We start from the raw sequence: 142,006 nt of genomic DNA, 5'->3' as shown, positions 1-142,006 counted from the left end.
ATAAATTAAGGCACATTTGATTTATTTACAGTTACTGTGGCAAGGGCAACCCCTGAGTGAGGCCTCAGGCAAAGCAGATGTTGGCAATCTGACTAGCGCCTTATGCTGGGCAAGCACCCCTGTCCCAAACTCAATCCATATTACCTGGTTCACGCCTGACTGTAGCCTCCTAACTTCTGTTCCCGAGCAGCTCCAAAGGGAGTCTCCATTTCCCGCCTGGGCCACAAAACCGGCAGGCTTAGTCCTTTTAACCCAAACAGGGTAGGTACTCTCTGGTGCTCACCGTATCTGCTGTACCTATTTCTGCACCGATCCATCCCCCTGTTCATAAAGCCAAAGCAACGCCCGCCTCCTCCAAAAACATTCCTCGACCGCAAGCAGTGCAAGGTAGGCCAAACCTCCCCTATGCCATGCCAATCACAAGGGAGGTGCAAAAATTCCTACCTGGCCCTGACACCAGTGACCAGCACCTTCAAGGTGGGAGAGTGGGGTAAGGACAAGGTAGCAGAAGAACTTGGAGGGAGGAGTTGGCCATCATATACTGCCAGCTCCTCCTTCAGCAGCCTGATGTGGGGACGCCTGAATCCCCATCCACTGCCTCCTCCCTTTCTGAGGGAGGCAAAGTTGGTTCTTACCCACAGAGGCTGTTTGGCTCCACAGGTGGGGGAAGCCACGCTCTATGCTATAGGCTGGTCTCCTAAGTGGGAGATCCAGCAGTATGACCAGTGCTGGATTAACCCTGTGGAGGCCCCTAGGCAGTCAAAATCTTGAGGTCCCCTCACAAATTATCTCAGAGTCAGAGCACCTGTTAGGGTTGCCGAGTCCAATTTAAGAAATATCTGGGGACTTTGGGGGTGGAGCCAGGAGACTTTGGGGGTGGAGCCAGGAGACATTAGGGGTGGAGCCAAGATCAAGGCTGTGACAAGCATAATTGAACTCCAAAGGGAGTTCGGGCCATCACATTTAAAGGGGCGGCACACCTTTTCAATGCCTTCCTTCCATAGGAAATAATGAAGGATAGGGGCACCTTCTTTTGGGACTCATAGAATTGGACCCCCTGGTCCAATCGTTTTGAAACTTGGGGGGTATTTTGGGGAGAGGCACTAGATGCTGTACTGAAAATTTGGTGCCTCTACCTCAAAAAACAGCCCCCTCCAGAGCCCCAGATACCCGCGGATCAAATCTCCATTATTTTCTATGGGAATAAATCTCCATAGGGAATAACAGAGTTCCCAGCAGACATTTCCCTCCCCTCCCCCCGCTTTCTGATGACCCTGAAGCGGGGGGAGGGCCTCCAAACCGGGGGATCCCCTGCCCCCACCTGGGGATTGGCAACCCTAGCACTTGTGGTCCCCTCTGCGGCCTGCAGGCACCTTCTCAAAAGCCCCTTTGGCAAAGCTGTGTGGGAGAGGCAGAGAGAAGCAAACTTGATGCCGCTGCCAGCACCAGCCACACCAGGCAAAGAGCAGCTTAGTTGCTGGCTGTGCCTGGAGGCTGGGAGGGCTGCAAGCAGGGGGGGAACCGGGGGGGGGGGAGCCATCCCGCGGCCCCTAAAGACACGGGGGCCCATAGGCTCGTGCCAGCTTGGCCTAATTGTTAATCCAGCCCTGAGTATGAAAGATCTTTCCATATCAATCTTTACTCTTTTCATTGATTTAAAAAACATTTCTCTAGATGTTTCACCAGTCTTTGCTGTAGCAACTCATGAGCATCTTAAGCAGGAAATTGCACTTATAGCTGTTAAACAGAGTTTCCTTCTTCAGATGTTTATCGGTTGCTTTACAACAGACTAATGACTGATGATACCAACAGCCGAGGCTTTTTTTGTAGCAGGAACTCCTTTGCATATTAAGCCACACTCCCCCTGATGTAGCCAATCCCCCAAGAGCTTACAGGAGGCCCTGCACTAAGAGCCCTGTAAGCTCTTGGAGGATTGGCAACATCAGGGGCGTGTGGCCTCATATGCAATGAGTTCCTGCTAGCAAAAAAAAAGGCCAACAGCAAAAGTTGGCAAAACTAGAGTTTTTATCAACAAACAAGGTTTGCAAATGCCAAAAAAATAATTTAAGATTGTTTATGACGTCAGCTGTGAAAGCTTCAAGCTAAAGATCTTTCCATATGTTCTATAAAGATGTCAACAAAAGAGCCACTGACGCAGCAGTTCTTGATGGCATTTTTGAAATGTTCATTGCTCATGTCAAACCTGGAGCCCTATTTGTTTGTTCGTTTAGAATCCTTTCTTCTCTCTTGTCCTTCACAAGCAAATATCCAAACTAGTCTCTCTCTCTCTCTCTGTCAATTCAACCCACCTACTCTTAATTTTTAAGATACTTGTAATTTGAGAGCCAATTTGGTATAGTGGTTAAGTCCACAGACTCTTATCTGGGAGAACCGGGTTTGATTCCCCACTCCTCCACTTGTAGCGGCTGGAATGGCTTTGGGTCAGCCATGGCTCTCGTAGGAGTTGTCCTTGAAAGGGCAGCTGCTGTAAGAGCTCTCTCAGCCCCACCTACCTCACAGGATATCTGTTGTGTGTGTGTGGAGGGGGAAGGTGAAAAAGATTGTGACCGCTCTGAGACTGAGATTCAGAGTATATGGCGGGATATAAATCCAATATCATCATCATCTTCTTCTTCTTCACAACCCTATAGAAAACCCACTGCCCGTTTCCTCAGGGATCATTTAGAAACATTGAACAACACTGATATGAACCACTAGAGGGCACTCCATATTTTTAGAAATTGGGTTTAACACTGTCACTACAGCTTTATACAGCTTTCCTGTCTTAACTTTTTTTTTTAAAGAAAAACTTTGATAATCTGTTCTTGGATAAACATAGATCCAAATAGATGCTGTTCTATTTCCAATGTAACCTTTATTTTACATATATATTTTCCGTAACTTCATCTAAAATATTACTACTAGTAGTAGTTATTGTTACAGTCAGAGACCAGAGTAGTGAAACAACAAACGATTTACAATATTTCCATAACACAATCAGTTAAGGTCCCATAAAATCAATAAAACAAAAAAGGAAATACATTTCCATATACGAAAAACCCTATATATAAAATTAATGTAGTTTAATAGAATACAACAATATAATTACTTTTGCAATGAAGCATGGATTGATTTTGCTATTGACCAAAACTGAGCTACCTTCTCCATAATTAGATGGTATTTATCTGTTAGGAGAACTGAAAAATAAGATTTTTCTGTTCTTCTTGGGTAGGCCTTGGATTCAGCAGGAGCTCACAGCTCCTGAACCTTTCTGAGGGTTCCCCCTCGTCCTCCCCACCTTGTCCATTGAATAGTAGGTGCAGCTGCATAACAATCCCTGGATGAGCTCCACCACCTGTTTTTCTACAAAACAACCCCTGTTCCTGGGTATTTTCATAGCACGGGGAAAAGCAGCTAATCTTTAAAAGGACAATAGAGAAGAACGTATCTATCATTGACTACCACAGGGGCAATTCTGTTCAAAATACCTCCTGTTTAATAGCGCAGAACATCAAATCGTGCCTGAGAAAAAAACTAATCTTGGTTTTGAAGCTATTAAAGGTAAAGGTAGTCCCCTGTGCAAGCACCAGCCATTTCTGACTCTGGGGTGACATCACATAGTTTGCTGGTATACATATATCAACAACCCAGGCTTTATAACAAGCAGGAATTTCTTTTGTAGCAGGAACTCCTTTGCATATTAGGCCATACCTCCCTGATGTAGCCAATCCTCCAAGAGTTACAGGGCCTGCTGTAAGCTCCAGGAGGACTGGCTACATCAGAGGTGTGTGGCCTAATATGCAAAGGAGTTCCTACTACAAAAAAGCCCTGAAACACGCAACAGTATAATGTAATGTCATTTATTGTCATGAGTTCCTTCTGTTGACTTAGTTGGGATTCTCTGCATGTATCACAGTTTCTTATTAGGGCTCTAATTTTATTAGTAACATTTCGTCAGTATATCACATCTTTAGCTTTTCTCAAACATCCTTCTATCCCAGAATGACAATGGTGTATTTCTGATAGTGTCTCTTTTCTCATGCAAAGAAATGCAAAGGATAAGGGGTGTCCTTTCCCATCATCTTCCGTGGCACAGAATGGCAAGCTGCAGTATTGCAGTCCAAGCTCTGTTCACGACCTGAGTTCGATCCCGGCAGAAGCTGGGTTCAAGTAGCCAGCTCAAGGTTGACTCAGTCTTCCATCCTTCTGAGGTTGGTAAAATCAGTACCTAGCTTGCTGGGGGGAAAGTATAGATGACTGGAGAAGGCAATGGCAAACCACCCCATAAAAAGTCTGCTGTGAAAACATGAGGTGACTTCACCCCAGAGTCGGAAACAACTGGTGCTTACACAGGGGACTACCTTTACCTTTTACTCCCATCATAAAGGTAAAGGTAGTCCCCTGTGCAAGCACCAGACGTTTCCAACTCTGGGGTGACGTTGCTTTCACAACGTTTTCACAGCAGATTTTTTACGGGGTGGTTTGCCATTGCCTTCCCCAGCCATCTACACTTTCCCTCCAGCAAGCTGGGGACTCCTTTTACCGACCTCGGAAGGATGGAAGGCTGAGTCAATCATGAACTGTTATAGGCTATACAATATAGAAAAAGCAAGCCATAAACTCCTGTCCTTTCCCAACCAATCACAGGTCTGCCACCATGGAATACTCTGGACAGGAACAAACTCCTTGTGGATGGACCTCCTGATGGCACCTGGAATTTGGCTGCTGTGTGACACAGAGTGCTGGACTGGATGGGCCACTGACTTGATCCAACATGGCTTTTCACATGTCCCCCCTCCCTTACCAGATTAAAAGCTAGTAGGCCTGAGAAATTGGGCGGGGGGGGGGGGAAGCTGACACCTGCGGACGTTGAAATGAAATTTTAGCTGCCATTTTCCTCTAAAATGGTGTCTCTCTTGACAAGGTGTGGGGTTGGCTTAAGCAAGGCTTTTTTGAACAGGAATTCAGTTCTGGCTGAATTGGTGTCAGGAGGTGTGGCTTAATACACAAATGAATTCCTGCTGGGCTTTTTCTAAAAAAAAGAGTCCTATGTGAAACAATGGTGACAACAGGGTGTGTGCCCTAATATGCAAATGAGTTCCTGCTGGCCTTTTTCTACAAGAAAAGCCCTAGCCTTAAGTCAGCTATGATGTGACAGCAAAAAAAGAAGAAAATCTTGTTGAGCCTCAAAAAATGTCTTGTAAAAAAAAAAGCCAATCTCCTTCTGGAACAAAGGACAGGCAGAATAAAATTAAAAGGACAATGTTAAGGGCTACAGAAGCCCTTTGACCATGCAAGTTGAGAGCCAGTTTAGTGTAGTGGTTAAGTGCATGAATTTTCAAGGGTGGAATTCTAGCAGGAGCTCCTTTGCATATTAGGCCACACATCCCTGATGTAGCCAATCCTCTAAGAGCTTACAAAGCTCTTTTTTGTAAGCTTTTGGAGGATGGCCTACATCAGGGGTGTGTGGCCTAATATGCAAAGGAGCTCCTACTAGAATTCTACCCCTGTGGGTTCTTATCTGGGAGAACCGAGTTTTTTTTTTTTTTTCCATTTAAACATTTTATTGAAGCATAAAAGTAGCTTACAATCCATAACGCAAGGAGTTTACCATTGTAGCAGGAAAACAGGCTACTGCACCATACTTACAAACGGTGTAGTGACAAACGAGGCGTGGGGCGAACTCAGGAAAACAGCCAAACTTTTATTTGATACACACGTGCGGACTCAGACCAAGATGGGCTGTCTGAGCAAAGAACAGTCCAGCGCACAGACTTTATATAGCATTACACATTTGCATTAAAAGCAGCTTACAACAGAACTATGCTGACATACAAAATTACCACATCTCACACCAAGAGGTTCTGATTCTGCTTGCCGTCCTTTAGCTCCTCTTGGTGTGTAGCCCTAACCACAATCCATCTTTTGCCTAACAAAAGTCATTTACATCAACACAAGTCATTTACATCAACACTGTTTTTGCACATTCAGGACTATTCTGCATTTAGCCTCTTCCAACTCAACCTGACCCCCCAAGCCGCAGCGTTTTTAGCATAACATTTCATGGTAAGGTCACATGAGAGGCCTGCAATGCCCTCCATCAGCTAAGCAAGTCTAGGCATGTCTTATTAGGCTCAGTTCTATTGATTCTTATATCCTAATACATTCTTTTCCCATAAAATCTATATTCTTTCTACCTATGCCTTCTTCACCATCAAGATTAACAGAAATAACCTCGTAAGCTTAATAGACAAAATACAGAACAAGAACAACATTAAAAACAAAATACAAACTGAAAGTACTAGTAATTATAATTATTATAATACAGTATTTAAAAATAAAATAAAAACAGGGAAAGGAAAAGGGGGGATATAATACACTTTAAATAACTTGAAATTAACTTGTTAAAAGAATTTTATAGCAAAAGGAAATCCTTATACATTTTGTTTTTAGAATAAGAGTTAGCATAAAATGGGTCGGTGTCGAGCTTTTCTAGAATGGGAAGCCAAGTTGCCAGATATTTAGCGTAGGCTTGGTATGGGTCTTTGTGGTCTATGGCTGCCTGAATTTTATCCATTACAATGTGTTCCCAGACTTTAAGTAGCCAGTTGTCAAGTGTCAAATTCAATGAGTTTTTCCAGGACTGCGCAATCGTGGTTTTAGCAGCTGTCAGGAGTTTAACTATCAAGGATTTTTTAGAAGATGAAAGACGGGTATCAGACCAATGATTGAGAAGTATCCTTGTTGGGTCATCTGGGATCAAGACCCCAGTTAGGGAGGAGAGATGGGCACAAATTGAGGTCCAGAATGGTCTGATTTTGGGGCAGTCCCACCAGCAGTGAAAGTAAGAGGCTTTGAGCCCACAGTTTCTCCAGCAGTCTGAAGAACCTAACTGGGTCATATGGGAGAACTGGTTAGGAGTGAGGTACCAACGTGCTATCAATTTAAAGTTTTGTTGAGATATATTTATAATAGTAGATTGTAGGGCATCACTAGCCCATATAGAGTCCCATTGGTCGGGAGAAAGGATGATGCCACAGTCTTTATGCCATTGAGTAGTGTAAGAGGGTAAGGTTGCTTCGAGTTTAGACAATAGGATTCGATACAGCCGTGAAATGAGACTTTTAGGTGTTCTTTCTTTGTGAAAATGGAGAACCAGATGTTCGTAGTCAGATGAAGGGCGAGAAAATGAAGAGATCACTTTAGGGTCCTGAAGAAAGTGCCTGATTTGAAAGTATTCAAACCAAGGTGCTGGCTTAGTCAAAATTTGGTCTAGGTCATTTTTGGGTAGAAGTTGTTTAGAGGATGAAAGAAGATTAAAGAAAAAAACTTTTGAGGAGTCTCTCCAGACCTTGAAAGAAAAGGGTAATTGGGCGGGGAGGAAATGTTTTTGTCCTATAAAAGATGAGATAGTAGAGAGTCCTGGAGCCAGAAAATGACGCTCCGAATCCCATACTGACAAGAGCGCCCTGAGGAATGGGTTTATGAATTGCCACGGTGGGCGTTCATTTTTCTTGAGCCATAGTAGTTCGTAGTATTTCAGTGGGGTAAAGTGAGCTTCCTCTATGGGCGTCCATGGCGGCGGGGGATGTTGGTACAATATTTTGGTCATCTGGGATAAAATAGTAGCTTTGTAGTACTTTGCAATGTCAGGAACTGCTAGGCCACCTTTTTGCCTTGATCGACATAAAGTTGAAACTTTGATTCTAGGCTTTTTATATTTCCAGATAAAAGAGGTCAGTATTTGTTGCCAGGATTTTAAGACAGGCTGAGAGATCTCAATAGGAAGAGCCCGAAAAAGATATAAAAACTTGGGAAAAATAAAGGATTTAATTACATGGATTCTTTCCATCCAGGATAGTTGCAACTTATCCCATTGCTTTAGCATGTTAGTAATCTCAGAAGCCGTGGCCGTGTAGTTAGTTTTTAATAGGCCAGCTATATTTAAGGGGATTTTCAGCCCCAAATAGGACCAGGAAACAGAGACCCAATGAAAGGGGTAGTTTGCAACTATGTCTTTTTTAGAAGTATCGGAAATTTTAATCGGGTAGAGAATTGATTTCGAGTGGTTAACTGTAAGGCCTGAAAGTTTGCTATAATCAGACAGGAGAGAGGAGATGGCTTTAATAGACTGTAGTGGATTTGTAATATATAAGACTATATCGTCGGCAAATAAACTTATTTTAAAAGTAGAATTTTGGACAGAGATGCCAGAAATCTCTGAAGAAAGCCGTATCAAATTTGCAAAGGGCTCTATGACAATGGCGAATAGCAGTGGTGATAGGGGGCACCCTTGACGAGTCCCTCTTTCCAGGACAAGTGAAGGGGACTGTTGACCATTGATTTGTATAAACGCGGATGGACAGGAATACAAAGAATCTATAACCGTTCTGAACCTAGGTCCGAAACCCATGTGATGTAAGACTTTTTTAAGGAAGAGAGGTTCTACACTATCGAAGGCCTTCTCTATATCTAAGGCAAGAATGCAGGAGTCGTAAGGCTGAAAAGTGCAATATTGAATTAAGTTAATTGTTTGTCTAGTATTGTCCGTGATATCGCGATTTGGAATAAAACCTGATTGGTTGGTGTGAATATAGAGCCCTATGATTGTGTTCAATCTAGCAGTCAAAATGGAAGTAAATATTTTATAATCATTATTTAATAAAGAAATGGGGCGGTAAGATTTAACATTTAATGGGTCTTTGTCTTTTTTGGGAATCATAACTATTTTCGCCTGGGACCAGGAGGGAGGCATACAGCCGGAGTCCAGAACAAGATTGCAAACAGTGGTAAGGTGAGGTACCAGGGAAAGATTGAATTTTTTATAAAATTCTGAAGGTAGCCCATCTCTACCTGGGGTTTTATTGATTTTGGAGGCCTTAATGGCGTCAGCGACTTCAAGAGAAGAAATCGGAGAATCTAAAAAGGCTTGGTGTTCGTGGGAGAGTTGGGTAAGGATCTTCTGGTTTTGAAAAAAGTGGTCTATTAGGTGGGAAGGAGGGTTGGACGAGGTATATAGCTGTTGGAAAAACTGATGGAAGATGTCCAAGATTTTTTTATTTGATGAGTGTAATTTGCCAGAGTTGTCTCTAAGACATTTAATCTGTCTCTCACCCAGCTCTTTCCTGAGTTTCCATGAAAGTAGCTTCAACGAACGGGGATGGTTATACCAGTATTTTTGTTTCATGAATAGTAGATTTTTTCGAATATTGGATGTTTCCAATAAGTCTAGTTTCTGTCTTTCGAGAACAAGTTTTTGGTAAACTTTATTAGAGCAAGTTTGCTTGTGTTTTTGTTCCAAGTGTTTAATATTGTCTAAAATAAGTTGTTTCAGTTCTAATTTTCTTTTTTTGTAGGCCGAATGCAGGGAGATACCCTTGCCTCGCAGAACTGCTTTCATTGCATCCCACACAATTTCTTTGGAAACCCCACAATCCAAATTGTTTTTGAAATAAAGATTGATCTCTTGCTCTAATTGTGTACAAAATTCTTGGTTCGGAAGGAGTGATTTATTTAATGTCCAATTGAATGAAGGCCTGTCCTGAGAACCAATATGCAGTGTGCACTCCAACCAAGCGTGGTCGGAAAGTGTCCTGAGGCCAATGTCGGTGTGAGAAACTTGGTTCAATAAGGAGGGGGAAATAAGAAAATAATCAATCCTTGTAAAGGTATTGTGTAATGCCGAAAAGTAGGTGTAGTCCTTAACCCCCGGGTTATGCAGTCTCCAAACATCACATAGGTTAAAATTATGAAGGACAGATTGCATAGGTGCTGGGAAAGAAGTCGGGGGAGAGTATGGCTTAAATGATCTGTCCCACTTGGGGTCTATGATTTGGTTGAAGTCCCCCCCTATAATGACTGCCCCTTCTTGAAAAAGGGCAAGTTTAGAGAGCGTGTCTTTTATAAAGGTAATTTGTGAGGAATTAGGAGCATATAGAGAAACCAGAGTGAAAGGAGAGTCATTGAGTGTACCTTTTATGAAGATATAGCGTCCTTGGGGATCGACTTCTTGAGCCGACAAAACAAACCGGGTATTTTTTGAAAGTAGGATGGCGACTCCACGTGATTTAGAAGAACCAGGAGCTACATACTGTGTATGGAACCACTTAGATCGAAGTATGGTGGAGCTTGCCGACTTAATATGGGTTTCTTGTAGGAAAAGAAGATCAGGTTGTAGTTTGGTCAAGGCAGAAGAAAGCCGCTTGGCTTTAATAATGTTGTTAAGGCCTCTGCAGTTGAGAGAAATTAACTTTAAGTCAGACATAATTTAGATACATTAAAGTAAAAAAAAAAACATTGTTAAGATCCATATAACGCCTGTAAAACCCGGACTGGGGCTCTGTATAACAATGATGAGAAAAAGTAGAAGAAACAGGTAACAATGGCCAGGTTTCCCTTGTTCTCACAACACAGAATAAACAAAGAGAGAACATTGGGGTGGAAGTACCAGGATTAGTGACCTGACTGCCAAAATCTAGGTTCACAACAGCAACCATATTTGTCTGAACCAAATTGAACAAACACAAACCACATTTCAATATAAATGTAAAAATTTCCGAAAACCCAAACACCGCTAAAGGAATCCACTGAGTTCGAGGTCCATGGCCAGAGTATACCAAAACATACCAGTGCTGGTCAAAAAGCACCGTCTGAAAAAGGCCATAGATAAACACCAGTAAAAGGTACCTTTTCCCCTTGAAAAAACAAATCAACAATATTAACAACATAAATCTTACTAAACTGTTCATTGTTTCCAACCAGGAAACAATGCAACTTTACTCAGTATATAATAACTTTTAATTTCTATCCCGCCCTCCCCGCCAAAGCAGGCTCAGGGCGGCTTACAACATAAAATACATTATACATCAGATTACATAAATTGCAAATAAAATCCAAGTTAAGACAAATTACAAGTTAAAATTTACAAATTACAATGGTGCTAAAACATTCGATCTTCAATAATTCCATAAAATTCAGTAACCAAGAGCACTTTTTTAGAGGCATTTCCTAGTTTATCATTGGTTGAAGGCTAGTTTATAGAGGTGGGTCTTACAGGCCCTGCGGAACTGTTCCAAACTCCACAGGGCCCGCACCTCTACCGGGAGTTGATTCCACAGCAGTGGAGCAGCAATAGAGAAGGCCCTATCTCGGGTGGCCTTCAATCTGGCCTCCCTTGGCCCAGGGACGGTCAGCTGGTTTTTTCCAGCCGACCGCAATGCTCTTTGGGGCTCATATGGGGAGAGACGGTCCTTCAGGTAGGCAGGTCCTCGGCCATATAGGGCTTTAAAGGTGATAACCAGCACCTTGTAACGAACTCGGTATCCCACTGGCAGCCAGTGCAGTTCGCGCAGCCCCGGCTGTATGTGCTCCCATCTTGGGAGTCCCAACAACAGCCTAGCCGCCGCGTTCTGCACCAGCTGCAGCCGCCGAGTTCGGCACAGGGGCAGCCCCATGTAGAGAGCGTTGCAGTAATCCAATCTTGAGGTGACCGTAGCATGGATCACCGTTGCTAGGTCACGGCGCTCTAGGAAGGGGGCCAGCTGCTTCGCCCGTCGGAGATGAAAGAACGCGGACTTGGCAGCGGCCGCTATCTGTGCCTCCATTGATAGTGAAGGCTCCAGAAGAACCCCCAAGCTCTTGACCCTATGTGCCGCTTTCTAATATGGAGGGAGCAAAAAGGAGGAACATCCCGGCTGTTCCCTTAACAATGTGACATAATAGGAGGAAAGAAAAAAAAACCCACTCCCTTGAACCAGAACAAGATGGCATGGGTAGTGCAAATACAACTGATCAGTAGCAGGAGATGGAAGTAGCAGGAGGTGAACTGAACGTCCATGGAGAAGTCAGCGTCGTCTTCTTGGCTTGAAAGAAAACGGTGGGTTGGTTGAACGAGATGAGGTAGCCCCACTTGAGTCAGGAGATGAAGGAGAGTCAATGTTTAGTTGTTTAAGAAGATCACAGCCGGAGGTGAAATCAGAAGCTGTTAGCCGAAGGCCCTGATGAACAACCAGTATCTGGATAGGAGAAGCCCAGTGGAAGCGTATTTTGTGTTCAAATAGTGAGTTTAGAATTGGCTTCATTTCTTTCCTATGCTGCAAGGTTTCCGGTGAAAGGTCAGCTAGAACCAGGATCTTTTTGCCCTTGTAGAGTAGACCCTCTTCAGATCGGGCTCTCTGTAAAATCAGGGTTCTGGTCCTGGAGTCTGGAACCGTGGCAAGTATGTCTCTTGAAAAGTCTTTTGACTTGGGCTGTAATGCCCCCAGACGGTAGGCAGAATCAATGAAAGGGGCGACGCCATCTTGGAGGTGGAGGGCTGAAGCAAGCCATGAGGCAATGAAGGTTTTTACCTCCTGGTTCTCTTCCACCTGTTCTGGCAGGCCTCTAAATTTCAGGTTAGCAGCCCTTAATCTGTTATCCAGGTAAAGCACCTTCTCATGGAGCCATAGGTCTGAGCTTTGCAGGGCTTGTACAGCCTCATGGGCCACCGTAGCCATTTCCAGCGCTGAGTCTGCAGTTTGAGTGACTGCTGAAAGCGTTTCATTAATTTTTTTTAGTTCTAATTGTAAGGGGGTAATAGCTTTGCTGATCTTCTCCCCCATTGTGGCCCCTATTGAGTCCTCCAAGCGTGAAATCGCCGCTTGAAATGTCTGGGTTGTTAATAAAGAGCCCTCTTCCTGAGCAGGGCCTGGGGAAGAGCTGGAAGCCATTTCAGAGTGAGGTAAGGGCCCGGGGCTCGTTGGAAGAAAGTTTAGTACCTGCTGCTTCGGTGTGGCTTTCGCAGGAGCTTTCTTGGCTGCCTTGGTGTTCCTTGCAGTTCGTTTGCCCATGCCAGGTGAAAGAAATAGTTGGGAACGGGAGCAGGAGGAGCGAGAAGGGACTGTGAGCCGGGAGCTGCCTCTTCAAGCGTCCACCATCTTCCGTGTCGCCCTCTGCCCCCTTCGAGAACCGAGTTTGATTTCCCACTCCTCCACTTGCAGCTGCTGGAATAGCCTTGGGTCAGCCATAGCATTCACAGAGTTGTCCTTGAAAGGGCAACTTCTGTCAGAGCTCTCTCAGCCCCACCCACCTCACAGGATGTCTGTTGTGGGGGAGGAAGGGAAAGGAGATTGTGAGCTGCTCTGAGACTCTGAGACATATACTGGCCGCTGTGTGACACAGAGTGTTGGACTGGATGGGCCATTGGCCTGATCCAACATGGCTTCTCTTATGTTCTTATGCTCTGAAATTCAGAGTGAAGGGCAAGATATAAATCCAATTCTTCTTCAATATGAAAAACATTGAAGATGCCAGGGTCTCGCAGAGGGAAAAACAAACACATTTGCCTATATTGCTCCTGCCTCTTAAAAACTGCATGTCTCTAGGACAACCTGCCTCTTCCTTTGAGAATCATGGATTATATTCTGCTGCAGGGTTGTTCTGCTATCATTTTGAATTGTATCATCGTTCCCTTTCATGTGCATCCAAAAAGCACATTCTCTGGCTTTCCCTGGCCCGTCTAAAAATGACAAGTGACAAACAGGAACTTGCAGCCTGAGGAATTAACCACCAGTGGTCTGCGTATCAACATCGCCTTGGTAGATTTTCTTCATTTTCCTGTTGTTTTCGGCAAGTCATCGTGTTCGGAAACAGTGACAAGACCCACTGTTATCCAACTGCACATTTGAAATATGTCTTTCAAGAGCACAAAAGCAAGTCCCTGCATCACAGGCCGAGTTCTCCAAGGAGATAAATTTGTGTTTGAGCAGTGTCACTCCAGACTAGGCTTAGGAAATACCTAGACATTTCTGGGGTGCAGCCAGGGGAGGGACCTCGACAGGGTATGATTCCGTAGAGTCCACCTTCAAAAGCAGCCATTTTCTCCAGGTAGGGTTGCCAAGTCCAAACAATTTCCCAGTGGGGTAATTTGGGGGGTGTTCCAGGAGGGGGAGGGGCCATCCTCAATGCGATGACGTCATGTAGAATGATGTCATCATGCTGGGGACACAGTGCTGTGCACGCATGCCCTCTCTGACTTTCCCCAACCATTTAAAGACAGGGTTGTTGAACTCATTAGTTATGAGGACCGGATCTGACATAAATAAGATCTTGTTGGGTCGGGCCATGTCGGGTTGGGCCAGGCCATGTCAGGCCAGGCCATGTGTGCGCCTATTTAAGATTGGGTAGCTAAGATATAGGCAGACAAACACAATTAAAACGTGCTTAAAATGTTAGCAATCAGTCTTAAAGGTGCTTTCTTTGTATTTCTCCCGTGGGATCCAGAGAACTGGGCAAAGGAAACTGTGGCTCTTTCCTTCCTTCCCCAGGGAACTGGGAGGAGGAGCTTCAGCCAATAGAAGGAAGAGATGCTTGGCTCAGTATCTCTACTGTGCGATTGAGAAAGCCTAGAAAAACAAGTTTTGCCTCCCCCCCTTCCTCCCCCAAAGGAGGAGCCTCCGCCAATGGAGAAAATAGAGGTTTTGCTCTGTAGCTCCTGTGCGACTGAGCAAGCCTTGCAAAGCAAACTGTTATGCAGAAGGAAGCAAGAGAGAGGGAGAAGGAAGCAGATGACAGCCAGTTGCTCAGGGGCCTGACAGGAGCCCTCCGGGGGCCTGATTCGGCCCCCAGACTGCACGTTTGACACCCCTGATTTAAAGGGATTTTGCCTTTAAATGGTTGGGAGGGAAAACAGGTGCCGTGTGCTGCTGCCCTTCCAAGCCCCGATTGAGGTTCGGAAGGCAGGAGCAAGAAGCTCCCTCTCTCTCCAAGAAAGCAGTTGCTGGGTGCACTTCCTCGCAAGCCACAAATTTGCGGCTTGGGAGGTAGGCATGCCCTGTGCCCATGGGGGCCTGGCTTCCCCTGCTGGGCAGCTGGCTTGAGGCGGGACCGGGAGGCTCGCAGCCTTAGTTGCCAGGTCCAATTCAAGAAATATCTGGGGACTTTGGGGGTGGAGCCAGGAGACATTGGGGGTGGAGCCAGGAGCAAGGTTGTGACAAGCATGACTGAACTTCAAAGGGAGTTCTGGCCAGAGCTTTTTTTGAGCAGGAATGCACAGGAACGCAGTTCCGGCTGGCTTGGCATCAGGGGTGTGGCCTAATATGCAAATGAGCTTATGCCGGGCTTTTTCTACAAAAAAGCACTATGCTAAACAATGGTGATGTCAGGGGGTGTGGCCTAATCTGAAAATGGGTTCCTGCTGGGCTTTTTCTACAAAAAAAGGCCCTGGTTCTGGCTGTCACATTTAAAGGGACCGCACACCTCTTAAATGCCTCCACTCCATTGGAAATAATGGATAGGGGCACCTTCTTTGGGGGCTCATTGAATTGGACCCCATGGTCTAATCTTTTTGAAACTTAGAAGGTGCCTCTACCTCAAAAAACAGCCTCCCTCAGAATCTCAGATACCCACAGATCAATTTCTATTATACCCTATGGAGACAAGTGCCCAGCAGACATTTCCCTCCCCTTCTCCCACTTTCTGATAACCCTAAAGGGGGGGGGAGGCCCTCCAAAGCAGGGAATCCCCTTCCGCCACTTGGGGATTGCAACCCTATCTCCAGGGGAACCAGTCTTGGTCACGTGTAATGGTGGGGGAACTCCAGGTGGCACCTGAAGATGGGCAGTAATCCTCCTCAGACCCAACACTGGGAGAAAAGTGGGCAGAATAAAATAGTACTTTGTCAGTCCACAGGAAAAGCCAATTTTGCAAAGCATTATTGGGATTTTTAATTGGCATAAATCAGCTTGGGGGGGGGCAAGGTGACAACATTAGAATGTAAGAAGTTGCAATTGTCTGGATTCTTCGCAATAAGACTAACTGATTAGTGTGAAAACAGTCCCAGGGAAGAAGCTGCAGGTCTCATTTTGGGCAGGAGCTCACAGGAGTGGAGCTCTGGACCCTCTAAATTTTATTGTGCTCTTTCTTTCTCCCCTCCACCCCCCAAATCCTTGCTTCTGGGCTCCATTGCTCAAACTCCCTGTGAGAATTTCATTGGACTCTAAGATTTGACAGACTTTCTAATATTCTTCCCCACCAAAAATGGGGAAATACCCAAAACATATAAAGCAGACAGATGGAAATCTTCCTCATGCCACTGTGGCCACATAGGAGAAAGTAATTTCAAAAAGTATGATGGGAGTCAGGTTGTATGATGACAATTCTTATTCAAGAAGCATTTTAAGATAGATGCTGAGCTGATATAATTTAGTACACCTTCTGGTGATGTCGTGTGTGGCATATGCAAATGAGTTGTGCTAATGAGCTCTGGTGCCTCTTTTTCTACAAAATGACCCCTGAGAAGCCCCAACAAATAACAACTAAATTCTTGGGAGATGAACCTACTCGAAGAAGAAGATGGTGATGGTGATATTGGATTTATATCCCGCTTTATACTCTGAATCTCAGAAAACCAGAGGGGGTCACAATCTTTTTTACCTCTCCCCCCCCAACAGACACCCTGTGAGGTAGGTGGGGCTAAGAGAACTCTTGCAGCTGCTGCCCTTTCAAAGACAACTCCTATGAGAGCTATGGATCAACAGAGCTCTCTTGCCTTCTAAGGCACTTGTTCAGAATGTTGAATGAAGCGCAACTCCTGCCTTCTGAATCTGACATAGTTTCTTTGAAAGGTGCTGCAAAAGGTTATTGGAAATCCAAAGGGTGTTTACTTTTTAGGACTGAGGAGTGCCCCATGAAACTTAGCCGTGCCCAGTCACGGGTGATCAAAAGGGTGCAGCTTAACCGCATACAAATGAGGTGTACAGAATGTGAAACGTAGGCGTGCTCCCAGCTTGTTGCCTAGCAACAGGTGAACAAACACCTTTGCTTCTAAGAAAGGGAAGCTTACATTAGATATTAGCAATTGATATTGAAAACCATTGCAAGGAACAGGTTTGACCGAACAGGTAATCTTTGGGATGTGGCTGGCTACACCTCAGACCAGGCTGCATGTACATGTGAAGATTTGGCATTTTAACTATATTAAAAGTATACTATGATAGTTCTTGTGTAAATGAAATTGTGTACAGCTAAGTTATGATATACAACATTAGGCTTCAGATCAGGGATGGCCAAACTTGCTTAACTTAAGGGCGACATAGAATAAACATCAGATGTTTGAGAGCCACAAGGAAGGGAGGAAGGAAGGAAGGAAGGAGGGAAGGAAGGAAGGAAGGAAGGAAGGAAGGGAGGGAGGGAGGGAGGGAGGGTGGAAGGAAGGAAGGAAGGAAGGGAGGGAGGGAGGGAGGAAGGAAGGGAGGGAGGGAAATAGATGAGGGAGGGAGGAAGGGAGGGAGGGAGGGAGGAAAATAGATGGGGGAGGGAGGAAGGAAGGGAGGTAGGAAGTGAGGAAGGGAAATAGATGGGGAGGGAGGGAGGAAGCAAGGAAGGAAAGGAGGGAGGGAAATAGATGGGGGAGGGAGGAAGGAAGGAGATGTGGAAAGAAAGCAACTTTAACAGTGCATTTCCCAAGCTGCTGACTGGTTTGACTTTGAGAAGTGATTTAAACAGAGCAATGCCTTCTCCAAGCCAGCCAACGGGGCGGTGGGGGCTTCGAGAGCCACACAATGTGTGTGAAAGAGCCACATGTGACACCTGAGCCACAGTTTGGCCACCTCTGCCCTGTTATCCCCCAGTAACAGTTTGTTGTTTCACAGTAAACCAAGACAATGTTTCATCTTTGACTTCAGCCATCTATAAACAATGGGAGATTGTTTCATATAGGCTTTCCCTGATTTTGTGCAAAGCTTCAGATGCTGATGCTACCTTATCAGGCTTCTATTTAAGGCACTGGAGAAAATCATGATGGTGAAGGAGATTCTTCTGTCTAGCTGGAAATCCTGACCTGGCAGGGTCATTGAGCAGCGCTCTAACATCTTGTTGAACTTGGAATCTTAAATTCCTTACAAGTGGTTGGGACTATGGAATGCAGGCCCTGAGGGATTCATTAATTCAGAGTGTGATTTGTATATTTTATATTGTGTGCTAAAGCAGGGATCCCAACCAATGCTCCCTCTAAGCTGTGGAGTTTTGTGTGCAAAAATTCTACCTGTGACTGGCAGGCATTAAAGTAGTGAGCTCCTGCATCAATTAGTTTGTTCTGGGGGTCATTTTTCCTGAGCTAAGACAAAAATGTGTGAGCCGGAGCCTAAAAAACTGTGAGCTTAGCTCACACTGACTCAGCTTAGAGGAAACACTGATTCTAAACTCATGGTGGTAGCTGGAGATCTCCTGGGATTATAACTAATCTCCAGCTGACCGAGGTCAATTCACCTAGGGAAAATGGCCACTTTGGGAGGTGGACTCTATGGCATTACACCTCATGGAAGTCCCTCCTCAAATGACGTCACCTGCAAGCTCCACCCCCCAAAAATCCAGGTATTTCCCAACCCAAAAGTGGCAAACCCTAGCCTAATGTGTCTCCAGCCAATCAAAACGAGTCGATCATTTGCCACTCACTATTCCATTCATCTCCTAACACATCGTAAGAACATAAGAGAAGCCATGTTGGATCAGGCCAATGACCCCTCCAGTCCAGCACTCTGTGTCTCTCTCTCGGCTTGACTTCGCGAACGAAGATTTAGGAAAGGTGCAGTAGTCCATGTCTGCTGCAGGCTCGCTGGTGGCTGACAAGACCAATGCGGGACAGGCAGGTCCGGCCACAGTGGCTGCAGGGAAAAGTCTGACTTGGGGTTGGTGCTGTAGCAGTGCGATTCTTCCTCAATCTCCTTTTGTCCTCAAGACCAGCTATGCGTGCGTTCTCAAAGGAAGAGACAGCCTGGTGGATGGTGTGCCTCAATGCTTTGCGATCTGAGGCTAGGTCAGACCACTGGTGATGGTTGATGCAACAGGTACCATACAGTGGCCAAAAAAACCCAGGCGCCATCAGGAGATCCATCAGTGCAGCCAGGACACTAGAAGCCCTCCCACTGTTCCCCCCCTCCTCCCCAAGCATCAGAAATACAGAGCTCTCAGACAGAGAGTTCCAACAAGATGCTGTGGCTAATAGCCACTGATGGACCTCTGCTCCATGTGCTTATCCAGTCCGCTCTTGAAGCTTTCTATGCTGAGAAACATCGTCTGAGAAACATTCATTGTATGGATCTGCAGAAACAGATCTGTGTTGAGGATTTCAGCCTTAGCATTTAACAGAAAATTTAAAACAAGATCATGGAATTATCCCAGTTTTATAGCAATAGTTTCTTCCAGTGCTTTAATTCAAGTACTCGGTGATTCGCTGTGCAGCAATTTGGTGACATAATAGCTGTTGGCATTCAGATAGTATGATTTAATTATTACACTCCTTTTTAGGTCATGCTATTCTCTGGTGGTTCAACCTTTCCATGGGGACATTCCCTTGGGATGAAATTAGATTGCACAACATGTCTTGACAATCTAAGAAAGTCGCCGTGGGAGTGGTGAGGAATCCTATATAAACAGCCAACCTTGCACTTTTATTTACAGGAAAGAGTGGAGAGTGCCTGTGTGTATTGCCAGATTCAACAAGGTATGTAAAATGACAAACTTTTGTCTCTTTATAATGATGTTTGGTTATGTTATTGAACTGAGCTTAGTTCATTTATTTAAGAACTGTGGTGGCAGAGTGTTGTTCTAGGTCAGGGGTGGCTAAACTTGCTTTAAAAAAGAGCCACACAGAATAAACATCAGATGCTTGAGAGCCTCAAAACATGAATGTCAGAGGAAGGAAGGAAGGAAGGAAGGAAGGAAGGAAGGAAGGAAGGAAGGAAGGAAGGAAGGAAGGAAGGAAGGAAGGAAGGAAGGAAGGAAGGAAGGAAGGTGTTGCAGGGAGGGAGAGATAGAAATAAAGTCACTTTAAATACATTCTCCAAGGTTGGCTTGACCTGGTGATTTAAAGAGACAAATGCCTTCTCTAAGTTGGCCGATGGGGTGCTGGGGGTTTTGAGAGCCACAAAATATGTGTGAAAGAGCCACATGTGGCTCCCCAGCCACAGTTTGGCCACTCCTGTTCTAGTGCAACTGAAATGTAGTTTGCGATCCATTCCTGTACAAGTTACTCACAAGTAAGACTAGGGTTGCCAACTCTGGGTTGGGAAATTCCTGGATATTCTGAGGGCGGAGTCTGGGAGCGGAGTTTTGGAAAGGGGGGGTGGGACTTCAATGAGGCATAATGCCATAGAGTCCACCTTCCAAAGTAACTATTTTCTTCAAGGAGATCCGTTGGAGACCTTCCAAAGTAACTATTTTCTTCAAGGAGATCCGTTGCAATCCCAGGAGATCACCAGCCACCACCTGGAGGTCGGCAAACAGAAAACCCACTGAGTTCAGCAGCGCTTACTCCCCAAAACATATCTATTTATACAGGGCTTTTTTTGTAGCAGGAGCTCCTTTGCATATTAGGCCACACACCCCTGATGCAACCAATCCTCCTGGAGCTTCCAGTAGGCCCTGTACTAACAGCCCTGTAAGCTATAGGTCAGAGGAGTAGAGTAAGAAAGAGGACATCTTTTCCCCTGCTTCTCTTTTATCCTTACAACAACTACCCTCCACAACATGGCTAGGATTTGAACCTGAGTTGACCAACATCTAGTTCACCACTCTGACTGCTACACGATGCTTCTCTGCAGCACTACTGTGATTAATTACTACAAAATTGCTTTTGTAGTAGTTGGCTGAGTTAGAACATTTTTAAAAAACCCACAGGAAATTGCACCTTGCATGTAGACAATGTTAATGCATTAACACATTAACGAAAGGAAATTGCACCTTGCATTTGTTAATATGTTATTGAATTTCCTATTATTTATGATTAGTAACTCCGAACAAGGCTTACTCATGCAAGTAGTTGTGTGATTTCAAATGTGTTGCTTAAAAGAGCAGTTGTGTAGAGAGATCATACTTTGAAACCTTTGGGTAGACGTTCGCCTACCCGATATCTGTAAAGATCTAATTCCAATTTTTTTTTAATTTATAATTTTATTTAAGCTAGTTTTGATACCACATAAAAGAAAGCGCATCGTACAGCAACAGTTTTCTTAACAATAAAACAAAACGATCAGTGCAACCAGCAAGAATAAGATCACAGCAGTACCGCCCCCCCCCCCCCAAAAAAGTTTTCTCACTAGCAGTTACTCCACCCCGAGCTTCTGCTTTCCCTGGCTTGAACGATCAATTCCCCACCAGTTGCTACATGGGTGCATTTTGATCCATGGCTCCCTCCAATTTCCCCTGCAGCTTCCTGCTCTTTTTTTTAGAGTTCCAGAAGCCACAAGGGAAATTGGAAGAAGCTGCATATCAAAATGTACCTGTAGAGCAACTGGTGGGGAACTGATCACTTGAGCCAGGGAAAGCAAAAGCCCAGGGGCAGAGCAACTGCTAGTGAGGAATCGGTCAAAGTAAATTATGATGATTGCTGCCAAATTTATTATAGCAAAACACTGGAAATCTGAAGAGCTTCCTTAATTAAAACAGTGGCTTGCAAAAGTATGGGAATATATGATAATGTCCAAAACAGCGGACCATATTTTGACAACTGAAAATCCTAATTGCCACTCGAATTTCTTTATATTGGATCCCTTTCTTAGAATTTATTGAAAAAGACGAACGAACAGCCAAATAGTTTTAAAATGATTGCCTTATATTAATACACTGTTTTGCTTACCAAACTTGTACATTGGTTTGCTTATTGAATGTTGTAATTCCTGTATTATTATAACTATCTCCTGCCTTTCACGTTGTAAGCTCATTAAATTTTCAAAATAAAGGTTTTTTTTTTTAAGAGCTATTGCAATAGATAATTAGCAGTCATAGAGCAAAGCACTTACCAATAAAATGTCCGAAGGGACACAAATATAACCTGCATTGCTGAGGCTAAGCGGGGTTGGCCTTTCATGCTACCGAGATTGGCGACTACCTGGGAAGGAAACTGGATAGCGTGGAAGGAAATTAGGCTGCTACTGAGAGAAGGCGATCATTGTTTCAGGATTCTTCTCTGCAGGCCCGTAGCCACAGGGGGGACCTGTGGGGGCACTGCCCCCTAACTTCCAGGCTGGGTCACCACGACTCCCAGGGGGCCCTCCAGGGTGCAGCCTGTTTTTTCCTTTTTCTTTTTTTTGCCATGGTCGGACCATCGAAGTGTCAACAGCAGCAGGCAGAGCTGGGAGAGTTGAGCAGGGCACAGTGCACTGCAGCAGCAAAAGCAGAAGGCAGAGAGGAAGGAAGTTTTATGAGCGGGAGGCAGAGGAAGCCATGTGGAATGGGCCGGGGAAGGGGGGGGACAAATGGAGCTGCAAAGTGCTGGGGTGGGGGAGAGGGAGGTGGAGGGAAATTTCGCTGCTGGCACACAAGGCCCAGCCCCTTCTTGACTCCATAGTTTTAGGGTTGGCTGCCTCGACTTGGCCACTTTCAGAGCCTCCAGCTTTTGCCCCTACCTCAGAAAGCTTCTGAGAAGCAGCAAGCCCCACAGTGGATGGAAAAGGGTGCCCCCTGACTTATTAAAAAGCCCTCCCCCTTTTAAAATCCTGGCTACAGCCCTGTTTCTCTGATGGAGATTTTGCGCCTCCAACAGTTGCTAGATACGGAAAGCCCTGACCATCATAGCTCAGGCTAGCCTGGTCTCCTCGGATCTCGGAAGCTTGTATGGGAGACCACCAAAGAAGTCTATGGTTGCTATACAGCGGCAGGCACTTCTGAACATTTCTATGCATTGAAAAAATCTCAGACCAATTTAACAGTGGCCAAAAAAATAGGTGCCATCAGGAGGTCCACTAGTGGGGGCAGGACACTATAAGTCCTTGCACTGCTGCCGCAACTCCCACCCAAGCACCAAGAATACAGAGCATCACTACTCCAGGCAGAGAGTTCCATCTATACCAGGGTGTCAAATATGCAGTTTGGGGGCTGAATCAGGCCCCTGGAGGGCTCCTATCAGGCCCCCAAGCCACTGGCTGTCATCTGCTTCCTTCTCCCTCTCTCTTGCTTCCTTCTGCATAACAGCTTGCTTTGCAAGGCTTGCTCAATTGCACAGCAGAGCTACAGAGCACAGCCTCTATTTTCTCCATTGGCTGAGGCTCCTTCCCCTCCCAGTCCCCTGGGGAAGGAAGGAAAGAGCCAGAGCTTCCTTTGCCCAGTTCCATGGATTCCATGCAAGAGATACAAAGAAAGCATCTTTAGGACCAATGAGTGCTAATGTTTTAGTTTATATATATATATATATATATATATATATATATATATATATATATATATATATATATATATATATATATATATATATATATATATATATATATATATATATATATATATATATATATATTTGTGTTTGTCTGTGCTCTTTATAAAATGTATATCTCTACTACCTAATCTTAAATTGGTACACACATGGCCTGACCCAACATGGCTTGGTCCAACCCGACATGGCCTGGCCCGACAAGATCTCATTTATGTCAGATCTGGCCCTCATAACAAATGAGTTCAACACCCCTGATCTATACCCTGTAGCTAATCATTGCCTATTGGTCTTACTTTGCCTATTGGGCAAACAAAAGGTGGACAATCCCATAGTTTATTGGAGGAAAGTGCTGTAAAGTCCCAGCCAATTTGTGGCTGTAAGGTTTTCAAAACAAGAGACAAACCCAGGTAGTTTGCCATTGCTTGCCTCCGCATAGCAACCCTGAAATTCTCTTTGGTGGTCTCCTATCCAAGTACTAACCAGGGCTGAACTTGCTTAGCTTCCAAAGATCTGATGAGATCGGGCTAGCCTGGGCCAACCTATGTCAGGGAATAGTTTATATCTTAATAGTTCATTAGGAAGCAGGAAACTGAGGAAGCAAACTTGTGCTAGGTATTGAAAGTCTGAGAAAGAGAGATATTATATTACTTGGGGAAATACAATTCACTTGGCTACTCATGCCTTTTCCTATAATGAAGGACCAATCATTTGTGCAAGTTTGTCCTTAGCTTGTTCACATGCCGGCAGCTCTGGTAGGGTTGCCAAGTCCAATTCAAGAAATATCTCGGGACTTTGGAGGTGGAGCCGGGAGACTTTGGGGGTGGAGCCAGGAGCAAGGTTGTGATAAGCACAATTGAACTCCAAGGGAGTTCTGGCAATCACATTTCAAGGGACTGAATACCTTTTAAAAGCCTTCCTTCCATAGGGAATAATGGAAAGGGGCACCTTCTTTTGGGGCACATAGAATTGGACCCCCTGGTCCAATCTTTTTGAAACTTGGAGGGTATTTTGGGGAGAGGCACCAGATGCTACACTACAAATTTGGGGCCTCTACCTCAAAAAACAGCCCCCCCCCCTGAGCCCCAGATACCTGAGGATCCATTCTCCATTATTTCCTATTGGAAATTCCATAGGGAATAATAAAGTTCCCAGCAGATATTTCCTTCCCCTCCCCCCGCTTTCTGATGACCCTGAAGCGGGGGGAGGGCCTCCAAACCGGGGGATCCCCTGCCCCCACCTGGGGATTGGCAACCCTAAGCTCTGGGCTTGCGCAACACAGGTTCTTGCACATAACGTTCACCTCCAAAGATCTCTCTACTCATGTGCAAGAGCACCAGAATGCATTGTGCAAGTTGAGCGCAGATGGCACATGAGCTAGTTAAAGGCCAACTTCCTCAAAACAGCAGATATCTCTTTGGAGCTGAAAATATCCTATTCTAGAGCCAGGGTGTCATGATGAAGGGCTTTTGGACAGGAAGTGAATTTAAACCACATTGGTAATCTCTAAGGGCAAGAAATGAATACCAGGAAGACAACAGATAATTTCTGTGGTTCCAGTGGATTATTCCAGGCAGTCTTGGGCTATCTGCCTATATCCGGAATTTCCTGAGCATCGTTGATAGGAGAAAGGCTGGAATGCCAGTCACCAATGCGCTTATAACAAATGGACAATCAGGCCTGACGTTTCTTTGTCTCTCTGCCAGCTCTGAACGATAATGGAGGCTCTGAGTATGGCAAACACGGAGTTTGCCCTTGACCTTTTCAAGCAGGTGTGCCAGACTCGTCAGGATAACAACATCTTGTTTTCACCTTGGAGTATTTCTTCTATTATGGCGGCTGTGTGTCTTGGGGCCAGAGGCTGTACTGCAGAGCAGATAATGGAGGTAAATTTGAACTCTGAATTCAATGCTTTGAGAAACTGCTCACGCCGTTGGGCATAACAATTGCTTGATACCCTTTTGCTACCTGTATGGGAGTTATATAGAAAACTGATTTGGGTGGGGAGCTGAGCTGAAGCAATAAAACAAAGCTTGCATCCAGTGGCACCTTTGAGACCTAGTTCCTAGTAATTCTAATTCCCAAGAATGGAGTACTTGTCATAACCCCTATACTTGCCTAAACTGGCTGCTAAGCAGGGGTGACCATGGTGACCAAGGAAAATCAGGTTTGCTGTGCATAGGGAAGTAATGGCAAAACTACCTCTGTTCTGAGAGAGCCAGTTTGGTGTTGTGGTTAAGTGTGCGGACTCTTATCTGGGAGAACCAGGTTTGATTCCCCACTCCTCCACTTGCAGCTGCTGGAATGGTCTTGGGTCAGCCATAGCTATCGCAGGAGTTGTCCTTGAAAGGGCAGCTTCTGGGAGAGCCCTCTCAGCGCCAACCACCTCACAGGGTGTCTGTTGTGGGGGAGGAAGGGAAAGGAGCTTGTAGGCCGCTCTGAGCCTCTGTCCTTGAAAGGGCAGCTGCTGTGAGAGCCCTCTCCAGCCCCACCCACCTCACAGGGTGTCTTAGGCTTCCCAATCCCCAGGTCCCAGCGGGGGATCCCCCGGTTTTACAGGCTTCCCCCCTCCCCCAGCCAGCTGGCCGGCGGGGGAAGCCCCTCCCCCACAGCCATTATGCACCTCCATGAACAATTTCCATAGGGAATGATGGGGAATTGATCTGCGGGTATCAGGGGCTCTGGGGGGGGGGCTGTTTTTTGAGGTAGAGGTGCCAAATTTTCAGTATAGCATCTAGTGCCTCTCCCCAAAATACCCCCCAAGTTTCAAAAGGATTGGACCAGGGGGTCCAATTCTACGAGCCCCAAAAGAAGGTGCCCCTATCCTTCATTATTTTCTATGGAAGGAAGGCATTTAAAAAAGTGTGCTGTCCCTTTAAATGTGATGGCCAGAACTCCCTTGGAGTTCAATTCTGCTTATCACATCCTTGCTCCTAGCTCCGCCTCAATGTCTCCTGGCTCCACCCCCAAAGTCCCCAGATATTTCTTGAATTGGACTTGGCAACCCTAGGGTGTCTGTTGTGGGGGGAGAAGACACAGGAGATTGTGAGCCGCTCTCTCTGATTCAGGGAGAAGGGCGGGGTATAAATCTGCAATTCTTCTTCTTCTTCATCTCGGACCTTAAAAACCCCTTGAGAGTGTCACCATAAGTGGGTTGCAATTTGATGGCTCTTTGTTATTATAATTAACAGAAGGCATTAATGAAGTACAAGCAGGGCTTTTTTTGAGCAGGAACGCAAAGGAATGCAGTTCCGGCTGGCTTGGCACCAGGGGGTGTGGCCTAATATGCAAATGAGTTCCTGCTGGGATTTCTCTACAAAGAAGCCCTGTGTGAAACAATGGTGATATCAGGGGGTGTGGCCTAATATGCAAATGAGTTCCTGCTGGGATTTCTCTACAAAGAAGCCCTGTGTGAAACAATGGTGATATCAGGGGGTGTGGCCTAATATGCAAATGAATTCCTGCTGGGATTTTTCTACAAAAAAGCCTTGAGTACAAGGCATAACCCCCCCCCCCCTTAGCATATGGTGTCTATTTCAAGGTTGCCACCATTTTTTATGAGTTGTAGGACTGGTTGACTTGATAAGTCTAATGCATTGCATTGTGTCAACTCTAATTGCAGGTATTTCATTTTAAGAAAGTTGGGAGGACGGGAGCCACTAGGGCCATAACGCGACGAGCATATTCCAAAATGGAGGAGCTTCTGTACAACCCTTGCATCTCTATCCAGAAGGTATTTTTTTTTTTTAAATTGAATATTCCTAACATAATGCAAACTTGCCTGGCTTTAAAGCCCTAATGAAAAAGTTGGTGTTGGTATCTTGTTCTCAGTTGTTCATCTGAGACCGATTTCCCACTAGCTTTATGCCGCTCTCCGCTCTCCAGGTAAACTGTCACCTGGAGATCAGGGGAGATATAAGAAAACAGAGGCTAAAACAAAATGCAATAAAGACTGATAGTATAGACATGACCAAAAATTATGATTACATGTGAGTTTCAATAAGCACTGCATTTTTTTTTTTAAGGCACCGCTCAATATACCAAACAATATCCATTCGGAATTCCAGGCGCTTAGCCAAGAAATCAACCAGACTTCTAAAAATATCCTGCTTAAAAGCATCAATCAACTATACGGTGACAGATCAATGCCTTTCAGAAACGTAAGTGGAGCTTTAGTTTATTCCTCAAAATGCAAGCCAAATCCATTTGCAGAACGAGTTCTATGTAGGGCCGGATCTTGGGGGGGGAGGGGGGGGCAGAGGGTGCCGACAGAGGTGGCCGCCAAATTGGGTATGGAGTCTATTCTATTCTATGGGCCCATAAGGTAGAATAAGGGGGTGTCATTTTTTAATTTTGCCTCCCCTCAAAAAACTTGTAGATCCGGTCCTGGTTCTATGAGTTTGCGAGGAATACATGCGATAGATTGGACAATGGTGTTGCAATTCTGCTTCCCGATGCTTTTGACCTCCAGGGTGATGAAGCCATGTTGTCAAGTGTTAGCCCAACCTGCCTAACCCCCCCCCCCCCCCCTTGGTTGTTTGTCAGGAAGGAGGCTGAGATCTCCAAGTATTTATTTATTTATTTCCATTGATTTATGCCGCGCCGCTCCATGAATGGAATATACCTTCATCAGCCCTACTGGAATGAAATAGCTTTGACTCCCGCCAATCATGAGTACAAAGCAAGTGGTGGTATTCAAATCGCCAGTTTGGTGTAGTGGTTAAGTGTGCGGACTCTTATCTGGGAGAACCGGGTTTGATTCCCCACTTCTCCACTTGCACCTGCCGGATGGTCTTGGGTTAGCCATAGCTATCACAGGAGTTGTCCTTGAAAGGGCAGCTGCTGTGAGAGCCCTCTCGGCCCCACCCACCTCACATGGGGGGGGGGAGAAGATATAGGAGATGGTAAGCCGCTCTGAGTCTCTGATTCAGAAAGAAGGGCGGGGTGTAAATCTGCAGTCTTCTTCATTCATTCATTGTATGCGTTAGTCATGGTCTGGGAAAAAGCAGATAATGGGACAGACTTTTACAGAACAGAACATTCTGCTGAGTTGGTCAGGCCAGCCAAAGTGGACACAAAAGACCCATCTATTGGTGCTTGGGAGGGGAGTGCTTGCAATCCGTGGGCCAAAGGAGGCCCGACTTAAGTCGACCAGAGACAGGGCCTTTTCAATCACAGCCCCTTGCTGGTGGAACCAGCTACTGGAAGAGGTGAGGGCCCTGCGGGACCTTGGGCAGTTCCGCAGGGCCTGTAAGACAGTCCTCTTCCGGTTGGCATACAACTGATCGGTACTTGAAAATTTCAAATAGAAGGCTGTAGTATGGTATTTTGGTAAATGGCTTTGTTTTACTGTTTTTACAGGTTTATTGTTTAAATGTTATAAATTGATGTATTTTAAAACTTAATCCTATGTTAGAACTTTTGTGTTGTGAGCCGCCCTGAGCCGCTTTGGTGGGAAGGGCGGGATATAAACTAAATGAAATGAAATGAAATTTGCAGCCAACAATAGCTTCTTTGAAGTTCAGGAAAGAATGGATATTTAACCCTTCCTCTAATGCCTGTTCCACAATTTAACATTCTTCTCCAAAGCTGCAATTGCCTCTTTCAGGAAAATGTTCAGGTCCAGGAATGTATATAAAACATATATATTCCTTATAAAAACCGATTGTCGCATGAGATGGTATTCGTTTAACTATTTCATTCGTTTCTGCTTGCAGGAATTCTTACAATCAGTCAAGAAATATTACAGCATGGAGCCTCAAACAGTAGATTTTCAGAAAGCTTCCGATGAAGTCAGAAAAGAAATTAATTCCTGGGTGGAACGTCAGACAGAAGGTGAGCTCAAAATGGCTGCTTTGCCATTTGAAATAATCATACTTCTCTCTAGTTTCTTGCCTTTTAAAACGTTGGCGTGTTCTGTATCTGAATCATTGATATGAACCTTTATGCAACATTCAACCCCCTTTCTTGGGATTTCAAAATAACATCTTGTATAGGAAGCTGCCTTACACTGATCCAGCAATAAAGAACCACAGTTTCGCATAGACAGGAAAAAACAACAAACTGTGTAGCACTGTAATAGCAATTGTATTGTATACAACAACAAAGCAGCCCTTAAGGGGAAACGTCTGTATCTAATTAGAAATACATTTCATCTTGCTGCATAGAGTCTCATTACAAAGGTCATCTTCTTCTGTCACAATGTAAATAAGCTCAATAGAAGAATCAAGTCAATTCAAGGGGCTGGTTTCGGTTTCAAAAACCTTCATCAGCCAAGGCTTTAGCTTTGCAGTTTAGTACATCATGGCTTCAAGCCGCATAAAGAAAAGATAACTTGCTATTTGAACACCTGTATTTTCTCCATCGGCTGAGGCTCCTCCCTTGGGGAGGAATAGCTTGCTTTGCCAGGCTCTCTCAATCTCACAGCAGAGCTACTGAGCCATGCCTCTCTCCCTTCTATTGACTGAGGTTCCTCCCCCTCCTGGTCCCCTGGGGAAGGAGGGAAAGAGCCAGAGCTTCCTTTGCCCAATCCCCTGGATCACATGGAAGAAATGCAAAGAAAACAACATTAAGACCAACAAGTGCTAATGTTTTAAGTATGTTTTATTTTAAGCTTTTAAAAAATCTTTGTGTTTGACTGTGACCTTTATAAAATTTATATCTCTGCTACCTAGAATCATAGAATCATAGAGTTGGAAGGGACTTCCAGGGTCATCTAGTCCAACCCCCCGCACAATGCAGGAAACCCACAAATACCTACCCCAAATTCACAGGATCTTCATCACTGTCAGATGGCCATCTAGCCTCTGTTTAAAAATCTCCAAGGAAGGAGAGCCCACCATCTCCCGAGGAAGCCTGTTCCACTGAGGAATTGCTCTAATGGTCAGGAAGTTCTTCCTAATGTTGAGCGGGAAACTCTTTTTATTTAATTTCAACCCATTGGTTAATTTCAACTTGGCATTACATTCTATGATACACATGGCATGGCCCAACAAAGTCTCATTTATGTCAGATCTGGCCCTCATAACAAATGAGTTCGACACCCCTGGACTAGATGGACCATTGGTCTGATTAAGCAGGCCTCTTCTTATATATTCTTTCTTTTGGTAGGCTTCATGTGTGGCCCCAAAATATTATATTGATTGCATATTTACCAGTTTTGAGGAGAGAAATGAAAACAAGGAGAGGCTATGCAGATGTTCCTGGATAGAGACCTCTTTGTGGAAAGGGAAAAGGAGACCTTTTGATAGCTGAGTTCAAAGAATGAATGAACTAAGTTCAAAGAATGAAGGTGTGTTGGAAAAGAAAGTGTGAGATTGATAGGACAAGACCACAGAGTTCTTACAACTAAGAACATTTGTCAGAAGTTAATCCCTAAACCAGAAGAAGAAGAAGACGACGACATTGGATTTATATTCCATGCTCTACTCAAGAGTCTTAGAGCGGCTCACAATCTCCTTTATCTCCCTCCCCCACAACAGACACCCTGTGAGGTGGGTGGGGCTGAGACGACTCTCACAGCAGCTGCCCTTTCAAGGACAACTCCTGTGAGAGCTATGGCTGACCCAAGGCCATTCCAGCAGGCGTGAGTGGAGGAGTGGGGAATCAAACCTTGTTCTCCCAGATAAGAGTCCACACACTTAAACACTACACCAAACTGGCTCTATTGTTATTTCTTTAAATAAATGAAACGAAAAACCGCTGCAGAAACATATGACGACAACTTTCCCCTCTTCCTTAAAATACAGGTAAAATACAGAATCTGTTGAAGGAGGGGTCCATAGATTCTCTTACCCAACTGATCATGGTGAACGCACTATACTTCAAAGGAAACTGGTCAAAGACCTTTAAGAAGGAAGCCACAACAGAACAGCCTTTCAGAATGAACAAGGTACAGACCTGCATAATAATGAACTAATAAAAGGCATATACTTTTGAGCCACAAAAAGCATATACTTGTGATGGTACAGAATGGATTGTTTTGTTAAAAGTAATATAAACAAGGTCGCTGCTCCAGTGGGCATGCACAACTCAGTATTTTGCATTCCTCAATATTTAAGATTCATAATATGAAATTGTACGTTTGTCATCTACAGACCACAAGCAAAGCAGTACAGATGATGTTCCAGAAGAGTAAATTTAATTGGAACTACATAGCAGAAGTCCAGACTCATATTCTTGAGCTCCCATATGTCAATAAAGACCTCAGCATGTTTATCCTACTCCCAGATGACATCAGAGATAACAGCACTGGCTTGGAAATGGTAAGGAACAGAAAACTGTTTCTGAAAAGTGAATTTTGCTTTTGGTTTACACAGGGGTGGAATTTTAGCAGGCACTCCTTTGCATATTAGGCCACACATCCCTGATGTAGCCAATCCTCCAAGAGCTTACAAGGCTCTTTTTTGTAAGCTCTTGGAGGATTGGCTACATCAGGGGTGTGTGGCCTAATATGCAAAGGAGCTCCTGCTAGAATTCCACCCCTGGATTTGCAGCTCCAATATCCAGTGGCTTTTGCTTTCTTCAAGTAGAGCAGAAGCAGCTGGACTGCAGGGAAAGACATATGCAGATTTGCCTATTTAAATTGAAACTGTCCCTTGGTATTGGAAAGGAAAGGTCCCCTGTGCAAGCACCAGTGGTTTCCGACTCTGGGGTGACGTTGCTTTCACAATGTTTTCACGGCAGACTTTTTACGGGGTGGTTTGCCATTGCCTTCCCCGGTCATCTACACTTTCCCCCCAGCAAGCTGGGTACTCCTTTAACCAACCTCGGAAGGATGGAAGGCTGAGTCAACCTTGAGCCGGCTACCTGAAAACCCAGCTACCCTGGCATTATTGAACCATTAAAAGATTTTCAGGCATGCATAATATTGTCTGAGGTCATATAAAATAAGGAGCAGGAAAATTATATTTCATGCCATCGAAAAGCACCCATGCACTGAAAGTAAAACTAATCCAACAAAATTTAGAGTATTTATCAAGTCGTATATGGCCAGGTATATGTGGGTAGCCTTTCTACAGCTTTATAAGTTATTGACATGAATGCCATATATAGATGTAAACAGGCCTCATTTTGGGCAGGAGCTCACAGGAGCGGAGCTCTGGAACCTCTACATTTTATTGTGCTCTTTCTTTCTTACTCCCCTCCCCCCAATAATTGCTTCTGGGCTCCGTTGTTCAAACCCCACTGTGAGAATTTTGCTGAACTCTGAGATTTGGCAAACTTTCCCCCACAAAAAATGGGGAAATGACCAAAACATAGAAAGCATGGACATCTTCCTCATGCCACTGTGGCCATGTAGAACGTAATTTTAAAAGTATGATGGGAGTCAGGTTTTCTGATGACCATTATAATTCATTTTAAGGTAGATGCTGAGTTGATATAATTTAGTCCACCTTCTGATGATGCCAGGGGTGTGTGGCATGTGCAAATGAATTGTGCTAATGAGCTCCGGCACCTCTTTTTCTACAAAATGACCCCTGGATGTGAGAATGGAAGTTGAATATAACTGGCCCAGGGTTGCAGGTTTCATACTGACTGATCATTAGGAGCGTGTACATCAATATTGTAGACGTAAAACAGTCCAGAGTGGCTGACTTGGACCTGGGGATAGAAAACACATCTTTTGAGCTAAGTGGACTAGCGTCCGACTTAGATTATTAATTTGACAGATCTTAATAGCTTTTGTACTGGTCATTTGTCTGATTCCCACCCTCCCCCTTTCTCTCTTTCTTTAAATAACTGTAGCTAGAAAGAAAATTGACCAGTGAGACTTTATCCAAGTGGACAAGTCCAGAAGCAATGGAGGAAATGGAAGTACGGGTCTATCTTCCTAGGATCCAACTAGAAGACAGCCATGAGTTAAAGTCCACTTTGAGCCGCCTGGGGGTCACGGATGCCTTCGACGCCGGCCGCAGCGACTTCAGTGGGATGTCTGACAAAAGCGATCTGGTTCTGTCTCAGGTTTTCCACAAGTGCTTTGTGGACATCAACGAAGAGGGTACGGAAGCTGCCGCTTCCAGTGTCGCTGATATAGCCAGCCGAAGTGAAGGGGATGCCGTTTTGTTCGCCGCTGAGCACCCGTTTCTCTTCTTTATAAGGCATAATAAAAGCAAAAGCATCCTCTTCTTTGGGAAGTTCTGCTCCCCCTAAGCTGTCGCAATCGCGTTAGCAAACAGGAAGGATCTTACCTCAGTAGGGAAGATGCTGCAGGGACAGTTAACCACCATCTTTCTCAACAGAGGGCCTCTTCTTCACACTTTGAGGAACAGAATAATATATAGATACATGTGTTATGTTACCAATATGTTCACCCGAAAGGTCAACTTCCTCTTTTAGAAAGGAACAAAACTCAACTGGCATGGCCTTGAGGCAACTTTCCCAACACTGCAAATTGTGGTGTTTGTGAATACAAACTGGGACATTCAGCAAAGGAACTACTGCGTTTTTGGGGGCCAATTAGAAGCAATCCAAGGAAATCAGTCAAAGTAACTACAGTTACTAACCCACTGTGCAGTGCCCAGTAACATATACGTTGGCTTATTACAGCTACATTGTGTGAACTGTTTCCTTCGTGCTCCGATAGACAAACATTGCAGGCAAGAGCCAAGAATGTACATGCGATTTTCCTTTTTTTAGACCCCTCGGGAATTTGCAGAACTGCAGAGTTTGGTTGCTTTATATTTTATCTATGTGGTTTATGTGATGAACTGCCTTAACTTATTTCACTGCTGGCTTGAAATTTAGGATAGTTTTGATGGTCCGGCGAAGTTTTTTAAAATAGTACTGTTTTGTTACAAGGATTTATTTATTCTGTTGCTTTAAAGTCTCCATGCCTTTGAATTTTGTTGTAGTGTGCAAATCCATCGTGAAAAGAGATGGAATACTGATTGGGAGAGAATAGGTAAAAAATATTTCTATTCCAATCCTGATAAAAATAAATATTTTTATACTCCAGTCTCTATGTGCTTCATCTTAGCTTTGTCAGGAGATCTAAAAATGTTATCATCTCTTATACCTTCCTCATCCAGCCAGAGCTGTAGAAAAAGGATAGAGGAACTGCTGTGTTCACTCAGCCTCCCGTTAACAGGAAACTTTTGCCTGACAACTTTTACTATGAAGAAGACCAGAGATTTAAACCCTGCCCTTCTCTCTGAAACAGAGTCTCAGAGTGGTTTACAATCTCCTTTATCTCCTTCCTCCACAACAGACACCCTGTGAGGTGGGCGGAGCTGAGAGAGCTCTCACAGCAGCTGCCCTTTCAAGGACAGAGTCTCAGAGCAGCCTACAATCTCCTTTACCTTCCTCTCCCACAACAGACACCCTGTGAGGAGGGCAGGGCTGAGAGAGCTCTCCCAGAAGCCAGCCTTTCATGGACAGAGTCTGAGAGTGGCTTAGAAGAAGAAGAAATTGGATTTATATCCCACCCTCCACTCCAAAGAGTCTCTGAGCGGCTCACAATCTCCTTTACCTTTTTTCCCCCCTGTGAGGTGGGTGGGGCTGGAGAGGGCTCTCACAGCAGCTGCCCTTTCAAGAACAACCTCTGACAGAGCTATGGCTGACCCAAGGCCATGCTAGCAGGTGCAAGTGGAGGAGTGGGGAATCAAACCTGGTTCTCCCAGATAAGAGTCCGCACACTTAACCACTACACCAAACTGGCTCTCCAATCTTACAGTCTCCTTTATCTCCTCCCACAACAGACACCTTGTGAGGTGGGTAGGGCTGAGAAGGCTCTCACAGCAGCTGCCTTTTCAAGGATAACTCCTATGAAAGCTATGGCTGGCAGGTGCAAGTGGAGGAGTGAGGAATCAAATCCTGTTCTCCCAGATAAGAGTCCGCACACTTAACCAGTACACCAAACTGGCTCTCTTTTGGTGAGAATTACAGTTCAACATCAGCAGCTGTTGAAAAAGCAGGGACAACCTGTGCCTTCCCCAGCACTAGTCCTGTAGCCACTGAAACACGATAATGGTTGTGACGTTCTTTGCAAAGAGTCCATTCATACAACAGACACTATTCTGGAAAGTGAAGTCAACTCATAGCTGATTTATGATAATCCCATGGGGTTTTCAAGGCAAGAGATGTGCAGAGGTGGCTTGCCATTGCCTGTTTCTGCGTCATGACATTGGGATTCCTTGGTGGTCCCCCATCCAAATACCAGCCAGGGTCAACACTGCTTAGCTTCTGAGATCTGACGAGATTGGGCTGCTCTGGGCTATGCGGGTCTAGCTCTCTTGTTATCTGAGGTTGCTTCATCTGAGGTATTTTACAAGCTGCTTTAAATACCTTTGGCAGAATCTGGAGAGCCACAAAAGAAAGAAAAATGCTGTGTGTGCAGATGAGCGCTCTTGCAAAAGTTAGGCATGCAGGTCGTCACGGATGAAACAGGTTGCTGACGTTTCGGTGGATGGTTGATTTTCTCGTGTGAGCTGAACAATGCAAAGAGCAGGGCCGGGCCAGCCATTAGGCAAACTAGGCAATTGCCTAGGGTACTGGCCTTCTGGGGGTGATGAATTGGGTGCCCTCCATGTGACTCAGTGACATTATCAGTGCAGGGGGGAGGCACCAGCAGGTAGCCTTGCCTAGGGTGCCAGATGGTCTAGAGCAGGGGTAGGGAAAGTTGGCTCTCCAGATGTTTTTTGCCTACAACTCCCATCAGCCCCAGCCATTGGCCATACTGGCTGGGGCTGATGGGAGTTATAGGCAAAAAACATCTGCAGAGCCAACATTCCCTACCCCTGGGTCTAGAGCAAGGATGGCCAAACTGTGGCTCGGGAGCCACATATGGCTCTTTCACACATATTGTGTGGCTCTTGAAGCCCACACCATCCCATCGGCCAGCTTGAAGAAGGCATTTCTCTCTTCAAATCACTTCTCCAAGCCAGCTAGTGGATTGGAGAATGCATTTAAAGTTGCTTTCTTTCCACCTTCCCTACTCCCTCCCCCATCTATTTGCATGCCTTCCTTCCTTCCTTCCTTCCTTCCTTCCTTCCTTCCTTCCTTCCTTCCTTCCTTCCTTCCTTCCTTCCTTCCTTCCTTCCTCCCTCCCTCCCTCCCTTCCTCCCTGTGCTGCAGCTTTCAAACATCTGACATTTATGTCTTGTGGCTCTCAAACATCTGACATTTATTTTCTGTGGCTCTTATGTTAAGCAAGATTGGCCACCCCTGGTCTGCAGGCAGCTCTGGCAATGAGCTGCTACTCATGTGGAGGCATGTTTTGCCAGCAAGTACAGGAGATGTTCCTCTCAGCGGACATTTATTGGGGTCTGTGGAGCTCCCCCCAAGAACGTACCATGGTGCATCCATGGGTCACCACTCAGGAGATGCCGAAGGCTGGGGTAAAGCACATATCAGGCAACATATTGAATTGCAACAGCCCCTTCTTCAGCTGTACGTAAACTCAAAATGTTGCTATCCAACCTGCATTCATTCAAATAATAAGCATTCTTTGGACAATGTTGAAAGCTCTTTTTAATTTTAATTTACCGGTAATTTAATTTGCGATTTATACCCCGCCCTGTCCAGCAAAGTGGACTCAGGGTGGCTCACGACATTAAAACATTACAATAATAATAATAATAATAATAATAATAATAATAATAATAATAATAATAATAATAAAACATATCAAATTAAACACAACAAATTTAAAATATCATTATCGGAGCCTGCACACCAAATGATCTCATAAATGCATTAAACATGGCCATTTAATATTGTGTTCTGGCCCCATTTTATTGATTTAAAACATTCTCCAGGCCGGGGTGGGGGGGAGGGCTCAAGGGGGTCAGGTTCAACCTCATCTTCCCCCCCTCCCACCTCCACGGTTCAGGGTGGACCCCTGGGGTCAGCAAAAAGGCAAGATGTACAGGGGCAGGGTCACCAGCTTCCAAATCCCTGCAACAGAAGCTATAGCAGCTCGCAACTATAATTACGAGCAGGGGTGGAATTCTAGCAGGAGATCCTTTGCATATTAGGCCACACCTCCTTGCTGTAGCCAGTCCTCCAAGAGCTTACAAGGTTCTTTTTTTTGTAAGCTCTTGGAGGATTGGCTACATCAGGGGTGTGTGGCCTAATATGCAAAGGAGCTCCTGCTAGAATTCCACCCCTGATTACGAAAGAATAATTCCAATCAATGAGTAATTCAAAAATATTGCTGTGTGTTTTCTCTTCCTCAGTAATAACAATTACAAAAATTTACAACTCCAATACAAACACATCCATAATAAATATTTCCAGTCGTTGACTTGAAGGAATCGATCCCCTGTGCTGTTGGAATGAAAGTTCTCTTCAGGAGAAAGAGTTCCAAAACACGTCGACTTCTCAAAGACTACAATAAAAGTGAATTCTTTGAAAGCAGAGGGACATTCTTTTTCTGCCACTCCTGCGGAATTCAATAGAAGCAGTTTATGTGACAACAGGTGGCTAGCTGAGATCAGCCGTTTCCCATGTCACCTCGTCAGGACAAAGTTCTGCAATGCAATCACCATCTGTCAATGTGCAGGAAATCAGGAAAATCAAGCTCCATCCACAGAAACTTCAGAAGCCTGTTCCATCCATGACTACCTGCATGCCTCTTCTTTGTTATTATGTAAAAAATTAGGGAAGCTAATAAAGTATGAGGGGAAGTATTTACTAAAACATCGAGGCCGTCATGATGAATATAAATCATAACCGCAACGGGAGGTAATTCGATTAAATGCTTGGAACAAATTAAAGCGCTTTTTTTTTCATTTGGCACCTAAGATACAGCAGATTGGGCAGCAGAAAAACGTCTTTCAGCTGGGATGTGGGTGGGCCAGACAGAAGATCTGGTCCGTGAGGCAAACTCAAACTTTGATCTCATTCAGATGGACCCACCAATACAGCTTAGCAGAGGCTTTCAGACTGTGTAGTGACAAAGGAAGAAGAAGACTGAAAATTTATACCTCACCCTTCTCTCTGAATCAGAGACTCAGAGCAGCTTACAGTCTCCTATATCTTCTCCCCTCACAACAGACACCCTGTGAGGTGGGTGGGGCTGAGAGGGCTCTCACAGCATCTGCCCTTTCAAGGACAACTCCTGCGAGAGCTATGGCTAACCCAAGGCCATCCCAGCAGCTGCAAGTGGAGGAATGGGGAATCAAACCCAGTTCCTCTCAGATAAGAGTCCGCACACTTAACCACTACACCAAACTGGCTCTCAGAAGGTAAAGGACAGGGCTTTTTTTGAGCAGGAATGCACAGGAATGGAATCCCAGCTGGCTTGGCATCAAGGGGTGTGGCCTAATATGCAAATGAGTTCCTGCTGGACTCTTCCCACAAAAAAACCCACATGTGAAACAATGGTGGTGTTAGGGTGTGTGGCCTAAAATGCAAATGAATTCCTGCTGGGCTTTTTCTACAAAAAAAAAAAAAAAAAAGCCCTGGTAAAGGATATTGAAACAGAGGCTATTAAGTAAGGGGAAGTGGAGGCTGCTTATATTTCTATACAACGATTGCACAGCAGACAGAGACTGTCTTGCTGCAGAAGCACATCAAAGCACCTCTATGGATTCCAAGGTACTGTGCAAGTTTCAGACATGTATAATTTGCTTTACTTTAAACTTTGCTCTTTTTAGGGATGACAGCTTCCAGGGGGGACCTGGGGATTCCCCAAAATTGCAGTTCATTTCCAGAATATAGAGATCAGTTTCCCTGGATAAAATGGATACTTTGGAAGGTGGAATGTCTGGCCTTGTACCTCACTGAGTTTCCTGTCTTTCCCAGGCTCCATCCTCAAACCTTTTCCAACCTGGAGTTTCCCAACCTGGATCTGGCAACCAGCGTTCCCTCTAAGCTGAGTTAGTGTGAGCCAGCTCACCGTTTTTAGCTCTGACTCACACATTTTTGTCTTAGCTCAGGAAAAATGGCCCCAGAGCAAACTAATTGATGCAGTGGCTCACAATTTAATGCCGGTAGCTCACAAATAGAATTTTGCTCACAAGACCCCACAGGTTAGAGGGAGTACTGCTGGCAACTCTACCCCACCCTTTCCCCACTGGTGGCCAGGCAGGGGTGGGGGGGACTTAGCAATCCTACCTTTCTTGCACAAAAAGTCAATGACTGTTCCAGAAAACGGTTGAGCACCACACTCAATGATATCTTCTGATAGCAGAAGTCTGCTCAAAACTGTTCTAAATACTGCTTTATGTTATAATATACATAAAGGTAAAGGTAATTCCCTGTGCAAGCACCAGTTGTTTCCGACTCTGGGGTGACGTTGCTTTCATGACGTTTTTATGGCAGACGTTTTACAGGGTGGTTTGCCATTGCCTTCCCCAGTCAACTAGAAATAACCAAATAACCCCTCCAATAAAGGAAAATAGCAACATAGTAACTGCAGTCATATTCTGTGAATGAACATATGAACATATGAAGCTGCCTTATACTGAATCAGATCCTTGGTCCATCAAAGTCAATCTTATCTACTCAGACTGGCAGCGGCTCTCCAGGGTCTCAAGCTGAGGTTTTTCACACCTATTTGCCTGGACCCTTTTTTGGAGATGCCAGGGATTGAACCTGGGACCTTCTGCTTACCAAGCAGATGCTCTACCACTGAGCCACCATCCCTCCCATAAATGGTTTGCATTTCTTTTAGCTGGACCTACTTGTACTCAGAATCACTAGCTCAATTTTTAATCCATGTATGTCAAGAATTTAAAAATTCAAAAGTACCTGTAATTTCACTTCTGGCATCCCTTTAAGCATTGTGATTCCGCACATGAAACAAAGTTCCCTTTAAACTGTGGAGTCTTGTGAGCAGAAATTCTACTTTGTGAGCTACTAGCATTAAAGTTGTGAGCTACTGGCATTAAAGTTGTGAGTTACTGCATAAATTAGTTTGCTCTGGGGTCATTTTTTTGTGAGCTAAGACAAAAATGTGTGAGCCAGTGGCTAAAAAACTATGAGCTAGCTCACACTAACTCAGCTTAGAGGGAACACTGGAAACAAGTTACTTTGTAATGCTCAGAATATTACCTTAGCAAATTAAAGGTAAAGGTAGTCCCCTGTGCAAGCACCAGTAATTTCTGACTCTGGAGTGACATTGCTTTCACGTTTCCATGGCAAACTTTTTATGGGGTGGTTTGCCGTTGCCTTCCCCAGTCATCTACACTTTCCTCCAAGCAAGCTGGGTACTCACGACCTTGGAAGGATGGAAGGTTGAGTCAACCTTAAGCCAGCTACCTGGACCCAGCTTCCACCAGGATTTAACTCAGGTCGTGAGCAGAGCTTGGACTGCAGTACTGCAGCTTTACCACTGCATCACAGGGCTCTTCCTTAGCAAATTACTAGCTCAGTATTTCACTGCGTAGACCTATTTGATAGCAAGTCCTATGAGAATCCAGCAAGAGTCCCTTCTGAACAAACATGTTTAGAACCCATGCTACTGTAAGGCAGAAACGTTCCATCAGGCTTTTGACTGAGAACAGTGACGGATACCTACCTGGCACCTTCACTCTCCACGCCTCTGAGTCTCCCCTGCACACACGACGTCAAAAGTCCGGAATAAGAACAAAATTTGTAGGACGTCATCGGTGTGTGTAAAATGTTTTTAATTTCAATTGTTCTATCTGTTTTAATCAGGGGTGGAATTCTAGCAGGAGTTCCATTGCATATTAGGACACACCCTCTGATGTAGCCAATCCTCCAAGAGCCTACAAAAAAGAGCCTCGTAAGCTCTTGGAAGATTGGCTACATCAGGAGTGTGTGACCTAATATGCAAAGGAGCTCCTGCTAGAATTCCACACCTGGTTTTAACCTATGTATTGTTTTATACTAATTGATGTACATCGCTCAGTTGTGAGTTAAATCAAATAAATTATGTATTATTATTATTATTATTATTATTATTATTATTATTGCAATTGCTTCATGGCAACTTATTCCAAATAAATGATTAGTCTGTTGTTAGGGTCTCGTTGAGTTTAATGGGCTTATGTCTTAGTAAGAGTCTGAAGGATTGTGGCTTTGTGGACACTGCTGGCTTCAGGAAACCAGTGTGTTGAAACCAGTGTGAATGGAGCAGCCAAGAACATAACAGATCTCTCTCCCTTCTCTCCAAAGCCCCTTTAAAAAAAATCTTTAAAAGGAGAAAAAATCGCGGCCGCCATTTTGGATTTTTTAAAGACTTTTTTGTTAAATATCTTTGCTTTGGGGGCTCAGAAACCAGCGAAATTGGGCTTGCTGGAAAGGGCAAGCCCTGCTCTATTGAACCTGACTGTCAGATTTTAAATTGGTGAGGTCAAAAATTTCGTCATTTTTTTAAAGGGGAAAAATTCTTCAAAAATTTATATCTGGGCCTGGGAAGCTCAGAAGAAAACAGAACAAAGTTTAATTGAGAGAGAAATTTTAGACCTTCTGAACTTGGTAGTCAAACTTGCAAATTGTGCGACGGAAATTTTTGGTATTTTAATTGCATCCCCCTTGCTCTTTGCTTAAATGTCAGAGCCCAGGCAGCTCCGAACAAGAGCCCTTTCATTAGAAAAAATGCAAGACCAAATGGAGGCTATGGAAGCCAGGATTATGAAAGGAGTTAAGAAAATGATGGAAGAGTTGAAGGAAGAACTTACTACAGTGATTAAAAAAGAAGTGGATGACCTCAAAAACCAAATTGGGAAAATAGACAAGAAAGTACAGGAGGTGGAGGAGAAAGTTAAAACACATGATACCACCTTGCTGAAAGTACAAGAAAAAGTGACGATTCACGACTGCAAATTAATGGAAAATCAGCTACGTTTGAGAGGAGTACCTGAGGAAGAGAATGATGATTTGAAAGGATATATAACAAACATAATCGCAGAATTCTTAGAAGAAGACCCTGATAAGACTAAAAGCATGTATGATCACATGTATAGAGTCAACTCGTTATATGCCAAAAAAAATAACTTACCAAGAGATGTGGTTGTAAGATTCATGACAAAGGAAATGGTGGGAAGGATTATGAAGAGAAACTTTGAACAATCATTGATAGTAAGAGGTAGCAGAGTGAGAATTATGAAGGAGCTACCGAAAGAAGTGATAAATGACAGGAGAACATATAAAAAGTTGACAGAAAAATTGAAAGACAATGGCACAAGGTATAGATGGATAATCCCCGAGGGTGTGAGCTTTGAACTTCAGGGGAAGAGAGTCACGATCACAAATGCCCGAGAACTGAGGAGATTTTTTGAAGAAAATAAAGAATTTGCACCATGATGGATTACAAACTATTGTCTTGGAATGTTAATGGACTAAATTCACCACAAAAAAGAAGGGCAACTTTTCATTGGATTAAAAAGCAAAATTGTAATATAATTTGTTTGCAAGAAGTCCACATTAAACAAAAGGATTATAAATTTTTATGGAACAAACAATTGGGAAGGGAATTTTTTTCGTTAGCTGACCAGAAAAAAAGGGGAGTAGTTTTTTATATTAAACAAGACCTGGAGCCAAAATTGGTATTTAAAGATAAGGATGGAAGATTTGTAGCAGTGGAAATAACATCAAATGGGAAAAAAACGCTGTTATTGGGACTATATGCACCTAATGGTGCAAAAGATGTTTTTTTTAAAGACATTACACAACAACTAGATGAGTTGACCTACGATCAAATACTCTTAATGGGAGATTTTAATGGAACAGTTGAGAACTCATTGGATAGATCCGGAGGGAAAAAAAATAGTGGAAAAGAAGGAAAATTGCCAAAGTCTTTTTTTGAATTAGTAAAACAGGAAAATTTGGAGGACATATGGAGAAAGTTTAACCCTGAAGTGCGGGACTATACTTTTTTTTCTGCAAGACATAAGACATTTTCTAGAATTGACATGCTATGGGGAACCAGAGATTTAGGCCTCATAACAAGAAAGATAGAGATTTTGCCTAAAATTGGCACTGACCATAACCCAATAATGTGGATTACAAAACTGTCCAAAAGATTGAGAAGATGGAGATTGAATGAAGACTTGCTACAGAACAAAGAAACAGTGACTTTCCTAGGAAAAGAAACTAAAGAATTTTTCCAAGTGAATGATAAAGAAGATATCGATTTTCAGACGGTCTGGGATGCTTATAAAGCAGTAATGAGAGGGTTGCTGATTACTTTGAACAATAAAGATAAAAGGGAAAAAGAAAAACAACTACTGGATATTCAAAATGAAATAAAGAAAAAAGAAAGAGAGCTGAGGAAAAGACCAGGGAAAAAGAAAATTCTAAGGGAAATTTCAATATTGCAAACTCAACTAAGACATTTATTAAACAAAGAAGTAGAATGGAATTTGAAAAGGCTCCAGCAAAAATCGTTTGAAGGAGCAAATAAGACGGGGAAATACTTGGCGTGGCAGCTGAAAAAAAAGAGGGAAAATAAAATAATTAATAGAATTGTGATAGATGAAAGAGACGTAGTTACTCAAGAGGGAATAAAAAGAGAATTTTTTAAGTATTATGCCAAGCTGTTTAAAGGTGCTGAAGTAAAGAGAAAAAAGATAGATGAATATCTACAGAAAATAAAAATTGAGCCATTAACTGAGAATATGAGAAAAATTTTGAATGACCCAATTGAAAAAATAGAAATTGAGGCAGCAATCAACGTGATGAAAAATGATAAAGCTCCCGGGCCAGACGGTTATACAGCCAAGTATTTTAAAATGTTTAAAGATGAATTAATACCAAAATTACAGAAGCTGATGAATGCAATAAGAGTCAAAGGGAAGGTACCAAATACATGGAAAGAAGCTGTTATTTCTTTGATACCTAAAGAAGAAAGAGATGTTACAAATGTGAAAAATTACAGACCAATTTCACTTTTGAACAATGATTATAAAATATTTACAAGAATTCTGGCAGAACGTCTTAAGCAATATTTGATAAATTTTATAAAAGAGGACCAAGCCGGTTTTCTTCCCAAAAGACAAATAAGAGACAATATTAGAACTGTTGTAAATATTGTAGAATATTATGAAAGACATCCAGAAAAGGAAGTAGCGCTATTCTTTGCGGATGCAGAAAAAGCATTTGACAATTTAAATTGGGACTTTATGTTTGCAGTGATGGAAAAAATGGAGCTTGGAGAAAGTTTTATAAGAATGATAAAGGCAATATATTCTGAACAAAGTGCAAGGCTGTGCATCAACGCAGATCTTACAGATGAAATGAAAATTAGTAAAGGTACCAGACAAGGCTGCCCGCTTTCGCCATTGCTGTTTATAATGACTCTTGAAATTTTACTAATGCAGATTCAAGAAGAAAAAGATTTAGAAGGACTACAAATAAAAGGATTTACCTATAAATACAGAGCATTTGCAGATGATATAATGTTTATAAATGAAAATCCTTTACAAGTTACACCTTTGTTGTTAATGAGAATACAAGAGTTTGGGGAGTTGGCGGGACTTTATATAAACAAAGAAAAATCAAAAATCTTATGTAAGAATATGCAGAAAAATAGACAACAAGAACTACAAAGACTAACGGGTTGTGAAGTTACCTCTAAGGTAAAATACCTAGGGGTAGAGATAACAATGAAAAATATTGATTTGTTTAAGAACAATTATGAAAAGCTATGGCGTAAAATAGAAGAAGATATGCTAAAGTGGAACAAGCTCAATTTGTCACTGTTGGGTAGAATAGCTGCAGTAAAAATGAATATTTTACCAAGGATTATGTATCTGTTTCAAACCATCCCCATTGTGAAAGATGCTAAGCAATTTGATAAATGGCGAAGAAAAATTTCGGAATTCGTGTGGGCCGGGAGGAAACCTAGAATTAAAATGAAAGTCCTGATAGATGCGAAAGAGAGAGGTGGATTCCAATTACCAGATTTGAAACTGTATCATGAAGCAATTTGTTTAGTATGGTTAAAAGAATGGATAACGTTATTAAATAAAAAACTTCTAATGTTAGAAGGCCATGGAAAAAAATTCGGCTGGCATGCATATTTGTACTATGAAAAAAAGAAGATGGACGGTCTTTTCTCTCACCATTATATAAGGAGTAGCTTATTAAATGTGTGGATAAAGTACAAGAAATATGGTGATGAGAGGAGACCTTTATGGATAGTGCCGGCTGAAGTGATAAAGTTAACGGCCAAAACAGTCAAGGAAAAACAACTATCATACAACCAGTTACTAAAAATACAAAGCGGGAAAATAGAATTGAAAACTGCAGAAGAACTAAACTATAAATATGATTGGTTTCAAATGCAACAAATAAAAAGTTTGATGGAGAATGATATCAAAGCTGAAGGAATAAGGAAAGAACAAACAGAAATGGAAAGAGTTCTGCTTGGAGATAATGAGAAATTAATTTCAAAAGTGTACAAATTACTTTTACAATGGGCTACAGAAGATGAAGTAGTGAAATCTCAAATGATAAAATGGGCAATTAATGTAAATAAAGAAATAAAGATGGAATCTTGGGAATATCTGTGGAAAAATTCCATGAAACTCGCAACATGTCATAGTATTAAAGAGAACTGTTTTAAGATGATGTATAGATGGTATATGACTCCAAAAAAATTAGCAAAGATGAACAATAAGATGCCAGATAGGTGCTGGAAATGTAAAAAGCATGAAGGTTCTTTCTACCATATGTGGTGGACTTGTGAAAGAGCTAAAATGTTTTGGCAAATGATTCAACAAGAGATATCTAAGATCCTGGGATATGAATTCAATAAAGAGGCAGAGACTTTTCTGCTGGGATTACAAATGGAAAAATTTCCAAAAGAAGATAGAACATTAATATGGTACTTGCTCTCAGCTGCTAGGACATTGTATGCGCAGTTGTGGAAGCAAGAAAAAATACCAGAAAAATGGGACTGGATTATGAAAGTTATGTCATGGAGTGAAATGGACAAATTAACAAGAAAATTAAGAGACTGTGATTTAGAACTTTTTAACCAAGAGTGGAAGAAATTCAGAAGATATATAGAGAAAGAGTGGAAAATAAAAGGACATTGGACAATTTTTGAGGATTAAGATTTTTAAGATAACAATATAACTCTTGAAGGGGGTTCTTCTTCCCTATGTTTCTTTTTTGTTTCGTTTTTTTTCTTGATAGTTAAGGGTACCTTTAATATCTGTTTTTTTAAAGAAAATAACACTGGCGGGGGTCAAGTAATTGGGGGAGGGGTGGGAGAAAGTAAGATGTGGGGTAGAATGATGGTTTTTTTCTTAATATATATTAAGCTTTTTATAAGTTGTAGTTATAGTTCTACTACCATATGTTACTAATAAAATTGTTTATTCAAAGCCCCTTGATCCCCACCCCCCCAACAAGTGTTCCCTCTAAGCTGAGTTAGTGTGAGCTAGCTCATGGTTTTTTAGCCTCCGGCTCACACATTTTTTTTTTCTTAGCTCAGGAAAAATGGCCCCAGAGCAAACTAATGTATGCAGTAGCTCACATCTTTAATGGCAGTAGATCACGAAATGGAGGTATTGCTTACAAGACACTGTCCACAACTGCTCCCAAGGGTCCAGGACCTTGGGGTCTGGGTAGAGAATACTGTTCCCTTAGTCTAAGCTGAGTTAGTGTGGGCTAGCTCACCATTTTTTTTAGCCTCCAACTCACACTTTTTTGTCCTGGCTCAGGAAAAATGGCCTCAGAGCAAGCTAATTTATGCAGTAGCTCACAACTTTAATGCCAGTAGCTCACAGAGTAGAATTGCTGATCACAATAGTCCACAGCTTAGAGGGAGTATCGGTAGAGAATCCTTTCACTTTTTGCATAAGATTTTCCGTAACCAGCAAGTGCTTATGAGGGAAGACTTGGTTTCTGCCAGTTCCTCCTTCTGGGCTGAGGCCCCTGCATTCCATCCAGCTCTGTGCCTGAAGCTCCACTGAGCTTCTAAAGTTTCAAAGACGAAGGGGGACTAAAGGAGGAAAGGGAAGAACTGTTCTGTGAGTTCCTTCCATTTATAGTTTGTAGTGGGGCTGCCAGCCCAGACCCTCCCTGCCCACCAGAGGAGGGTAGGGCTACCAGTTCTAGGTTGAGACACTCCTGAAGAGTGGGGTGGAGTCTGGGGAGGACGGGGACCTCAGTGGGGTAGGATGTCATAGAGTCAACCTGCCAATGCATCCATTTTTTTTCCCAGGGGAACTGATCTCTGTATTCTGGAGATCAGGCCTTTTTTTTGCTAGCAGGAACTCCTTTGCGTATTAAGCCACACCCCTCTTATGTAGCCAATCCTCCAAGAGCTTACAGGGCCTACTGTAAGCTCTAGGAGGATTGGCTACATCGGGGGTGTGTGGCCTAATATGCAAAGGTGTTCCTGCTACAGAAAAAGTCCTGCTGGAGGTGAACTATAATTCCAAGTTATCCCTAGGTTCCACCTGGAGACTGGCATCCCTAGTTTGTAGTAGACCCAAATCCTATATAATTGAGAGAACTGTACTTTTTTTTTCTTGAAACCAGGGGTGGGGAACCTCTGTCCTGAGGGCCGTATACGGCCCTTGAGGTCACTTGGATTGCTGGACCGAACCAAGCCATGTGGCAGCCTCCCTGGGGCCTGGCTGGCCAGTGAGGATCGTGGGGCCCAGCCGCGCTGTGCAGCAGCCTCCCCAGGGCCAGGCAGGGATCACAGAGCCCAGATGTACTGTGCAGCAGCCTCCCTGGGGCCTGACTGGCCGGCCAGAATTGCTGCAGGGCCTGGAAAAGTTACTGTCACAGTTTAGTTTCCACTTGATTATCCCAGATGGTGTGACCTAATATGCTAATGTGTGTGACCTAATATGCTAATATTAGGGGATGTGGTCTAATATGCTACTGAGTCCTGATGGGCTTTTTCTACAAAAAAGCCCTGGACCTATGCATTTGCCTAGGGCAGCGGGCCAGGTGTGGGTGTGTGCCAGATTAGGCTCTCCCCACATGACTTCAAATAGAAAAACAATTATTTGCATTAATTTTGCTGGCCTGAATCATTCTCCCTCAGCAGAGCACTGTTTTTTAAGTTGATAATTTTTTTATTGCCCACGGATAGTGTTATAAATATCCATATGGCCCTTGGCAGAAAAAAGGTTCCCCCCCCCTGCTTTAAACAATCCTAATGAGATCCAGTTTGTTGTAGTGGGTAAGTGCATGGACTCTTACTTGAGAGAACCTGGTTTCATTCCCCACTCCTCCACATGCAGCTGCTGAAATGCTGGAGTTGTCTGTCAATACATAAAACAGTTTCTGTCAGAGCTCTTCTGAGCCCCACCCACCTCACAAGGTGTCTGTTGTGGGGAGGGGAAGGGAAAGGAGATTGTAAGCCGCTCTGAGACTTCTTCAGGTATTGAAGGGCAGGGCATAAACCCAATCTTCTATTTGACATGGGCACCTTTGCCCCTTTTTCCATAGAAAAGGGTAGGATGATATAACACTGAAGTCAAATAATTGTTCTCTTATAAGAGTGATGAAAAGCCATTCCTCAGGTCTTTTGGTGTTATTTTAAGTAGTAGCCACATCCTATGTCTCATATTCGCTACAGGTTTCACCAATGGACTCCCTCGCAGTATCCAATGGCAACTTTACTTTAGACCTTTACAAAACGTTTGCTCAGTCATCTCCTAGCAAAAACATATTCTTTTCTTCCTGGAGTGTCTCATCTGCTCTGGCCATGGTCTATCTAGGAGCAAGAAAGAAGACTGCCACCCAGATGGCTACGGTAGGTTCATAGATTTGCCTGAAATCACCTTACATTGGATCCAGCGGATGGTTTGTGGATATAACAGAAGAACGAGAGCCTGAACGTTAAGTGAAACAGCATTCAAAGCAGAAGTTCTCTGTCAATACGTCTTCTGGCACCCACTTCCTTCTTGAGCCTTGGAATAAAATCCATGGGGCTTAAATGGAACAAAAGAAAATTAGGAGCTTTGGGTTGGTCCATAAAAATGTTACTGGTTAGGAAAGCACTAACCTAATCCTCAGGGCAGATATGTCACAACTGTGACCTTTACTTTGTTAATAGACACAGCTTTTCTTTTATCTCTGGCCTTGAAACCTGTCACCGTGATTGTACAGGGCACATACACACTGACCGATTTCGCACTAGGGCTTGTTCCAGGTGGAGAGCCCTTTTGCCCCTGGGGCTTCTCTCGGTTTTCGCACAATCTGCCCTGGAGCTGCAAGTTGGCGCGCCGCTTTTTCACAGCAAACAGAAACCACTTGTAAGAGGATCTCGCTTGCTGCGGGAAAAGAGCGTGCCAACTCACAGCTCCTTGGCAGCTTGGGCGAAAACAGAGAGAAGTGCCAGGAGCAAAAGGGCTCTCCACCCAGATCAAGCCTAGTATGAAATCGGTCACCCTTTAATTTGGAAAATGTCACCAAACAACAAAATCTGCCCAAAGGGCACCAATCTAGTACAAGTGCTCAGAAGAGCCCCCAAAGTGATGGTTTTTACACCTGCAGAGAGCTGCTTTTTCCAAAGCAGCTGCTTCTGTTGGAGGAGGATGTTTGGCTTAGAACCTCCCAATAATTTGTAACAGGCCCTGTCCCAAGGCAGCCATTTTGTGGTGGCTTCTAGCTTCATTTCTATAGATCTCAACAGGGGCCAAGGACTCAACAAGATTGGGAGCCCTTCCTTAAGAACATAAGAGAGACCATGTTGGATCAGGCCAATGGCCCATCCAGTCCAACACTCTGTGTCACACAGTGGCCAATATGTGTGTGTGTGTGTATACACACACACACACACACACACACATATATATATACTGTGGCTAATAGCCACTGATGGACCTCTGCTCCGTATTTTTAATCAATCCCCTCTTAAAGCTGGCTATGCTTGTAGCCGCCGCCACCTCCTGTGGCAGTGAATTCCATGTGTTAATCACCCTTTGGGGGAAGAAGTACTTCCTTTTATCTCTTTTAACCTGACTGCTCAGCAATTTCATTGAATGCCCACGAGTTCTTGTATTGTGAGAAAGGGAGAAATGTACTTCTTTCTCTACTTTCTCCATCCCTTGCATAATCTTGTAAACCTCTATCATGTCACCCTGCAGTCAACGTTTCTCCAGGCTAAAGAGCCCCAAGCGTTTTAACCTTTCTTCATAGGGAAAGTGTTCCAAACCTTTAATCATTCTAGTTGCCCTTTTCTGGACTTTTTCCAATGCTATAATATCCTTTTTGAGCTGCGGTGACCAGAATTGCACACAATATTCCAAATGAGACCGCACCATCGATTTATACAGGGGCGTTATGATACTGGCTGACTTGTTTTCAGTTCCCTTCCTAATAATTCCCAGCATGGCGTTGGCCTTTTTTATTGCAATTGCACTTTTTCAGTGAGTTATCTACCATGACCCCAAGATCTCTCTCTTGGTCAGTCTCTGCCAGTTCACAACCCATTAACTTGTATTTGTAGCTGGGATTCTTGGCCCCAATGTGCATTACTTTGCACTTGGCCACATTGAACCTCATCTGCCCCGTTGACGCCCACTCACCTAGCCTCAACAGATCCCTTTGGAGTGCCTCACAATCCTCTCTGGTTCTTACCACCCTGAACAAATTAATGTCATCTGCAAACTTGGCCACTTCACTGCTTACTCCCAACTCCAAATCATTTATGAACAAGTTAAAGAGCATGGGACCCAGTACTGAGCCCTGTGGCACCCCACTGCTTACCGTCCTCCACTGTGAAGACTGCCCGTTTATACTCACTCCCTGCTTCCTATTAATTAGCCAGTTTTTGATCCACGAGAGGACCTGTCCTTTTACTCCATGACTCTTGAGCTTACTTACTTTCCTTCAAAGACTATGTCATGTAAATGAGTGAAAGATGTGGGGGGTGGGGAGGAAATGGTGATCAAGTGGTTAATGCGCTTGCGTGAGCCACTTCACAGAAGGGAAGATGCCTTCAGCATGTGTGAACCACTCCACAAAAGGCAAGGTGCCTTCAACATGTTTGCTTACCTTGTATGCTGAGTACATAAGACAAGTTGGGACTTTGATGAACATAAGAGAAGCCATGTTGGATCAGGCCAATGGCCCATCCAGTCCAACACTCTGTTTCACACAGTGGCAAAAAAAAAAAAAACACCCCCAAGTGCCATCAGGAGGTTCACAAGTGGGACTAGAAGCCCTTCCACTTTGCCCCCCCTCCCCCAAGCACCAAGGTTCATTCAGAAAAAAGGCACCAAGGTTCATTCAGAAAAAAATGTTATTGTCAATGTGTTGAATCCTCTAGACATTTTCCACATGGAAGGAAGAGTGATTTTTGTCCATTCCCTCTTCATGCTGTTTCTGGGGGTTTCTTGTCTCCTGGGGTATTTTGTGGTGCAGTGGGAAGAGAGAAGGAAGGAAAATCTGCAATACTGATGGAAATCCCTTCCACCGACTGAAACGATCCACAGGATCCAAACCACGATCTGTTTTATATTTAAGTGTTATCTTTACATTTCTACTTCACAGGTGCTTCACTTCAACAGAGGCACAGAAACGTCCCCCCAGGTAATATAATCATGTAATATTTTAAACAAACACTAACATAGTATTATTGCAACACACACAAAGTAATGCCCACATCATTAATAGAGCTGAAGTCCTAAGTATACTTACAAGGAAGAATGGCCATTGTACTTGGGGCTTTGAAGTAAACTTGCTCAGGATTTTGCTGCATGAATGTGTATGAATAATTGTACCTGCTTTTTCAACAGCTGCTGATGTTGAACTGTAATTCTCACCAAAAGAGAGCCAGTTTGGTGTACTGGTTAAGTGTGCGGACTCTTATCTGGGAGAACAGGGTTTGATTCCTCACTCCTCCACTTGCACCTGCTAGCCTTGTGCCAGCCATAGCTTTCATAGGAGTTGTCCTTGAAAAGGCAGCTGCTGTGAGAGCCTTCTCAGCCCTACCCACCTCACAAGGTGTCTGTTGTGGGAGGAAATAAAGGAGATTGTAAGATTGGAGAGCCAGTTTGGTGTAGTGGTTAAGTGTGCGGACTCTTATCTGGGAGAACCGGGTTTGATTCCCCACTCCTCCACTTGCACCTGCTGGAATGGCCTTGGGTCAGCCATAACTCTCGGTGAGTTGTCCTTGAAAGGGCAGCTGCTGTGAGAGCCCTCTCCAGCCCCACCCACCTCACAGGGTATCTGTTGTGGGGGAGGAAGGTAAAGGAGATTGTAAGCCGCTCTGAGATTCTTCGGAGTGGAGGGCGGGATATAAATCCAATATCATCATCATCATCATCATCATCATCATCATCATCATCATCATCATCATCTTCTTCTTCTTCTTCTTCTTCTAACATCTGATGTTCATGTCCTGTGGCTCTCAAACATCTGACATTTATTCTATGTGGCTCTTACTTTAAACAAATTTGTATTTGTTTAATACAATTGCCCTAAATTAGGGCGTTTTCGCACTTACCTTTTACTGGCGCGACGACCCTCCTCACGCCGGCGGATCTGCAGTGATTTCGCACTAGAAGCGCCGGCGCAGCCCATTGCGCCGGCTACTTCCGTCGCTAAGCCAGCGCAAACGGAAACCGCCAAGAAGCAGGAAAACGTTTGCGCTGGCTTAGCGACGGAAGTAGCCGGCGCAATGGGCTGCGCCGGCGCTTCTAGTGCGAAATCACTGCAGATCCGCCGGCGTGAGGAGGGTCGTCGCGCCAGTAAAACGTAAGTGCGAAAACACCCTTAGTGTTTTGCTAAATTGATATAAACAAAGAAAACATGGGGTTGAGCATTGTATGCGTATAAATTGCCATTAAATCATGGATGATTGATGGCCACTCCATAAGGTTTTCAAGGAAAGAGTTGTATAGAGTTGGTTTCCATTGTCTGCCCCTGCATAGCAACTCTGGACTTCCTTGGTCGTTTCCCACCCAAGTACTAACCAGGGCAGGCCCTGCTTAGCAACTGAGATCAGACAAGATCCGACTACCCTGGGCTACTCAAGTCAGGGCTTGTTGAGTATTACTATTGGAAAAACATCACTTGTGTTAGAGAAAAGCTTCTTCAGTCAAAGAAATATGCAGCCATCAGCTGAGCGGAGTGGTAGGATAAACCCATTAAATGTTCTCATTCTGGATTTGTTCTACAGCAGATTGAGTTTGCCAAAACACAGAAAATGTCAGCATCAGTTATAAGGAAAAGTTGGTCAAATGAAGGCCAAAGCTTGTTGCGACATCCCAGATGTGTTGCAGAACCATTTCTGCATCTTCTGGACAGCTGCAAAGAGCATCCTCCTGTATTTCCTTCCTTGCAACATGATTGCCTGGGGCTTGAATCAGGATGCTCTACTAACTATCCCTGTGCTCACAGGAAGACATTCTCACTCATGGTCCATCTTGTACAACATCTGGCTTGGTTGATCTAGTGCAGGGGTGGCCAACAGTAGCTCTCCAGATGTTTTTTGCTTACAACTCCCATCAGCCCCAGCCATTGACCATGCCGGCTGGGGCTGATAGGAATTGTAGGCAAAAAACATCTGGAGAGCTACCGTTGGCCACCCCTGACCTAGAGTTTATGAGGACCCAAGAGAGATAACATAAGGGCTCCATGGCACAGTGTGGTAAAGCTGCAGTACTGAAGTCCTAAGCTCTGCTCACGACCTGAGTTCGATCCCGGTGGAAGCTGGGTTCAGGTAGCCGGCTCATGGTTGACTCAGCCTTCCATCTTTCTGAGGTCGGTAAAATGAGTACCCAGCTTGCTTGGGGGAAAGTGTAGATGACTGGGGAAGGCAATGGCAAACCACCCCGTAAAAAGTCTGCCATGAAAACGTGAAAGGAACGTCACCCCAGAGTCAAAAACAACTGGTGCTTGCATGAGCGACTACCTTTATCTTTTTAAAATAGTGATAACTTTTGGCACACTAAGGTTTTTGGTAGAATCTATTTAAAGGATGACTGAAAAGAGAAATGGAGTTTTAACCAACAAGTAGTTTTATAAGTAGTCTTATAAGAACAGGTGGTGGAAGATGGTAGAGCAGAAGAAGAAAAAGACTGCAGATTTATACCCCACCCTTCTCTCTGAATCAGAGACTCAGAGCAGTTTATAATCTCCTTTATCTTCTCCCCTCACAACAGACACCCTGTGAAATGGGTGAGGCTGAGAGGGCTCTCACAGCAGCTGCCCTTTCAAGGACAACTGCTGCGATAGCTCTGGCTAACCCAAGGCCATTCCAGCAGCTTTAAGTGGAGGAGTGGGGAATCAAACCCAGTTCTCCCAGGTAAGAGTCTGTGCACTCAACCACTACACCTAAGTGGCACACTTAACCACTACACCAAACAGGCCTCCCCTTACCCAAAGAGAAGAGTCTTATTACCACTACCAGTGTTCCCTCTAAGCTGAGTAAGCGTGAGCTATCTCACAGATTTTTTGCCTTCAGCTCACACATTTTTGTCTTAGCTCAGGAAGGACGACAATAATTCATGCTGTAGCTCACAATTTTAATGCCAGTAGCTCACAAAGCAGAATTTTTGCTCACAAGACTCTGCAGTTTAGAGGGAACATTGCCCAGAACCACGATACTCTTGCCTCAGAATAGATGATGGGGAGTGAGAGAGGAGAGCTACTACTGCACAGGAAGTTGAAGCTGACCCTGGAGTCCTATGATGCCGCTTTCAAGATCAAATCCATATGTTTCAAGCATTGTAAATGGCAATGAATTATTTCCCCCAGCTTTTTCTCAGCTGTACTAATGTTCCCAGTCACTTATATGAATTCGGGGTAGGGTTGCCAAGTCCAACCCCAGAAATATCTGGGGACTTTGGGGGTGGAGCCAGGAGACTTTGGGGGTGGAGCCAGGAGACACTGGGGTGGAGCTAGGGGGGAGGGGGGAAACGGCGCCGGGGAGCATGGCGAGCCGCCCCGCAGCTGCCGCCTCTTCTCTGCTCGCCGTGGCTGCTCCTCCGAGATGGGCTCAGGCTGAGCCCATCTCAGAGGAGCAGCCACAGCGAGCAGAGAAGAGGCAGCAGGGGAGCGGCGGCCTCGCCCACTCCGCCTCTGGGGTGGAAGCGGAGGGGGGGTGGAGGTGGGCCGGGGACGTGGCGAGCCGCAAGTCCGGGTCCTAGAAGGGCCCGGATTCGTGGCTCGCCATGCTCCTGGCCTGCCTCGCCCTCCCCTTCTCTGGTTTTGCCTGCTCCTCCCAGATGGGCTCAGCCTGGGCCCATCTTGGAGGAGCAGCTGCGGTGGGCGGGGAGGGGGCGGCAGCGGCGCGGCGGCCTCGCCCGCTCCAGGATCGGGTGGCTCGCCATGCTCCCCGGCGCCATTTCCCCCTCCCCCTGCTTCCGTTTTTTTGGGGAGCGGGGGAAGAGGGTGGAAATCCTGGGGTCCCCCGCCAGGGCGGGAGGGTTGGGAAGCCTAATTCGGGGTGGTTACCATATTTTTCAAGGCAGTGTGATTTCACAGCTAACAGTCCCCCCCCCTTTTTTTTTTTTGCAGAAACCGGATTCTAAAGATGAAGAGATCCATCAGGGATTTCAAGAGCAGATTTCTGAAATCAACCAACCCAAGAGCACCTATGTGCTTAAAACTGCCAACAGACTATATGGAGAAAAGACTTACCCTTTCCTTTCTGTAAGTAGAGTATTTGCATTAAACTGTCGAGTACAGTTGGAAATTCATTTTTCATTTAGTCATTTCTAACATTATTAAATGAGGTAAGGTTAAACAATATTGTTCTAACTAGATGTGAAATTCATTGCTCTTTTCCTGTCTATTACAAAGTTATACTGAGTGTGTTATTTATTCCTGTACCTATATTACAGATTTTATATACTCATAAAATACGTTTGTAGAGCCAGTTTGGTGTAGTGGTTAAGTGTGCGAACTCTTATCTGGGAGAACCAGGTTTGATTCCCCACTCCTCCACTTGCACCTGCTGGGATGGCCTTGGGTCAGCCATAGCTCTGGCAGAGGTTGTCCTTGAAAGGGCAGCTTCTGGGAGAGCTCTCTCAGCCCCACCTACCTCACAGGGTGTCTGTTGTGGAGGGGGGGGGGAGAAGGTAAAGGAGATTGTGACCACTCTGAGACTCTGAGATTCAGAGTGAAGGGCGGGATATAAATCCAATTTCTTCTTCTTCTTCTTCTATAGAATCTATTTTTATTGGCCAGTGTGGTATCCTACATTTCCTCTAAGGAGCTCAGGATAAGAAGAAGAAGAAGAAGATATTGGATTTATATCCCACCCTCCACTCCGAAGAGTCTCAGAGCGGCTCACAATCTCCTTTACCTTCCTCCCCCACAACAGACACCCTGTGAGGTGGGTGGGGCTGGAGAGGGCTCTCACAGCAGCTGCCCTTTCAAGGACAACCTCTGCCAGGGCTATGGCTGACCCAAGGCCATTCCAGCAGGTGGAAGTGGAGGAGTGGGGAATCAAACCCGGTTCTCCCAGATAAGAGTCTGCACACTTAACCACTACACCAAACTGGCTCTCCCATCCCAGGATGGCATGCCCATTCCGTTTCATACTATCAGGTTGTTATTCTTTCCTTATTCTGAGAAGTTCAAGGTGGTGTATGTATTTCTAACCTATCCTAAAAAGAGATAACCATTCCTGAAAATTCTGTCCTTGGAATCACCCTGTTTGGTAGATTGCATTAAGAGATCGTGAGTGCCAATTTCCAGGCAATAGCTGGAGATCTCCTGCGATTACAGTTGATCTCCAGGTGACAGAAATTGCCTCACCTGGAGAAAATGACCACTTTGGAAGGTGGGTTTTCTGGCATTATATCCACTGAAGTCCCTCCCCTCCTCAAACCCTGCCCTTCTCAGGTCCGCCTCAAAAATCTCCACGTATTTCCCAACCCAGAGATCACCCAATGAGCTACAAGGGTTTGAACCTAGTCTCTGCTCTCATACTCTAACATTCTAGCTACTAAATCACATGGACTTGTACAAGGGGCAGGGCTGATTTTACTCCCTATGTGACCTAAGTAGCTGCTTGGGGTGCCAGACTGGGATGGATGGCATCGGAGAACACACACCCCTCCACAAACGCTTTTGACTAGGGTTGCCAAGTCCCCCGCAGCCTCCAGTGGGGATACCATAGAGTTTTCCTCCCAAATTGCTAGTGGGGATACCATAGAGTTTTCCCGGAAGCTCCTAGAGCAGCCGGTGTGAGACGTCACTGACTCAATGACATCACTTATGAGTGACGTCATCACACCGGCAACATTGGGAGGGGATCCCCGTGCCAGCCTACTGTGAGACAGCAGGTTGGGGACCCCCAAAGCAGGAGAATCTCTACCCCACCCAAGAGTTTGACATCCTTGCTTTTGACATCACCTCCTGGTTTCCACAGCCCGTTTGGCACTTGGTAGGTGTGGTACAGGAGGAAGACATATGAAGCTTTACAATAATGCTTTCTTCTGTTCCTGACAAGAAGATACCATTTTATCCTTCCAATGAGGCCTGTGGAGTAGGTTGGATTGAGTGAGTCATTCCCGCAAAGCCGTCAAGAATTTTTATGGGTGACTGGGATTTCTGAACTCTCCTGGAAAGATCTGCCACTGATTTCCTTGTTTGCTATATCTGCTTTGCCGTATTGCAACATAGGTTTCTGGGCTGTCAAAAATATGAATGCTATACACTGGATTTGAAAACTCATCCTAGCCCAAAGTAAAGGCCTCGGTTCTGAAAAGTGCAGGGCCGGATCTAGGGGGGACAGAGGGGGATACTTGTCCTGGGCGCCAACAGAGGGGGGGGAACGCCAAATTGTGTATGGAGTCCACTGTATTCTATGGGGCCATAAGATAGACTGGCCCATAAGGGGGTGCCATTTTTTAATTCCCCCCCCCCTTCAAAAAACAGGTAGATCCGGTCCTGGAAAAGTGATGACCTTCATCTGAACATCTGAACTCAGGACCACTAAAGCCATTGAATGGGTCTAGGGCTTTTTGGGGGGGGGGGTAGAGAAAGCCCAGCAGGGACTCATTTGCATATTAGGCCACACCCTGATGCCAAAGCAGCTGGAACTGTGTTCCTGTGCATTTCTGCTCCAAGTAGACTTTCCATACTCAGTTTACTATGGGATCAAACCATTTAGTGTTGCAAAACTGACCCCCATAATCAATGTCTTCTTTGACTGTGTGGATGTATGTACATGTGTGTGCGTGCTTCTATGCGTGTGTGTGTGCATTAAGGGCCATTAAATCACTTCTGACTTACAGCAATTCTATGAATTAGTGTCCTCCAAAACATCAGGTCGTTAACATCCTCGCTCGGGTCCTGCAAACGGAGGGCTGTGGCTTCCTTTTAGTCAATCCATCTAAGTTGGGTCTTCCTCTTTTCCTGGCGCCGTCAACTTCCCCTAGAATTATTGTCTTTTCCGGTGACTCTGGTCTTCTCAATATATATATTCTTTCTCTTATATCTTTCAGGAATACATGGAGCTTACTAAGAAATATTATGATGCAGAGGCTCAAGAGGTTAATTTCTTAAGTGCAGCAGACCAAACCAGAAGTGAGATCAACCTATGGGTTGAAAGTCAGACTGATCGTAAGCTAATTCATTCATTCATTAACTGCAGACTGTAGCTCCAGTAATACCTCGGCTGCCTTAATATTCTTCAAGCTGATTTTAGAGTCAGAGAAGTGGACTATAGTAAGCGCATTTAAGAACCACTCCTAAACTGACAGAATCGAATTGATTTATACAGTCTTTAGATAAACATAAGGGAGGGAGGAAAGGAAGAGTCGGGATCCTGATAACGATTCGTTTCAGAAAAGAAAAACCTGTGCAGCAAATGTAATGTGTGCACTGGTTGATGGATTGGCAGGGCTTTTTTTTGTAGAAAAAGCCCAGCAGGAACTCATTTGCATATTAGGCCACACACCCTGGTGTTACCATTGTTCCACACCAGATTTTGTAAAAAGCCCAGCAGGAACTCATTTGCATATTTGACCACACCTCATGATGTCACCATTGTTTCACATAAGGCTTTTTTGCAGAAAAAGCCTAGCAAGAACTCATTTGTATATTAGGCCACAGCCCCTGATGCCAAGCCAGCCAGAACTCTGTTTCTGTGTGTTTCTACACAAAAAAAGCTCTGTGGATTGGATTTAAAAAAAAAACAAAACAAAAAAACTAGTAGTCCTCCTCTGAGTTTCCGTGGTCAGTTTGAGGCTTGAAATTGCAGTGCCCCACTTTGTTTCTCTCAGCACTGACTTAATAATTGGTTCATTAAAATTTTCCTGTTTTTATAGTATTAGTTTCCTCTACAATATTTCTACTGGGAAGGTGAGGGTTGCTTTTATTGATGTTGGAGTGATGGCAGCATGCCTGGACATTGGGGGGCGCTACATCATCCTAAGTGTGTTATCTCTTTGAATAAGATGCCTCTCTTTGTCTTTACCCGGGAGCTGCCCTCTGACCCCTCCTCTTCGTGTCCTCTCGCTCTTCTCACATGGCCTTCCATGGAGACACATCTCTGCAGGCCTCTTCTGCAAATACAATGTCCTCATACTCCCACACACATGATGCCGGACAAGCTGGCCATTTGTTATATGGAAGAGTACTCTTTAGATTAGGCTTCTCTCTCCTTTTGACTGCAACCTGCATGCGAACTTGGTCTACTTGAATAAATGTAAGTTTACCTTCCACCTCCCTCAAAATATATTTCTTGGGAGATTTATTTACTGCACTCAGTATCACCCTTGTACGACTGAGCAAACTCTCCTGTGTTAACCAAATGTCACCATAATTCAGGGGTGGCCAATGGTAGCTCTCCAGATGTTTTTTGCCTACAACTCCCATCAGTCCCAGCCACCAGCCATGCTGGCTGGGGCTGATGGGAGTTGTGGGCAAAAACATCTGGAGAGCTACCGTTGGCCACCCCTGCCATAATTTGTTCTCCGGCTGAGTCTGAGAACCACTTGATTAGCATCCACAGCTCCAGGAGTCCTGAGAAGAATGGCCCACCATGACCTGGATCTCTAATTGACAACAGAACTCTTGGTAGGCCAGTGCTTGGAAGGCTCCATGCCTCAATTTGATATTGAACTCGAGAACCACTCAGCGGCTTGATTTTCACAGGGCTGCTTTAATTTCCTAATCCCGTCTCTGCAGTGTTGGCAAGAACTGTTAGAAGTGAAGGTGCTGCCCTGGCAATAGAGAGTAGATAGCTAGATAATCAGACTATCCTTTCCTTCCTTGTTTGCTCTTCTGCCAAGGTCCCCTTTGAAATGTAGATTATGTTCTCAGGGAACAACTTCCTGCCACTCACTCACATGAAGCCCCCTCCCCTTCTCCCTGCACACACCAAGAGGGACAACATGTTGTCCTCTCTTGGCACCATGAGGCAGCTGACCCTCTTGCCGTCTGCTTCCATCCTTAGCTAGTAAATTAGTATTCTATCTTGTCTCTATTCTTTCCTATCCAAAATGTACTTCTTAAATACAGAAAGAAGTACGTCTCTTTTAAATTTGCAACGTGGCTCTGCTAGACTCTGTAAGCTGACTAACTTAGTAAAGCGATGCTCCTGCATTTTGTAGCTTTATTTAAGCACTCTGCTGCTAACTAGTGGGAACTGTACCAGTTAATCCCAGCAGGTTATGGGCCCAGCAGGAACCATTTGGTTCAGCTTGTTCCAGGGCTACTTTAACACTTAAGCATTATTCTGTAGGGGTGGCATTACTAGGCTGGAGGCTGGATGGGTCAGTGATATGATGCAGTATAAGGCAGCTTCTTAAAAAAGGCATGCAGTATTTGTACTGTTATAGCACTAGAAATCCTAATTATATCCTCTTCTTTTCCCCCCAAGGCAAAATCAAGGATCTGCTGCCGAAAGGTGCTATTGATTCTCAGACCGCACTGGTTTTAGTAAATGCCATTTACTTCAAAGGAAAGTGGCAAAACAGATTTAAGGTAGAAGATACTACTAAAGCAGATTTCAGACTGAATAAGGTATGCAACGTGGACACATTTCATTGACGTTTTGAATGTGGTATTGGTAGCTCTGCACCAAATCTTTAATAGAAATGTGATAAAAGAAAAGGCAAAAAAGCACTCTTGTACAGGAGATTTACAGTGCAATCCTAATTGCACTTTCCTGAGAGTAAACCCCATTGCTTTGACTTCAGTAGGATTTTAAGGGGACTCATATCGGATTGCACAGTTAAGGTTCTATTATTTTTGGGTTTTAAGTTCTGTTTTTAAGTGACTCAAAGCTGATCTCTTGGAAAGCAATTCTTGCTTAACATAAGAAGAACCACAGCAATAAACTCTGGTTTTGTAAAGCTTGTCTTAATTGCTATTAATATTCGTGAGGACCCCTTTTTGGGGAAAAAAAGAATATAATGTAAGTTAAAGAGAGATCCTTCAAGAAGAGGAAGCCCCTGAATATCTACTGGATGACCCCATCAAAACACAAGAAACATCCTGTTCAAAGGAGAGAGCAGAAGATAATCCTAACATTTTAATAGTTAGATGTTTCTACTGTCATCCAACATTACTATGAAAACTATGTAAAGAACATTATGTTTTGAAAGGGAAGTACATAAATATTATCAGTAAATAAGGAAACCACAAGAAAAGCAACTAGGAAGCAGTGGATTTAAAAACAACAGCAAAAACCTAAATGGAAAGCCTATCAGTTGCCAATAATCAGGACACTTTTCTGTAGCAGGAATTCCTTTGCATATTAGGCCACACACCCCTGATGTAGCCAATTCTACAAGGGCTCTTGGTATGGGGCCTCCTGTAAGCTCCAGGAGGCTTGGCTACATCAGGGGTTTCTGGCCTAATATGCAAAGGAGTTCCTGCTACAAAACAAAGCCCTGCCAATAATAAGTAGCTCAAAAAAGCTACAGCATCAGCTGGCAGCCCAAACACCACCCACAGTATGGGTTGGATCCAGCCAGTTTTCACCCTCAATCTCACCTACTTTTTCTTACTACTACCTTCATCACACATACATACTGCTTTCATCCATGCAGCTCCATTGCATTTGGGTAAAATAGAAAAAGAACCAATTGCCTTAGAAGTACAGAAGCTTTAGGTGGTATCCCCAATCCTCCATGTTTCCCAGTTGAGGGGGAAATACTGTTCAAACCAATTACAATGATGATCTGACTCCAACGGTAACAAGATAAAGAAATTTTACTTACAAAAATAGCAGCACATTTTACAAGACATAGTCATATAGGTACATGTAGGTTACTGTGAACAAATTAACTTCAAAAAAGGTTAATGTGCTACAGCTCCAAGCCCAGGTAAGAGAGAGAAGAGGAGAGGTCATATATATAAGTTGAAACATAAGGCAAGCAAGAGTCAGAAAGGCTCAACCAATGAGAGAGTAGGGCCAAGAATTCTCTTAACTCTTTCCCTCCCAGATCCTTTTGCAAGCAGAGTTACAATATCTAACATGTTGATCCCCAAAATAACATTTTTGGTTGTCAAAGAGGATCCTTTGCTGTCTTTCTCACCAGTGGAAAAGCTGGTTGGATCCAACCCTATGTTCTCCCCACCCATTCTAACAGATTAGACCACCCAGCAGAAAGAATAGATCACTTGGACTCAGGGGTGGAATTCTAGCAGGAGCTCCTTTGGATATTCGGCCATACACCCCTGATGTAGCCAATCCTCCAAGAGCTTACAAAAAAGAGCTCGGACTACACATAAGTAGAATACCGACTGCCCACATACTGGAATCCAGTGCTGTTCTTCGCTCCCCCAGACTCCCAAGCTCTCACTGTCCTTGAGTGCTTAAAACGTTTTTGATCTTTATCTCCTCAGGATACGGTTCATTTCAGCTGGGAAAAGGAGTAACATGTCTTTTAAACGTTATTTCAGACTACATCAGCATCTGTGCAAATGATGTTTCTGAGAGAAACCCTTCCAATATTCCACATCAGCATCTTGAAGGCCAATATCCTTGAGCTGCCATATGTTAGTAATGCCCTCAGCATGCTCATCCTACTTCCTGATGACATCCAAGATGAGTCTACAGGTCTGGAAATGGTAAACATTTCTTTTCAAATACCTAAGGGTCTGTTCCTTTGTAAAGCGACACATCCAGTGCCTCTCCCCAAAATGCCCCCCAATTTTTAAAAGGATTGGACCAGAGGGTCCAGTTCTATGAGCCCCCAAAGGTGCCCCTATCCTTCATTATTTCCAATGGAGGGAAGGCATTTAAAAGGCGTGCGGTCCCTTTAAATGTGATGGCCAGAACTCCTTTTGGAGTTCATTTATGCTTGTCACACCCTTGCTCCTGGCTCCACCCCTAAAGTTCCCAGATATTTCTTGAATTGGACCTGACAACCCTATCTAATTGAGAGCCTGGAATTTGATTCCCCACTCCTCCACATGAAGCCAGCTGGGTGACCTTGGGCCAGTCACGGTTCTCTCAGAACTCTCCCAGCCGCACAAAGTGGGGAGAGGAAGGGAAAGGGTATCGTAAGCCATTTTGAGACTCCGTAAGGTAGAGAAAAGCAGGGTATAAAACCTGCTCCCCTTCTTCAAGCTAAAGGTTCACTGTTTCTCATTAAACTCTCATCCTTTATTCTGACACACTTTCTTGCGTTAACGACAGCTGGAAAAGGAATTAACGTATGAGAGATTATCAATATGGACCAGTCCAGAAATGATGGAGAAAACAAAAGTGGAGGTACACTTGCCTAGGTTCAAGCTGGACGAGACTTATGACCTCAAGACTACTTTGAGCAACCTGGGAATGACAGACGCTTTCACACGAAATCAAGCAAACTTTACAGGAATGTCTGAGAATAACGACTTGTTTCTGTCAGAGGTGTATCACAAGGCTTTTGTGGAGGTCAACGAAGAAGGTACGGTGGCAGCCGCCGCCACTGCGGCCGTGGTTACGACAAGATCCTCTGAGCAGCCTGTGGTATTTAAAGTGGACCACCCCTTCCTCTTCCTCATCAGGCACAACAAAACCAAAAGCATCCTCTTCTTTGGCCGATTCTGCGCCCCTTAGAGAGTTTTTTTGTGTCGCCTCTGCAGTTGGAGAAATACTCAGGGGCAGCGATTCCTAAATGCTATGGAGTCAGGCTTCTTGGATTTAGTGGGGTTTCCTTCTGAGTCAACATGGGTAAGAGCAGGCTGAAAATGCTGAGTGAAACAGCACCAAGCCTTGTGCTGGCTTTTAGGGGTGGCGATATATGTACGCCTCTCACCCTTCCTTTTGGAATATCTCTCTGATGCCTCGATGCTTTCTGTGTTCTTGTTTGTGAAGGTTTGCAGCACACCCTTTCTACAGCAAGCCCTTTCTAACCGTGTCCCCAAATTCAAGCAACCCTGCTTAATACAGTGTGTAAAGACAATAAAAGAATTTCGGACAAGGGATGCCACTCTTGAGGGTTTTTTATGAGATTTCATATCACATTGTTCCTTGAAAATTTTGCAGAGCACTTCTCCATTTTCTGGTTGGCATTTTTGGTTTTAATGAAACATGCTATGTTCTCATCCCATACAGCTCCCTCCTCATTCTCCCATGGCTTCAAAGGGGGGAGGCCTTTTGAAAGGAAGGAAGTGGAAGAATCACAGATTTTTTTTTTAATTACAGTGCAGAGCGTTCATTTATTGCAAGCCTTGGCATGCCTTAAACACTGAGACCTATTTCCCACTAGCCTTATGCCGCTCTCACGCTCCTCTTCTCTGTCGCGGCTTCCGTCGGATTTCGCACTATCTGCCCTGGGGCTGCAACTAGCTTCGTCTTTTTCGCACGGCAAACAGGAACTGGTTTTTAGAGGATCTTGTTTGCTGTGCAAAAGAGGTGGAGCGAGTTGCAACCCCGGGGCAGATAGTGTGAAATCCAAGGAAGCCCCGCAGAGGAGAGTGAGGGCGGCATAAGGCTAGTGGAAAATCGGTCTCAGTTTTTAAGGCATTTCAAGGCTGTGGTAACAAATTCATTTATCATTTATTTATTTAAACAATTTTTTCTCACTTCTCCTGGATAAAATGGCTCCTTTAGAAGATGGCCCATACAGCATTATATACTACGGAGCTCCCTCCCCTTCCTAAAGCCCTGCTCTCTCAGGTTCCACCTGCAACTCTCCAGTTATTTAGAAGAAGATATTGGATTTATATCCCACCCTCCACTCCAAATCTCAGAGCGGCTCACAACCTCCTTTACCTTCCTCCCCCACAACAGACACCCTGTGAGGTGGGTGGGGCTGAGAGGACTTTCACAGCAGCTGCCCTTTCAAGGACAACCTCTGCCAGAGCTACAGCTGACCGAAGGCCATTCCAGCAAGTGCAAGTGGAGGAGTGAGGAATCAAACCCGGTTCTCCCAGATAAGAGTCCGCGCACTTAACCACTACACCAAATTTAGGAACCCAGACTTGGCCAACTGCAATAGTACTGAGAAGAAGGGCTTACTGTACAATTCAGGTAAATAGCCAAAAAGAATTAACTACTACAGAACTGCTATCTGCAGCAACTGCAAGTGAGCCCAGTGGCCCAGCTGCCTTTCCCAAGACCACTGTCCCTACAGGGCTACAGATGGCCAGTTTGACCCCTCTGCTTTATCTTGCTCATCTCCTGATCGCCACCTGGTCCAGCTATACTTCTGGACCGATTCACATCTCTTTTATCCCAATAACCTCACCCGTGGATTCCATGGGGACTTACTTCTTTGTAAGTAGAAAAGAGCTACCACCTGCCAGTCTACAGGTTGGTACCTGGACATTTCCAGCTATTACAATTGATCTCCCGATGGCCAAACTCAATACCCCTGTAGGAAATGGCTGCATTGGAAGGTGGACTCTACAGAATTATACCCCGCTGAGGTCCCTCCCTTCCCCAGACTTGCCCTCCCCAGATTCCATGCCCAGAAAAACGAGTATTTTCCAACTAGGGTTGCCATTTCCCTGGTAGCACTGGGGAAATCCCTGGTTTCGGGGCCTTCAGCCCACCACCGGCCAGCTGCCCAGAAGTGATGTCATCAAGCCAGGAATGCTCTCATATGTGGGCATACGCTATGGCAGGGGTGGCCAACGGAAGCTCTCCAGATGTTTCTTCGCCTACAACTCCCATCAGCCTCAGCCGTTGGCCATGCTGGCTGGAGTTGATGGGAGTTGTAGGCAAAAAACATCCGGAGAGCTTCTGTTGGCCACATCTGCGCTATGGTTTTGAGGCAGAAAAAAAACGTAAGGTTTGCCCACAAAACACTCTTGGGACACCCACCAAAGTTCCCCACTCTGGGCATCACCAGGAGATGGAGGGGAAGGGCTGCCAGATCAAGTTGGGAAACTCCTAGAAATTTGGAGACGGAGCCTGGGGAGGACGATGGGGGTACGATGCCATCGAATTCACCTCCAAAGCCAGTTTGGTGTAGTGGTTAAGTGTGCGGACTCTTATCTGGGAGAACCGGGTTTGATTCCCCACTCCTCCACCTGCACCTGCTAGCATGGCCTTGGGTCAGCCGTAGCTCTGGCAGAGGTTGTCCTTGAAAGGGCAGCTGATGGGAGAGCCCTCTCCAGCCCCACCCACCTCACAGGGTGTCTGTTGTGGGGGAGGAAGGTAAAGGAGATTGTGAGCCGCTCTGGGACTCTTCAGAGCGGAGGGGGGGATATAAATCCAATATCTTCATCTTCTTCAAAGCAGCTATTTTCTCCAGGGGAATTGATCTCTGTAGCCTGCAGATGAGCTGTAATTCCAGGAGATCCCCAGGTCCCACCTGGAGGCTGGCATCCCTAGCACCTTAAAGACTAACAAAAAGTTTGGTGCGTCACTGCTCACTTCTCCCCTGTAAGGTTGTATTCTTAAGCCATTCTCACTTTCCCATAAACCTGCCGCTCCAGTGGGGTTGCCGACCCCCAGGTGGGGGCAGGAGATCCCCCTGTTTGGAGGCCTTCCCGCTGCTTCAGGGTCATCAGAAAACAGGGGAGGGGGGAAAATGTCTGCTGAGCACTCCATTATTCTCTATGGACACCGATTCCCATAGGCTATAATGGAGAATTGATCTATGGATATCTAGGGCTCTGGGGAGGTTGTTTTTTTGAGCTAGGCACCAAATTTGCAGCCTAGCATCTGCTGGCTCCCCTCAACAGACCCTCCAAGTTTCGAAAAGATTGGACCAGGGGGGTCCAATTCTATGAGCCCCAAAAGAAGGTGCCCCCTATCCTTCATAATTTCCAATGGAGGGAAGGCATTTAGATGTGATGGCCAGACCTGCCTTTGGAGCTGAAGGCTTGTCACAGCCTTGCTCCTGGCTCCACCCCCAAAGTCCCCAGGTATTTCTTGAATTGGACTTGGAAACCCTTTGGTGAGTCAGTCACTGCTCACTTCTTCCCTGCAAGGTTGTCTTCTTAGGCCATCCTCACTTTCCCACAGACTGTCTCCAGCTAAGCCTGCTTCAGGCATTTACTTGAAAAACGGGTGTTCCCTAAAGTCCGGGGCGGTGGAATAACTTCTGAGTAACCCCGCTGCGCAAATCATATCATATCATAATTTATTACAGTCTCAAGACCAGAATACAGTATATAAACATAGCATGAAGAAATAAAAACAGACAGAGCATGCAGAAATAAAGATCAACATTTAAGAACTTTTAAATTGCAATCCCTGCAGTCTAAGAATTAATGCACAAAACTCAGCAACTGAATGTGTCATCTCTGAATTCTTACCTGATAGGGACCAATGAAGTCTTGCTTTATTAAGTACTAATGTAACCAAGTGTCCTATCGACTAATGGAGTAACAATTCTAAAACGAGCCTCCCTATAATAAGGGCAATTGAAAAACAAATGCTCTACAGATTAGGGTTGTCAAGTCCAATTCAATAACTATCTGGGGACTTTGGGGGTGGAGCCAGGAGACATTGGGGGTGGTGCCAGGAGCAAGGGTGTGACAAGCAGAATTGAACTCCAAAGGGAGTTCTGGCCATCACATTTTAAAGGGACCACACTCCTATAAATGCCTTCCTTCCATAGGTAATAATGAAGGATAGGGGCACCTTCTTTTGGGGCTCATAGAATTGGACCTCCTGGTCCGATCCTTTTAAAACTTGGGGGGTATTTTGGGGAGAGGCACTGGATTCTATACTGAAAGTTTGGTGCCTCTACCTCAAAAACAGCCCCCCCCCCGGCAGAGTCCCAGATACCCGTGGATCAATTCTCCATTACGGTTGTCAAGTCCAATTCAATAAATATCTGGGGACTTTGGGGGCGGAGCCAGGAGACATTGGGGGTGGTGCCAGGAGCAAGGGTGTGACAAGCAGAATTGAACTCCAAAGGGAGTTCTGGCCATCACATTTTAAAGGGACCACACTCCTATTTAAATGCCTTCCTTCCATAGGTAATAATGAAGGATGGGGGCACCTTCTTTTGGGGCTAATAGAATTGGACCTCCTGGTCTGATCCTTTTAAAACTTGGGAGGTATTTTGGGAAGAGGCACTGGATGCTATACTGAAAGTTTGGTGCCTCTACCTCAAAAACAGCCCCCCCCCCCGCAGAGTCCCAGATACCCGTGGATCAATTCTTCATTATTTCCTATGGGAATAAGTCTCCACAGGGAATCATGGAGTGCCTAGCAGACATCCCCCCCCCCTTTCTGAAGACCCTGAAGCGGGGGGGGGGGGGAGGAGGGAAGGCCTCCAAACCGGGGGATCTCCTGCCCCCACCTGGGGATTGGCAGCCCTACTACAGATTCAACCTCGCAAGTCTGTTTTAGGCTCTCCGCCTTCGCAGCCGAGGCTCCCCCCGGTTTTAAAAAGCCCATCGCATCCTGGTGGGAAAAGCGCAACCCTCCCCTTCCTCCGGCCGCTTGGCCAAGGGCTCCTCTCTCTCCGCCTGCGGAGGCGGAAGCGGCGCTTCCCCGGAGGAGCATGTGCAGACATGCTCAGTGGGAAAGCGAGGTGCGCGGGGCTGCTGGCGAAGGGTGAGTCAGAGGCCACTTGTGCGCCCGACGCGTTTCCCCGGGAAAGGCGCGGCCCGCCAGGGGGAGGTCTGTGACTCACCCGCGCCGCCTTTTCTTTCCGGGCCCTGCTTCAGACCGCTCTGTGCGCTCCAGCCCGGCCGTCAGAGCTCCGTGGAAAGAAACGCCTGCCCAGCAGCAGCCGCGCCGCCACGCATCTCCTCTCGTCGGTACCGTACAGCCCGCCTCTCTTTCCTTTGCCTTCTCTTACTGACATTCTAACGGGGGAGGGCGGGGGGGGGATCTGCCTGGGATGTTACTAACAGTCTCCCTCTTATTGCATATACCAACCCATCCTCCACTGTATTTTAATGTCTTCCTTTTTTTCTAATGGCAAACTACAGTGGATGTTGTGATCTCTTTGGAGACCATGCCCTCTATTTGAGCTGACAGGGCCAGAATGTTACCTAGATTTATGGCACTTTGCACCTACAACAGCAGTCTGCTTTTTATCACCCTCCAGAGCCAGTTTGGTGTAGTGGTTAAGTGTGCGGACTCTTATCTGGGAGAACCGGGTTTGATTCCCCACTCCTCCACTTGCAGCTGCTGGAATGGCCTTGGGTCAGCCATAGCTCTCGTAGGAGTTGTCCTTGAAAGGGCAGCTGCTGTGAGAGCCCTCTCCAGCCCCACCCACCTCACAGGGTGTCCGTTGTGGGGGAGGAAGGTAGAGGAGATTGTGAGCCGCTCTGAGACTCTTCGGAGTGGAGGGCGGGATATAAATCCAATATCTTCATCTACCTCACAGAGTGTCTGTTGTGGGGGAGGAAGGTAGAGGAGATTGTGAGCTGCTCTGAGACTCTTCGGAGTGGAGGGCGGGATATAAATCCAATATCTTCATCTACCTCACAGGATGTCTGTTGTGCGGGAGGAAGGTAAAGGAGATTGTGAGCCGCTCTGAGACTCTTCGGAGTGGAGGGCGGGATATAAATCCAATATCTTCATCTACCTCACAGAGTGTCTGTTGTGGGGGAGGAAGGTAGAGGAGATTGTGAGCCGCTCTGAGACTCTTCGGAGTGGAGGGCGGGATATAAATCCAATATCATCTTCTTCTTCTTCCAGTGTTTTTTCACCCTCCAGTGTCCTAACACTAACAAACACAGAACCCTATTTGTGATCCTTTTAATCGGCTAAAAACATTCCCATGATTCTGCACCGCCCACTTATATTAAGAACTGCTGCTTCCATTCCCACTTGTCTGATGAAGTCTGCTTAAGAGCATCCGAAAGCTTACATTCTGAATAAAACTTAAAGGTCTTAAAGGTGGACTTGTCTGCTGCTTTAGTCTCCCTCAGATGTTCGGTGCCGGCGCTTGGGAAAGTTTTGTTATCCAGATGGAGGAAGAGTCTAGCAAACCTTTTAGCCCAAGGGGTGGCCAAACTGTGGCTCTTTCACACATATTGTGTGGCTCTTGAAGCCCCCACCACCCCACTGGCTGGCCTAGAGAAGGCATTTATCTCTCTCTAAATCACTTCTCCGGTGGGTTAGAGAATGTATTTAAAGTTAAAATTGCTTTCTTTCCACCTCTCTCTCCCCCTCATGCTATGCCATCTATTTGCCTGCCTGCCTTCCTGTCTTGTGGCTCTCAGACATCTGACATTCACATGTCTTGCAGCTCTCAAACATCTGATGTATATCCTATGCAGCTGTTATGTTCAGCAAGTTTGGCCACCCCTGTTTTAACCCCTTGGGAAATGAAGTCAGCTTAGAAAAAAGTTTTGAGCCCATGGCACCTTTAAGAGCAAGAAAATGTATTATACAAAGTGTGCATGCACACAGGTGCTTATACTCAGAATTAAACGTTGTTGGTCTTAAAAGTGCCTCTGGACTCAGACTTTGTTCTGTTGCTTTAGACCAACTGAATGTATTTTATGTGAGACAATCTGTATTTGAGAATTAGAAGACGATGAAGAAGATAACTGGATTGATACCTCGCCCTCCACTCTGAATCTCAGAGTGGCTCACAATCTCCTTTCCCTTTGTTATGTCCTGCATTCAAATCTATATGCACAGCGCACGCTACAGAGGCGACCAGTGGAACCCCACTGGTCCCCGGATGTAGCTCGCTAATATGCACCGCCAATCAAGATCTGTGGCGGGAAGTTTAACTGACCAGGATTGGACCTGGCCTCAAGGAGGGTTGTTCCGGGGCATGTATATAATCGGGACCCGGTCCGCCATTCTCTCTCTTGTGATGTGCTTGCTAATAAAGTATGTTGCCTTCAACACGTCTCGTCACTCAGTACATTACACCCTTCCTCCCCCACGACAGGCACCCTGTGCGGTAGGTGGGGCTGAGAGAGCTTTTACAAGCAGCTGCCCTTTCAAGGACAGCTCTACGAGAGCTATGGCTGACCCAAGGCCATTTCAGCAGCTGCAAGTGGTGGAGTGGGGAATCAAACCCACTTCTCTCAGATAAGAGTCCGCCGGCTTAACCAGTAAACCAAACTAGGATTGCTAGCTGTTGTTTGAGAAATAACTGGAGATTTTTTTTTGGGGGGGGGGGGTGAAGCCTGAAGGGGGAGCTGAGTTTGTGGAGGGGGGAGGGTCTCTCAAGCAGGGCATATTTCCTTAGAGTCCCCTCTCCCAAACATCTGTTTTCTGTAGGGGAAATGATCTTGGTTGTCCAGAGATCGTGTAATAGCAGGAGATCTCCAGGTGCCACCTGGAGGTTGGCAACGCTAAATGGGATTGTGCACCAAGCATTTTTCTAGCATCCGAGGGAGGCTGTTTGTGGTGTCTGGAGCTGCCTGTTCATTTTCAACTTTGTAACAGTTGCAGGGCAAGCCAGTGTGGTTTTTCCCTCTCCCAAAGTCTTCAAGCTGGGAAAGTCTTGGAAACTCGGGTAGTGCAGCTATTAAGGCTCTGCAAGCAGGAAGGCTAGGTTCAAGGCCGGTAGCTTCATAGACCAAGTGAACATTTGAATCTCAAAACTCAAAAATCTTGCTGGTCTCTAAGCTGCTATGGATTTGAATCCAGCTCTTCTCCTTCAGACCAACCCTCTGAAATCATCTTTGTGCAGATAAGCCCCTCTCCATTGAAAATCTTTAGGGTGAAGTCTGGAAAATGAGGTGGGTTTTTCTAGCTCCAGTTGGATGCAAAGCCAGTGCCGAAAGCTCTTTCTAGGGTCTTCCCCCACCCCCAGTTCTGAGTTTTGCTTGTTCCAAGAAAGATGTCCCTGTTAAGAGGTGTGCCTGCCAGTGAGGAGAAAAAGGGTGGCGTGCAAGTTGGTTCTGCCAGGCTTAGATAGTATTAGGTTGGAATTTATAGTATATCCTACTTGGGTGGGTTTGTGATCTTAAAAAGTAAAGGCACATCAGGATGAAGCAAAGACATGCCTGCATTTTTTGTCTGTATTTTTAATGGATATTTCACTGTTGTGGTGGTGACTGTACGTGTGTGAGGGGTTTTTTTAACTGAACAGAACAAGTTTTGTGAGTTGCCTTGGGTATTCTTGAGTGGAATGGTGGCATATATGATTTATTTAATTTACCTTATTCATAGAACAAAGTTTTTAAGTCCAGGGGCATCTTTTAAGACCAGCCAAGTTTTATTCTGGGCATAAGCTTTTGCGTGCATGCGTTATTTCCGTAATATTATTCAGCCTTTGCTGGAACATCCTATTAAAACAGAGGGGGGATTTGAAGATTCTGCCCTCGATGTGATTCGTGATGGTATGTAGAATAGCAACTGGGACCAGACAGAGGGAGAAAGTTTGCTTTTCTGAAGCTAGTTCTTTCAGAGACAGTGTTGTCTAACTTCTGCTTGGCCTGACACAGTGCTTTTTTTTTTTTTTTAGCAGGAATGCACCGGAGCACAGTTCCGGCTGGCTTGGGGTCAGGGTGTGTGGCCTAATATGCAAATAAGTACCCCAAAAAGCCCTGGTCTGATGGGTGAATATTAAATGCCTAGGACGTATTCTTGAGATGCTGCTAAGCTCTCTAGAACAGAGGTGTCTGGCTCATTTTTAGGAGGGCAGGACCTGACATAGATGTCACTTTGTTGGGTCAAGCCATATATGCCATAAGATATAATGCCAGGTACTGGAGATATACATTTTATAAAGAACATAAGCAAACCTATTTAACAATATTATTCTTTACCCAAAATACAAAAAAAAAAAAAGCAATTGATTCCTAGCAGTGAAAGCAATTTATCTACTGTGGAGCCTACAAAAGTCCCAATTTAATCATATGCAAGACTGATTTTTTTCCCCAAGGAATCATAAAAGGGGGAGTATTATATATTACCATGCATACAGTTGCTTGTGGGTCGGATAAGAACCTTGAATGGGCCAGTTTTGTCCCCTGGGCCATATGTTTGACCATGTGAATGAATGCTGCTCTGTGAGACATTTTACAGTGTTTTTGTTCTTCCTGAACAGAGGAGTTGAATGTGTGCAGGGCTTTTTTTGTAGCAGGAACTCCTTTGCATATTAGGCCAACCCCCCCCCCCCGATGTAGCCAATCCTCTAAGAGCTTACAGGGCTCTTCATACAGGACCTATTGTAAACTCCAGGCAGATTGGCTACATCAGAGAGGTGTGGCCTAATATGCAAAGGAGTTCCTGCTACAAAAAAGCCATGTGTATTTGAGTAAAGTTGTAAAGGACTATTTGGAATGTCTGTGCTCAACAGAATATTTTTTCATTTTTGTAATTGCAGTCAAAATACTAATGAATGAGGTAGCAGGGGAAGGACCTCAACGTGGTACAATACCACAGAGTCCAAAGCAGCCAGTTTCTCCAGCGCAATTGATCTTTGTAGTCTGGAGATCAGTTGTAATAATGGGAGACATCCAGATGGGAGCTGGCAATCCCCCAGAATTACAGTTCATCTCCTGACCAGTGTTCCCTCTAAGCTGAGTTAGTGTGAGCTAGCTCACAGTTTTTTAGCCTCTGGCTCACACATTTTTGTCTTGGCTCAGGAAAAATGGCCCCGGAGCAAACAAATTTACGTGGTAACTCAGAACTTTAATGCCAGTAGCTCACGAAGTAGAATCTTTGCTCACAAGACTCTACGGCTAAGAGGAAGCATTGCTCTTGACTACGGAGCCCAATTTCCCTGGAGAAAACGACTGCTTTGAAGGGACTCTGGGGCCTTGTCCCCCACTGAGATCCCTGTCCTCCCCAGGCTTCATCCCCAAATCTCCAGGAATTTCTGAATCTGGATCTCCAATCTTTGCTCTCACACTGGGGCCTGAACCTGGCACCGCCAAATATAGAAAATATTCAGTTTGATTCTCAAACAGTTTGATTCAGTTTGAGTCTGTAGGCATATTGGCGTGGTAACTTTGCTTTAAAGTTAACTGATATTTTGCCCATCCTTCAAAGAGCTCAAGTGTGCACCTTGAAAGTCCCCAGCAATGTTCCCTCTCAGCTGCCGAGCCCTGTGAGCAAAAATTCTACTTTGTGAGCTACTTGGCAGGGCTCTGTTTCTAGCAGGAGCATCTCTGGATACTAGGCCACGCCCCCCTGATGTAACCAATCCTCCAAGAGCTTGGAGGGCTTTTAGTGCAGGGCCTACTGTAAGCTCCAGGAGGATTGGCTACATCAGGGGGGCGTGGCCTAATATGCAGAGGAGCTCCTGCTAGAAAAAGAGCCCTGGCTGCTGGTATTAAAATTGTGAACTACTGGTATTAAAGTTGTGAGCTGCTGCATAAATTAGTTTGCTCTGGGGTCATCCTTCCAGAGGGAAGACAAAAATGTGTCAGCTGGAGGCTAAAAATCTGTGAGCTAGTTCACGCTAGCTCAGCTGAGAGGGAACGTTGGTCCCAACCCATAGATTGAAGACCACTGCCCGAGAACGATCATCAGAATCCACTTCAAAGTATACTGGTGCAAAGCAGATGAACTTATGTGCAGAAGGTTACTTGAAGAATTTGAAAAGAAGGAGTCAAGGTAACATTTTGATCCCCTCCGACCCTGCTCTGCTGATCTTAGCCGCTCGCTTAGATTTTGGGAAACTTTGGTGTTAGTGAGCCAGTGCAGTTTGTTATAAGTAATGGTTGCCACGTAGCCAGAAAGATGCCTAGCGTTAGTTTAGGAACAACGCCTGAAGAATACTTAGAACTAGAATTTTCCAGAACATTCCAGAATGGCAGTTGTTGATGATAGAGAAGTATTCATTGTGATGGAAAGGGGTCTGCCTAGAGAAAAATGTTAATCCATTGATTTATTTGGACTACTCATATGCTGATAAGATAACAGGATGCTGAGACATGCTGGGTCAAATACAGACCTTATATTCAGGATAAGCATTAGACAGTTTTGTAAGTTAAATTATATATCCATCTCAAGTTGGTTTTCTGTTTTAACATTTCCACACTACTCAGTGTTTCCATTTTCAAACGTCTGTGAATAATTTTAAATTGTTGTCATCTGGGTCAAAGACTGATTCAGTTTGGGGTAGTGGTTTGGTGTAGTGGTTAAGTGTGTGGACTCTTATCTGCGAGAACCGGGTTTGATTCCCCACTCCTTCACTTGCACCTGCTGGAATGGCCTTGGGTCAGAGGTTGTCCTTGAAAGGGCAGCTGCTGTGAGAGCCCTCTCAGCCCCACACACCTCACAGGGTGTCTGTTGTGGGGGAGGAAGATAAAGGAGATTGTGAGCCACTCTGAGACTCTTCGGAGTGGAGGGCGGGATATAAATCCAATGTCATCATCAATCATCCTCACTAGCAGTCGCTTTGCCCCTGTGGCTTCTGCTTTTCCCGACTCAAGTGATCGATTCCCAACCAGTTGCTGTGCGAGTGCGTCTTGATCCGCAGCTCCCTCTAGTTTTCCTCCCCACTACTGTATCTTGGTTTTTGGAGATCCTGAAGCTGCAAGGAAAACTGGAGGTAACCGCAAGTGAAATTGCGACCACGCAGCCACTGGTGGGGAATCGATCACTTGCTCAGAGGAAAGCAGAAGCCTGGGGGCGGAGCGAATGCTAGTGCGGAATTTGGGAGGGGCTGTGGCTCAGTTGTAGAGCATCTGCTTGGCTTGCAGAAGGTCCCAGGTTCAATCCCCGGCATCTCTAGGTAAAAGATCTGGCAGTAGGTGATGTGAAAGACCTCTGCCTGAGACCCTGGAGAGCTGCTGCCAGTCTGAGTAGACAAGACTGAGATTCTGATTCAGTATAAGGCAGCTTCATGTGGTAAAAGAGTACAAATATACTCTTTTTTTTTTTTTGCAGAATTATACTTTCTGTTATGTTAAGAACATAAGAATATAAGAGAAGCCATGTTGGATCAGGCCAGTGGCCCATCCAGTCCAACACTCTGTGTCACACAGTGGCCACTGTGGCTAATAGCCACTGATGGACCTCTGCTCCATATTTTTATCTAACCCCCTCTTGAAGCTGGCTATGCTTGAAGCCGCCACCACCTCCTGTGGCGGTGAATTCCACATGTTAATCACCCTTTGGGTGAAGAAGTACTTCCTTTTATCTGTTCTAACCTTACTGCTCAGCAATTTCATTGAATGCCCACGAGTTCTTGTATTGTGAGAAAGGGAGAAAAGTACTTCTTTCTCTACTTTTTCCATCCCATGCAGTATCTTGTAAACCTCTGTCATGTCACCCCGCAGTCGATGTTTCTCCAAGCTAAAGAGCCCCAAGCGTTTTAACCTTTCTTCATAGGGAAAGTGTTCCAACACTTTCATCATTCTAGTTGCCCTTTTCTGGATTTTTTCCAGTGCTATAATATCCTTTTTGAGGTGCGGTGACCAGAATTGCACACAGTATTCCAAATGAGACCAAATGATCCAATGAATAGACCTGTAGTTTTATTCACAAAAGATATTAATTGAGCAGGTGAAAAAGTGGTAAAACAGAAGCTTGAAGGAAAATGAACCTACATTTTAAATGTTCTGTCTTGTTTACCCGGCTTGATTGGTCAAAAGTAGAATTATACTAAGTGTCATGGCAGAAATCTGCAACTAGCTCTTCTGAGTAGCCCTACTAAATTAATCAGATAACCTGAAATTAAAGCAGATGCACTTTTTAAAAGATGTGTTTTTATTGGTCTGCAGGGCTCATTTTGTAGCAGGAACTCCTTTGCATATTAGGCCCCATCCCCCTGCAGAGGGTTGGCTACATCAGGGGGTGTGGCCTAATATGCAAAGGAGTTCCTGCTACAAAAAAAGCCCTGCACACTCCTGTTGTAGCCAATCCCCCAGGAGCTTACAGGGCTCTCAGTACAAGGCCTACTGTAAGCTCTTGGAAGATTGGCTACATCAGGGGGTGTGGCCTAATATGCAAAGGAGTTCATGCTACAAAAAAAGCCCTGTTGGTCTGCATGTGAAAAGATTAGTAGATTTAGGATTGCCCGCCCACAGGGGCGACTAGGAGAGCTCATGTTGCTACAGCTCATCTCAAGACTACAGAGACCAGTTTCCCCTAATGAAAAAGGCTGCTTTGGAGGGTGGAGTCTATGGCATTGTGTTCCACTGAGGTCCTTCCCCTCTCTAAGCCCCACCCTCCTCAAGCTCCACCCCCAAATCTCTAGAAATTTCCCAGCCCAGAGCTGACAACCCTAAATAGAGTGTATATGAATTTATTGTGGTACTTTCTTCCAGTAGAATCATAGAGTTGGAAGAGACCTCCAGGGTCATCTATTCCAACCCCCTGCACAATGCAGTAAACTCACAAATACCTCCCCCTAAATTCACAGGATCGTCATCTCTATCAGATGGCCATCTAGCCTCTGTTTAAAAACCTCTAAGGAAGGAGAGCCTACCACCTCCCGAATAAGCCTGTTCCACTGAGGAATTGCTCTAACGGTCAGGAAGTTCTTCCTGATGTTGAGCCGGAAACTCTTTTGATTTAATTTCAGCCCATTGGTTCTGGTCCTACCTTCTGGGGCCATAGAAAACAATTCCACACCATCCTCTATATGACAGCCCTTCAAGTACTTGAAGAGTATCTTCCATTTCTGTCATGTGTTTAAAGAAAGATTTATCTTTTAGAGATAAGGGTTGCCAAGTCCAATTTAATATCTGGCGGCTTTGGGGGTGGAGCCAGGAGACTTTGGGAGTGGAGCCAGGTTGTAACAAGCATGACTAAACTCCAAAGGGAGTTCTGGCCATCACATGTAAAGGGACCACACACCTTTTAAATGCCTTCCCTCTTCCCTCTTTAAATGCCTTCCCTCTTCCCTCTTTAAATGCCTTCCCTCTTCCCTCTTTAAATGCCTTCCCTCTTACAGGGCTCTTAGTACAGAGCCTACTGTAAGCTCCAGGAGGATTGGCTACATCGGGATGTGTGTGGCCTAATATGCAAAGGAGTTCCTGCTACAAACAAAAAAGCTCTGCTTCTTTCTCTTTAGGGAACAGATTCTTCCTACTTCTGTAGATTTTTATTTAGACGCAGGACATTATAGTTGATCACTTTTCCCTGAAGCTATGCAAACAGTTTAATTTACTACTTGGCAAAGAGTTGTTGGTAACTTTCCTGATGGCTCGTGTGTGTGTGTGTTTGTCCTGCAGCTGCACAAGTTCAGTTATGTTGGGGAAACTAGGCATCCCTCCATACCTCTGGCCAAGATTTATTTGCTTGTCTATTGCAAGGTAAATAAATACAGATAGAGTAATTATTGCAGAGAATTCATCTGTCTGTTACACATTCACACGATGGAATGGTGCAGTTGCATAAAGGGAAAGGGTTCATCGTGGATGTGCTCAGGTGAGTTGACAGATTTGGATGAATGAATATTTTGAGATTAAATATGTGTGAACGGCACAGGTTACAGCCTTGGCATAAGAACAGAGAGATCCTAAAATGTTTGACTTTGGAATTTGGAAAACCACTGTCGATCTTATCTGGATAAGTTCTTTAATACTGTTTGGGACAAATTTGCATGTCTTCTAATTCCTTGTTAAACTCAGATTAGCAAATGCTAATTGTGTTATTGTATTAGAAAGCAAGTTTTCCTAGAATTACCCAATAAAAAGGAATAGGTAGCCATCGATGAAAGCAGCTCTGTAATCCAGGGGTGTTGAACTCATTTTTTAGGAGGGCCAGATCTGACATAAATGAGACCTTGTTAGGCTGGGCCATGTAGATTGTAATGCCAGATAGCAGGAGGAGATACAGACTTTATAAAGGACACTCTGCTTGACAGAGAGTTGTTGGTAACTTTCCTGATGGTTTGTGTGTGTGTGTGTGTGTTTGTCTTGCAGCTGCACAAGTTCTGTTTCGTTGGGGAAACTCTTTGTCTGGGGCAAGTGATGCTCTGTATTCTTGGTGATTGGGAGGGGAAACAGGGTGAGGGCTTCTAGTGTCCTGGCCCCACTGGTGGACCTCCTGATGGTACCTGGGGGGTTTGTGGCCACTGTGTGACGCAGAGTGTTGGACTGCATGAGCCATTGGCCTGATCCAACATGGCTTCTCTTATGTTCTTATGTCAGGGGCAGTCATGCTCTGTATTCTTGGTGCTTCAGGGGGCACAGTGGAGGGCTTCTAGTGTCCTGGTCCCACTGATGGACCTCTTGATGGCACCTGGGGTGTGTGTGGCCACTGTGTGACACAGAGTGTTGGACTGCATGAGCCATTGGCCTGATCCAACATGGCTTCTCTTATGTTCTTATGTCAGGGGCAGTGATGCTCTGTATTCTTGGTGCTTCAGGGGGCACAGTGGAGGGCTTCTAGTGTCCTGGTCCCACTGATGGACTTCCTGATGGCACTGTTGGAGCAAGAATCTACATAAACCCAGTCTGACAGCTACAGTATGACAGCTGGTGATCTAGCTGCCAGGCTAGGTCACAGTGACCTGATCAGCAGACCGGCTTGAGCCGGCAGAAGCCAAGTGATGCAATCTGCTGAGTCAGCATGGCCAGGATTGGCTGCTTGGACTATATATGATCTGTGTGTGCATCACACAGGTCTCTCCCTGTGAGATGGTGGTTAGGCGAAGCACTTTGTCCGTGGAGGTGATATTGTATAGACTGCACAAGGGAGCACTTGTCGTGTATATATGTTAATACACCTTTTGGCACTAGTTGCACGTGTCGGCCTGATTTTCTTTCCTGAAGCCCTGTGTCGGGCAAGTCATCTCCCTCACTCTGCTACTCCCGCTCCGACAGGGTTATGGGCCCAGGGCGGTTCCGCTGCGCGGAGGAGAGAGTTGAGAGTTGAGCTGACTGTGAGTTTGGAAAGAGCCGGAGGCGAGGAACGCCGGTGAAGGACACAGAAGCACCACCGTTCTCTGTTTGAGAGCCAGAGGGACGTCGGCAGCCAGCTGTGAGGAGGAGTCGGCACGATGGCTCAGCAACAGCTTGGAGTAGCCGTTGAGAAGCTCACCTCAGCCAACTACGCGGTGTGGAGCCTGAGAATGCAACACTACCTTCAAGCGTGAAGGGCAATGGCTGTTCGTGAGTAACCCCCCCTGCTGACTTATCTCCTGCCGAGACTGTGTTATCGGATAAGGCACTGGCCAACATAGTGCTGTCTATAGGAGATGACCAGCTGGTTTATGTGCGAGGGAAGGACACTCCCAAGGCTGCCTGGGACGCGTTGAGTGCGGTGCATGTTAGCACCACTGCTGGTTCCCTCATGGCCTTGACAAGGAGGATGTTCCGCACCGTTATGCCGGCTGGAGGGTGTGTGAAAGATCACATCAAACGGCTAACGGACTGTTTCGTTGAGCTGGAGGCAAGAGGCAAGACTGTAGCTCCAGACGACAGAGTGTACATTTTGCTGTCGTCGTTGCCAACCTGAGTACACTCCCCTGATAACTTCTCTGGAGACGGTGGACGTAGCGACCCTGACCATGGAATACGTCTGTGCCCACCTGCTTGACTTCCAAGAGAGAATTGCGGCCGTGAGCTGTCCGGGGGTGTCGGCCGGGCAGCGTGCTGTTATCGGTGTGTCCGGGAAGACAGCCAAGAATGAGCCAGCTTCTGCTGCTGGCAGGCGTCCGAAGGTGGAGGAAGTGGAGCCGACTGCGTTTGCAGTCCGTCGCTGCTATGGATGCGGGTCGTCGCAGCACCTGCTCCGAGCTTGCCCTGAGAGGGAGAAGAGGCGGGGGCGTGTGCGGCGAGAGCGGAGGACCGCCAGCCCGTGTGAGGAAGCAACCCGGCTGGTCACGTCTGCAGTAGAGAGCACAGGGTCTGCTTGGATTTTAGACTCCGGGGCAACGAGGCCATCTCTGCTGCGAGAAGGAGTTGTTGAAAAACATTGACAGTCCTGAGCATAAGTATGTGAGATTGGCTGATGGGACCACTGCCAATTCTGTTTGCTCAGGCAATGTGGAATTTCCTGCACTGAAATGTATGTTGCAAAATGTGTTGTATGTACCCTCACTGCAGTCTAACCTGTTGAGTGTTAGCACACTGTTTGACCAGGGATACCAGGTGAGATTTGAGAAAACCTGCTGCAAAATCCTGGGAGGTGGGGGAAAGTTGCTTGTGACAGGAAAGAGGGAAGGTAAACTGTATGTGGTCCAGAGTGATTGTGCCCAGGTGGCTCAGGTGTCGAATGAGCCTGTGCACAATAATTGTATACATTTGCTCCATAGGAGACTTGGGCACTGCGGATTTAGGGCGTTGAAGAAAACCCTGGAGCTTGTGCCTAGTTTGAAAGTAAATCCTTGCAAATGTTACTTGGATTGCCAGGTCTGCAAGAAGACCAAAAGCAAGGCGTGTGCTGTTGCTAAAGAAAGCTCAAGGGAAAGCACACGAGCCCTGGAACTAGTCCATTTAGACGTTATTGGCCCATTGCCAAAGAGTCTGTCGGGGAGGAGATACTGCTTGGTGGCCACCGACGACCACACGAGGTACGCGTGGGTTTTCACCATGGTGCATAAGTCTGAGGTGTATAAGACATTCACCAAGTGGGTCAAAGCAGTGGAGAGACAATTAGGGGTTAATCTCCTAGCTGTACAAACCGACAGAGGGGGGGAATTCTTATCTAACCAGATGAAACGTTGGCTGGAGAACAAGGGCATTGCCCACCGTCTGACGAACCCGGCAACGCCCCGAGAAAATGGGCATGGGGCTGTATTGCAGAATGTGATGTATTGCATGTTAGAGGATGCACAACTGCCAATGACCTATTGGGCAGAAACCATACATGCAGCTGTTTTTTTGCAAAATAGGGTTTGGTGTAATACTGTGAAAAATGTGCCTTACAGGTTACTGTTGAACAAGACCCCAGATTTGAGTTCTTTAAAAGTCTTTGGGTCACGGGCTCGGGTTGGCATCCACTCCACGAGTAGCGGGGAGGGGGATGTCCGGGCAGAGAGCCTAATTTTTCTGGGCTACAAGCCAAGGGCCAGGTGTTATCGTTTCTGCAATAGCAAAAGCAAGATAACACTTAATAAGAGTGCCCAGTTCAATGAAGAAAGCAGCTGGCCAAGGTTGCACTCCTTGCAGAAACAATTTGTCCTGCTGCCAAGTAGCGATAACGATGTTGGAGCGCAGCCCAGAACTCCAGCCCAGGAGGTGGCACCCAGTGGGGCTGGAGAAGGTGAGCCGAATGCTGGCACAGAGCCTGACGAGCAGAGTCAGGAGGCAGAGCCTCAAATGCAGGAACTGGAGGTAAAGTGTGAGAGTCAGGAGGTTCAACACCCAATTACAGGGGCAGAGCAACCAGCCCAGGAGGTGGGAACAGAGCAACCCGAAGAAGACAAAGCTGGTCCAAGCACAGGGCCACGGGTGTCTGCCAGGTCCACCAAAGGCCAACGTCCCGCTAGGTACAAGTGTCCCTATGTCACTCTGACTGTCAATCCAGACCCACCCGGATTTGAGGAAATGTTAAAAGAAAAGGCTAAGAAATGGAAAGCCTGGGTGGCAGAATGCGAGGCAAGGGAGAAGGAGGCTGAAGCCAAGCGTCTGAAAGAGCTGGCTGAACAGGAACACGATGATGTGTTTTACAATCATGATGAGTTCCTGAACGAATTCCGGAAAGGGTTCCGAGCTACGTAAATATGAACTGTAATGTTGCTGGTGGACATGTATGTAAACTGTGTAAAGTGTTTTGGTGTACTGGGTTTAAATAGATTAGGAGGTGTGTTGGAGCAAGAATCTACATAAACCCAGTCTGACAGCTACAGTATGACAGCTGGTGATCTAGCTGCCAGGCTAGGTCACAGTGACCTGATCAGCAGACCGGCTTGAGCCGGCAGAAGCCAAGTGATGCAATCTGCTGAGTCAGCATGGCCAGGATTGGCTGCTTGGACTATATATGATCTGTGTGTGCATCACACAGGTCTCTCCCTGTGAGATGGTGGTTAGGCGAAGCACTTTGTCCGTGGAGGTGATATTGTATAGACTGCACAAGAGAGCACTTGTCGTGTATATATGTTAATACACCTTTTGGCACTAGTTGCACGTGTCGGCCTGATTTTCTTTCCTGAAGCCCTGTGTCGGGCAAGTCATCTCCCTCACTCTGCTACTCCCGCTCCGACAGGCACCTGGGGTGTGTGTGGCCACTATGTGACACAGAGTGTTGGACTTCATGAGCCATTGGCCTGATCCAACATGGCTTCTCTTATGTTCTTATGACACAGACAAACACAATTAAAGATTTTTTTTTTTAAAAACCCCTTAAAATAAAACATGCTTAAAAGATTAGCACTTTTGCAATATTTTATTCAAGTTTCTGATAATTGACACCGCCTGTCCTGAATTATTGCATCAAAATGTAGCAACAGTGTCTGTGCTGGAGCAATCTTGAGCAAGGGTGTAAAACTTATTGTTAATGGGGGCCAAATCTGACATAATGAGACCATGTTGGTTGGGGGTCATGTGTGTCATAAAATGTAATGCCAGGAACCGAGTTATAAACTTTATAAAGGACACAGAGGTGCTTTCTTTTTTAAAAAAAAGGGTGCTGTTTTGAATTTTTTCTTGTGGGAACTGGGCAAAGGAAGCTCTGGCTCTTTCCTTCCTTTCTAGTGGACCAGGAGGGAGAGGAGCCTCAGCCAATAGAAGGAAGGGAGGCCTGGCTCAGTAGCTTTGCTGTGCAATTGAGACAGCCTGGAAAAGCAAGCTATTCATCCCCCCCCCCTTCCTCCCCAAGGGAGGAGCCTCAGCCAGTGGAGAAAATAAAGACTTTGCTCTGTGGCTTCTGTGCGATTGAGCAAGCATGACAAAGCAAGCTGTTATGCAGAAGGAAGCAAGAGAGAGGGGAAAGGCAGACTTGCTTGATGACCTGATAGAAGCCTCTAGGGGGCTGATTTGTCCCCCGGGCCACATGTTTGACACCCCTGCTGACTAGGGCTTGCTGTAGTAATGAAAAACCTTGATCTGGAAACTGGTTTGCATTAAGCCTATGCCATTCTTTGAGGTTTCTGTCTCTGTTCCTGGCTCCAGTGCAGGCGAGAGTTGTAGGAATGACAGTGGTTTGCTTTGCCACGCCAACAAGCAGAAGTACAACTGTTGTTAGGTTTTATGACCTTTGCTGTTGTTGTTTTAGTAACTGGAATTAAAAAAAAAAATACTGTGTGGGTGAGAGTAGACTTCTCCTAATAGAATGTCATTTTCTTTCTCCTTCCTTAGAGTTCTGGAAATGATTAATTTTGTGCAAGGAACTAGGGTGTTTGCATTTTGCTAGCAATTAGTGAGAATATATTAATTTCCCCCTGAAGGTTAAAATGTGACTTTTGTTCAAAATATTTCTATAACCCCCAGTCTCCTGAGCATCTCGGGGACTCCACATAATAATTTTTGCACACTACTGGCTGCTGGCTGCCGTCTCTGCCTCAAAGAAATATGAAAAACAAATAGATTTGTTGTGGACGAGAGCCCACTTTATCAAACAGCTGTAGTCCAGCTGACCAAAGACAAACTTGTTCCACAATGAATCCATTATGAACCCTTTCCTTTGCACAACAGCACCATTCTACAAAAAAAGCCCTGCCTGTTTGGGTTCTCTGCTTAGAAGAACTTGAGAGCCAGTTTGGTGTAGTGGTTAAGTGTGCGGACTCTTATCTAGGAGAACCGGGTTTGATTCCCCACTTCTCCACTTGCAGCTACTGGAATGGCCTTGGGTCAGCCATAGTTATCGCAGGAGTTGTCCTTGAAAGGGCAGCTTCTGGGAGAGCTCTCTCAGCCCCACCCACCTCACAGGGTGTTTGTTGTGGGGGAGGAAGATAAAGGCGATTGTGAGCCACTCTGAGACTCTGAAATTCAGAGTGGAGGGCAGGATATAAATCCAATATCATCATCATCATCATCTTCTAGGGCTGTAGCTTCTCCCACATGGGAAAACATCTTGGTGAGCATTTGAGTGATGGGACTTTATTTATAGAAGGTTGAAATTCAGACAACCGAATCATTTGCTAAAGTTCTCTCGGAATTTACGTTTGGGTTGATTGTTTTGATCTGCCCCTCTTTTCTAGATTCTGCAACATGGACCGGGTCACTGCATCCAGTACAGCCTTTGCCCTCCAGTTGTTCAAGAAGCTGAGTGAGGATGATCCTAAAACGAACTTGTTTTTTTCCCCAATGAGCATCACTTCTGCCCTGACCATGGTCTACCTGGGTGCAAAAGGCAATACTGCAGCTCAAATGTCAAAGGTATGTCCAGGCAAAAGCTATTAAAGGGGGAGGGGAGGAAGGGTTGCAATTGGTGCTTTCTTCTTCTTAAAAGGCCACACTGTGATGTTAAGGCATAGCGTGCGCCTAAAGCTGCCTCCATAATCTTGTTCAATTTAGAAAATCTCATTCAATTTAGAATAAGCACAGGGCAGGGCTGTTTTTTTTTTTGTAGTAGGAACTCCTTTGCATATTAGGCCACACACCCCTGATGTAGCCAGTCCTCCAAGAGCTTACAGGGCTCTTCTTATAGGGCCTACTGTAAGCTCTGAGAGGATTGGCTACATCAGGAGGGTGTGGTCTATCATGCAAAAGAATTCCTGCTACAAAAAAGCCCTGCATAAGCAAGTTTAGGACAGAATGATTTGAAGTTCTGATGATAGCTGGACCTTTGAGTGTCTCAATTTTGGACCTGCTTGTTCCTTGGAGGGGATGTTGCTGTTCTTGCATAAATTCAAACAGTGGCAGTGGCCCGCCAGTAGGTTAAATGGCCAGCGTTGGTTTCCAGTAGAGAGCACAACATTTAGAAATGTCTACTTTAGACATGTCTACTTTAGATAATAAAGTAGCACGGGAGACATAGTACTCTCCTCAGGTGGCAATTTTGAAAGACTGTGTTCTACGTAACTCTGAAATATGCATGCATCATGTATGTATCTTTTATATCTTATTGATGTCCACTGTTATTGTTACTATTGTTGTTATTGCATATTCAATAAAACTACCAGGGGAAAAATAATAATAATAATAACAACAACAACAACTTTATATTTCTATCCCGCCCTCCCCGCCAAGGCAGGCTCAGGGCGGCTCACAGCATAAAAATACATTATACATCAAGTCATACTTATAAAATCATGGTTAAAACAATTTACAGATTATATTAAAATTAACAGTAACAATATGGTGCTATAAACATTGGATCTTCAATAGAATTCAGTAACTAAAAGCATTTTCAGCGGCACTTCCTAGCTTGTCGTTAGTTGAAAGGCTATTTTGAAGAGGTGGGTCTTACAGGCCCTACGGAATTGATCTAAGCATCGTAGGGCCCGTACCTCCTCTGGGAGTTGATTCCACAGCAGTGGAGCTGCAATAGAGAAGGCCCGATCCCGGGTGGCCTTCAAAAATATATGCATGTGTATTTTTAATCCCACATCCAGAGAACCCTGTAGCTGGAGGGATCCTTTACTCGGAGCACGTGGAATAAGGCTAAAATGTATGCCCTTGCAGTGATTCTTGCACCTTTTCTGATCATTTCTTAAATTCTGTTAGTTGCACTGTTCTGCTGTCAGCTTGGCTTCCCCCAGTCTCCTGAGCTCAGGGCAAGCAGGTTGCTCATCAGTTTGGTTGCTTGGATTAATACTGTCCAGAACAGAATTTCAGATGCATTGTGGGGCCAGCTCAGACAGGAGCAAAACAGAAATGGCAGTCTCCAAGGTACCATTAAATGGAAGAACATAGACCTGTTTCAAAAGCTGTTTTACATTTTACACACACAGATTTTGCTGTGAAGTCACAGATGACTTGTGTTGTCTAGGAGGATGAACTCGGGTAGAAATTCTTGGAGATCTTCTTGGTAAATGTTAGCCAGTGAGAAAATGTTACGCATATAAGAAAAATGTACATTGGTGCTGAATACGGTACTACATTTAGATGGAAGGCTTAACAGTATATTTAGGTGGAACGGGTAACCTGTTGTGAAGATGATGCCCTCCCCTTCAAGAAGATAAAAGTAATGGAGATAAAACATCTACAAAGTAGAATTACAATAGGGGCTGTTAAGATTTTCTAAAGATTAAGGTGATTAATTCTTTTTTCCTCAGGATATTTTGCATTAACAATTTCCTACCAGGTTCTTCAGGTCCTCCAAGATCAAAAATCTCCATCGAAAGGGGAGAAAAGCAAAATATGCTGTAATATGGAGCAGCAGAAAGTCCATTCTGTATGGCCATCCTGTGGCACTTCCACACACCAACAAAAACAGTTGGAACACCCTATGGTAGAAATTCAGCTGAAGTCATATTTTCAAAATGGTGGTTGGGAGCTTTGGGGAAGGAGCTGCCGTGAGGGAAACCATCAGCCAAAATCCAATCCTTCACAGTATGTCTGACCAATATAGCTGGATTTTTTTTATTTTTGTTGGTCACTAAGCTGAGTTAGGGTGAGCTAGCTCACAGGGGGGTTTTTTAGCCTCTGCTTCACACATTTTTGTCTTCTCTCAGAAAAAATGGCCCCAGAGCACACTAATTTATGAAGTGGCTTACGACTTTAATGCTAGTAGCTCACGAAGTAGGATTTTTGCTCACAAGACTCCACAGCTTAGAGGGAGTATAGGTCACAAGGGATCAGAAACCGTTTTATTCCTTTCAAAATGGAATGCCTGCATTTATTAGCTTCCAGTACTTGAATTTTTGTGTACTTGAATTTTAGTGCACGTCTTGTTGATTAACCATTTTAAACCAAATTTGTACATGTTTTTTTTCCATATTTTTAGATATCACTTAAGTTGATTCCTATATAAAACTATACAGTAAACACTGTTTCCTGTTGTGCATTTTGGCTTGAAATGGAAAGCAAGGAACTATAAACAGTGGATGTGGTCAGGGAATGCTTCATTTTATTGCTGTAAAAGATTGGTTCTTAGGCAATGGCTTCCCTTCCAAATTCTTCAGAGCTGCATATCTTACATAGGCTGGAGCAGGGCTTGGGGATGTACTATTACCTCTTTATCATTGTCACTAATTAATCTTGTCTGTTTTGAACGGCAACTGCAAGGTAAATAAAGCTGGAAATACTTTATTTAACCAGGTGTTCGGTTTGTGGCTTGCTGGAAGGTTCTGACCTCTGACCGTTTTTCTTTTTTTTTTTAACCCTTAAGGTTTTTGTAAACAGTGCCCTCCTTGAACTGGTGTCGACAATCTAGAGGTATCCATTTAAAATTTAGCCACTTAGATATTATCATCACCCTGTAGGTACTGTCTGTGGACAAAGCTGAAGAACACCACCTGGGATACCAGCAACTGATTTCTGAAATTAACAAACCAGACACCAAGTACGTACTTAGATTGGCCAACAGGCTCTATGGAGAAGCATCCTATGACTTCCACACAGTGAGTTGTATTATTTGTGATTTGTCTATACGATGCTCTGTAGTGCTTGGGAGGGGCAACAGTGGGAGGGCTTCTGGAGTTCTGGCCTCACTGGTGGACGTCCTGGTGGCACCTGGGTGTTGCCCACTATGTGACATGAGTGTTGGCCTGGATGGGCTATTGGCCTGATCCAGTATGGTGTAGTGGTTAAGTGTGCGGACTCTTATCTGGGAGAACCGGGTTTGATTCCCCACTCCTCCACTTGCACCTGCTAGCATGGCCTTGGGTCAGCCATAGCTCTGGCAGAGGTTGTCCTTGAAAGGGCAGCTGCTGTGAGAGCCCTCTCAGCCCCACCCACCTCACAGGGTGTCTGTTGTGGGGGAGGAAGGTAAAGGAGATTGTGAGCCACTCTGAGACTCTTCAGAGTGGAGGGCGGGATATAAATCCAATATCTTCTTCTTCTTCTTCTCATGAGAGGTTAGGTTTATCTTCTAAAGCATTCTGGTACTGAAAGAGCTGTGCTTGTTTTAAGACTTTTACAGATGCATGTGAGAAGTTCTACCATGCAGGTTTAGAGAGACTTAACTTCGTTGCAACTCCAGACGATTCTAGAAGACACATAAATTCCTGGGTGGAAGAAAAGACAGCAAGTGAGTAATTCTTTTTATTTCCATATTTGCTTTTAAAAATGAAGCTGACAAGTGACAACCTGGAAGTATTCTTTTGGTGGTGAAGATTTACTTATTATTTTAAAAGACAACAACAGCAGTTTTCTCTCTCCTAAAGGTAAAATAAAAAATCTGCTCGCTGAGGGAATAATTGACTCTCTGACAAGGCTGGTCTTGGTGAATGCCATCTACTTCAAGGGAAACTGGGCAAATCAATTCCTCCAAGATCGCACAAAGGAAAGGCCATTCAAAATTAACAAGGTAGGAGATAGAACATTTTCTACGGCACATCCCTTTCTCATTAGGATTTGTCAAGATCTGCAAGTTCTTCACCAATCAACACTCCTTATCTTTTGGAGAAGCTTATTTGAATTAGCAAAGACATTTCAGACAGACAGGTCTTTGCTGAAACGGAAGGCAAAGACCTGTTCTCACCTAGATACTGTATACCTTGGGCCCATCCGTTACACAGTTCAAAAGCTTCAGCGCCAAAATCTACCAATAATCTGCTTTCCCCGTCCCACCCCCATCTCCGTTAATTCTGCCCCCTGTTTGTCTAGCAAAAAAGCATATTACTTGAGCGTCTCTGTGAGCCACTACCTTGGAGAACTAAGAAGAATAGCTCTTGCGGGGTTGGGGGGAGAAATACATATAAGTTGCAGACGTCGCAGGACAGTGTGTGAAAGCAAAGAAGTATGTGCAAAACAGGGCCCAAGGGTTATTGCAGGTTATACAGTGCGCTTACTCCCTTTCCCCATTCACATGGCCAGAGGCGCTCTCGACAGGATCGTCCAAGTTACATTCCAGCTTTTAGAAAGTTCTTCTCTTCTGTCTCTTTCAGTCTTCAAATGACCACTTTGCAACCGAATCCTGTCAATGCCAAACAGCTAATTAAAGCAGGAGCAGGAAATGAACTTAAGAACAGCTACGCTTCAGTGCGGAAGAAGATGCTTTGCATTTCTAGATCTTTTTCCTTGCTACTTTTTTGCCATCAGTCACAGCTGACTTATGGCAACACCATACAGTTTTCATGGCTAGAGGCTTCAGAGGTGGCCTGCCTTTGCCTAGAGACCCTGGACTTCCTTGGTGGTCTCCCCGTCCAATTACCAACCAAGGCTGACCCTGTTTAGCTTCCAAGATCTGAGGAGATCAGGCTAGCCTGGGCTATCCAAGTCTGGGCCTTCCTTCCTGCATGGTGGTGATCAGGAGTGGAATTCTAGCAGGAGCTCCTTTTGCATATTAGGCCACACACCCCTGATGTAGCCAATCCTCCGAGAGCTTACAAAAAAGAGCCTTGTAAGCTCTTGGAGGATTGGCTACATCTCTGGGTGTGTGGCCTAATATACAAAGGAGCTCCTGCTAGAATTCCACCCCTGGTGGTGATATTTGCTCCTTCTAGCTCTCAAACTCTCACATGCAGGTTTCTGAGGGAAGCTGTATTTTTTTTGGGGGGGGGGGGAAGTAGTTTATATACTTTGCTTTTGCTGCTGTTAATAATTGCCAGAGAAGGTAAGGCAGTGGGCAAATACGTTTAGTAACACAAATATAATTAGTACTATCTATGGAACTGTAATGACTCATGGAAAGAGCATAGTCTGGAATTTCATAAGCTGCTAGTGCGGTGATATTACTGCAGCAAAATGATGTAATCTGTCAGCAGAGGGGCGTTAAACATGCTTGGATTCAAAAGTTGTGCGTCCTCCAGCGTGGCTCGAGTGCTCATGCACCTGTTACCCAGTAGGCATTGTGAGTCGCCCCCTTCCAGACCTGGAGAGTGAATCATGAATTGTGATCAATTTTCAAGCATTATTAAGTTGATGATTTAGAATCCCAAACTGAGTTGGCAACTCCTTGTCTGGTTGTTCTGTCTCTTAACCGGAGTTAGGAGACAGCAGGGGTGGAATTCTAGCAGGAGCTCCTTTGAGAGCCAGTTTGGTGTAGTGGTTAAGTGTGCGGACTCTTATCTGGGAGAACCGGGTTTGATTCCCCACTCCTCCACTTGCACCTGCTGGCATGGTCTTGGGTCAGCCATAGCTCTGGCAGAGGTTGTCCTTGAAAGGGCAGCTGCTGTGAGAGCTCTCTCCAGCCCCACCCACCTCACAGGGTGTCTGTTGTGGGGGCGGAAGGTAAAGGAGATTGTGAGCTGCTCTGAGACTCTTCGGAGTGGAGGGCGGGATATAAATCCAATATCTTCTTCTTCTTCTTTGCATATTAGGCCACACACCCCTGATGTAGCCAATCCTCCTGGAGCTTACAAAAAAGAGCCTTGTAAGCTCTTGGAGGATTGGCTACATCAGGGGTGTGTGGCCTAATATGCAAAGGAGCTCCCGCTAGAATTCCACCTTTGAGAGACAGTGATGCTTACCTCCGCTTCATGAAAACAAAAATGCGTGCTGATTTTGTTTTGGACTCTTAGTGATAACACTCATCACAATCAGTCAAGTATTTATAAGCCTCACTTGTATAAAACTTCTCACTCTGTCTAGTTCTACAATGAGAGAGAAGGCTGAGGAAAAGATCTGACCTCCATATAACATCCTTCAGTAATGTTAACTAAGCTTTGATCAGTTGTAACAAGAAGGTTAAAAGTTACCAGTGACAGGAGGTTACCGTAACTGAAGCAGAGAGATGAGGAAACAAAATAAAAATTGAACAAATGTGAAAACTGCCTGGAGCAAACTCCAGCTGAGAGTCTCACTCCGCTCTGTTTTCAGGCTGTCAGTGGGTTGGATACTTATGGATGTTCTGGTGGCAGCAGTTGGCTTTTCTACCTTTAACATCCACCTAAGACTTGCACACCGCAACATGGATAGCCCATCTTAGCCCAATCCCATCAGATCTTGGCAGCTAAGCAGGGTTGGCCCTAGCTAATATTTGGAAGGAGAGACCCCTAAAAAATGCCAGGGTCATGATGAAGAGCCAAGCAATGGCAAACCACCTCTGAATGTCTCTCGCCTTGAAAGCCCTACAGGGTTGTAAGTTAGCTGTGACTTGATGGCAAAAAAAGGAAGAAAGAAAGACCTGCTCAGAGGCAAGAAGCCATGTGGGTTAGGAGGCTGTAGTGAGAAGCAAAATCATGAGGACATCCTTCTCCATCTTCCGTCTGTTGGACAATCATAAAGTCCAATATTAGAGCCCATCAGAAAGACAGCGGGGAATAGCCCGGTGTCCTTCTGTCAGTCCTGAATCACACTCTGCTCTGAATTCTTTCCTTGAGGACACTTTCCACTGATTTTTTCCATTTGCATTAGGCCAAGGGTGGCCAAACTTGCTTAATGTAAGAGCCACAGAGAATAAATGTCAGGTATTTGGGAGTCGCAAGACATGGACGTTATGTCAGGTGTTTGAGAGCCTCAATGAGGCAAGGAAGGCAAACAGATGGGGGAGGGAGAGGTGAAGAGAAAGCAACTTTAACTTTAAATGCATTCTCCAAGCCACTTCAGGAGCCACACTATATGTGTGAAAGAGCCACATGCAGCTCCCGAGCCAGTTTGGCCACCCCACATTAGACTTTGATTCCCGAGTGTCCCTTAGAAAGCCAGTGTGTTTGGCAGACAAGCAGGATTATAGTGGGGTGTGTAGCATTCCCTTTGTGCATTCCCTTTGTAACAAAGATGTGCAGCTGTAATGCTTACAACACAATAGGAAGCTCGTGTCTTGCTTTTTCACGAGTCGTTCTGAGTGATTCAGTTTATCTACCCCTTCCGCATTCTAGAACGAAACCAGGCCTGTGCAGATGATGTACAAGAAAGCAAAATTCAACATGACCTACATAGCAGATTACCAAACTAAAATCCTTGAGGTCCCTTACGTTGGAAACGAACTGAGCATGATCATTCTGCTTCCCGATGAAATCCAAGACAATTCCACTGGTCTGGAAAAGGTGAGGTGTCGTTACTAAACTGGCATTCTTTACTCCTCAAGAAGAGTCCCTGGTAGACTATTTTTGTATTGTAAATCTGAATCTGCTGCAGCACGTCCAGCCCTCCTGGGCTATACAGCAACTCCTGTTTCTATAAATGGTATTTGGGTCTACCAGTCTGGCTTCAGAAAGAACTGCAAACAAAAACCCAAAGGCTCTGTGTACAAACGCCTCTTCACGATGTCAAAACAATATTCCAATAATGCACAAAAAAGCTATTTAGTAATAAAGTTTTACTTCTCACTTCTTGGAGGTCTCCCATCCAAATTCACTTTCCACTTATTCACAGCACTATGCTCCACATTCAGTCTCATACGTATACCGTTTTTGCACACAGCTTACCTCTCAGTCACAATCTTGTTCCCTCCGCAGTGTCCGGTCGGATTTCCCACCATCTGCGCCGAAGTTACAGGAAGTGCCGCGGCTTCTGCATAGCAAACGTAAACCGTTAAACCCAGTTTACGTTTGCTACGCAAAAGCCGCAGCGCTTCCTGTAACTCTGGCGCAGATGTTGGGAAATCCGACAGACGCTGCGGAGGGAACAGGATTGTGACTGCGAGGTAAGCTATGTGCAAAAACGGTCTTTGAGTGTGGAGTATAGTGCTGTGAATAAGCAGAAAGTGTATTTGTTGTGATTTTTGAAGCCGAAAAAAGTTTGTATGCGAAACAGGACATTAAACCAGTTTTGCCTGTAGCTATACAGGTTGAGTGGATTATAAAAATATTTTTGGGATGTCATTTGGAATTTACATGACTACCGTTGGTGGAATGTTATAAATATACAAATTGGAATTTTGTTATTCTCTGGTAATACCTGTGTGCTTGGGCGCGCTGTGAGAAGTAAAACTTTATTATTCTAACTAAATAGCATTTTTGTGCATTATTGGAATATTGTTTTGACATTGTGAAGAGGCGTTTCTACACAGAGCCTTCGGGTTTTTGTTTCCAGTTCCACTTTCTGTGTGACTCTTGGCTTTAGAAAGAGGCAGAAAGTAATAGGAGCTTGAGGTGAGGGGGGTATATGCTCTTCTTTACCTATCTTCCAAATAGTTTACCTCCAAATAGTTGCAATTTGGAGGTAAACTAAAAGACATTCTAGTGATAGGCCTGTGTTTGGCTGTATTATATTACTAGGTAGTCTTGTACGAGTGATAGCTACCCATCTTGATCTATGTTAGTCTGTCTGTTTGGTGTAGTGGTTAAGTTCACGGACTCTTATCTGGGAGAACCGGGTTTGATTCCCCACTCCTCCACTTGCACCTGCTAGTCAGCCACTTGCGCCTTGGGTCAGCGATAGCTCTGGCAGAGGTTGTCCTTGAAAGGGCAGCTGCTGTGAGAGCCCTCTCCAGCCCCACCCACCTCACAGGGTGTCTGTTGTGGGGGAGGAAGGGAAAGGAGATTGTGAGATGCTCTGAGACTCTTTGGAGTGGGGGGCGGGATATAAATCCAATATCTTCTTTTTCTTCTTCTGTAGCTGTAAAAAAGAGCAAGGGTTCAGAAGTGCCTTGAAGACTGACAACATGTGGGGCAGGGTTATGAGCTTCTGTGAGGTAACTGAAGGAGTGAGCAATGACTCACGAAAGCTCATAACCCTGCCACTAGGGTCGCCAAGTCCCTCCGCTGCTGTGGCGGGGGACTGTTCTCTCGCGCATGCTTTGTGCGTGCGGCGTGAATATGTCACCTGGAAGTGATGTCATTGTGCTGCGGACGTTGCGCCAGGGATGCTCTAGAACTCATGATAAAACTCTATGGAATCATAGAGTTTTACCATGAGTCCTAGAGCGTCCCCGGTGCAATAATGTCACTTCCGGGTAACGTCATTGCACCGGGGATGCCATGCAGCGATGGGGCTCTTCAGGGGTGGGGATTCCTCCAGCAGCCTGCTCCCTGTCGGCGGGTTGGGGCCCTGCAGACGTGGGGATGCCCTGCCGCCCAGCGGGAGGTTGGCAGCCCTACCTGCCACAAATGTTGTTAGACTTTAAGGTACTACCGGAATCTTGCTCTTTTCTACTTGTGCAAACGAATGCGAAGTCTAAGGGCAGCACTGAGATGTTCAGTTCTCAGAGCTTCATTGTGTTCCTCTTAACTTTGAACCACTTCCTGATTTCACTGGCCGGGAATATCGCCTTTTGGATTCTCAGTACTGCACCATAGTCATACTGCTTTCATCCAACAGTTTAATGCTTCTTTGGGGAGGGATGGTGGCTCAGTGGTAGAGCATCTGCTTGGTAAGCAGAAGGTCCCAGGTTCAATCCCCTGCATCTCCAACTAATAAGAGTCCAGGCAAATAGGTGTGAAAATCCTCAGCTTGAGACCCTGGAGAGCTGCTGCCAGTCTGAGTAGACAATACTGACTTTGATGGACCCAGGGTCTGATTCAGTATAAGGCAGCTTCATATGTTCTGAAACAAAAGTATTAGATGGCATGGCTGGGAAGCATGTGATGTTTACTTGAGCCCCATTTCTTACGCTTTTAGAGATAGCAATGGCCTCTAGTTAATTGGCTTGAAAGAAGGAAAGGCGGGACAAATTCATAAGCCAGTTCCCAATAGCTAAAAATGGAACTTCCATTTTCAAGCCTTTTGGTTTGTCCCCGACAGTTTTGTGATCCCATGTTTGTGAATTCACCGTTTGCGATAACCACATTTGAGGGTCTTTCCCAATACTGTTGGGAATGGAAAGCTGGGATAGATGGTTCTTCTAAGTCTTGCTCATGAAATTTTACAGTTCAAACAAGTATTAAAATAAAAACAGTCAGAAGCAGACCATTTTAAAAGGTGGTAAGACAAAATCTTTAATGAAAAGCCTGAGTAAAAAGATGTGTTCAGGCCAGTTGCCTAAAATAAAAAAGTAGACACCAGGCAAGCCTCAAGGGGAGAGTGTTCCAAAGTTAAGGTGCTACCACCAAAAATACCCTGCCTCTAGTTGCCCCCTGCCTTACCTGTGATGCTAAGGGCACAGAATGCAGGGTTGAGAGGCAGATCTTACCTGGCAGCCTGGAGGGTACAGGAGGGAGGTGGTCTTTTAGGTACTAGATTTATATAATGCAGCTAGAATTGTTCTCTTCCTTCATTGCTTTTGATATTCTTCATCTTCCTTAGCTGGAGAGAGAACTTACCCATGAGAAACTCATGGACTGGATAAGCTCAGAGATGATGGACCAGACGGAAGTTGAGTTGTCTTTCCCCAAGTTTAAACTAGAAGAAAAATACGACCTGAAGCCAGTTCTGAGCAGCATGGGCATGGCAGAGGCCTTTGACCATGGCAAGGCCAACTTCTCTGGGATGTCACCCTGCAATGACTTGGTCCTCTCAGCAGTTGTTCACAAATCCTTCATAGAGGTCAACGAAGAGGGAACGGAGGCAGCCGCCGCCACCGCAGCAGTCATGATGTTGCGATGTGCAATGATCACGCCACGATTCACAGCCGATCACCCCTTCCTCTTTTTCATTCGGCACAATAAAACAGGAGCCATTCTGTTCTATGGGAGGTTTTGCTCTCCCTAGAGTGCCCTGCGTCTGCACGCAGTTGCGCCATCGTTCAGAGTGGCACTGACCTCTCATTGGGTTTTTATAAACGGTGACTTATACTGGGCCTCCTTCCTTTGGCCTGAAGTAAATTTTGCACAGCTCAGTTAATAGCTGGCTGAATATAAAGAAAATCCATTGGAGCAAAAAGGGCAGTTCTAAGGCCCGTTCACAATTCACATTTAAGTCGCTGCTGTGTTCTGGTTAACCCTATGCAATTAGGGAGACTCTCACCACCTTAAGTGATGCTGCTAATGAAGTAGCAGACCTGACTAACTGCACTCTTCTTTCCTTTTTTGGGGGGGGGGGAGGGGCAGGTCTTTTTTTGTAGCAGGAACTCCTTTGCATATTAGGCCACACACCCCTGATGTAGCAAATCCTCCTGGAGCTTACAGTAGGTCCTGTACTAAGAGCCTTGTAAGTTCCAGGAGGACTGGCTACATTAGGGGTGGCTGGCCTAATATGCAAAGGAGTTCCTGCTACAAAAAAAAGCCCTGGAGAAGGGGATATTTGTTTTACTGACAGGAGCAGAAGGCTCACTTTCGATGTGACCTGGCACCCAATGAATGTTGTGAGGCAACGTCCATTCTTGGTTTTTCTTTTTCCAGGATGCTTTGTACACAACAAAAACGGTTTTAAAACAAAAAAGAGATTTACCAAAGGATTTCCAAAGCTGTGAATATTTGAGACGGTTGTTTTATCATCCTCTTAGAACTTAATGCCTCACGTGTAGCTAGCAAAGATTTGAGCGCAGTCCCAAAATTTTCTTAACAAATGTAAAATATGAATTGCCTTAATATTCCTTCTGGAAAGAATTAGACATTTTCTGTGCATACAGACAATGCTGCTCTTGTACCTTGTGACCTGTATTCTGAAGTTGGGATTTTTGTTGTATTTTACTCCTTTCACAAACTATGCAGCGAAGCAGCCTGGATACATAGCGACAGACAAGTGAATGTTACCTTCTTGAATCTGTTAATTGGTTGTGATGCATTAACTAAAGTAAAAAAAAAAAATCCTTTATCTGAATCTTGTCTCTTCCATAATACAACTGAAGTTTCTTGAACTTCCCACTCCAAAAAATACAAAATAGAACTGTGATATAAAGGCTACCATACTTTTATTTATAGTTTCCAATAACAGACAAAAACAATTTTCCACAGAGCTCATTGTTGATCAGTCACACGGCATGTGATTAAGTAATGATAATAGATGTGTTTCGTGTTGCCACTTCTTCAGTGTTATTGATTTCTTCTTGTTGAGCTGTTGGACTGGATGGGCCATTGGCTGGATCCAACATGGCTTCTCTTGTGTTCTTATGTCTGGGGCAGAGATGCTGTGTATTCTTGGTGCTTGGGGGGCGGGGGGCAACAGTGGGAGGGCTTTTAGTGTCCTGGCCCCACTGATGGACCTCCTAATGGCACCTGGGGTTTTTGGCCACTGTGTGATACAGAGTGTTGGACTGGATGGGCCATTCGCCTGATCCAACATGGCTTCTCTTATGTATGTAGTGAAAGAGTAAGCCAGTATCTTTAAAAAAAAAAAAACCTCACGTGCATGTCCATTTCATTGCTGGCCAAACCACTCTCCACGAAGGAACCGCCTTAAAAAGACAGATAACAATGGTCTGATAAAATTTGTTATTTCACTAATATGATGCATTTAGAAGGCCCTCGGATGAATTCAAAACTATCGCCAAATTATTAACTTAATTATTACTGGGAACATATACTCATAGGACTCACCCATTGTTGCTCTTGAACTTCTGAGGCATCCGACACTCTCATGAATGAAAACCATCACCAGTTCCATGTTTGGTTGGTTATGGAGAACACTCTGTCAGTGTGAGTTCCAGGAAAAATCCTTCCTTTGGGTGTGGTACATGAGGATTCTTTCCATTAATGGAGCTTACCGGTTAGCGTTGCCAGCAGTGGGTTGGGAAATATTTGGAGATTCTGAGAGTGGAGTCTGTGGAGGGTGAGGTTTAAGAGGGGAAGAACCTTACCAGTTTGGTGTAGTGGTTAAGTACATGGACTCTTATCTGGGAGAACTGGGTTGGATTCCCCACTCCTCCACTTGCAGCTGCCGGAATGGCCTTGGGTCAGCCATAGCTCTGGCAGAGTTGTCCTTGAAAGGGCAGCTTCTGGGAAAGCTCTCTCAGCACCCCCCACCTCACAGGGTGTCTGTTGTGGCGAAGGAAGGTAAAGGAGATTGTTAGCCACTCTGAGATTCAAAGTGAAGGGCAGGGTATAAATCCAAAATCTTCTAAAGAGTCCACTCTCCGTGGGAACTGTTGTACAAATAGTACTCGGACGTCCTAGGCAAATAAAATAGGACAGGGTTGGCCAACGGTAGCTCTCCAGATGTTTTTTTGCCTACAACTCCCATCAGCCCCAGCCAGCATGGCCAATGGCTGGGGCTGATGGGAGTTGTAGGCAAAAAACATCTGGAGAGCTACTGTTGGTCATTCCTGAAATAGGACATCTGGTGTCTAGTGAGGGGGAAAAGAAAAGAAATTTATTGTGCAATAAAGAGAGTAGAGCTGAACCAACAGGCACCAAGCTACACTCTGACATCAGGTCAGAGCCTTTAATACTCAAGATGACACCTTGACGCACACTGGCATACAGACAAGATAACTGGATACGTAATTCATAACAGTGCGATGCAAAAAGCATCAGCATGACATAAATCTCTTCTATTGGCCAAAGGCATGTTGGCTATCTATCCTTGGATGACAGTTCAGGGCAGTTGAAATTCTGGGTGCTGCTGTGCCAGAGACTGATGACCAGTTCAAACTAATTAGAGGGGGGAATGGAAGGCCCCCTGCCTGACTCCAGGCTAGTCTCATAAACAACTTACTAATAACACCGGAATGCATTGCAGCTCCTCATCCCAAGCGTCTGTGTTGCTGGGAGCGCTGTCTTCTATCACTAAGCAGAAATCCTTCTCTAGCTAGCCAAAAAGCAATGCAAAAAGCAAGCAAACTCACTAGGCCTGCGTCTCGCAGAACTCATCTTGGTTGTCTGCAGATCAGTTGTGGTAGCAGGAGATCTCCAGGTGCCACCTGGAGGTTGAGAATCTTATGACCGAGATGTATTTCATTCTGAACTGGTATCTGAATTGCTTCACATATGCTTCAACTATCTGCTTAGCAGAGGCTGTGTTTTTGTGACACCTTCCCCTGGTAAGTTATCGCTCCCATTTTGATGTTTTCTTGTCATCTCGAAAGCGTTTTGGGGATGCGCTTTTGAGAACGGTTAGCACTGGTGGTTAAAATGGTTTCACTGCTCCTTGCATGGGTCCATAGAAGTTAAAAGGATGTACCTTGACTTTGGGGCCCATGTAAAGTTATGCACTTAGACGCACAATGCCATTCAGTCGCTTATCGTAGCCCGCTGAATGTATTTGACAAAGCTACACTAGAAGTGAAAACCGAACCCAGGCTCATCGTTTTGTATCTAGTAATAGATTACATCAGTTTCCCCAGCAGGACTAGAACATCTCTAGTCATTTCAAGTTGTTCAGACTCTCTGAAAATAATGATTGTGGCATAGATACCTGCCCCCACTTCCCACAGTGAACACAGAACTTTAAAAATACATTGATGGCACAGTCATCATTTTCAGGAAGGGAGTCTGAACTTCAGCCATGAAGTTCTAGTCCTGTTGGGGAAATTGATGTAATCTATTACTAGATACAAAACGATGAGCCTGGGTTCAGTTTTCACTTCTAGTGTAGCTTTGTCAAATACATTCAGCGGGCTACGACAAGCGACTGAATGGCATTGTGCTTCTAAGTGCATAACTTTACATGTGCCCCAAAGTTAAGAAATGTCCTCCTAACTTCTGTGGACCCATGCAAGGAGCAATGAAACCATTTTAACCACCAGTACTAACAGTTCTTAAATTCACATCCCCAAAATGCTTTCAAGATGACAAGAAAACATCAAAACAGGAGTGATGACTAACCACAAAACCCCAGCCTCTGCTTAACAGATAGTTGAAGCATATGTGTAGCCACTACTAGCCAGGGCCTATTGCGCCGGCCTTCTGGGAAGAAGAGGAAGAAGAAAAAGAAGAATTGCTTATAATAAATACTCCCCTTAGATTTATTCCCTGGCTGTGACCCTGTTTTTAATAACTTGAAAGGCTCACAGTCATATTACCTAAAACACTTAAGGGATTTATTCCAAAGTCACTTAAATGCAGTAAGAATAACAGACATTCTTGAGGAATCGACCTCAAGTGAGGGGAGAAAGGCAGATCTGGCTAGCATTAGTGTCCACACACTGATGGGCATTTGGTTTTCAGCCATGATGTTGCCTCTTCTAAAAGCAGCGCATGTTCTTTAAAGGGGAACTCTCATGTCGCTAAAGGGGCAGGGGGGAAATCAAGAGTTCCAGATGGGGCGTGCAGCTAAGTGGTCACAGCCTAGCCGCTGCCTTTCTCCAAGGGGGGGGGGGAGGAATTCGTTCTTGAACCGAGCAAACAAGCCGACTCCTCCCTTGGAAACATCTCCTCTGCGCAGATTGCAAAACTGGCCCCCCCAAAAGTCCAGGCAAGCAATGTTCCCTCTAAGCCATGGAGTCTTGTGAGCAAAAATTCTGCTTTGTGAGCTACTGGCATTAAAGTTGTGAGCTCCTGCATAAATCAGTTTGCTGTGGGGCTATTTTTCCTGAGCAAAGACAAAAATGTGTGAGCCAGAGGCCAAAAATCTGTGAGCTAGCTCACACTAACTCAGCTTAGAGGGAACACTGCAGGCAAGTAAGCATGACCCTCAGCTTGTGACCCTGGAGAGCCGCTGCCAGTCTGAGTAGACAAGACTGACTGATGGACTGAGGGTCTGATTCAGTAGAAGGCAGCTTCATATGTTCAATATTCACTAAGCGGCAATTGCTTGGGGAGGGATGGTGGCTCAGTGGTAGAGCATCTGAGGTCCCAGATTCAGTCCCCGGCATCTCCAACTAAAAAGGGTCCAGGCAAAGAGGCGTGAAAAGCCTCAGCTTGAGACCCTGGAGAGCCGCTGCCAGTCTGAGTAGACAAGACTGACTTTGATGGACCGAGGGTCTGATTCAGTAGAAGGCAGCTTCATATGTTCATAGATTCAGGTGTGTTATTTGGGAGGGACGCAGCTCAGTGGTAAAGCATCTGCTTGGTAAGCAGAAGATTCCAGGTTCAATCCCGGGCATCTCCAACTAAAAAGGGTTCCAGGCAAGTAGGCGTGAAAAACCTCAGCTTGAGATCCTGGAGAGCCGCTGCCAGTCTGAGTAGATAATACTGACTTTGATGGACCGAGGGTCTGATTCGGTATAAGGCAGCTTCATATGTTCAAAAGGAGCAGCTCATAGTCAATTCAAACTCCCATATTTAGAGTTTTTCAAAACCAATTTTTAAGAATAGCTGGCTGTCCTAATGTATAGGCTCATGTTCATGGCTGATTGATTAACTTCTAAAGGCCCCTTCCGCAGCTCAGTGGTAAAGCATCTGCTTGGTAAGCAGAAGATTCCAGGTTCAATCCCCGGCATCTCCAACTAAAAAGGGTCCGGGCAAGTAGGCGTGAAAAACCTCAGCTGGAGACCCTGGAGAGCCGCTGCCAGTCTGAGTAGCCAAGACTGACTTTGAGGGACCCCGAGGGTCTGATTCAGCAGAAGGCCGCTTCACGTGTTCCTATGACAGGGTGCTTCGTCTGCAGCCAGGCCGTCGGGCCCTTTGGCTCTTGCCCAACGCCCGGGGGATGGAGGGAATCCTTGCAACCAAAGCCAGGCGCCGCCACCTCGGCCAGCAAAACGAGCAAACAGCCCGCGCGACCCTCCGCCAGCCGCAGCTCTGCTTCTCCGCTGCGCGTCGCCGCCCTTTGGCCTCCCCAGTCGCCTCTTAGCGCTTTCCCCGCCCTGCGGCGTCGGAGGCTGCGCGGCCCCTGGGGCGCGGTCTGCGGGGAGCCTTTCCTGAGCCGCCCCTGCCTGCATCGGGTTGCCTTGTGCGCAGAGCTGGCTTGTGCCTCGTCGGAGAGCCTCCGATCCCGCTGCTACCTGTGACTCACCCGCGCCGCCTTTTCTCTCCGGGCCCTGCTTCAGACTGCTCTGTGTGCTCCAGCCCGGTCGTCAAAGCTCCGTGGAAAGAAACGCCTTGCCAGCAGCAGCCGCGCCGCCACGCATCTCCTCTCGTCGGTACGGTAGAGCCCGCCTCTCCTTCCTTTGCCTTCTCTTACTGACATTCTAACGGGGGAGGGCTGGGGGGGGGGATCTGCCTGGGATGTTACTAACAGTCTCCCTTTTATTGCATATACCATCCCATCCTCCACTGTATTTTAATGTCTTCCTTTTTTTTTTCTAGTGGCAGACTACAGTGGATGTTGCGATCTCTTGGGAGACCGTGCCCTCTCTTTGAGCTGACAGGGCCAGAATGTTACCTAGATTTATGGCACTTTGCACCTACAACAGCAGTCTGCTTTTTATCACCCTCCAGTGTTTTTTCAGCCCTGCTTTGTCCTAACACTAACAAACACAGATCCCTATTTGTGATCCTTTTAATCGGCTAAAAACATTCCCATGATTCTGCACCGCCCACTTATATTAAGAACTGCTGCTTCCATTCCCACTTGTCTGATGAAGTCTGCTTAAGAGCATACGAAAGCTTACATTCTGAATAAAACTTAAAGGTCTTAAAGGTGGACTTGTCTACTGCTTTAGTCTCCCTCAGATGTTCGGTGCCGGCGCTTGGGAAAGTTTTGTTATCCAGATGGAGGAAGAGTCTAGCAAACCTTTTAGCCCAAGGGGTGGCCAAACTGTGGCTCTTTCACACATATTGTGTGGCTCTTGAAGCCCCCACCACCCCACTGGCTGGCCTAGAGAAGGCATTTATCTCTCTCTAAATCACTTCTCCGGTGGGTTAGAGAATGTATTTAAAGTTAAAATTGCTTTCTTTCCACCTCTCTCTCCCCCTCATGCTATGCCATCTGCCTGCCTGCCTTCCTGTCTTGTGGCTCTCAGACATCTGACAGTCACATGTCTTGCAGCTCTCAAACATCTGATGTATAACCTATGCAGCTGTCATGTTCAGCAAGTTTGGCCACCCCTGTTTTAACCCCTTGGGAAATGAAGTCAGCTTAGAAAAAAGTTTTGAGTCCATGGCACCTTTAAGAGCAAGAAAATATTATACAAAGTGTGCATGCTCACAGGCGCTTCTACGCCTGTTGTTAAACGTTGTTGGTCTTAAAGGTGCCTCTGGCTTTGTTCTGTTGCTTCAGACCGACTGAATGTATTTTATGTGAGACAATCTGTATTTGAGAATTAGAAGACGATGAAGAATATAACTGGATTGATACCCCGCCCTCCACTCTGAATCTCAGAGTGGCTCACAATCTCCTTTCCCTTTGTTATGTCCTGCATTCAAATCTATATGCACAGCACAGCTCACGCTACAGAGGCAATGTAGCTCGCTAATATGCACCGCCAATCAAGATCTGTGGCAGGAAGTTTAACTGACCAGGATTGGACCTGGCCTCAAGGAGGGTTGTTCTGGGGCATGTACGGTATATAATCGGGACCTGGCCCGCCATTCTCTCTCTTGTGATGCGCTTGCTAATAAAGTATGTTGCCTTCAACACATCTCGTCACTCAGTACATTACGCCCTTCCTCCCCCACGACAGGCACCCTGTGCAGTAGGTGGGGCTGAGAGAGCTTTTACAAGCAGCTGCCCTTTCAAGGACAGCTCTACGAGAGCTATGGCTGACCCAAGGCCATTTCAGCAGCTGCAAGTGGTGGAGTGGGGAATCAAACCCACTTCTCTCAGATAAGAGTCCGCAGGCTTAACCAGTAAACCAAACTAGGATTGCTAGCTCTTGTTTGAGAAATAACTGGAGATTTTTTTTGGGGGGGGGGGGTGAAGCCTGAGGGGGGAGCTGAGTTTGTGGAGGGGGGAGGGTCTCTCAAGCAGGGCATATTGCCTTAGAGTCCCCTCTCCCAAACATCTGTTTTCTGTAGGGGAAGTGATCTTGGTTGTCCAGAGATCGTGTAATAGCTGGAGGTTGGCAACTCTAAATGGGATTGTGCACCAAGCATTTTTTCTTGACTGGAGGAATTAGCATCTGAGGGAGGCTGTTTGTGGTGTCTGGAGTGGCCTCTTCATTTTCAACTTTGTAACAGTTGCAGGGCGAGCCAGTGTGGTTTTTCCCTCTCCCAAAGTCTTCAAGCTGGGAAAGTCTTGGAAACTCAGGTAGTGTAGCTATTAGCAGGAAGGCTAGGTTCAAGGCCGGTAGCTTCGTAGACCAAGTGAACATTTGAATCTCAAAACTCAATCTTGCTGGTCTCTAAGCTGCTACGGATTTGAATCCAGCTCTTCTCCTTCAGACCAACCCTCTGAAATCATCTTTGTGCAGAGAAGCCCCTCTCCATTGAAAATCTTTAGGGTGAAGTCTGGAAAATGAGGTGGGTTTTTCTAGCTCCAGTTGGATGCAAAGCCAGTGCCGAAAGCTCTTTCTAGGGTCTTCCCCCACCCCCAGTTCTGAGTTTTGCTTGTTCCAAGAAAGATGTCCCTGTTAAGAGGTGTGCCTGCCAGTGAGGAGAAAAAGGGTGGCGTGCAAGTTGGTTCTGCCAGGCTTAGATAGTATTAGGTTGGAATTTATAGTATATTCTACTTGGGTGGGTTTGTTATCTCAAAAAGTAAAGGCACATCAGGATGAAGCAAAGACATGCCTGCATTTTTGTCTGTATTTTTAATGGATATTTCACTGTTGTGGTGGTGACTGTACGTGTGTGAGGGATTTTTTTAACTGAACAGAACAAGTTTTGTTAGTTGCCTTGGGTATTCTTGAGTGGAATGGTAGCATATATGATTTATTTAATTTACCTTATTCATAGAACAAAGTTTTTAAGTCCAGGGGCATCTTTAAGACCAGCCAAGTTTTATTCTGGGCATAAGCTTTTGCGTGCATGCATTATTTCCGTAATATTATTCAGCCTTTGCTGGAGCATCCTATTAAAACAGAGGGGGATTTGAAGATTCTTTTTTTTTCTTTTGCTCTCTTATCTTTATTATTCAAAGTAATCAATATTCCTCTCATTACTGCTCACAGTAGAGAAGATATTAATTGAGCAGGTAAAAAAGAAGCTTGAAGGAAAATGAACCTACATTTTAAATGTTCTGTCTTGTTTAACCGGCTTGATTGGTCAAAAGTAGAATTATACTAAGTGTCATGGCAGAAATCTGCAACTAGCTCTTCTGAGTAGCCCTACTAAATTAATCAGATAACCTGAAATTAAAGCAGATGCACTTTTTAAAAGATGTGTTCTTATTGGTCTGCAGGGCTCATTTTGTAGCAGGAACTCCTTTGCATATTAGGCCCCATCCCCATGCAGAGGGTTGGCTACATCAGGGGGTGTGGCCTAATATGCAAAGGCGTTCCTGCTACAAAAAAGCCCTGCACACCCCTGATGTAGCCAATCCCCCAGGAGCTTACAGGGCTCTTAGTACAAGGCCTACTGTAAGCTCTTGGAAGATTGGCTACATCAGGGGGTGTGGCCTAATATGCAAAGGAGTTCATGCTACAAAAAAAGCCCTGTTGGTCTGCATGTGAAAAGATTAGTAGATTTAGGATTGCCAGCCCACAGGGGCGACTGGGAGAGCTCATGTTGCTACAGCTCATCTCAAGACTACAGAGACCAGTTTCCCCTAATGAAAAAGGCTGCTTTGGAGGGTGGAGTCTATGGCATTGTGTTCCAATGAGGTCCTTCCCCTCTCTAAGCCCCACCCTCCCCAAGCTCCACCCCCAAATCTCTAGAAATTTCCCAGCCCAGAGCTGAGAACCCTAAATAGAGTGTATATGAATTTATTGTGGTACTTTCTTCCAGTAGAATCATAGAGTTGGAAGGGACCTCCAGGGTCATCTATTCCAACCCCCTGCACAATGCAGTAAACTCACAAATACCTCCCCCTAAATTCACAGGATCTTCATCTCTATCAGATGGCCATCTAGCCTCTGTTTAAAAACCTCTAAGGAAAGAGAGCCCACCACCTCCCGAAGAAGCCTGTTCCACTGAGGAATCGCTCTAACGGTCAGGAAGTTCTTCCTGATGTTGAGCCGGAAACTCTTTTGATTTAATTTCAGCCCATTGTTTCTGGTCCTACCTTCTGTGGCCATAGAAAACAATTCCACACCATCCTCTATATGACAGCCCTTCAAGTACTTGAAGAGTATCTTCCATTTCTGTCATGTGTTTAAAGAAAGATTTATCTTTTAGAGATAAGGGTTGCCAAGTCCAATTTAATATCTGGCGGCTTTGGGGGTGGAGCCAGGAGACTTTGGGAGTGGAGCCAGGTTGTAACAAGCATGACTAAACTCCAAAGGGAGTTCTGGCCATCACATGTAAAGGGACCACACACCTTTTAAATGCCTTCCCTCTTCCCTCTTTAAATGCCTTCCCTCTTACAGGGCTCTTAGTACAGAGCCTACTGTAAGCTCCAGGAGGATTGGCTACATCGGGATGTGTGTGGCCTAATGTGCAAAGGAGTTCCTGCTACAAACAAAAAAGCTCTGCTTCGTTCTCTTTAGAAAACAGATTCTTCCTACTTCTGTAGATTTTTATTTAGACGCAGGACATTATAGTTGAGCACTTTTCCCTGAAGCTATGCAAACACTTTAATTTACTACTTGGCATTGGCAAAGAGTTGTTGGTAACTTTCCTGATGGCTCGTGTGTGTGTGTTTGTCCTGCAGCTGCACAAGTTCAGTTATGTTGGGGAAACTAGGCATCCCTCCATACCTCTGGCCAAGATTTATTTGCTTGTCTATTGCAAGGTAAATAAATATTTATAAATAAATACAGATAGAGTAATTATTGCAGAGAATTCATCTGTCTGTTACACATTCACACGATGGAATGGTGCAGTTGTATTAAAGGAAAGGGTTCATCATGGATGTGCTCAGGTGAGTTGACAGATTTGGATGAATGAATTTTGAGATTAAATATGTGTGAACGGCACAGGTTACAGCCTTGGCATAAGAACAGAGAGATCCTAAAATGTTTGACTTTGGAATTTGGAAAACCACTGTCGATCTTATCTGGATAAGTTCTTTAATACTGTTTGGGACAAATTTGCATGTCTTCTAATTCCTTGTTAAACTCAGATTAGCAAATGCTAATTGTGTTATTGTATTAGAAAGCAAGTTTTCCTAGAATTACCCAATAAAAAGGAATAGGTAGCTATCGATGAAAGCAGCTCTGTAATCCAGGGTTGTTGAACTCATTTTCTGGAGGGCCAGATCTGACATAAATGAGACCTTGTTAGGCCGGGCCATGTAGATTGTAATGCCAGATAGCAGGAGGAGATACAGACTTTATAAAGGACACTCTGCTTGACAGAGAGTTGTTGGTAACTTTCCTGATGGTTTGTGTGTGTGTGTGTTTGCCTTGCAGCTGCACAAGTTCTGTTTCGTTGGGGAAACTCTTTGTCTGGGGCAAGTGATGCTCTGTATTCTTGGTGATTGGGAGGGGCAACAGGGTGAGGGCTTCTAGTGTCCTGGCCCCACTGGTGGACCTCCTGATGGTACCTGGGGGGGTTGTGGCCACTGTGTGACACAGAGTGCTGGAGGAGCCATTGGCCTGATCCAACATGGCTTCTCTTATGTTCTTATGTCAGGGGCAGTGATGCTCTGTATTCTTGGTGCTTCAGGGGGCACAGTGGAGGGCTTCTGGTCCCACTGATGGACCTCCTGATGGCACCTGGGGTGTGTGTGGCCACTGTGTGACACAGAGTGTTGGACTGCATGAGCCATTGGCCTGATCCAACATGGCTTCTCTTATGTTCTTATGTCAGGGGCAGTGATGCTCTGTATTCTTGGTGCTTCAGGGGGCACAGTGGAGGGCTTCTGGTCCCACTGATGGACCTCCTGATGGCACCTGGGGTGTGTGTGGCCACTGTGTGACACAGAGTGTTGGACTGCATGAGCCATTGGGTGAGAGTAGACTTCTCCTAATAGAATGTCTTTTTCTTTCTCCTTCCTCAGAGTTCTGGAAATGATTAATTTTGTGCAAGGAACTAGGGTGTTTGCATTTTGCTAGCAATTAGTGAGAATATATTAATTTCCCCCTGAAGGTTAAAATGTGACTTTTGTTCAAAATATTTCTATAACCCCCAGTCCCCTGAGCATCTCAGGGACTCCACATAATAATTTTTGCACACTACTGGCTGCCGGCTGCCGTCTCTGCCTCAAAGAAATATGAAAAACAAATAGATCTGTTGTGGACGAGAGCCCACTTTATCAAACAGCTGTAGTCCAGCTGACCAAAGACAAACTTGTTCCACAGTGAATCCATTATGAACCCTTCCCTTTGCACAACAGCATCATTCTAACAAGTGTGACTACGTAGTAGAGTGATTATTGCAGGGGATTTGTCTATATTTATTTACAAGCAATCTTGCTCATACATAAAAGAGACGCCCAGTTTCTCTAATAGAGTTGCCAAGTCTGTGTTGGGCAGTACCTGGAGTCTTTGGGGGTGGATCTTGGAGAGGCGGGGTTTGGGGAGGGGAGGGGCCTCAGCATACTACAGTGCCATAGAGTCCGCCTTTCAAAGCAGCCATTTTCTCCAGGGGAGCTGATCTCTGCCAGCTGGAGATCAGCTGTGAAAGCAGGAGGTCTCCAGGCCCCACCTGGAGGCTGGCAACCATAACATAACTGAACTTGTACAGCCGCAGCACACACAAAAAGTGCATAAGTGTGAATGAGAAGTTACTGACAACTCCTTGCCAAGCAGTCCATTAAATTGCTTGCACTAGTATCTGGGAGACCCAGGTTCGAATTCCCACTCATGTCATAGAAGCTCACTGGGTGACCTTCAGCTAGCACACTCTCTCAGCATAACCTACCTCACAGGGTTGTTGTGAGGATAAAATTTTTGTGAGGATAAAATAATATAAGACACTTTAGGTCCCCATAGTGATGAAAGGTGGGGTATAAGCTGATTAAAATTTAAAAAGAAATGTTGCAATATTATTTTCTCTTTTTGTGCTTTAACAGATTGATGTATACTATGCTTTTTCCAGAGTGATACCTGTCTGCAGGGCTTTTTTTTGTAGCGGGAACTCCTTTGCATATTAGGCCTCACACCCCTGTTGTAGCCAATCCTCCAAGAGCTTACAGTAGGCCCTGTTCTACGAACCCTGTAAACGCTTGGAGAATTGATTACATCAGGGGGGAGTGGCCTAATATGCAAAAGAGTTCCTGCTGCAAAAAAAGCCCTGCCTGTTTGGGTTCTCTGCTTAGAAGAACTTGAGAGCCAGTTTGGTGTAGTGGTTAAGTGTGCGGACTCTTATCTAGGAGAACCGGGTTTGATTTCCCACTTCTCCACTTGCAGCTGCTGGAATGACCTTGGGTCAGCCATAGTTATTGCAGGAGTTGTCCTTGAAAGGGCAGCTTCTGGGAGAGCTCTCTCAGCCCCACCCACCTCACAGGGTGTTTGTTGTGGGGGAGGAAGATAAAGGCGATTGTGAGCCACTCTGAGACTCTGAAATTCAGAGTGGAGGGCGGGATATAAATCCAATATCATCATCTTCTAGGGCTGTAGCTTCTCCCACATGGGAAAAATCTTGGTGAGCATTTGAGTGAGGGAAAGCATGATCTGATGGAACTTTATTTATAGAAGGCTGAAATTCAGACAACCGAATCATTTGCTAAAGTTCTCTCGGAATTTACGTTTGGGTTAATTGTTTTGATCTGCCCCTCTTTTCTAGATTCTGCAACATGGACCGGGTCACTGCAGCCAGTACAGCCTTTGCCCTCCAGTTGTTCAAGAAGCTGAGTGAAGATGATGCTAAAACGAACTTGTTTTTTTCCCCAATGAGCATCACCTCTGCCCTGACCATGGTCTACCTGGGTGCAAAAGGCAATACTGCAGCTCAAATGTCAAAGGTATGTCCAGGCAAAAGCTATTAAAGGGGGAGGGGAGGAAGGGTTGCAATTGGTGCTTTCTTCTTCTTAAAAGGCCACACTGTGATGTTAAGGCATAGCGTGCGCCTAAAGCTGCCTCCATAATCTTATTCAATTTAGAAAATCTCATTCAATTTAGAATAAGCACAGAGCTGGGTTTTTTTTTTTTTTAGTAGGAACTCCTTTGCATATTAGGCCACACACCCCTGATGTAGCCAATCCTCCAAGAGCTTACAAGGCTCTTCTTATAGGGCCTACTGTAAGCTCCGAGAGGATTGGCTACATCAGGAGGGTGTGGTCTATCATGCAAAAGAATTCCTGCTACAAAAAAAAAAAAGCCCTGCATAAGCAAGTTTAGGACAGAATGATATGAAGTTCTGATGATAGCTGGACCTTTGAGTGTCTCAATTTTGGACCTGCTTGTTCCTTGGAGGGGATGTTGCTGTTCTTGCATAAATTCAAGTAGAGGCAGTGGCCCACCAGTAGGTTAAATGGCCAGTGTTGGTTTCCAGTAGAGAGCACAACATTTAGAAATGTCTACTTTAGACATGTCTGCTTTAGATAATAAAGTAGCATGGGAGACATAGTACTCTCCTCAGGTGGCAATTTTGAAAGACTGTGTCCTATGTAACTCAGAAATATGCATGCATCATGCATGTATCTTTTATATCTTATTGATGTCCGCTGTTATTGTTACTATTGTTGTTATTGCATATTCAATAAAACTACCATGGGAAAAATATATGCATGTGTATTTTTAATCCCACATCCAGAGAACCCTGTAGCTGGAGGGATCCTTTACTCGGAGCACGTGGAATAAGGCTAAAATGTATGCCCTTGCAGTGATTCTTGCACCTTTTCTGATCATTTCTTAAATTCTGTTAGTTGCACTGTTCTGCTGTCAGCTTGGCTTCCCCCAGTCTCCTGAGCTCAGGGCACGCAGGCTGCTCATCAGTTTGTTTGCTTGTGTTAATACTGTCCAGAACAGAATTTCAGATGCATTGTGGGGCCAGTTCAGGCTGGAGCAAAACAGAAATGGCAGTCTCCAAGGTACCATTAAATGGAAGAACATAGACCTGTTTCAAAAGCTGTTTTACATTTTACACACACACACATTTTGCTGTGAAGTCACAGATGACTTGTGTTGTCTAGGAGGAGAAATTCTTGGAGATCTTCTTGGTAAATGTTAGCCTGTGAGAAAATGTTACGCATATAAGAAAAATGTACATTGGTGCTGAATACTACATTTAGATGGAAGGCTTAACAGTATATTTAGGTGGAATGGGTAACCTGTTGTGAAGATGATGCCCTCCCCTTCAAGAAGATAAAAGTAATGAAGATAAAACATCTACAAAGTAGAATTACAATAGGGGCTGTTAAGATTTTCTAAAGATTAAGGTGATTAATTCTTTTTTCCTCAGGATATTTTGCATTAACAATTTCCTACCAGGTTCTTCAGGTCCTCCAAGATCAAAAATCTCCATCGAAAGGGGAGAAAAGCAAAATATGCTGTAATATGGAACAGCAGAAAGTCCATTCTGTATGGCCATCCAGTGGCACTTCCACACACCAACAAAAACAGCCAGAACACCCTGTAGTAGAAGTTCAGCTGAAGTCATATTTTCAAAATGGTGGTTGGGAGCTTTGGGGAAGGAGCTGACGTGAGGGAAACCATCAGCCAAAATCCAATCCTTCACAGTATGTCTGACCAATATAGCTGGATTTTTTTATTTTTGTTGGTCACAAGCAATGTTCCCTCTAAGCTGAGTTAGTGTGAGCTAGCTCACAGGGGTTTTTTTTAGCCTCTGCTTCACACATTTTTGTCTTCTCTCAGAAAAAAATGGCCCCAAAAGTGGCTTATGACTTTAATGCTAGTAGCTCACGAAGTAGGATTTTTGCTCACAAGACTCCACAGATTAGAGGGAGTATAGGTCACAAGGGATCAGAAACCGTTTTATTCCTTTCAAAATGGAATGCCTGCATTTATTAGCTTCCAGTACTTGAATTTTTGTGTACTTGAATTTTAGTGCACATCTTGTTGATTAACCATTTTAAACCAAATTTGTACATTTTTTCCCCATATTTTTAGGTATCACTTAAGTTGATTCCTATATAAAACTATACAGTAAACACTGTTTCCTATTGTGCATTTTGGCTTGAAATGGAAAGCAAGGAACTATAAACAGTGGATGTGGGCAGGGAATTCTTCATTTTATTGCTGTAAAAGATTGGTTCTTAGGCAATGGCTTCCCTTCCAAATTCTTCAGAGCTGCATATCTTATATAGGCTGGAGCAGGGCTTGGGGATGTACTATTACCTCTTTATCATTGGCACTAATTAATCTTGTCTGTTTTGAACGGCAACTGCAAGGTAAATAAAGCTGGAAATACTTTATTTAACCAGGTGTTTGGTTTGTGGCTTGCTGGAAGGCTCTGACCATCTTTTTTTTTTAACTCTTAAGGTTTTTGTAAACAGTGTCCTCCTTGAACTGGTGTCGACAATCCAAAGGTATCCATTTAAAATTTAGCCACTTAGATATTATCATCACCCTTTAGGTGCTGTCTGTGGACAAAGCTGAAGAACACCACCTGGGATACCAGCAACTGATTTCTGAAATTAACAAACCAGACACCAAGTACGTACTTAGATTGGCCAACAGGCTCTATGGAGAAGCATCCTATGACTTCCTCACAGTGAGTTGTATTATTTGTGATTTGTCTACACGATGCTCTGTAGTGCTTGGGGGGGGGGGGCAACAGTGGGAGGGCTTCTGGAGTTCTGGCCTCACTGGTGGATGTCCTGGTGGCACCTGGGTTTTGCCCACTATGTGACATGAGTGTTGGCCTGGATGGGCCATTGGCCTGATCCAGTTTGGTGTAGTGGTTAAGTGTGCGGACTCTTATCTGGGAGAACCGGGTTTGATTCCCCACTCCTCCACTTGCACCTGCTAGCATGGCCTTGGGTCAGCCATATCTCTGGCAGAGGTTGTCCTTGAAAGAGCAGCTGCTGTGAGAGCCCTCTCCAGCCCCACCCACCTCACAGGGTGTCTGTTGTGGGGGAGGAAGGGAAAGGAGATTGTGAGCTGCTCTGAGACTCTTCAGAGTGGAGGGCGGGATTTAAATCCAATATCTTCTTCTTCTTCTCATGAGAGGTTAGGTTTATCTTCTAAAGCATTCTGGTACTGAAAGAGCTGTGCTTGTTTTAAGACTTTTACAGATGCATGTGAGAAGTTCTACCATGCAGGTTTAGAGAGACTTAACTTCGTTGCAACTCCAGACGATTGTAGAAGACACATAAATTCCTGGGTGGAAGAAAAGACAGCAAGTGAGTAATTCTTTTTATTTCCATATTTGCTTTTAAAAATGAAGCTGACAAGTGACAACCTGGAAGTATTCTTTTGGTGGTGAAGATTTACTTATTATTTTAAAAGACAACAACAGCAGTTTTCTCTCTCCTAAAGGTAAAATAAAAAATCTGCTCGCTGAGGGAATAATTGACTCTCTGACAAGGCTGGTCTTGGTGAATGCCATCTACTTCAAGGGAAACTGGGCAAATCAGTTCCTCCAAAATCGCACAAAGGAAAGGCCATTCAAAATTAACAAGGTAGGAGATAGAACATTTTCTACGGCACATCCCTTTCTCATTAGGATTTGTCAAGATCTGCAAGTTCTTCACCAATCAACACTCCTTATCTTTTGGAGAAGCTTATTTGAATTAGCAAAGACATTTCAGACAGACAGGTCTTTGCTGAAACGGAAGGCAAATACCTGTTCTCACCCAGATACTGTATACCTTGGGCCCGTCCGTTACACAGTTCAAAAGCTTCAGCGCCAAAATCTACCAATAATCTGCTTTCCCCGTCCCACCCCCATCTCAGTTAATTCTGCCCCCTGTTCGTCTAGCAAAAAAGCATATAACTTGAGCGTCTCTGTGAGCCACTACCTTGGAGAACTAAGAAGAATAGCTCTCAGGGGGGAGAAATACAAATAAGTTGCAGACGTCGCAGGACAGTGTGTGAAAGCAAAGAAGTATGTGCAAAACAGGGCCCAAGGGTTATTGCAGGTTATACAGTGCGCTTACTCCCTTTCCCCATTCACATGGCCAGAGGCGCTCTCGACAGGATCGTCCAAGTTACATTCCAGCTTTTAGAAAGTTCTTCTCTTCTGTCTCTTTCAGTCTTCAAATGACCACTTTGCAACCGAATCCTGTCAATGCCAAACAGCTAATTAAAGCAGGAGCAGGAAATGAACTTAAGAACAGCTACGCTTCAGTGCGGAAGAAGATGCTTTGCATTTCTAGATCTTTTTCCTTGCTACTTTTTTGCCGTCAGTCACAGCTGACTTATGGCAACACCATACAGTTTTCATGGCTAGAGGCTTCAGTGGTGGCCTGCCTTCGCCTAGAGACCCTGGACTTCCTTGGTGGTCTCCCCGTCCAAATACCAACCAAGGCTGACCCTGTTTAGCTTCCAAGATCTGAGGAGATCAGGCTAGCCTGGGCTATCCAAGTCTGGGCCTTCCTTCCTGCATGGTGGTGATCGGGGTGGAATTCTAGCAGGAGCTCCTTTTGCATATTAGGCCACACACCCCTGATGTAGCCAATCCTCCGAGAGCTTACAAAAAAGAGCCTTGTAAGCTCTTGGAGGATTGGCTACATCAGGGGTGTGTGGCCTAATATGCAAAAGGAGCTCCTGCTAGAATTCCACCCCTGGTGGTGATATTTGCTCCTCCACTCTCAAATTCTCACATGCAAGTTTCTGAGGGAAGCTGTATTTTTTTTTGGGGGGGGGGGTAAGTAGTTTATATACTTTGCTTTTGCTGCTGTTAATAATTGCCAGAGAAGGTAAGGCTGTGGGCAAATACGTTTAGTAACACAAATATAATTAGTACTATCTATGGAACTGTAATGACTCATGGAAAGAGCATAGTCTGGAATTTCATAAGCTGCTAGTGCGGTGATATTACTGCAGCAAAATGATGTAATCTGTCAGCAGAGGGGCGTTAAACATGCTTGGATTCAAAAGTTGTGTGTCCTCCAGCGTGGCTCGAGTGCTCATGCACCTGTTGCCCAGTAGGCATTGTGAGTCGCCCCCTTCCAGACCTGGAGAGTGAATCATGAATTGTGATCAATTTTCAAGCATTATTAAGTTGATGATTTAGAATCCCAAACTGAGTTGGCAACTCCTTGTCTGGTTGTTCTGTCTCTTAACCGGAGTTAGGAGACAGCAGGGGTGGAATTCTAGCAGGAGCTCCTTTGAGAGCCAGTTTGGTGTAGTGGTTAAGTGTGCGGACTCTTATCTGGGAGAACCGGGTTTGATTCCCCACTCCTCCACTTGCACCTGCTGGCATGGTCTTGGGTCAGCCATAGCTCTGGCAGAGGTTGTCCTTGAAAGGGCAGCTGCTGTGAGAGCTCTCTCCAGCCCCACCCACCTCACAGGGTGTCTGTTGTGGGGGAGGAAGGTAAAGGAGATTGTGAGCCGCTCTGAGACTCTTCGGAGTGGAGGGCGGGATATAAATCCAATATCTTCTTCTTTGCATATTAGGCCACACACCCCTGATGTAGCCAATCCTCCTGGAGCTTACAAAAAAGAGCCTTGTAAGCTCTTGGAGGATTGGCTACATCAGGGGTGTGTGGCCTAATATGCAAAGGAGTTCCCGCTAGAATTCCACCCCTGGGAGACAGTGATACTTACCTCCACTTCATGAAAACAAAAATGCGTGCTGATTTTGTTTTGGACTCTTAGCGATAACACTCATCACAATCAGTCAAATATTTATAAGCCTCACTTGCATAAAACTTCTCACTCTATCTAGTTCTACAACGAGAGAGAAAGCTGAGGAAAAGATCTGACCGCCATATAACATCCTTCAGTAATGTTAACTAAGCTCTGATCAGTTGTAACAAGAAGGTTTAAAGTTACCAGTGACAGGAGGTAACCGTAACTGAAGCAGAGAGATGAGGAAACAAAATAAAAATTGAACAAATGTGTGAAAACTGCCTGGAGCAAACTCCAGCTGAGAGTCTCACTCCCCTCTGTTTTCAGGCTGTCAGTGGGTTGGATACTTATGGATGTTCTGGTGGCAGAAGTTGGCTTTTCTACCTTTAACATCCACCTAAGACTTGCACACCGCAACATGGATAGCCCATCTTAGCCCAATCCCATCAGATCTTGGCAGCTAAGCAGGGTTGGCCCTAGCTAGTATTTGGAAGGGGAGGCCCCTAAAAAATGCCAGGGTCATGATGAAGAGCCAAGCAATGGCAAACCACCTCTGAATGTCTCTCACTTTGAAAGCCCTACAGGGTTGTAAGTTAGCTGTGACTTGATGGCAAAAAAAGGAAGAAAGAAAGACCTGCTCAGAGGCAAGAAGCCATGTGGGTTGGGAGGCTGTAGTGAGAAGCAAAATCATGAGGACATCCTTCTCCATCTTCTGTCTGTTGGACAATCATAAAGTCCAATATTGGAGCCCATCAGAAAGACAGTGGGGAATAGCCCAGCGTCCTTCTGTCAGTCCTGAATCACACTCTGCTCTGAATTCTTTCCTTGAGGACACTTTGCACTGATTTTTTTTCCATTTGCATTAGGCCAGGGGTGGCCAAACTTGCTTAACGTAACAGCCACAGAGAATAAATGTCAGGTATTTGAGAGTCGCAAGACATGGACGTTATGTCAGGTGTTTGAGAGCCTCAAGGAGGCAAGGAAGGCAAACAGATGGGGGAGGGAGAGGTGAAGAGAAAGCAACTTTAACTTTAAATGCATTCTCCAAGCCACTTCAGGAGCCACACTATATGTGTGAAAGAGCCACATGCAGCTCCCGAGCCAGTTTGGCCACCCCTACATTAGACTTTGATTCCCGAGCGTCCCTTAGAAAGTCAGTGTGTTTGGCAGACAAGCAGGATTATAGTGGGGTGTGTAGCTGTGCACTCCCTTTGTAACAAAGATGTGCAGCTGTAATGCTTGCAACACAATAGGAAGCTCGTGTCTTGCTTTTTCACGAGTCGTTCTGAGGGATTCAGTTTATCTACCCCTTCTGCCTTCTAGAACGAAACCAGGCCTGTGCAGATGATGTACAAGAAAGCAAAATTCAACTTGACCTACATAGCAGATTGCCAAACTAAAGTCCTTGAGCTCCCTTATGTCGGAAACGAGCTGAGCATGATCATTCTGCTTCCCGATGAAATCCAAGATGATTCCACTGGTCTGGAAAAGGTGAGGTGTCGTTACTAAGCTGGCATTCTTTACTCCTCAAGAAGAGTCCCTGGTAGACTATTTTTGTATTGTAAAGCTGAATCTGCTGCAGCACAGCCAGCCCTCCTGGGCTATACAGCAACTCGTGTTTCTATAAATGGTATTTGGGTCTTACCAGCCTGTCTTCAGAAAGAACTGCAAACAAAAACCCGAAGGCTCTGTGTACAAACGCCTCTTCACGATGTCAAAACAATATTCCAATAATGCACAAAAAAGCTATTTATTAATAAAGTTTTACTTCTCACTTCTTGGTCTCCCATCCAAATTCACTTTCCACTTATTCACAGCACTATGCTCCACATTCAGTCTCACACGTATACCGTTTTTGCACACAGCTTACCTCTCAGTCACAATCTTGTTCCCTCCGCAGCGTCCGGTCGGATTTCCCACCATCTGCGCCGAAGTTACAGGAAGTGCCGTGGCTTCTGCATAGGAAACGTAAACCGCTAAAACCCAGTTTACGTTTGCTACGCAAAAGCCGCAGCGCTTCCTGTAACTCTGGCTCAGATGGTGGGAAATCCGACAGAAGCTGTGGAGGGAACAGGATTGTGACTGTGAGGTAAGCTATGTGCGAAAACGGTCTTTGAGTGTGGAGTATAGTGCTGTGAATAAGTGGAAAGGGTATTTGTTGTGATTTTTGAAGCCGAAAAAAGCTTACATGCGAAACAGGACATTAAACCGGTTTTGCCTGTTGCTATACAGGTTGAGTGGATTATAAAAATATTTTTTGGATGTCATTTGGAATTTACATGACTATCGTTGGTGGAATGTACAAATTGGAATTTTGTTATTCTCTGGTAATACCTGTGTGCTTGGGCGCACTGTGAGAAGTAAAACTTTATTATTCTAACTAAATAGCATTTTTGTGCATTATTGGAATATTATTTTGACATCGTGAAGAGACGTTTCTACACAGAGCCTTCAGGTTTTTGTTTCCAGTTCCACTTTCTGTGTGACTCTTGGCTTTAGAAAGAGGCAGAAAGTAATAGGAGCTTGAGGTGAGGAGGGTATATGCTCTTCTTTACCTATCTTCCAAATAGTTTACCTCCAAATAGTTGCAATTTGGAGGTAAACTAAAAGACATTCTAGTGATAGGCCTGTGTTTGGCTGTATTATATTACTAGGTAGTCTTGTACGAGTGATAGCTACCCATCTTGATCTATGTTAGTCTGTCTGTTTGGTGTAGTGGTTAAGTTCACGGACTCTTATCTGGGAGAACCGGGTTTGATTCCCCACTCCTCCACTTGCAGCTGCTGGAATGGCCTTGGGTCAGCCATAGCTCTGGCAGAGGTTGTCCTTGAAAGGGCAGCTGCTGTGAGAGCCCTCTCCAGCCCCACCCACCTCACAGGGTGTCTGTTGTGGGGGAGGAAGGGAAAGGAGATTGTGAGCCGCTCTGAGACTCTTTGGAGTGGAGGGCAGGATATAAATCCAATATCTTCTTCTTCTGTAGCTGTAAAAAAGAGCAAGGGTTCAGGAGCACCTTGAAGACTGACAACATGTGGGGCAGGGTTATGAGCTTCTGTGAGGTAACTGAAGGAGTGAGCAATGACTCACGAAAGCTCATAACCCTGCCACTAGGGTCGCCAAGTCCCTCCGCTGCTGCGGCGGGGGACTGTTCTCTCGCGCATGCTTTGTGCGTGCGGCGTGAATATGTCACCTGGAAGTGATGTCATTGTGCTGCAGACGTTGCGCCAGGGATGCTCGAGAACTCATGATAAAACTCTATGGTATCATAGAGTTTTACCATGAGTCCTAGAGCGTCCCTGGTGCAATAATGCCACTTCCGGGTAACGTCATTGCACCGGGGATGCCATGCAGCGATGGGGCTCTTCAGGGGTGGGGATTCCTCCAGCAGCCTGCTCCCTGTCGGCGGGTTGGGGCCCTGCAGACGTGGGGATGCCCTGCCCCCAGCGGGAGGTTGGCAGCCCTACCTGCCACAAATGTTGTTAGACTTTAAGGTACTACCGGAATCTTGCTCTTTTCTACTTGTGCAAACGAATGCGAAGTCTAAGGGCAGCGCCGAGATGTTCAGTTCTCAGAGCTTCATTGTGTTCCTCTTAACTTTGAACCACTTCCTGATTTCACTGGCCGGGAATATCGCCTTTTGGATTCTCAGTACTGCCCCATAGTCATATTGCTTTCATCCAACAGTTTACTGCTTCTTTGGGGAGGGATGGTGGCTCAGTGGTAGAGCATCTGCTTGGTAAGCAGAAGGTCCCAGGTTCAATCCCCGGCATCTCCAATTAAAAGGGGTCCGAGCAAAGAGGCGTGAAAAACCACAGCTGGAGACCCTGGAGAGCCGCTGCCAGTCTGAATAGACAATACTGACTTTGATGGACCCAGGGTCTGATTCAGTATAAGGCAGCTTCATATGTTCATATGTTCTGAAACAAAAGTATTAGATGGTATGGCTGGGAAGCGTGTGTAGCTAGAATTGTTAATGCAGCTAGAATTGTTCTCTTCCTTCATTGCTTCTGATATACTTGAGCCCCATTTCTTCTGCTTTTAGAGATGGCAATGGCCTCTAGTTAATTGGCTTGAAAGAAGGAAAGGCTGGACAAATTCATAAGCCAGTTCCCAATAGTTAAAAATGGAACTTCCATATTCAAGCCTATTGGTTTGTCCCCGACAGTTTTGTGATCCCATGTTTGTGATAACCACATTTGAGGGTCTTTCCCAATACTGTTGGAATCGAAAGCTGGGATAGATGGTTCTTCTGAGTCTTGCTCATGAAAATTTACAATTAAAACAAGTATTAAAATAAAAACAGTCAGAAGCAGACCATTTTAAAAGGTGGTAAGACAAAATCTTTAATGAAAAGCCTGAGTAAAAAGATGTGTTCAGGCCGGTTGCCTAAAATAAAAAAAGTAGACACCAGGCAAGCCTCAAGGGGAGGGTGTTCCAAAGGCAAGGTGCTACCACCAAAAACACCCTGCCTCTAGTTGCCCCCTGCCTTACCTGTGATGCTAAGGGCACAGAGTGCAGGGTTGAGAGGCAGATCTTACCTGGCAGCCTGGAGGGTACCGGAGGGAGGTGGTCTTTTAGATACTAGATTTATATAATGCAGCTAGAATTGTTCTCTTCCTTCATTGCTTCTGATATTCTTCATCTTCCTTAGCTGGAGAGAGAACTTACCCATGAGAAACTCATGGACTGGATAAGCTCAGAGATGATGGACCAGACAGAAGTTGAGTTGTCTTTTCCCAAGTTTAAACTAGAAGAAAAATACGACCTGAAGCCAGTTCTGAGCAGCATGGGCATGGCAGAGGCCTTTGACCATGGCAAAGCCAACTTCTCTGGGATGTCGCCCTGCAATGACTTGGTCCTCTCAGCAGTTGTTCACAAATCCTTCATAGAGGTCAACGAAGAGGGAACGGAGGCAGCCGCCGCCACCGCAGCAGTCATGATGTTGCGATGTGCAATGATCACGCCACGATTCACAGCTGATCACCCCTTCCTCTTTTTCATTCGGCACAATAAAACAGGAGCCATTCTGTTCTATGGGAGGTTTTGCTCTCCCTAGAGTGCCCTGCGTCTGCACGCAGTTGCGCCATCGTTCAGAGTGGGTGCTGACCTCTCATTGGGTTTTTATAAACGGTGTCTCTTATACTGGGCCTCCTTCCTTCGGCCTGAAGTAAATTTTGCACAGCTCAGTTAATAGCTGGCTGGATATAAAGAAAATCACTCCACTGGAGCAAAAAGGGCAGTTCTAAGGCCGGTTCACAATTCACATTGAGACGCTGCTGTGTTCTGGTTAACCTTATGCAATTAGGGAGACTCTCACCACCTTAAGTGATGCTGCTAATGAAGTAGCAGACCTTACTAACTGCACTCTTCTTTCCTTTTTGGGGGGGGAGGGGCAGGGCTTTTTTGTAGCAGGAACTCCTTTGCATATTAGGCCACACACCCCTGATGTAGCCAATCCTCCTGGAGCTTACAGTAGGCCCTGTACTAAGAGCCTTGTAAGTTCCAGGAGGACTGGCTACATTAGGGGTGGCTGGCCTAATATGCAAAGGAGTTCCTGCTACAAAAAAAGCCCTGGAGAAGGGGATATTTGACAGGAGCAGAAGGCTCACTTTTGATGTGACCTGGCACCCAATGAATGTTGTGAGGCAATGTCCATTCTTGGTTTTTCTTTTTCCGGGATGCTTTGTACACAACAAAAATGGCTTTAAAACAAAAAAGAGATTTACCAAAGGATTTCCTACGCTGTGACTATTTGAGACGGTTGTTTTATCATCCGCTTAGAACTTAATGCCTCATGTGTAGCTAGCAAAGATTTGAGCGCAGTCCCAAAATTTTCTTAACAAATGTAAAAAATGAATTGCCTTAATATTCCTTCTGGAAAGAATTAGACATTTTCTGTGCATACAGACAATGCTGCTCTTGTACCTTGTGACCTGTATTCTGAAGTTGGGATTTTTATTGTATTTTACTCCTTTCACAAACTATGCAGCTAAGCAGCCACAGGCAAGTGAATGTTACCTCCTTGAATCTGTTAATTGGTTGTGATGCATTAAATAAAGTAAAAAAAACACCCTTTATCTGAATCTTCTGTCTCTTCCATAATATAACTGAAGTTTCTTGAACTTCCCACTCCAAAAAAATACAAAATAGAACTGTGATATAAGGGCTACCATACTTTTATTTATAGTTTCCAATAATAGAGAAAAACAATTTTCCACAGAGCTCATTGTTGATCAGTCACACGGCATGTGATTAAGTAATAATAATAGATGTGTTTCGTGTTGCCATTTCTTCAGCGTTATTAATTTTTTCTTGTTGAGCTGTTGGACTGGATGGGCCATTGACCTGATCCAACATGGCTTCTCTTGTGTTATGTCTGGGGCAGTGATGCTCTGTATTCTTGGTGCTTGGGGGGGCAACAGTGGGAGGGCTTTTAGTGTCCTGGCCCCACTGATGGACCTCCTAATGGCACCTGGGGTTTTTGGCCACTGTGTGATACAGAGTGTTGGACTGGATGGGCCATTGGCCTGATCCAACATGGCTTCTCTTATGTTCTTATGTATGTAGTGAAAGAGTAAGCCAGTATCTTTAAAAAAAACCCCTCACATGCATGTCCATTTCATTGCTGGCCAAACCACTCTCCACGAAGGAACCGCCTTAAAAATACAGATAACAATGGTCTGATAAAATTTGTTATTACACTAATATGATGCATTTAGAAGGCCCTCGGATGAATTCAAAACTTTATCCCCAAATTATTAACTTAATTATTACTGGGAACATATACTCATAGGACTCACCCATTGTTGCTCTTGAACTTCTGAGGCATTCGACACTCTCATGAAAGAAAACCATCACCAGCTCCACGTTTGGTTGGTTATGAAGAACACTCTGTCAGTGTGAGTTCCAGGAAAAATCCTTCCTGTGGGTGTGGATTCTTTCTGTTAATGGAGCTTACCGGTTAGGGTTGCCAGCAGTGGGCTGGGAAATATTTGGAGATTCTGAGGGTGCAGTCTGTGGAGGGTGAGGTTTGAAGAGGGGAAGAACCTTACCAGTTTGGTGTAGTGGTTAAGTGCATGGACTCTTATCTGGGAGAACTGGGTTGGATTCCCCACTCCTCCACTTGCAGCTGCCGGAATGCCTTGGGTCAGCCATAGCTCTGGCAGAGTTGTCCTTGAAAGGGCAGCTTCTGGGAAAGCTCTCTCAGCACCCCCCCACCTCACAGGGTGTCTGTTGTGGGGAAGGAAGGTAAAGGAGATTGTTAGCCACTCTGAGATTCAAAGTGAAGGGCAGGGTTTAAATCCAATATCTTCTAAAGAGTCCACTCTCCATGGGAACTGTTGTACAAATAGTACCCGGACGTCCTAGGCAAATAAAATAGGACAGGGTTGGCCAACGGTAGCTCTCCAGATGTTTTTTGCCTACAACTCCCATCAGCCCCAGCCAGGCTGGGGCTGATGGGAGTTGTAGGCAAAAAAAACATCTGGAGAGCTACTGTTGGCCACTCCTGAAATAGGACATCTGGTGTCCGGTGAGGGGGAAAAGAAAAGAAATTTATTGCGCAATAAAGAGAGTAGAGCTGAACCAACAGGCTCACGTACCAAGCTACACTCTGACATCAGGTCAGAGCCTTTAATACTCAAGATGACACCTCAACGCACACTGGCATCCAGACAAGATAACTGGGTACGTAATTCATAACAGTGCGATGCAAAAAAGCATCAGCATGACATAAATCTCTTCTATTGGCCAAAGGCATGTTGGCTATCTATCCTTGGATGACAGTTCTGGGCAGCTGAAATTCTGGGTGCTGCTGTGCCAGAGACTGATGACCAGTTCAAACTAATCAGAGGGGGGAATGGAAGGCCCCCTGCCTGACTCCAGGCTAGTCTCATAAACAACTTACTAATAACACCGGAATGCATTGCAGCTCCTCGTCCCAAGCGTCTGTGTTGCTGCGAGCGCTGTCTTCTATCACTAAGCAGAAACCCTTCTCTAGCTAGCCAAAAAGCAATGCAAAAAGCAAGCAAACTCACTCGGCCTGTGTCTCGCAGAACTCATCTTGGTTGTCTGCAGATCAGTTGTGATAGCGGGAGATCTCCAGGTGCCACCTGGAGGTTGAGAATCCTATGACCGAGATGTATTTCATTCCGAACTGGTATCTGAATTGCTTCACATATGCTTCAACTATCTGTTTAGCAGAAGCTGGGCTTTTGTGACGCCTTCCCCTGGTAAATTATCGCTCCCGTTTTGATGTTTTCTTGTCATCTCGAAAGCGTTTTGGGGATGCGATTTTAAGAACGGTTAGCACTGGTGGTTAAAATGGTTCCACTGCTCCTTGCATGGGTCCACAGAAGTTAAAAGGATGTACCTTGACTTTGGGGCCCACGTAAAGTTATGCACTTAGACGCACAATGCCATTCAGTCGCTTATCGTAGCCCGTCCAGAACAAGGACCGCTGAATGTATTTGACAAAGCTACACTAGAAGTGAAAACTGAACCCAGGCTCATCGTTTTGTATCTAGTAATAGATTACATCAATTTCTCCAAGAAGGACTAGAACTTCATCTCTAGTCATTTCAAGTTGTTCAGACTCTCTTTCTGAAAATGATTGTGGCATAGATACCTCCCCCCACTTCCCAGAGTGAACACAGAACTTTAAAAATACATTGATGGCACAGTCATTATTTTCAGGAAGGGAGTCTGAACTTCAGCCATGAAGTTCCAGTCCTGTTGGGGAAACTGATGTAATCTATTACTAGATACAAAACGATGAGCTTAGGTTCGGTTTTAACTTCTAGTGTAGCTTTGTCGAATACATTCAGCGGTCCTTGTTCTGGATGGGCTACGAGAAGCGACTGAATGGCATTGTGCGTCTAAGTGCATAACTTTACATGTACCCCAAAGTCAAGAAACGTCCTTTTAACTTCTGTGGTCCCATGCAAGCAGCAATGAAACCATTTTAACCACCAGTACTAACCGTTCTTAAAATTGCATCCCCAAAATGCTTTTGAGATGACAAGAAAACATCAAAACAGGAGTGATGACTAACCAGGGGAAGGTGTCACAAAACCCCAGCCTCTGCTTAACAGATAGTTGAAGCAAATGTGTAGCCACTACTAGCCAGGGCCTATTGCGCCGGCCTTCTGGGAAGAAGAAGAGGAAGAAGAAAAAGAAGAAGACGACTTGCTTATAATAAATACTCCCTTAGATTTATTCCCTGGGTGTGACCCTGATTTTAATAACTTGAAAGGCTCACAGTCATATTACCTAAAACACTTAAGGGATTTATTCCAAAGTCACTTAAATGCAGTAAGAACAACAGACATTCTTGAGGAATCGACCTCAAGTGAGGGGAGAAAGGCAGAGCTGGCTAAGAATAGTGTCCACACCCTGATGGGCATTTGGTTTTCAGCCATGATGTTGCCTCTTCTAAAAGCAGCGCATGTTCTTTAAAGGGGAACTCTCATGTCGCTAAAGGGGCAGGGGGGAAATCAAGAGTTCCAGATGGGGCGTGCAGCTAAGTGGTCGCAGCCTAGCCGCTGCCTTTCTCCAAGGGGGGGGGGAGGAATTCGTTCTTGAACCGAGCAAACAAGCCGACTCCTTCCTTGGAAACATCTTCTCCGCGCAGATTGCAAAACTGGCCCAAAAAAGGGTCCAGGCAAGCAATGTTCCCTCTAAGCCATGGAGTCTTGTGAGCAAAAATTCTGCTTTGTGAGCTACTGGCATTAAAGTTGTGAGCTACAGGATTAAAGTTGTGAGCTCCTGCATAAATCAGTTTGCTGTGGGGCTATTTTTCCTGAGCAAAGACAAAAATGTGTGAGCCAGAGGCCAAAAATCTGTGAGCTAGCTCACACTAACTCAGCTTAGAGGGAACACTGCAGGCAAGTAAGCATGACCCTCAGCTTGTGACCCTGGAGAGCCGCTGCCAGTCTGAGTAGACAAGACTGACTGATGGACTGAGGGTCTGATTCAGTAGAAGGCGGCTTCATATGTTCAATATTCGCTAAGTGGCAATTGCTTGGGGAGGGATGGTGGCTCAGTGGTAGAGCATCTGAGGTCCCAGGTTCAATCCCCGGCATCTCCAACTAAAAGGGTCCAGGCAAAGAGGCGTGAAAAGCTTGAGACCCTGGAGACGCTGCCAGTCTGAGTAGACAATACTGACTTTGATGGACTGAGGGTCTGATTCAGTAGAAGGCAGCTTCATATGTTCATAGATTCAGGTGGGTAGCTGTGTTATTTGGGAGGGACGCAGCTCAGTGGTAAAGCATCTGCTTGGTAAGCAGAAGATTCCAGGTTCGATCCCGGACATCTCCAACTAAAAAGGGTGCAGGCAAGTAGGCGTGAAAAACCTCAGCTTGAGATCCTGGAGAGCCGCTGCCAGTCGGAGTAGATAATACTGACTTTGATGGACCGAGGGTCTGATTCGGTATAAGGCAGCTGTCATATGTTCAAAAGGAGCAGCTCATAGTCAATTCAAACTCCCATATTTATAGTTTTTCAAAACCAATTTTTAAGAATAGCTGGCTGTCCTAATGTATAGGCTCATGTTCATGGCTGATTGATTAACTTCTAAAGGCCCCTTCCGCAGCTCAGTGGTAAAGCATCTGCTTGGTAAGCAGAAGGTTCCAGGTTCAATCCCGGGCATCTCCAACTAAAAAGGGTGCAGGCAAGTAGGCGTGAAAAACCTCAGCTTGAGATCCTGGAGAGCCGCTGCCAGTCGGAGTAGATAATACTGACTTTGATGGACCGAGGGTCTGATTCGGTATAAGGCAGCTTCATATGTTCAAAAGGAGCAGCTCATAGTCAATTCAAACTCCCATATTTATAGTTTTTCAAAACCAATTTTTAAGAATAGCTGGCTGTCCTAATGTATAGGCTCATGTTCATGGCTGATTGATTAACTTCTAAAGGCCCCTTCCGCAGCTCAGTGGTAAAGCATCTGCTTGGTAAGCAGAAGGTCCCAGGTTCAATCCCGGGCATCTCCAACTAAAAAGGGTGCAGGCAAGTAGGCGTGAAAAACCTCAGCTTGAGATCCTGGAGAGCCGCTGCCAGTCGGAGTAGATAATACTGACTTTGATGGACCGAGGGTCTGATTCGGTATAAGGCAGCTGTCATATGTTCAAAAGGAGCAGCTCATAGTCAATTCAAACTCCCATATTTATAGTTTTTCAAAACCAATTTTTAAGAATAGCTGGCTGTCCTAATGTATAGGCTCATGTTCATGGCTGATTGATTAACTTCTAAAGGCCCCTTCCGCAGCTCAGTGGTAAAGCATCTGCTTGGTAAGCAGAAGGTCCCAGGTTCAATCCCGGGCATCTCCAACTAAAAAGGGTGCAGGCAAGTAGGCGTGAAAAACCTCAGCTTGAGATCCTGGAGAGCCGCTGCCAGTCGGAGTAGATAATACTGACTTTGATGGACCGAGGGTCTGATTCGGTATAAGGCAGCTGTCATATGTTCAAAAGGAGCAGCTCATAGTCAATTCAAACTCCCATATTTATAGTTTTTCAAAACCAATTTTTAAGAATAGCTGGCTGTCCTAATGTATAGGCTCATGTTCATGGCTGATTGATTAACTTCTAAAGGCCCCTTCCGCAGCTCAGTGGTAAAGCATCTGCTTGGTAAGCAGAAGGTCCCAGGTTCAATCCCGGGCATCTCCAACTAAAAAGGGTGCAGGCAAGTAGGCGTGAAAAACCTCAGCTTGAGATCCTGGAGAGCCGCTGCCAGTCGGAGTAGATAATACTGACTTTGATGGACCGAGGGTCTGATTCGGTATAAGGCAGCTTCATATGTTCAAAAGGAGCAGCTCATAGTCAATTCAAACTCCCATATTTATAGTTTTTCAAAACCAATTTTTAAGAATAGCTGGCTGTCCTAATGTATAGGCTCATGTTCATGGCTGATTGATTAACTTCTAAAGGCCCCTTCCGCAGCTCAGTGGTAAAGCATCTGCTTGGTAAGCAGGAGGTCCCAGGTTCAATCCCCGGCATCTCCAACTAAAAAGGGCCCGGGCAAGTAGGCGTGAAAAACCTCAGCTGGAGACCCCGGAGAGCCGCTGCCAGTCTGAGTAGACAAGACTGACTTTGATCGACCCCTGAGGGTCTGATTCAGCAGAAGGCCGCTTCATGTGTTCCTATGACAGGGTGCTTCGTCTGCAGCCAGGCCGTCGGGCCCTTTGGCTCTTGCCCAACGCCCGGGGGATGGAGGGAATCCTTGCAACCAAAGCCAGGCGCCGCCACCTCAGCCAGCAAAACGAGCAAACAGCCCGCGCGACCCTCCGCCAGCCGCAGCTCTGCTTCTCCGCTGCGCGTCGCCGCCCTTTGGCCTCCCCAGCCGCCTCTTAGCGCTTTCCCCGCCCTGCGGCGTCGGAGGCTGCGCGGCCCCTGGGGCGCGGTCTGCGGGGAGCGTTTCCTGAGCCGCCCGTGCCCGCCTCGGGTTGCGTTTGTACGCAGAGCCGGCTTGTGCCTCGCCCGAGCGCCTCCGATCCCGCTGCTACCCGGAGACGTCTTTTCTTTCTTGCCAAGTAAGAAGCAGGCGCTCTTCTGAGCCCTTCGTTGTTGCATCTCAGAGCTGGGAGTGGCCAAACTTGCTTAATGTAGTAGGAGCGACATAGAGTCAATGTCAGAAGTTTGAGAGATGCAAGACATGGAAGATGTTTGAGGAAGGAAGGCAGGAAAATAGGTGGTGGGAGGGGGGGGAGAGGTGGGAAGGAAGCAACTTGAAATACAAGCTTCCGGCTGGCTTGGCTTGGAGAAATGATTTAAAGAGAGAAATGCCTTCTCCGAGCTGGCCGACAGGGTGGTGGGGACTTTGAGAGCCACATGAGATGTGGGAAAGAGCCACAGGTTTTCTACAGCCGCAGTTTGGCCACCCCTTCTCTAAGCTGTGGAGTCTTGTGAGCAAAAATTATATACTTCATGAGCTCCTGGCATTAAAATGGTGAGCGAGAGATCTGGCTACTGTGTTAATGCATTTGCTCTGGGGCCATCCTTAATAATCATAAATAATAATAATAAATTTTTATTTATATCCTGCCCTCCCCGTCGAGGCAGGAACTAAGACAAAAATGTATGAGCCAGAGGCTAAAAAACTGTGAGTTAGCTCACATTAACCCAGCTTTGAGGGAACACTGGTGGCGACTCTGGATTTCCTTGGAGGCCTCCTATCCCAATCCTGCCTGGGGTCGACGGTGCTTAGCTTCCGAGATCTGACCAGATTGGGCTATGCTGGGCTATGTCCTTCAGGGATGTGGATGACCAGTTCTGCCCCTACCTGTGCTCAGCGTCGGCAGGGCTGGATTAACAATTAGGTCCAGTAGGCACTGGCCTATGTGCCGCCATGCCTTTTGGGGCCCCGGACCGGCTTTCCCCTCCAGTCCCCCCCCCTGCTTGCAGCCCCCCCAGCCTGCACGCGCAGTCAGCAACTGAGCCGCTCTTTGCCCGACTTGCCTGGTGCGGCTGCTTCAAGTTTGCTTCCCTCTGCCTCTCCCCCGCAGCTTTGTCAAGGGGGCTTTTGAGAAGGGGCCTGCAGGCTGCAGCGGGAGCGGGAGGGTGGGCACTTCAACGCTGAGGTCATTTGTGAGGGGGTTCCCCAAGATTTTGACTGCCTAGGGGCCTTCAATCCGGCCCTGACTGTTGGCAGAGGTGAGGTGCGCACAGGTATCTCATGTTCTGCAGAAAGCAAGTTTCAGGCTTCTCAGCAGCACAGGGGGCCCTTTGATTTTGCCAGCAATCGTGTGAGTACTCTTAGGGCCAGCTCTCATTTTGTTTCCTGCTTGCAGGTTTTCGACATGGAGCAACTGGCCAGTGCGAATGCTCATTTTGCTCTCGATCTCTTCCAAAAGTTCAGGGAAGCCAACTCGACCGGCAACATCTTTTATTCCCCATTCAGTATATCCACTGCGATGGCTATGGTCTTCCTAGGGGCCAGAGAGAACACAGCGACACAACTCGCGAAGGTTGGCCACCCGTCCCTTCCCACCCCTCATTGTTGGTGGCGGTTTCTTCTGCCAGTATCTGGCTGTTTTGTTCTGTAGCACCCACTGTTAGCGCTGACTCAAATCTTCTGTAGTCTGTGACGATGCTTGAAATGTAAACTGTCACACCTACAAGGGAAGCTTTTATTTGGGAGGGATGGTGGCTCAGTGGTAGAGCATCTGCTTGGGAAGCAGAAGGTCCCAGGTTCAATCCCCGGCATCTCCAAAAAAGGGTCCAGGCAAATAGGTGTGAAAAACCTCAGCCTGAGACCCTGGAGAGCCGCTGCCAGTCTGAGAAGACAATACTGACTTTGATGGACCAAGGGTCTGATTCAGTATAAGGCAGCTTCATATGTTCATGTTCATATGTTCATATTTGGATTTAGCGATGAATCTGGCTTTTCTTGGGAGTGGCTTTTTGTATTATCAGACTGCTCTGTTTACAGAGCCGTTCCTCCCTCAAGAGGCTTAGACTTTGTACAGAAATTATCTGTGTACTCATAATTCTACTGTACTGGCCTTGGCTTCGGTGGGAACGCCTTGTATATTCTGGCATCAAAATGGCAGTTTGCCACATAATATAGTGAGTCCTCTTTTACCCTCTTTGTTTCTTGGTTGTTTTATAAAAATAGCCTGTTGCCAGAGAGTTTATTACAAGAGAGGGACACAAACGTATCAAAGTGTTGATAGATCCAGCTGTGTTGGTCTGAAGCCGTAGAACAAAATAGGAGTCAATCACACCTTTAAGACCAACTTAGTTTTGTTCAGAACATAAGCTTTCGTGTGCTCTTAAGCACACTTCATCAGACGAGGAATCCGGCACAGTGGCGGAGCCACTCAGTTGGTAGGCAGTGGCTCAGAATGCAAAATGGTACAGATTTAAGATCCAATGACAGAATAGTAAAATTATGTGGCAATTATCTCCCACTATATTTTAATGTATTTTTCTCCTAATGACAAACTATATGTATGTTGCATATTTTAAGGTGGGTTAGTTGGATGGGAAAACTGAGATAGACATTCCTTCCTTTTGGCCCAGGTTTATAGCAATGATTTGTGAGGGGGTCCCCAAGATTTTGACTGCCTAGGGGGCCTTCACAGGGTTTAATCCGGCTCTGACTGCTGAGAAGCCAGAAACTTGCTTTCTGCAGAACATTGTCAAGCAGTTAGATCTCAAAGTAATCAGTCCTTGATTTGAAACAAAGTATGATTTATTGATAATCCAAGATGCTTCTATTGAGCCAGGTATTGGAACTGATACATAGTAACAGTGGACAGGCATACTTAAAGGTGGCACATCAAAGGTTTTCTAAACAAAGCTACATTATCTAAACAATGCTGTATTCACGTGTGAATCTTCACACGGCAACCCCTTATCTCCCCTGTGGTTTCCTTCCCTGGGATCAAGCTTGGGAACCTGTCCCTGGAGGCGCTTATCTTCAAAGCGAATGCCTGCATTTGTTAGTAAAAGCGAAAGAGGCAGAAGAGGTGCAAACTACACTCCAGATATTTCCTGCTTTGATGTGCCTGGCTTGATTCATGGTTAGTAACATTCATGGAGCTTTACAAATACATTCCGTTAGCATCATACTATTAGCATTATATTGTTGAAAGAAAGATTTACATTGCTTGACAAACATGAGATACCTGTGCACACCTTACCTCTGCCAACAGTCAGGACCAGATTAAACTCTGTTTGACAGACACTCTCACATTTTGACATACTCCTGTTTTGTTGCTTTCGCATGCTCATGCTACTCAGATCAAAGGTTTGCTCAATTTGTTAATTTTACTATTCTGTCATTGGATCTTATATTTGTACCGTTTTACATTCTAAACCACTGCCTACCAGAATAATTTTACTATTCTGTCATTGGATCTTAAATCTGTACCATTTTGCATTCTGAGCCACTGCCTACCAGCTATGTGTGGCTCTGCTCACTGTGCCGGATTCCTCGTCTGATGAAGTGTGCTTAAGAGCACATGGAAGCTTAGGTTCCGAATAAAACTAAGTTGGTATCAAAGTGTAGATAAAGCTTTATTCAGGAAGTAACATACTTGAATGTAAAGAGTAGAGAGAGGTTTCTAGCTAGACAGATTGGAGTGTGTGGAACTTCTGAGAAGAAGTAGGATATTCCCCTAAGTAGCAATCTGGAGACAGACAAGGGATGGTACTTATCAGGAAAGAAGGTACTGACCTCACTATCCTGTCTAACCAGCATTCTTCTTGCTGCCCACTAACAGGGAAAATAGGAGAACTCTGTGGTGCAGAGTGGTAAGCTGCAGTACTGCAGTTCAGGCTCTCTGCTCACCACCTGGGCGGAATCTGGGTTCAGGTACCTGGCTCAAGGTTGACTCAGCCTTCCATCTTTCCAAGGTTGGTAAAATGAGTACCCAGCTTGCAGGGAGTGAAAGTGTAGATGAGTGGGGAAGGCAATGGTAAACCACCCCGTAAAAAGTCTGCCAAGGAAACGTCATGATGTGACATCATCTCATGGGTCGGTAACGAGTCAGTGCTTGCACCTTTAACTTTTTAAATAAATTCTTGCAGGGAAAATACATTTTTGCAGGGTTCAGTCAAAGGAGTCCAAATAAGGGAGCAACTAACCAGTAGAAGCAAGTTATTTATTAATTGTTCATTATCAAGAAATGCATCTATCCCTGCAAATGTTCAAAGATGCTAACATTGTGACATTGTTCTCCTTGGGTCCTTATAGCAAAAGAATGCAATGACATATAGCCAATCAATGCACGCCTACTCACTACTGCACCAAACTGAACCAACAGAAAAGCAACCTTAACATATTTCTAACATTACTACTACCTTATCTATCTTGTTCTATGAGGGCCAGATTGCAGTGTTTAAGGAAACTGGGTATGGGTTGAAGGTTAGTTTCTCTATGACGCAAAAAATGCAGAATTCTGGAGACTCAGCTAAAAGCACAGATAACAGCGCTGTATCATCACTAGGTCAAATGCTCCCCTCCCTCAGCTCTCTGTATTTGGCCTCACAGACATGGCTGCCCTATGGCTCATTCAAACTTCACCTTTCACCCTTGCAGGGTTGTCTTCTCTTCTTTTTGTACACTGGAGACATCGTTTACAGGTTCACATGGTTGGCTTTTTCCATGTGATCTTTCTTGAGACCAGGGCTTTTTTGGTAGGAAAAGCCCAGCAGGAACTCATTTGCATATTAGGCCACACACCCCTGACATCACTATTGCTTCACACAGGGCTTTTTTTGTAGGAACAGCCCAGCGCAGGGACTCATTTGTATATTAGGCCACACCCCCTGACACCAAGCCAGCCGGAACTGTGTTCCTGTGCATTCCTGCTAAAACAAACCAAAAAAAAAAGCCCTGCTGAGAGTATTCCCAACAGGTAGAGAAAAGGAAGTGGGAACTAAACTGTATGCATTGGGGTCATGCTTTCAGGCCATTTCAGTGATCAAGCACAAGATAAAAGAGGGAATGGCCCCACCCGTTGGGTGAAAATGGAGAAACTCTGACAGAGGACAGAGAGAAAGCTGAAAGGGTCCTGAAGATCAACAAGCCCTGTGAGGAAAGGCTGAGGGACTTGGGCATGTTCAGTCTGGAGGAGACGAGGTTGAGAGGTGACAGGATTGCTCACTGTAGAGGAGGGCAGGGAGCTCTTCCTGTTGGCAGCACTGGAGAGGACTCCGGAACAGTTCAGAATTAAGGGTGGGAAGGTACTAGCTGGATATTACGAATTTTTTTTTCCCCCAGTACAAGTTGTTGAACTGTGAAATCGACTATCGGGGGCGGGGGGTGAGCTCCTCTCATCGGTAATCTTTAAGCAGTAGCTGGACAAACACTTGTTAGGGATGCTCTAAGCCATTTGTCACGAGGGCCAGATCTGATGTAAATGAGAGACCTTGTCGGGCCAGGCCATCTGTGCCATAAAATGTAATGCCAGGTAGAAAACAGTTTTATCAACCCATTAATTTTCGATATTGATCTGCCTGTGGCAAATGAGCTCCAGCTTTTGCTTGGTGGCTTTGATCTAACCATCACAGTTTCAGTTGTAAAATTTCTTCTGGGGGTGTTTTGATTTAAGAGACAAGAGGAGGATTTTAAGGAAACGGGAAATGGTGTTACATGTTGTGCTTCTTTTGTTCTATTCTGTTCCTGATTCCTAAAAGTGCGATTGAATATGAATAAGAAAATGTCTTGAGGTATTCTAGAAGAGACATGGACTTTTCAGTACAATTTGTCTTGGCCTTGTTGTATCTGCAAATAAATGGATTAGAGTCTTGACTTTAAAAGGGAAAACTGACCATTTAGGCAGTGGGCCAAAACTGCAAACCAGCTGTGTCACATGTCTGCATATCTTGAGACCAGAAAGTGCCGGAATCATGGCTTTTCTATAGCAGGAACTCCTTTGCATATGAGGCCACACACCCCTGATGTAAACGATCCTCCTGGAGCTTAGAACAGGCCCTGTACTAAGAGCCCTGTGAGCTCTTGAAGGGTTGGCTACATCAGGAGGGGTGTGGCCTAATATGCAAAGGAGTACCTGCTCCCAAAAAAGCCCTGGCCCAGAATTGTTGTGCAACTCTCTGATATCTTCATTGGTCCAAATGATAATGATGTGAAATATTCTCTTCCCCTCCGGCAGACATTTCATTTTGATGTTATTGAGGACCTTCATTCAAGATTCCAAACCCTCAACGCTGAGCTCAACAGGAGTGGCGCCCCCTATATATTGAAGCTTGCCAATCGGCTCTACGGCGAGAAGACCTACACTTTTTTGCAAGTAAGTTGATGTTTGGGACAGAAAAAGAACGTTGAAAACTTATGTGGTTATTGGGGTGAGTTGTAGTCGGCCTGTATCCTGAGATAGTTCTTTGCGTGAGAATCTTTAGTCAGCTGGAACGGAAAGATGTTGGATCCCAAGCAAAGCTCTGTTGTTTGAGCAAAGGGGGGGGGGGATGGAATAGGTGATGCACATTGTTAAGAATGCAGTTTCTTCTAGGATGTAATAGATTTTCTACCGATGGTAATAGATTTCCTGCTGATGTTTCACTTCTTATTTATGCCTGATGAGGACTTCCCTGCAATGATAGTTATTTTGGTCATCAATTGAGGATTAATGCCAAAAAAAAAAATGTGATTCCTGCAGGCGTTCAGAAATGGGATTAATTGGGTTTGGTCTGTAGTCTGTAAGTGAGAGGATGACTGTACACTTACACCGTATATTAAAACATCTCCTACGTGATCTCGCTAGGATTTTTTGACTTGCACTCTGAAACGATATGGAGCAGAGCTATCGACAGTGGACTTTCAAAATGTTCCTGCTGAAGCCCGAAAGCAGATTAACCAGTGGGTTGAAGAACAAACTGGAGGTGAGGTGGTTACAGACATTATATCCTCTTAACATTTTGTCTTTCTGTGGAATGTACAGGTTAATCTGACCCTTGTTGGAATAATGTGCCATTTCCATTGCAAGAAAAGATCGAATCAATTGATATTCTTTCTCCAGTAAACATGTCATTTTATTCAAGTGTGTTGGAGATGATTAGCTGGTAGGCTGGTTACAAATAGCTCAATGTAATATTGAATTAATTAATATTCTTTCTCCAGTAAATAAGAACATAAGAACAGAAGGCATGTTGGATCAGGCCAATGGTCCACCCACCCCAACACTCTGTGTCACACAGTGGCCAAAAAACCCCAAGTGCCATTAGGAGGTCCACTAGTGGGGCTATAGAAGCCCTCCCACTGTGCCCCCACAAGCCACCAAGAATACAGAGCATCACTGCCCCAGACAGAGACTTCCAACAATACACTGTGGCTAATAGCCACTGATGGACCTCTGCTCCATATGTTGATCCAATCCTCTCTTGAAGCTGTCTATGCTTGTAGCCGTCACCACCTCCTGTGGCAGTGAATTCCATGCGTTAATCACCCTTTGGGTGAAGAAGTGCTTCCATTTATCCATTCTAACCCGACTGCTCAGCAATTTCATTGAATGTCCATGAGTTCTCGAATTGTGTGAAAGAGAGGAAAGTACTTCTTTCTCTACTTTCTCTATCCCATGCATAATCTCGTAAACCTCTATCACGTCACCCGTGAGTCAATGGTCGTTTTCGCACTCACCTTAATCAGCAGCGACGACCCTCTTCACCGCGCAGGATCTGCGTGGATTCCGCACTAATTGCCGCGGAGCGCCCAGAAGAGCCGGAAAGTCCCGGCGCTTTTGCGGCGCAAACGGAAACCGCCCAAAACCAGTTGTCTCGTTCAGAAAATTCACCACTGGCTCGGTTTGTAGTTTTTGGCCGCTGCCAATGCTTCAGGCAAGCTGTCTGCTTTGGGATAGGAAAAGAGTAAGAGTCCAGGAACACTTCAAAGACTAACAAAATTTGTGGTGAGTCGCTGCTCGCTTCTTCAGAAAGTCAATCTCGGCAAGGTAAGATGTGTTTCCACTGAACAAAGCAAGTCACAAGTATTGCACAGTAATGATAGCCAGCTCTGTATTTCATTAAACAACCAGCCCACACTCAAATCTTACGTTTTGATTTTTTTTGTATTTGTTTTATTATTTATTTCCTTGCAAGCTGCCTCGGGTCGGAATATAAATGGCCAAACAGATAAACGTTCCGTATGCCTTAAGTTGTTGAATAGAAAAAAAAAAATATTATTTCTTCTAACTTTTCATTCAAGGTAAAATCCCGGACTTGTTACCTGAAGGTTCGCTTAATGCACTGACCAAGCTTGTTCTGGTGAATGCAATTTACTTTAAAGGCAACTGGGAAGACCGATTTCGAGAGGAAGATACAGAGGAGAAGCCTTTCAGACTCAATAAGGTAATGGTAGTGTTTAGTTCTACCTTATCTGCACCCACCAGGGGTCATTTTGTAGAAAAAGGGGGGCTGGAGCTCATTAACACAACTAATTTGCATATGCCACACACCCCAGACATCTCTGGAAGGTGTACTAAATTATATCAGCTCAGCATCTACCGTAAAATTCTTCTTGAATTATGATTGTCATCATAAAACCTTACTCCCATCATACTTTTAAAATTACTTTCTCCTGTTTGGTCACAATGGCATGAGGTAGATTTCTGTCTGTCTGCTTGATATGCCTTGGTTCTTTCCCCCTTTTTTTGTGGGGAAAAATATTAGGAGGTTTGTCAAATCTTAAGAGTTCAGCAAAATTCTCACAGGGGGTTTGAACAGTGGGTCCCAGAAACAATTTTTTTGTGGGGGGGGAGAGGTAAGAAAAAGCACAATAAAATTTAGAGGTTCCAGAGTGCCACTCCTGTGAGCTCCTGCCCAAAATGAGGCCTGACAAGTTGTTTTTTGAGGTGTTGTAAGAGTGATGACCTGTGAGTTCATGATTTTTTGGAGCAACCTTAAACCATATGAGCCCCAGTCCTGCTCCAACCATACTAGAGAATGGCATTTCTTGTGTGACTAGTGTTCCGTCATGTCAAGAGTAGCATGGTGAAGACTGGTGGCTTCCTTGTACGGATGTACGTTCCCATGTGCATTTGGATCCTCTGATGATTTTGTTCCAGTCGTTCCTGATCTAGAAAGTGATGTGTGAATGGAAGCCTCCTTTTACACACAGATCTCCTTGGCTGGATTGAGGCCACAATTTTGCTATTTTAAGCTATTTTCTGTAAAAAAGCAGGGGTCTTTTTCTATCAGGAACTCCTTTGCATATTAGGCCATGCCCCCTTGATGTAGCCAATCCTCCAAGAGCTTACAGGGCTCTTAGTACAGGGCCTACTGTAAGCTCCAGGAGGATTGGCTACATCAGGGGGGCATGGCCTAATATGCAGAGGAACTCCTGGTAGAAAAAGAGCCCTGGAAATAAGTATTCCTCCCACCATTTGCTTTCAGAAAATGAAAAGCGGACTGAACTATGGAGGGAACGATGGATTTTGGTGCTTATGCTTTTGAACATGTAACGGATGGACCCTAGGTATATGTGGGTGGGTTAAGTCCACAAACACCAGTTTTAGCAAGGACCATCTGTCATGGTTTCCCTTAACAATAAGGGATAATCAATAAACTTGACTGTCATGTTTTCCCTTATCAATAAAAACCTTTGACAAAATTCAGGTGCATCGGTTTCTGGAGACCTTGCAGTACTTGACATATGTACGGTTCCCCCCCCTCCCATTTTTTCATTCTTACATCCAGAAGGAAAAGAAGACTGTGAAGATGATGTACATGAAAAAGAAGCTTCCTTTTGGGTACATCCCGGAATGCAAATGCCGTGTCCTGGAAATGCCTTACAAGGGGAAGGAACTTAGTATGATCATCCTGTTGCCTGATGACATTGAAGATAATTCCACTGGCCTAGAACAGGTGATCCCTTTTCCCCCTTTAATATAAAATATTCTACCCAAATTCTGATATGCCACAGATATGAAAAAATGCAAATACATAGAAGGATGTGGATAAACATATGGAACAGAGGTCCATCAGTGGCTATTAGCCACAGTGTATTGTTGGAACTCTCTGTCTGGGGCAGTGATGCTCTGTATTCTTGGCGCTTGGGGGGCGGGAACAGTGGGAGGGCTTCTATTGACCTGGCCCCACTGATGGACCTCCTGATGGCACCTGGTTTATTGGCGACTGTGTGACACAGAGTGTTGGACTAGGTGGGCCATTGGCCTGATCCAACATGGCTTCTCTTATGTTCTTATGTGACACAGAGTGTTGGACTGGATGGGCCATTGGCCTGATCCAACATGGCTTCTCTTATGTTCTTATGTGACACAGAGTGTTGGACTAGGTGGGCCATTGGCCTGATACAACATGGCTTCTCTTATGTTCTTATGTGACACAGAGTGTTGGACTGGATGGGCCATTGACCTGATCCAACATGGCTTCTCTTATGTTCTCAAGCAACCTGTCAGGCAGGGGTGTCAAACATGCCGCCCGGAGACCAAGTCAGGCCCCCAGAGGGTTCGTATCTGGCCTGCAAACAACTCACTGTTGTCTGCTTCCTTCTCCCTCTCTTGCTTCCTTCTGCATCACAACTTGCTTTTCCAGACTTGCTCAATCACACTGGAGCTGCAGAGCAAAGCTCCTCCCTTGGGGAGGAAGTGGGGGAAGGAGAGCTAGCTTTGCCAGGCTCTCTCAGTCGCACAGCAGAGCTACTAAGCCAAGTCTCTCTTCCTTCTGTTGGCTGAGGTTCAACAAACCAGTCAGGTGGATGAGGCTAAGTGTGTGTGTTCGTGTCCTTTATAAAGTTTATATCTCCTCTACCTGGTATTACATTTTATGACATATAGGGCCTAGCCTGACAAAGTCTCATTTATGTCAGTCCAGCCCTCATAACAAATGAGTTCGACACCTCTGCTTAGGGTATTTTTTAAAAAAATTAAGAAATATTATAGGCAGGAACAAGGGTATTCTTCAATGTGTCAGAAGATTTTTTTTAAAAGCTGACCAAACTTTATTGAAACAAATATCAACACTTACATATTGTTCTCTGTATACCGAACATTGTTCAAATACAAAAACAAAGGAAATATCCAGAAGCCCAAACAGAATAAGTGTTGATGAGTCTGGTGATCATATAAACGATGCTGGGTGCAATTAATTTAAAGAAAAAACCTAACCTAAAGGAAAAGGAAAAGGGGGGGGAGGGAGGAAGGGGCAGGCGTGGTCAGTGCAGCACTCAGAGAGAAAGATATTCTGCAGACAATATTGAACCATATTGAATTGTAAAGCCCATGTTCCACGAAAGGAAAGGTTCCCATTTGTGAAGAAAAAAAGTCTGAGCTTGAGGAAAATCAGAGGCAGTTTTATTATCAGTTATTTTGTCAAGCTGAAAATATTCCCACAGCTTAAAGGCCAGTTTGGTGTAGTGGTTAAGTGTGCGGACTCTTATCTGAAAGAACTGGATTTGATTCTCCACTCCTCCACTTCCACCTGCTGGAATGGCCTTGCGTCAGCCATAGCTCTGGCAGAGTTGTCCTTGAAAGGGCAGCTGCTGTGAGAGCTCTCTCAGCCCCACCCACCTCACAGGGTGTCTGTTGTGGGGGGAGAAGATATAGGAGATTGTAAACCGCTCTGAGTCTCTGCAGTCTTCGTCTTCTTAAAGGTAAGAACATTGCTTCATTTAGTTCAGTACTTGGTTGGCCAGGGACTTGACTCAGACAGAGGACTCTTCAAATTCTGCTACCCCAAGCCCCCTTTTCACTAAAGACTGAAGCTGTGCCTCCATGCCTGAACAAATTTACTCTGCCACTGAGCTGTAGCTCCTGTGATAGCAATCCTTTCACACTGAACCACAGAATGACACCAAGTTCTTCGCCACAATGATGTCACGTGGGCATTTGTGCTTCGATATTGCTATCATGGCGCAGAGTGGCAAAGCTGCAGTACTGCAGTCAGAGCTCTCTGCTCACAACCTGAGTTCAATCCCAGCGGAAGCTGGTTCAGGTAGCCAGCTCCAGGTTGACGCAGCCTTCCATCCTTCCGAGGTGGGTAAAATGAGTCCCCAACTTTTGCTGGGGGAAAAGTGTAGATGGCTGGGGAAGGCAATGGCAAACCACCCCGTAAAAAAAAAAATCTGCCGTGAAAATGTGAAAGCAACGTCACCCCAGAGTCAAAAACGACTGGTGCTTGCACAGGGGACTACCTTTCCCTTTTTTATTGCTAAATAGATGCAAATGTTTGTCTCATGGCAATACTTACGCATGATTTACCCGTTCTCTCTCTCTCTTTTTGCGTCCATAATTGTAGCTGGAGAAGGAGCTCAAAAGTGCTGCAAAGCTCCAAAAGTGGACAAAGCGAGGAAAGATGTCTTCCCACAATGACGTTCATGTGCACTTGCCTAAATTTAAGCTGGAAGAGACCTATGATCTTAAGTCTGATTTAGCAGCGTTGGGGCTGCAAGATGTCTTTGATAGTAGCAAGGCCGACTTGTCTGGGATGTCGGGATCCCGGGACCTCCATGTGTCCAAAATTGTTCACAAGTCCTTTATAGAAGTGAACGAAGAAGGTACAGAAGCGGCAGCAGCGACTGCTGGAATCATGGCGTGTCTTAGTATGCCTATGGAAGAAGAGTTCAATGCCGACCATCCCTTTCTGTTTTTCATACGTCATAACCCGACCAACGCTATACTTTTCTTAGGGAGAGTTGTTTCCCCATGAAAAATAAAGCAAACGGCAGAACCGTGAAAAGTGAAATAAACGGCAGAACCATATTGTCGAGCTCCCCAAACCTTTACTGAGAGAGAAGGAAGATCTTTTACTTGCTGTACAATACCATGCAAAATTACTCCAGTCTAAGAGAGTCAGTCTGGTGTAGTGGTTAATTGCGTGGACTCTTATCTGGGAGAACTGAGTTTGATTCCCCACTCCTCTACTTGCACCTGCTAGAATGGCCTTGGGTCAGCCATAGCTCTGGCAGAGGTTGTCCTTGAAAGGGCAGCTGCTGTGTAAGAGCTCTCTCAGCCCCACCTGCCTCACAGGGTGTCTGTTGTAGGGGGAGGGGGAAGGTAAAGGAGATTGCGACTGCTTTGAGACTCTAAGATTCAGAGTTTAGGGCGCGATATAAATCCAATATCATCATCTTCTAAATTCACTGCTTTCAGTGGCTTAGGTGGAAGTAAGCTTGCCTAGGATTGCACAGCAAAACATTTCAGTTCTGTTCAACTTGGATTCTCTTGTGCTTTTTCTGCTGCTTCTGTTAGCTCATTTTAACACTGTGTC

The 142,006-nt window shown here is 45.1% G+C and overlaps 4 protein-coding genes across 7 annotated transcripts; all 4 read left to right on the top strand.

The window, feature by feature from the left end:
• Positions 1-19,236: 19,236 nt before the first annotated feature.
• Positions 19,237-34,130, top strand: LOC132575470 (leukocyte elastase inhibitor-like). The gene is made up of 8 exons (XM_060244266.1): positions 19,237-19,477; positions 24,886-25,065; positions 26,802-26,912; positions 27,205-27,339; positions 28,897-29,014; positions 30,928-31,070; positions 31,276-31,443; positions 32,927-34,130. The coding sequence occupies exons 2-8, from the start codon at positions 24,898-24,900 to the stop codon at positions 33,329-33,331; spliced, it is 1,248 nt and encodes a 415-aa protein (XP_060100249.1). The 5' UTR covers positions 19,237-19,477; positions 24,886-24,897; the 3' UTR covers positions 33,332-34,130.
• A 14,514-nt stretch (positions 34,131-48,644) lies between these two features.
• LOC132575469 (serpin B10-like) lies at positions 48,645-64,027 on the top strand. Its single transcript, XM_060244264.1, has 7 exons — positions 48,645-48,815; positions 51,560-51,598; positions 55,532-55,666; positions 58,471-58,588; positions 60,852-60,994; positions 62,882-63,049; positions 63,621-64,027. Exons 1-7 carry the CDS (start codon positions 48,648-48,650, stop codon positions 64,023-64,025), a joined length of 1,176 nt encoding a protein of 391 aa, XP_060100247.1. The 5' UTR covers positions 48,645-48,647; the 3' UTR covers positions 64,026-64,027.
• Positions 64,028-68,855: 4,828 nt separating this feature from the next.
• Positions 68,856-121,635, top strand: LOC132575472 (serpin B6-like). Of its 3 annotated transcripts, XM_060244268.1 has the most exons (8): positions 68,856-68,930; positions 69,044-69,136; positions 85,285-85,462; positions 88,453-88,590; positions 89,102-89,219; positions 89,356-89,498; positions 92,953-93,120; positions 96,260-97,561. In XM_060244268.1, exons 1-8 carry the CDS (start codon positions 68,878-68,880, stop codon positions 96,662-96,664), a joined length of 1,296 nt encoding a protein of 431 aa, XP_060100251.1. In that variant the 5' UTR covers positions 68,856-68,877; the 3' UTR covers positions 96,665-97,561. The 3 variants fall into 3 exon arrangements, with proteins under 3 accessions (XP_060100251.1, XP_060100252.1, XP_060100253.1); XM_060244269.1 differs by lacking the exons at positions 68,856-68,930; positions 69,044-69,136; positions 85,285-85,462; ... (3 more) ...; positions 92,953-93,120; positions 96,260-97,561 and adding exons at positions 110,422-110,596; positions 113,170-113,307; positions 113,821-113,938; ... (1 more) ...; positions 117,654-117,821; positions 120,979-121,635; XM_060244270.1 differs by lacking the exons at positions 68,856-68,930; positions 69,044-69,136; positions 85,285-85,462; ... (3 more) ...; positions 92,953-93,120; positions 96,260-97,561 and adding exons at positions 112,074-112,211; positions 113,170-113,307; positions 113,821-113,938; ... (1 more) ...; positions 117,654-117,821; positions 120,979-121,635.
• Positions 102,620-141,498, top strand: LOC132575473 (leukocyte elastase inhibitor-like). Of its 2 annotated transcripts, none has more exons than XM_060244271.1 (7): positions 102,620-102,718; positions 130,077-130,284; positions 134,941-135,078; positions 135,550-135,667; positions 136,986-137,128; positions 138,476-138,643; positions 141,035-141,498. In XM_060244271.1, the coding sequence occupies exons 2-7, from the start codon at positions 130,117-130,119 to the stop codon at positions 141,443-141,445; spliced, it is 1,146 nt and encodes a 381-aa protein (XP_060100254.1). In that variant the 5' UTR covers positions 102,620-102,718; positions 130,077-130,116; the 3' UTR covers positions 141,446-141,498. The 2 variants fall into 2 exon arrangements, with proteins under 2 accessions (XP_060100254.1, XP_060100255.1); XM_060244272.1 differs by lacking the exon at positions 102,620-102,718 and adding an exon at positions 128,673-128,850 and having other exon boundaries at positions 130,108-130,284.
• The last annotated feature ends 508 nt before the right edge of the window (positions 141,499-142,006 follow it).

Source organism: Heteronotia binoei, chromosome 7, assembly GCF_032191835.1.
Source record: "Heteronotia binoei isolate CCM8104 ecotype False Entrance Well chromosome 7, APGP_CSIRO_Hbin_v1, whole genome shotgun sequence".
Classification (NCBI taxonomy): Eukaryota; Metazoa; Chordata; class Lepidosauria; order Squamata; family Gekkonidae; genus Heteronotia; species Heteronotia binoei.
The sequence above is the reverse complement of the archived record's forward strand: the minus strand, read 5'-3'. Positions and strand labels throughout refer to the sequence as shown.

Bases quoted from the DNA above. Each gene is read 5' to 3' on its own strand.
- LOC132575473 (XM_060244271.1), top strand. From the start codon at position 130,117: ATGGAGCAACTGGCCAGTGCGAATGCTCATTTTGCTCTCGATCTCTTC. The intron at 135,668-136,985 runs GTGAGGTGGTTA...TTTTCATTCAAG, and splicing joins GGTTGAAGAACAAACTGGAG to GTAAAATCCCGGACTTGTTA. The intron at 138,644-141,034 runs GTGATCCCTTTT...CCATAATTGTAG, and splicing joins ATTCCACTGGCCTAGAACAG to CTGGAGAAGGAGCTCAAAAG.
- LOC132575470 (XM_060244266.1), top strand. From the start codon at position 24,898: ATGGAGGCTCTGAGTATGGCAAACACGGAGTTTGCCCTTGACCTTTTC. The intron at 27,340-28,896 runs GTAAGTGGAGCT...TTCTGCTTGCAG, and splicing joins GATCAATGCCTTTCAGAAAC to GAATTCTTACAATCAGTCAA. The intron at 29,015-30,927 runs GTGAGCTCAAAA...CTTAAAATACAG, and splicing joins GGTGGAACGTCAGACAGAAG to GTAAAATACAGAATCTGTTG.
- LOC132575472 (XM_060244268.1), top strand. From the start codon at position 68,878: ATGTGCAGACATGCTCAGTGGGAAAGCGAGGTGCGCGGGGCTGCTGGC. The intron at 85,463-88,452 runs GTATGTCCAGGC...ATCACCCTGTAG, and splicing joins CTGCAGCTCAAATGTCAAAG to GTACTGTCTGTGGACAAAGC. The intron at 89,499-92,952 runs GTAGGAGATAGA...TCCGCATTCTAG, and splicing joins GGCCATTCAAAATTAACAAG to AACGAAACCAGGCCTGTGCA.
- LOC132575469 (XM_060244264.1), top strand. From the start codon at position 48,648: ATGGACTCCCTCGCAGTATCCAATGGCAACTTTACTTTAGACCTTTAC. The intron at 58,589-60,851 runs GTAAGCTAATTC...TTTCCCCCCAAG, and splicing joins GGTTGAAAGTCAGACTGATC to GCAAAATCAAGGATCTGCTG. The intron at 60,995-62,881 runs GTATGCAACGTG...ACGTTATTTCAG, and splicing joins CAGATTTCAGACTGAATAAG to ACTACATCAGCATCTGTGCA.